The sequence below is a fragment of the Hemitrygon akajei genome, chromosome 7 (assembly GCF_048418815.1).
Source record: "Hemitrygon akajei chromosome 7, sHemAka1.3, whole genome shotgun sequence".
NCBI classification, from domain to species: domain Eukaryota; kingdom Metazoa; phylum Chordata; class Chondrichthyes; order Myliobatiformes; family Dasyatidae; genus Hemitrygon; species Hemitrygon akajei.
The window spans coordinates 149,467,624-149,611,802 of NC_133130.1; positions in this window are offsets into that span (position 1 = coordinate 149,467,624).

Below are 144,179 nucleotides of genomic sequence, written 5' to 3' on the forward strand. Positions count from 1 at the left end.
GGTGATCAATAATGATTTAGAATTGTGTAAAGAAACGAGGAGAAATAAAATGGAGCTGTTTGTGGAATTGGAGCTCTGTGGCCAACAGAAAGCGTCACCAGTTTCATTAAGCTGAATAACTTCTCTCTGACTCTGTGTTCACAATATATTCTCTCTTGAACTGTCATATCTCTCTTCAAAAGACATCTAAAGCAATTGGCAAAAAATCTCACCCACAGAGTTTACATATTATAATATTTTTTGTTGTCTTCTATTCAGAAGCCGCTCCTTCCTCATTGGTAATTTACATCTCTTGATTTGCTTTTTCAGAAAATCCTGTTGAACTTCCTCACTGGGAATTTGTATGTTTTGATGTGAAAAGTTAAATGGAACACCTGAGACTTTAAAGCAGCCCATCACTCACTACTCAAAATTTTAGTTTTTTATCATTTTGACAGTGCTCTCAGAATCACAATTCAGAATATTTAAACTGAATTGATGAAATGGTGTTGTTGAAAATGCTTCTTCCTTTATTAGCACTGATGACTCGCACAACTATGGATCACATACTTAGAAAACCATTTGAATTGACTATTGCTGCAAAAGTGAGAGCACCATGTTTTTATTGGTGCATTTAATATTTGTTTCAGCATTCAGAAATAACTGAGTACAAAATGAAATATCATTTAGAAATTGCTTAATAATGAGCACGTTGAATGGCAACTTTGGAAAATAGTCCCTAAACCCACTGAAGAAATGGTTGGGAGGGAATCAGTGGAAATAAGTCAAAGATATCAACTTATTATATTCTCTCATACCTACTGATTCTGAGTTTTTTAAAGAAACGTGGAAAGAACAATGGTGGTAAGGCATGCTCTCTTCTCACTTAAGTCCCTTATCACAGGTTCAGGAACAGTTTTTATCCTACACCCATCAGGCTTCTGAACCTTCATGGATAACTTCACTCACCTCAACATTGAACTGTCTCCACAACCTGTATAGACTCGCTTTCAAGGACTCTACAATTCATATTCTCAGTATTTTTTTTTACTTTTTTACTTATTATTGGCATGGTTTGTCTTTTGCACATAGGATGTTTGACAAACTTGATTGTGGTTATCTTCCAGTTTTGAGAGTTGGACTGTGCAATCAAAGCAATCAAGATTTGAATAGCTCAGCAGAAAGCTGTTGATTGGACAATCGAGGTCAGGTGACCAAGCAGTTTGAAAAGCTCAAACAAATAGAGGGTTACCTCAAGCGGAGCAGCCTGTGGAAAGCAGCCGGTGAAGGAGTAGAGATTTGAGGCTTTGACTCGAAGAGGTGGAGGACGAGCTTCACTCCAAGTGAGGTAAGGCCGGTTAAGTTCCTTTCAAAGGAGAAAGTTTCAAAAGTTGAGGTAAGTATTGAGTAGGTCATGGCAGCTGAGATCTGCCCCGTGGTTTGTTCAAACTGCAGCATGTGGGAAATCAGGGATACTCCCAGTGTCCCTGACGACTGTGTGTGCAGGAAGTGTGTCCAACTGCAGTTTCTGGCAGACCGCATTGAGCGTCTGGAGCTGCGATTGGATTCATACTGGAGCATCCGCGATGCAGAGAAAGTCATGAATAGCACGTTTAGTGAGTTGGCCACACCGCAGGTAAAGGCTACACAGGCAGAAAGGGAAGGGGTGGCCACTAGACAGCGTAGCAGTAGGCAGGTAGTGCAGGAGTCCCCTGGGGTCATCTCCCTCCTAAATAGATGCACTGTTTTGGATACTGTTGGGGGAGATGTCTCATCAGGGAAAGGCAGCAGAAGCCGAGTTCATTGCACCATGGGTGGCTCTGCGGCACAGGAGGGAAGGGAAAGGAATGGGAGAGCTATAGTGATAGGGGATTCGATTGTAAGGGGAATAGATAGGCGTTTCTGTGGCCACAAACAAAACTCCAGGATGGTATGTTGCCTCCCTGGTGCAAGGGTCAAGGATGTCTCTGAGCGGCTGCAGGACATTCTGGAATGGGAGGGTGAACAGCCAGTAGTCGTAGTGCACATAGGTACCAACGATATAGGTAAAAAACGGGATGAGGTCCTACAAGGTGAATTTAGGGAGTTGGATGATAAACTAAAGTAGGACCACAAAGATAATAATCTCTGGATTACTACCAGTGCCACATGCTAGTCAGAGCAGAAATAGGAGGATATTTCAGATGAATACGTGGCTTGAAAAATGGTGCAAGGGGGAGGGATTCAAATTTCTGGGGCATTGGAACCAGTTCTGGGGGAGGTGGGACCGGTATAAACAGGACGGTCTGCACCTGGGCTGGACTGGAACCAATGTCCTAGCGGGAGTGTTTGCTACTGCTGTTCAGGAGGCTTTAAACTAATGTGGCAGGGGGATGGGAACAAGTGCAGAGAGACAGAGGGGTGTAAAATGAGGGTAGAAGCAAAAAGTAGTAAGGTGAAAAGTAAAAGTGGCAGGCAAATCCAGGGCAAAAAGCAAAAAGAGCCACTTTTCAACATAATTGTATAAGGGCTAAGAGTGTTGTAAAAACAAGCCTGAAGGCTTTGTGTGTCAATGCGAGGAGCATTCTTAACAAGGTGGTTGAATTGAATGTGCAGATAGTTACTAATGAATATGATATAGTTGGGATCCCAGAGACATGGCTCCAGGGTGACCAAGGATGGGAGCTCAACATCCAGGGATATTCAATATTCAGGAGGGATAGACAGGAAAAAAGAGGTGGGGTAGCATTGCTGGTTAGAGAGGAGATTAATGCAATAGAAAGGAAGGACATTAGCCTGGAGGATGTGGAATCAATATGGCTAGAGCTGCAAAACATTAAGGGGCAGAAAATGCTGGTGGGAGTTGTGTACAGGCCACCTAACAGTAGTAGTGAGGTTGGGGGTGGCATTAAACAGGAGATTAGACATGTGTACAATAAAGGAACAGTAGTTATAATGGGTGACTTCAATCTACATATAGATTGGGTGAACCAAATTGGTAAGGGTGCTGAGGAAGAGGAATTCTTGGAATGTATGCGGGATGGTTTTCTGAACCAGCATGTCGAGGAACCAGCTAGAGAGCAGGCCATTCTAGATTGGGTATTGAGCAATGAGGAAGGGTTAGTTAGCAATCTTGTCGTGCAAGGCCCCTTGGGTAAGAGTGACCATAATATGGTGGAATTCTTCATTAAGATGGATAGTGACATAGTTAATTCAGAAACAAAGGTTCTGAACGTAAAGAAGGGTAACTTTGAAGGTATGAGACGTGAATTAGCTAAGATAGACTGGCAAATGATACTTAAAGGGTTGACGGTGGATATGCAATGGCAAGCATTTAAAGATCACATGGATGAACTACAACAATTGTTCATCCCAGTTTGGCAAAAGAATAAACCAGGGAAGGTAGTGCACCCGTGGTTGACAAGGGAAATTAGGGATAGTATCAAGTCCAAAGAAGAAACATATAAATTAGCAAAAAGAAGTGGCACATCTGAGGACTGGGAGAAATTCAGAGATCAGCAGAGGGCGACAAATGGCTTAATTAGGAAAGGGAAAAAAGATTGAGAGAAAGCTGGCAGGGAACATAAAAACTGACTAAAAGCTTTTATAGATACATGAAAAGAAAAAGATTAGTCAAGACAAATGTAGGTCCTTTATAGTCAAACAGGTGAATTGATCATAGGGGACAAAGACATGGCAGACCAATTGAATAACTACTTTGGTTCTGTCTTCACTAAGGAGGACATAAATAATCTTCCGGAAATAGTAAGGGACCGAGGGTCTAGTGAGATGGAGGAACTGAGGGAAATACATGTTAGTAGGGAAGTGGTGTTAGGTAAATTGAAGGGATTAAAGGCAGATAAATCCCCAGGGCCAGATGGTCTGCATCCCAAAATGCTTAAGGAAGTAGCTCAAGAAATAGTGGATGCATTAGTGATAATTTTTCAAAACTCCTTAGATTCTGGATTAGTTCCTGAGGATTGGAGGGTGGCTAATGTAACCCCACTTTTTAAAAAAGGAGGGAGAGAGAAACCAGGGAATTATAGACCGGTTAGTCTGACATCGGTGGTGGGGAAAATGCTAGAGTTGGTTATCAAAGATGTGATAACAGCACATTTGGAAAGAGGTGAAATTATCGGACAAAGCATGGATTTGTGAAAGGAAAATCATGTCTGACGAATTTTACAGAATTTTTTGAAGATGTAACTAGTAGAGTGGATAGGGGAGAGCCAGTGGATGTGGTATATTTAGATTTTCAAAAGGCTTTTGACAAGGTCCCACACAGGAGATTAGTGTGCAAACTTAAAGCACACGGTATTGGGGGTATGGTATTGATGTGGATAGAGAATTGGTTGGCAGATAGGAAACAGAGTGGGAGTAAATGGGACCTTTTCAGAATGGCAGGCAGTGACTAGTGGGGTACCGCAAGGCTCAGTGCTGGGACCCCAGTTGTTTACAATATATATTAATGATTTAGACGAGGGAATTAAATGCAGCATGTCCAAGTTTGCGGATGACACAAAGCTAGGCGGCGGTGTTAGCTGTGAGGAGGATGCTGGGTGACTTGGATAGGTTAGGTGAGTGGGCAAATTCATGGCAGATGCAATTTAATGTGGATAAATGTGAGGTTACAGGAGCAGGGAGGTTCTATTGCAGTTGTACAAGGCCATGGTGAGACCGCACCTAGAATATTGTGTGCAGTTTTGGTCCCCTAATCTGAGGAAAGACATTCTTGCCATAGAGGGAGTACAGAGAAGGTTCACCAGATTGATTCCTGGGATGGCAGGACTTTCATATGAAGAAAGACTGGATCGACTAGGCTTATACTCACTGGAATTTAGAAGATTGAGGGGGTGATCTTATTGAAACTTATAAAATTCTAAAGGGATTGGACAGGCTAGATGCAGGAAGATTGTTTCTGATGTTGGGGAAGTCCAGAATGAGGGGTCACAGTTTGAGGATAAAGGGGAAGCCTTTTAGGACCGAGATGAGGAAAAACTTCTTCACACAGAGTGGTGAATCTGTGGAATTCTCTGCCACAGGAAACAGTTGAGGCCAGTTCATTCTCTATATTTAAGAGGAAGTTAGATATGGCCCTTGTGGCTAAAGGGATCAGGGGGTATGGAGGGAAAGCAGGTACAGGGTTCTGAGTTGGATGAACAGCCATGATCATACTGAATGGCGGTGCAGGCTTGAAGGGCCGAATGGCCTACTCCTGCACCTATTTTCTATGTTTCTATGTAAATGCCTGTAAGAAAATGAATCTCAAGGTGACATACAGTACAAGTACTTTGATAATAAATTTACTTTCAGCTTTGAACTCTGTTAGACTATAGCTGTTTGCATTCATTAGAACAGGGATTCCCAATTTTTTTTATGCTGTGAACACCTACCATTAACTGAGGGGTCTGTGAACCACAGGTTGGGAGCTGCTACAGTAGAGTATGGAAGGTAAAATCTTTACAGTAAGCAAATAAGCTAATCCATAAGACCATAAGAATTATGCCACTTGGTCCTTTGAGTTTTTTCTGCTAGTCAGTCATGGCTGATTTCTTTTAACCCCTTTCTCCTGTCCTATAACCCTTAACCCCCTTGCCAATCAAGATCCTATCCAACTTCTGCCTTGCATGCACAAAATGACTTGGCCTGAGTAGCCTTCTGTGTCAATGAATTCCACATATTTACCAACTTCTGACTGAAGAAGTTCGCCCTCAGGAAATCCTGACTACATCCATACAAGGTCAATTCTCATCGACATTAAAATAATAAGTTGGGGGTGGGGAAATAAACGGTCTATCCACGGCTACTACAACAAGCCTTGTTGGCACTAATAGGAATCCATAAGATTTAAGTGGACTGGTTGTTTAATGTTAAGGTTCAGTTATTTTCTTTGCTCACATTACAATGTAATCACACAATAAATATTTCTAGTGAGTATCATGTAGGAAGGTGATCAACATTAAATGTTAGCTCTGCATCCTTATATTTGTTCTAAATAAAGGACTTTCTTCCCCAGTTTAGTTAATCTGTGAATGGAAGGAAATAATTGGTAATATCCATCCTCACAGAGGTACTGTAACTCCAAACTAATCAATTTAAATGCTTCCAGGTTGAAAGAAATGAAAATTGTATCTAGACAAGTAGCGATCAACAAGATGCTTGTTAAAAGTACTGTGATACAGTATTCTCACCGATATAGGTACCAAATGTTATTTTGTTCAGCATCCAAATAAGTTGTATGTTGTATTTTGTTGAATAGTGGGACAAGAGACCAAAATCATTCCAGAGGTTTAATGCCAAAGTGATGTTTCTTTCTCATAGCCATGTCTTAAAGAACTATTTATCATCCCTGCAGAAGGGTTCTGTCAGATATGAAATAAAGTGATTTTGAATGGGAGGGTTTAGACTGGTCTTTAAGCCAAGTAACATACAGAACTCTGTAGGAACTCAACAAGTCAGGCAACACCTATGGAAGGAAATAAATGGTCAATGTTTCAGGCTGCAATGCCTTGTGATGACTGGAAAGAAAAGAGGCAGAAATCAAAATAAGACAGTGGGAGAAGAGAAAGAAGTACAAACTGACAGATGGCAGGTGAGAGAGGAAGGTGGGTGGATGGGGATGAAGTAAGAAGCCAGGAAGTGATAGATGGAAGAGGTAAAGAGCTGAAGAAGGAATATAATAGGAAAAGGCAGTCGACCATTGCATAAAAGGAAAGCGGGGGGGGAGGGGGGAAATCTCTTTATTTCCCTCCATTGATGCTGCCTGGTCATCTGAGTTCCTCCAGCATTGTATGCGTCTTGATGAAGGACCTTGGCCCAAAATATCGACTGTTAACTCTTTTTCATATGTGCTGCCTGACCTTCTGAGTTCCTCCAGAATTTTCTGTGTTGCTTGGATTTCCAGCATCTACAGATGGGTGTTGCTCAAGACTTGCCAAATCTCTGTTTAAGCCAATCAAGTTGCTTCATTTGTTCAAGCTGAAATCTAGATTTCCCTCCAAGTATATTCCTGAGTATAGTGCTCACAAGAAAATAATCACTTAATGCTTAAAAATTTCATTGTTCAATACCTTGATCCAGATCTTTAATCAGACCCATTTTGTCCTATCCACTACATCTCTGGATCGAAATATTGTTGGGGTGAAGCACATTTTACCAGAAATGCATAAAGAACTGAAGGGTTATGTTATTATAACAAAAAAATTGTATCTATATTTTTATAAGGAGAGAGCCAGAGTGTTCTGTTTGCAGTGTTCAGACTTGATTGGGTTCCTGTGAAGGTGTTATTTCCAGTGGGGAACAGATCAGGAATAATAACCTCAACAATATTTAGACCACTTAGGAAGGAAATCAGGAAGCAGTTTTTCTATCATGCAAACTGTTTCTCCAAAAGCGTATCAATGGAGCAGTAAATGAAGCTCTCGAGCTTATCAGTTTGATTTTATTTATCGATAAATGAAGCTCGATGGATCCCGCCATTGGAAGGGGTTTGTGCTTTCTTCCCGTGACTGCGTGGGTTTCCTCGGTGTTCCAGTTTGCACCCACAGTCCAAAAGAATGAAAGGAATGACAGTTAATAGATTAATTAGTCATTGTAAAATGTCCTGTGATTAGACTAGGATTAAATCAGGGATTGCTTGGCTGGCACAGCTCAAAGGGTTGGAAGGGCCTATTTTACATTGTATCTCTATAAGTAAATAGATTAACTACAGATCACTCTTGAACTAATTGAATAATGGTGATATAAAATGAATAGCCTACTCTAATTGTACATTCCACCTGGACAACATTGTTGAACCTTACTTCAGTGTATTTTTTGATGATTTTCTAAAATTGCATTGTACTGTATGTGCCTCAAGTTTAATGAAATCCTTAGCAAGATGGCATTCTACTTTAATGTTGACTTGCACGTCACTGCAATATTTGATTTCTGTTTTATATCATATACTACCAGCATTATTACAATTTAGTTCTTTCTTTGAAGCAAGTCATGTCTCTAATTTAATGCACTGGTTACATTAGCCTAGTAGTTATGCTACATATAAATCCCACCTATCATTATCTCTGAAAATAAATTCAATACATCCAATAAATGTTGTCCTAGCACCAACCAAGCTGGTTTTACTTAGAAATTCAAATCCAAATAGTATAAATGTTTTCTTCTGTGTTTAACTGATATAGGCACGTCAGACATTTCCTTCTATCTGCGACTGTGATGCATTTGGGCTCTTTGGAGTAGGGAATAAAGTATGATTTCTTTCTGTTCTTCCAAGAACATAAAAAAACTGCATCAATATCCTAATTCCTCTTACAAATGCACTGTAAACTGAACTTAAATAATATTTGTAGAATTTCAGAACAACTTGAAATTAAGCTTGCAAGTTCAATTTAATGGTCAAAAGACATGCTCATACAGAATCGGGTTATGAAATATCAGATCTTGTATTTCAGCAGGTTTGCTTCTGGTCTGTGTAACATTGCAAAGACATTGAAACTGTTTCGCATTCTCTCTCAAAGAGAAGCCTGGATAGAATCCTTGCCTTTATTGAATAGCTGACAGAGCGGTATATTGCAGATCATCCCTAATAATGGCAGATAAGTTACCAAGCTCTGCCTACACGATGATATTCTCTGGGAATTGTTGCAACTTGGTCAGACGGGCTGTGTTAATGAGTGGACCTGACTTTTCCTGTCCTGATACCCATCTATTAATGGGAGACTTAGTCATAGTTCAGTGCTGATTCACTGACATGCTTACTCACACCAGTTTTCAAATGATGACTTAAATATGTGTAAAACAGGAAACTTCTCATTGTGACTTCCTCCAAATGTCATCTGATGAGCAAATCACTGCCACAAAACTCACGCTTTATTTTGGCCTTCCTGTCAAAGTTTAAATTTCAAAGTAGAGTTCAAAGTAAATTTATTATCAAAATTAACATATGCTACCTTGGGTAGCCTACAAGCTGATTGCATGAACCTCGATTTCTCTAATTTATGATACTTTACCCCCCCTTTTTTAATTCTCCACCAATTCTGACTCCCCTCTTATTCCTTCTGTTCTCCTCACCTGCTTGTCAGCTACCTCTGGTGACACTCCTCCTTTGTTTTCTCCCCTCTCCTTTCAGATTACTTCTTCTTGAGCCCTTCCACCTATCACCATTCAGCTTCTCACTTCATCTCCCTTACCTTACTGATTTCTTCTATTATCTACCAGCCTGTGCTCGTGCTCCTTCCCCTCCCCTCCACACTGTTATTCTGGCTTCACTCACCACCTTTTCCTGTACTGATGAAAGGTTTTAGCCCAGAATATTGATTTCTTATTCCACTCCATAAATGAAATATGAGGGCAGACGAGCCAATAATATATAGTAGGACACCAAAAAGTTTTTCCATTATATAAAGAGCAAAAGGTAGGGGAGAATTGATATTGAACCACTGGAAAATGATGCTGGTGAGGTAGTGAAGGGAAAAAGAAATGGCAGATGAACTTCATGGTTACTTTGCATCTGTCTTCACTATGGAAGACAATCAGTGTGCCAGAGGTCTGAGTGACAGTGAACAGGAGTGAGTGCCACTGCTATTACACAGGAAAAAGTGCCAGGCAAACACAAAAGTCTTAAGGTGAATAAGTTACCTGGGCTAGATGCACTACATCCCAGAGTCCTGAGAGAGGTTGCTGAAGAGATAACCAATGCATTGGTCATGATCTTTCAAGAATCACTTGCTTCTGGTGTTGTCCCGGAGAACTGGAAAATTGCAAATGTCACTCTAGTATTTAAGAAGGGAGGAAAGCAACAGAAAGAAAATTATAGGCCAGTTAGCTTAACCTCAATGATTGGGAAAGTGTTGGAGTCCATTATTAATGGTGAGGCTTCAGGCTACTTGGAGACTAATGATAAAATAAGTCCAAGTCAGCATAGTTGCTATGAAGGGAAATCTTGCCTGATGAATCTGTTAGTTCTTCGAGGAAGTAACAAGCAGGGTGGACAAAGGAGAGGCAGTGGATGTCATTTGCTTGGATTTCCAGAAGGTGTTTGATAAGGTGCCACACATGAGGCTACTTAACAAAATGAAATCCTGTGGTATTATGGGAAAGATACTGGCATGGATAGAGGAATGGCTGATAGGCTAGAGGCAGTGAATGTGAATAAAAGGGGCCTTTTCTGGTTGGCTGCCAGTGACTAGTTGTGTTCCTCAGGGGTCAGTATTGGGACCACTGCTTTTCACATTGTTTGTCATTGCTTTAGATAATGGAATTGATGGTTTTGTGCTCAAGTTTACGGATGACACGAAGATAGGTGGAGGGGTAGGAGGTGCTGATGAAGCAATGCGATTGCAGCAGGACTTGGACAAATTGGAAGGATGGGCAAAAAAGTGACAGATGGAATATAGTGCTGAGTAATTTATGATAATGCATTTTCATAAAAGGAACAACAGTGCAGACTATCATCTAAATGGGGAGAAGATTCAAACATCAGAAGTGTAGAGGGACTTAGGAGTCCTCGTACAAGACTCCCAGAAGGTTAACTTACAGGTTGAGTCAGTAGTATAGAAGGAAATGTTGGCAGTTATTTGAAGGGGAATAGGAATGAAAAGCAGAGATAATTTTGAGCCTTTATAAGCCAATAATCAGGCCACACTTAGAGTATTGTCAACAGTTTTGGGTCCCATATCTCAAAAAAGGATGTGTTGTCATTGAAGAGAGTCCAGAGGAGGTTCACAAGGATTATGAAGGGGTTAACACATGAGAAGCGTCTGGCAGCTTTGGGCCTGTACTCACTGGAATTTAGAAAAATGTGTGGGGATCTCATTGAAACCTACCAAATGTTGAAAGGACTAGATTGGGTGGATGTGGAGAGGATGTTTCCTATAGTTGAGGGGGATCCAGAACAGTTTCCTGAACTGTCAAGGCATCTGAGGATATGGTGAGAAAGCAGGTGTATGGGGTTGAGTAGGATCTGGGGTCAGCCATGATGGAATGACAGTGCAGACTCGATGAGCTGAATTGGCTAATTCTGCTCCTATATCTTATGGTCTATGGTCTTACGCTACTGTCGGTGGTAATGGGGACCAAGCTCCCACTACCTATTAAATGCTCCCAATAGTATGCACCACAAATAGTCTCTGACAACCAAGACCAGCTCCCAGCCTTCACGTGTGACTTAGCCACTAAGCCCAGCTGAACCGTTTCTACTGACAGAAGGGCAAGGCGGGTTATTGGATCCTTAAAACCAGTTGCTTCGGGAAGATGGAGCTCATCAGTCATGGTTGGCAGCTCAACCAGGAGAAGGGAAAACTCTGATGTGAGATCTCTGCTGCCTTGTGGCTACACCCAGTCATGGGGAAGGCAGTGTTACAATGAGTTCAGAGCTGACTGGCAACTCTTGCTGCACTGTGGTGCCAAACTATATCTGTCACTGCCATTCCTTTGGGTTCATCAGATGTGTAGAGAGGGGGAGCTTGCTACGTGGGAAACAGCTTGCTCTCCGTATTGTGCTGCCCAGACTTGCACATCTAGACACAACATCCATGGTCAACCCTGACCAACTGAGTGTTCACTCATTCAGATGCTGCATGACCTGCTGAGCTCCTTCAGCACTGTGTATGTGTTACTACTTTGTGATTCATTATCATGCAGACATGTACAGCAAAGAAAGAAATGCATGAGAATTTTATGAAAAACTATACATATAAATGGGCAAAGACTGGCAAACAGCCAACTTGCAAATAAAAAAGAACTGAAAACATGAGTTGTAAAGAGTACTTGAAAGTGAGTCAGTACGTTATAGAATTAGTTCAGAGTTTGTGATTTAAGTAATCCACGTTGGTTTAGGAGCCTGATGGTTGAAGGGTAATAACTGTTCCTCAACCTGGTGGTGTGGTATCTCCTGCCCCATGGTACTAGTGAGAAGAGGACATGGTCTGGATGACCGGATCTTTCATGGTGGATGCTGCTTTTCTGTGTCATCACTTCATGTGACTAATGGGGAGGGCTTTGGCTGTGGAGAACTGGGCTGTATCCACAACTTTTTGTAGCCTTTTCCATTCCTGGGCATTGGTGTTGCCATGTCAGGCTCTAATACCCTCCACTGTGCATTGATAGAATTTTGTCAAAGATTTTGGTACAAGCTAAATCTACCAAAACTTCTAAGAAACTTATCTGCTGGTCCCAGGGCAGATCCTGGGATAAGATAGTGCCAAGAAATTTAAAGCTAGTGACCATCTCCACCTTCAGTCCCCTAAGTATCTCAGTTGTACAGCAGCTGATAGGAAAGCACTTCAGTGGGTCATCTCTAGCGCAGAGAAGATCATCAGGACACAGCTCCCAGCCCTGGAGGACACCTACAGCTTACGCTGCCTAAGGAAAGCTAAAAGCATCTGTAAGGACAATACACACACATGTAATCATCTGTTTGAACTTCTTCCATCTGGCAGATGTTATAAGATTTTTCATGCCCGCACTTCCAGACTGAAAAATAGCTTTTTCCCCAGAACTATAATTGCTCTGAACCAATTGATCAAGCATCATCCATAAATTTATTATATTGCTACTTTTAATACTGGCTGTCATGCATCTGAGTTGTGCTTTTGTACTGCTGGACATTGCTTGTACTGGCTGGTTACTTGATTTTATTTATTGTCTGTTTATTTGTTGTTTTATAGCATTGAGTACGAGAATTGCAAACTCATTTTCGCTGTATAGGTGCATAACAAATTGTACTATGCAATGACAATAAAGATATTTCATTTCATTTCATAATGAGGACTGAGGTTGTTGTTTTAGCGGCATCACTGAACCAGATTTTCACTTTTCTTCCTATATGCCAATTCGTCACCACTTTTGATATGACCAACAAGAGTACTGTCGTTAGTAAAGTTAACTATGAGACTGGAGCTGTACTAAGCCAGACAATCATAACTGTAAAGCAAGTAGAGCCGAGGGCTGAAGACACAGTCCTATGGTGCACTTGTATGGATGGAAATTGTGGTGGACATGTTGTTGCCAATCCATAATAACTGGTCTTCCAGTGAGGAAATTGTGTCCAGTAGCATAGGGAATTACGGAAGCTCATGTTTTGGACCTTGGTGATGAGTTTCAAGTTGATGATAGTGTTGAATGCTGAGCTGTAATCAATGAAGAGCATCCTGATCTAGGCATCTTCTTTGTCCAGGTGTTCCAGTGCCGATTGATAAGCCAATGAAATGGCATTTGCTGTTGACCTCTAATGATGGTAAGCAAATTGGAACCTGGTTACTCCTCAGGTAGAAACTAATATGCCTCATGATTAACCTCTCAAAGCACTTCATCACAGTACATGCAAGTGCTACTGGATGATTATAATTGAGGCAGGTTACCACATTCTTCTTGGTCACTGCTTTAATTAATGCCTGTTTGAAGCAGGTAGGTACTGCAGACTGCCAAAGGAAGAGTTTGGGGATGTCCGGAAATACTATATACAGCAAAACACACATAATCTGATATCCAGCTCCCTGGAAATTCTGAATGTTCATCACTTGGCATTATCCTGCTCACCTCACCCCCATCTCACCAGTGCCCAATGACCATGGTCACCTTCAAGTCAGATGTACATTTGTTCCTATTCTCTCTTTAAAATCATTAGACCTCCTGTTCTGGTATTCCTTCAACTGATCATGCCGCCATTTTTTTTGTGGTCACTTTAATCTTACTAGATTTACTCAAATCTATTATGATATAGTGAAATATCTTAAATGTTAATTTAAAGTGTGTCAGTTTACTAATAAGAGTGACAACCAATTGTCTGAAAAGTCTGCCTGTCCAAACCATCTTTCTGATCACACTACATTATCATAGTTTTCCTACAGGTCAGGAAATGTGGAGGATGACTGACCCAAAAGCAAAACAGCGGAGACAATTTAGCAGTAAAGAATATTTTACGAATAAAATGTAAAATAACAAGCCACAATGGACCACAAGACAAGAAAGAACAGATTCTTAACACAAGGCAACAAGTAACTGAAGGCTAGGAGCAACTGATTGAGTCTGGCTGGCTCAAAAGAAAGACAGTGGATTGCAGACAAGAGCCTGGTTTAAATAGGATGCAGATGATGAATTCTAAATGATTGGAAGGGATCTCCTATTAGTTGGGTGGAAACTGGGATGTCCTTGCCTGTGCAGGCCTAAGAGAACCCTCCCCTCCTATGGCAAGCACCCAGAGGCTCAGGGCAATCCAAATAGGTCCAGTGGAGCATCCCATTGAGAGATGGATCCAAGATGAAAATGGGTGGCACTCATGACCTCTCCCTTAGGCCATAACCTTCCCAGTCAACCAGGATGATGTGAATCCATCAATCGTGTACACTAGAACACCTTTCAGCATCCTAGATTCCAGAGGAGCAGGCTCAATTTGGCCAAGTGGTACGTAAAGAGTGAACTTGAGGCGGGATACATGAAATATATGTGTGGTCCTGAGGGATGGTGGCAGTTGAAAGTGGTAAGTGACTGGATTGGTGTGGTGGGTAATTTTTAAGGGACCAATGAACTGGGGCAAGAGCCTGTGGGAGATAGTGCAAAGGGTCAGATCATAGGTAGATAACCAGGCATGATCCCCAGGCTGGAGTTGACTGACTGGGCACTGATGGTGGTTAGCCTGGCAGTAGTAGGCATAGCTAGCAGCTAGAATGGCCTTCTGAACTCTCTTCCAAGCATTCTGGCAAATGGTGAACCAGGGCCTTGGCAGATGGGACCTCCACTGTTGGATCCTCCATGGGGAACAATGGGGCTTGATAGCTATGAAGCACTTAAAAGGGTGACATATGTCTGGCAAAAGAGGTATGTAGATTTTGGGGCAGTTTGGCCCAGAGCAGACATTCTTCCATGTAGAAGGGTTGGATGCAGCGAAGCATTACAGAAACTTCTCCACTTGCTGATTGGCTCTTTCTGATTGATTATTGGTCTGTGGAATTTAGCCAGAGGACAAACTCAATGAGGTGCAGAAGTGGGAGATGAATTGTGGGCCCTGGTCAGCCACAAGTGTCCTGAGCAAAATTGGGAAGGTGAACTACGTGTTGAAGAATCGGGTCCGCGGTTGAAGTTAAGGGACAGCAATGAAGTGGGCCACCTTGGAGAACTGGTCCTCCACTATCATGATCACTGTGGCCCCATTGGAATGTGGCAAATCAGTGAAATCTATGGTGATGTGGGAGCACAGGCATTAAGGGACTAGCAGGGGCCACTGGTTAGAGGAAATGGACTGGGCACATTGAGGGCAGGCAGCAATGAACTGACTTGCATCTGCAATACACCAGAACTGGCATCACATAAAATAGAGTCCATAATGCACCTGGATGGCTGGACAGGGGTTAGGAGTGCCTCAGAGTGCATAGCTGCTGCCACATACATGCAGTTGCCAGGTGTGTCAGTCAGAGAAGTCACATGCTGTAGAACCTTGAAGATCTGTTTCTCAAGATTCCTGGTGATTGAGGAGAGGATGTATAAGGATGGAATGATGGGCTGAGGGTTGATCGTGACTCAGTGAGTTAAACTGTCATGATAGAGCTTCATGGTCTTTGAGCAGAACTGGAAGGAGATGAAGTTGAATTGCTCAATGAAGAGGGCCCAGTGAGCCTTGTGTGTGTTGAGTTGGCAGGTCTATTGTGTGGACATGAGTTTCTGGTGGTCAGTCCAGATCAGAAAGGGCTTTCTTTGTGCTTTTCGTCACTCATTCCTCCAAAGCCCATGTAATGGTGAGCAGCTCCCTGTTTTCTGCTCCATAACGACGCTGTGTGGAGTTGAAGTTGTGTGAAAAGAAGGCACAATGGTATGTCCAGTCCTCACTGGAAAAGGATGGCTTTGGCCCCCATGTCAGGTGTGTTGAACTCTACCAAAAAAGGTCTGGAAGGGTTCAGTTGGCAGAGAACAGTTGAAGTGAAGAATCTCTTGAGCTCCTTGAAGGCACGATCATGGCTACAGACCAGATTATTTGTGAGGTAGGTGATTTGGTGAGGGAGGTGAAAAGAGTGGTGGTTTGACTGTAGTTCTTGTTAAAACTTGGTAAAAGTTGAGGAAGCCCAAGAAGCACTGCTCCTGTTTGAGGGAGCACAGTCGAGGCCATTCAATAATGGCATCACTTTCTCTGGATCCATGGTTATGCCTTGGGGTGAAAGGGTGTAACCCCCTGGGTCGCCTCAGGCTCGCTCAGCTCATCCTCATCTAGGGGGAGCAGCCTTCGGCCCCGCCGAATGAGGCCTTACTGTAGAGCTTTGGCAATATTGTCATTGATGGCTTGGGTCTCAGGAGTGCAGAGGAAGATCTGGTGGTTAATTCATAAGTCACCTGTCAATACGAAGGGCCAGATTGATGAGGCCTTTGGGGTTGCTGGGAATCTCCCACGTAGACAGCTCATCATTCAAGCACTCCAAGAGACTCTCATTCTAATAGGCCAGCTGCACTCCACCGTGAAGGTCCTGAATTCCATGATGCAATCCAGCACCAAGCATAAACCTTGATACAGGCAAAGTATCTGATCCACTTCCCTTCCACCTTTTGGATGGTCGAAAACCTGGCTCATCTCAGCAGTGAATTACTCATATCAGTTGTAAACGGTGGTTTTATCTTCCCAGTTAGCAGCAGCCCAGGTCACAGTTTGCCCAGTTAGGAGAGAGAGGTCAAAAGCAATCTTGGCTCAGTCTGTAGAACGCAGAGATGGCTGGATCTTGATGTTTAAGACACACTAGGACAGGAAGTTACTGAATCATACTGGGGATCTATTAAAGCATTAGAGAAGGAGGAGGCTGACTGGTGCAGGGCTACTGTATTAAGATAGAGAGCGAGTTGAGAGTAGCAAGCAGATGGTCAACGGGTTTTGTGTGCTCCTTTCGACAGATGACTTTGTTTAGGCAAACATACTCTGCTGTGTCAATCATGGGTTCACCCATCCTGTCAGGAAATGTGGAGGAGGCTTGATCCAAAAGCAGAGCAGCGGAGACGATTCAGCAAATATTTTACAAATAAACTGCAGAATAACAAGCCACAAGGGACCACAAAATAAGAGAGAACAGATAACACGACAAGGCAACAAAGTAACTGAAGACTGCAAGCAATGGTCGAGGCTGGCTGTTTCAAATGAGTGAACAAGGATTGTGGATGAGAACCTGGTTTAAATAGGCTGCGTTTGATGAGTTGGAAACCATTGGCAGGTGTCTCCTGCTTGCTGGGTGGAGACTGGAATGTGCCCGCCTGTGCAGGTCTGACACTACTGTAACTTTCATTGATTTGTATATCAACATTTCTAAAGTGCATTCAATTGATGAAACATGATTATGAATGCTACGAGAATGCAAGTAACATTTCCAAAATAACATTGAATGTTACCAATGGGGTTAATTATACAATGTTCAGAATCCTTCTTCGGTATTACAATACCACATGAGAATTCAGCACAAGTGAGAACTTGATTTATTTGCTTCCCTTTCTGGCAGAGTATGCTAAGGATGGGTCAAGTGGTATTATAGTCTGTAAACTCTCCTAGATCCATAAAGCTGTTCTCAGGAGCACAGAGTTTAAATACTTTAGAACCAAACTAGTCCATCCAGAAAAATCAAACATTTCCAAATATGCAACTCTGTGACTTTAGTTTCTTTGGTAACATAGTCTTTGTTAAGTCAAAGCCTGATACTGTAAAGGAGTTCAAAAAATACATTAATGTTGCACAGTAAGAAACCTTGAGCTTTAATTGATTCTGGCAAACATTGCCATGTGAAACATATTCATTGCTGGATCACAGAAGTTCTGCAAGTGTTTGGAATGAAGCATGCAGCACTTTGGATTTCAAACCTCTTTGCCCCAAAATATTTCTTCTTGAAAGCAATGTCAATATTTGCTGATGTCATTGTTGTCCCATCATAGATACCAGTGTGAGCACCAGGCTAGTGTGTGCTGTGGATTTGAGTCACACAATCAATAAAAACACCAGATTAAAATTGTTTTTATAAAATTTTGTATAAATGTCCATCAGTTTCCATTTATAGCTGATAGTTATATGATGTTGAGAGTTAATATTTCAAAATTCCTGAGTATCCTGACTGGTTGCATCATGGTCTGATACGGAAGCACTAGTGGAAGAAATACAAAAGGTGGTGGATACAGCCCAGCTCATCACAGGAAAAGCCCTCCACACCATTGAGCACATCAACAAAGAGCACTACCATAAGAAAGGCATCCATAATCAAGAACCACCATGATCCAGGACATGCTCTCTTCTCACTGCTACCATCATGAATGAGGTACAGGGGACTTAGGTCCCAAACCACCTGTTCAGGATCAGTAATTATCCTTCATCCACCAGTCTCCTGAACCAGTGTGGACAGCTTCACTCTCCAAAACAGTGGACTGATCCTTGAGCACAACGTATGGATTCACTTTCAAAGATTCTGCAACTCATGTTCTCAGTGTTATTTATTTATGTATTTATTATTACTATTATTACTTGTTCCTTTTTGTATTTGCACAATTTGTAAGCCTTTGTGTTCAGCTTTTCTTTGCTTCTATTGTACTTTTTTGTAACGTGAATGCTTGCAAGAAAATGAAATCTGCATAGTACCTATGTTTGGTGACCTACATGTACTTTGAGAATACGTTTACTTTTGCAGTTTGAAATTCGTTAATTTTGGAAAATTGACTGCAATTTTTGAGAGCTAGTCTAATATCAGTCTAGTCCACACTGCACAGATATTATAAGCAAGCATTGACTGATTGGCAGGAGGCAAAGAGTAGGAATAAAGGGAGCCTTTTCTGATTGGCTGTTGGTCTTGTGTGGTGTTCCGTGGGGATGGATGTTGGGACCGCTTCATTTTATGCTGGAGATCAATGATTTGGATGATGGAATTGATGGCTTTGTGGTCAAGTTTGTGGAAGTTTATGAATCTATGTTTCATAGATTCCTGTTGAGGAAGCATGGTGGCTACAGAAGAATTTAGACAGATTAGGAGAATAGGCAAAGAAGTGGCAGTTGGAATACAGTGTTGGGAAGTATATGGTCATACACTTTGGTAGAAGGAACAGAGCATAGACTATTTTCTAAATTGGGGAGAAAATGCAAAACTCTGAAGTGCAGAGGGACTTGGGAGTCCTCATGCAGGATTCTAAAGGTTATCTTGCAGGTTGAGACAGTGGTGAAGAAGGCAATGCAATGTTAGCATTCAGCTTGAGAAAGCTACAATATATTTAAAAAAAACAAGGATGTAAGGCTGAGGCATTGTGAGGCACTGATGAGGCTTCATTGGAATATTGTGAGCAGTTCTGTGCTCCTTATCTAAAAAAGGATGTGCTGACATTGGAGTGGTTCAAAGGAGGTTTACAAAAATGAATCTGGGAATGAAAGGGTTATCACATGAGGAGTGTTTGTTGACTCTGGACCTGTAATTGCTGGAGAATGGGGGGTGTCTCATTTAAACTTATCGAACATTGAAAGGACTAGATTGAGTGTGGAGAGGATGATTCCTATAGTGTGGGAGTCTTGGACCAGAGAACACAACCTGAGAATAGAGGGATGTCCACTTAGAATGGCGATAAAGAGGAATTTCTTTAGCAGAGGATGTTGAATCTGTGGAATTCATTGTTACAAGTTGCTGTCAAGGCCAGGTTATTGGATGTATTTTAAGCAGAGGTTACTATATTCTTGATAAGACAGAGCATGAACTGTAAAGTGGATAAGGCAGGAGAATGAAATTGAGAGGGAAGCTGATCAGCCATAATCAAATGGTAGAGCAGACTCGATTAGATGAATGGCCTAAGTTTGCTCCTATGTCTTCTGGTCTTATGGTGTTTTAACAAATCTCATTCTTTTTCCTAGTAATATAAGCAGGAGAAAGATTCTCTGAAACCCTTCACATGTGTGGAGCAATACTATTGATATTATTACTAACTTCCAATTACTTAAGCACCAAAGATTTATTTTTTATTGTTGCAATAAAATTATTAACTAGTTTTCATACTGAAAAATTTATGATTTGCTTACAATTGATATGAAATGGATAAATGTTTATTCACTAGCACAGCACATCGTATTCCTCATTAGATTAATTGTTTCCCCAACATCCCGTTCAATCATAAAGAAGGCATAGAGATCAGAAAATTGCTAGGGTTGGATTATCCATCATATTTTCAGTCTATTTGATTTTAATTTTTATCATCTTCGAATAATTTCAGAGAAAGTACACAGTGAGCTCAGTAGGTCAGGTAGCATCTAGGGATGGGAATAAACAGTAGAAGTTTTGGGCCAAGATCCATCCATAGATGCTGCTTGACCTGCTGAGCTCCTCCAGCACATTGTGTGTATTGCTCTTGATTTCCAGCATCTGCAGTACTTCTTGTTCCTATAACTTCAGAGAAGAGATGTTATTGAACAAGTGGTAGGAGAGTCACCCACCTCATGAAGATGCTGAGATGTAGGTTAAAAATTCAAAGCCATGCCTATAAGATGAATTGTTTTATTGTTCCTTTCATAAGTTGCAGACATAATACATTGAATAGAAATTTTGTAATTCTCACCAGTTACCCCTCACCCCTCCACCCCGATTCAACCACAACACTATACAATGGGAAAATTTAGAAAGAGCACTTAACCTACCAACCCTCTCATCTTTGGATGGTGCGAAGAAGCCCAGGCACCTGAAGGACCCATGTGGTCACACATGCAAACTCCTCTCAGGCAGCACCCGTGTCATGATTCAACCCAGGACACTGGAGCAGTGAGGCAGCTACTCAACTAACTCTACCATTGTGCACCAATCTATCTGGAGAGTAAAACAAAGCAAATGGTTCAAGTCAGTAATCTTCCATCAGAAAAGTTACAGGCAAAGCAAATTTTGTTATGCAATTTAAGTGGGAGGAGAATTGGGGATTGACAATTCAAAATACATTTATATTCAAAGTATATATGCAATGTATTAGCCTGAAATTTGTCTTCCCCACAGACAGTTGCAAAACAAATAAGAACCATGGAAACAATCCATTGAAATAAAACATCAAATATCAAAACCCCTTTCCCCACATACAAAAAAATCATGCAAATAGCAGTAAAAGAAGAGTGAAAATAGAGAATATAAAACACAGAATCGAAAGGCATATTTCAGTGCAGTTCAACTCAGAGTTTGCTATCTACAGGCTGCCTCAATTCGAAAGTTGCCCAAAGTATTAACAAAAAAGAGGGACTAGAACCAGAACTAGGTGGGTGTAGGTGTTACTTAGTGACAATTGAGGTGATATTTCAGGGTAAAGGAGGCTGATAAAGGGATAAATTTAAAAAAAACATATTTTGTATGTGTTATGACTGAAATTAATATATGGAAAGAAATTGTTTATCACAGCTACCTGCCTTTGTTTCTGTCACAATGCACTCAGTAGCCACTTTATTATAGGCTGTACACCTGTTCATTAATGCAATTATCTAATCAGCCAATCATGTGGCACAACTCAATGAAAAAAAAAACATGTAGACATGGTCAAGAGGTTCAGCTGACATTTAGACCCAACACTGGAATGGGAAAACATGTGACCTATGCGACTTTGACTGTGGAGTTATTGCTGATGGCAGAAGTGGTGATTTGGGTATCTCAGAAACTGCTGATCTCCTAGGATTTCCATGCACAACAGTCTCTAGAGTTAACAGAGAATGATGTGAAAACCAGAAAAAAAGACATCCAGTGAGCTGTAGTTTTGTGGGCAAAAATACTGTGGTGAACTAGATATACCTGTCTGACTGCTCCTGTGGCTCCTCCCACAGACCCTGCTGACTGCCCCTGTGGCTCCTCCCACAGACCCCTGTATAAAGGCGACTGTGGCCTGCTGCTCTCCCTCATTTTCCCAGGATGTAGTGTTGTTCTTCAGCCGATATCTCACTTCCTAAGTCTCAGCGTGAGTTATTGATGGTGCATCAATTTTATTGACTGAAAGTTACAACATGGAAACCGTTTTACGCCCAGAACGCCTGGACTTGGACCCCCAAGACCCTGGAGCAGCTCTTGCCTTTGAACACTGGCTGGTGTGCTTCCAATCGTACTTAGAGGAGGTTCGTGCCACCGACTCGGCTGTTCGGCTCAGACTTCTCCTCTCGAGGGTCGCCCCAAAAGTTTATTCGTTCATCAGGGACATATCCACCTACGAGGAGGCGCTTGCCGCCCTCAAAAGACAGTACCTGCGGCCAGTAAATCCAGTTTATGCACGGCACCGCTTGGCAACACGAAAACAGCGGCCTACGGAGTCGACTGCTGAATTTCTCCGAGATCTACAGGCACTCGCGCGGACTTGTGACTGCCAAGCGCTCACAGCGGAACAGCATACGGAACTCTTGGTCCGAGACGCTTTTGTGACTGGGGTCCGGTCAGTGTGTATACGCCAGCGGCTGCTGGAAAAAGCTGATCTTACCTTACGCTCCGCGATAGAGACGGCCAATACGATAGAGGCTGCGCAGCTGTACGCCGAAGAGGTCCAGCCGCGCGATTCCCCGGTTCCGAGTGAATTCGCCAATGCCGCTGCCAGTCGCGGTATCTCGAACTCCTCGAATTCGCCGAGTATAAAACTCTGTTACTTTTGTGGGCTTCCGAAACATCCCAGAAACAGCTGCCCGGCTCGCGAAGTGACTTGTTCCAGCTGTGGGAAGAAGGGCCATTTCGCCAAGGTATGTAAGTCTAAACCGCGCCCGGGGTCGAGCAGCGCTGCGTCTGAGACCTGGGGGCCGCCATTTTGCATGACCGGATGTGGACAACCATCTTTGCCGGCGTCACCAGGCCCCACCCCCGACACGCCCCGTTCAACGCTGGCTTCCGTGACCCTCGACCAAAGCGCCCCACACCAGCTCGCAAGGTCGATGATGGACATCCTGGTGGAGGGGCACAGGACTAGCTGCCTGTTTGGCTGACGTCCCCGGGGCCAGTGCTGCTACGTAAACATGCGAGGAGTAATAAGTACTCACCGCTGGTCGAGAAGGTTCACCTCCTGCATGCTAATCCCCAGTATGCCTACGTGGTCTTGCCTGATGGGCGGGAGGACACGGTCTCTGTCCGCGACCTGGCGCCCGCCGGAGCAGCAGACCACTACCCCGAGCATTCCATGGTAACTATGCACCCTGTACCCGAGGTGACTCCGCACGCACCGTGCCCCACACAGACTCCTCACGACGCTCATGTACCGGGCATCCCGTACGCGTCTATTCCAGGGCCCTCGCTCACACGCGAGGGATCCCTGACACCTCCTGTTGGGACAGAACCAACCCACTCTCCGCCTCCGGAGCAATCACCACCTCCGGCACCTGTGCCGTCATCACCTCCGGCTCCTGTGCAATTGCAGCCGGAGCTACGTAGATCGCAGCGAACGATTCGACCACCTGATAGACTTAACCTGTAAATATGCTTGGGGATTTTTTTTTTTTAAACAAAGGGGGGGTGAATGTGGTGAACTAGATATACCTGTCTGACTGCTCCTGTGGCTCCTCCCACAGACCCTGCTGACTGCCCCTGTGGCTCCTCCCACAGACCCCTGTATAAAGGCGACTGTGGCCTGCTGCTCTCCCTCATTTTCCCAGGATGTAGTGTTGTTCTTCAGCCGATATCTCACTTCCTAAGTCTCAGCGTGAGTTATTGATGGTGCATCAAATACCTTGTTAATGAGAGTGGTCAGAGGAGAATCGCCGGACATGTTCAAGTTGACAGGAAGGCAACAGCAATTCAAATAGCCCCATGTTACAACAGTGACGTGCAGAAGAGCATCTCTGAATGCACGACAAATTGAACCTTAAAGTGGAAGGGCTACATCAGCAGAAAACCATGAACATACACTCAGTGGCCACTTTATTAGGTACAGAGGGTTGCAAATAAAGAGGCTCCTGGGTATGGACGTGTGGTGAACTAGATATACCTGTCTGACTGCTCCTGTGGCTCCTCCCACAGATCCCCTGCTGACTGCTCCTGTGGCTCCTCCCACAGACCCCTGTATAAAGGCGACTGTGGGCTGCTGCTCTCCCTCATTTTCCCCAGGATGTAGTGCTGTTTATTCTTCCAGTCAATAAAAGCCGATAACTCACTTCCTAAGTCTCAGCGTGAGTTATTGATGGTGCATCAGGAGGTAGACCACATCTAAGAAACATAGCCTTGCTTTAGATATTGTCAGTCACTGATGACATCAGCTGCCCTTGCTAGGCTAATAACAAATGAATAGCATAGTTGGCGTTGAATGCTTTATTAAAATCTTGTAAATGAAGAGATAGCATGAAGCTGATGCGCTGCCTACATTAGAAGCAGAGCCTAGTGGCCAGTCAAACATTGAGAACTCCTCTCCCATTTTTGGAAGCTCTCTAATTAGCCTCGGGGAGGATTGTTAACCATAGATTGGATTAGATCAATAGCTAGGCCAAGAACAAGAGTAAAAACTCCCACTACACTTAACATCGATAGCAGCATCACTGGTTCTGTTAATTAAATCACGTTTGTGTGAAGGAATATACTGAATTACTCGAGCTAAACTAATTTTTGTCACCAAATCAATCTCATACTGATCCAGAGTAATTAAACACATGACTGATTTTGGATATACCATGTCATCTCCATTTAAACTGATAGCCAATTAGCATAGAATGACATTTGGAACCTCATTATAATACTGTGCAGAGTGTTAGATTATAAGCTTATGTTCCTCATTCTTCCTATCCATTTTGGTTAGAAACTGATCATTAAGTTAAGGAGTAAAGTTATGGGGTAGAAACAAAAAGTGATATTTTTATTGGAACCAATAGTAAATCAGCAGTGGAATAGCTTAGATGAAGAGTTTTGACCTGAAATGTCGACCATCTATGTTGCTGCGCAGATTCTGCCTGGTGTGCTGAGGTCCCCTTGTTTAGTGTATTTAATTGGCAGTTGTTTGATGTTGTGCAGCTGGGCACTGGAATCATGGATGTGAAGATGGTTCAAGGCACACAGTTTTGCCAATATTATTGACTTATGAGTCGGCATTCTTTCATTTCCTTCACACCTCATCTTATCTTTCTTATAGGCCTCTGGTCAAGTGAGCCCTGCTGGAATTCAACTGTGAGTCCTATATTTTGTTTTACTGCACTCAAAACTTTTTGACTTCAGCTTAAGTGGATGAGAGGCAGCTCCAGAAGAAGTGGGAAATCAACTCCTTTATATCATGGAAAGAAAACAAGTACATCCTAATGAATTGGAGAAAGCCTTTGTTCACTTTTGCCAGTGGAACTCTCAGAATGGAGCACTGTGAGATGGAAGAGCATGCTGTAATGAGAACATTGCTTCTTCAATGCGATATAAATAGATTTTAACTTTGGGTGAAAACTTGGCAAATTGAGTTTAAGGTGGGAAGTATGAGTTCATATACTTTGGTAAGAGGAATCAAATGACAAATTATTATCTAAATGAGGAGAGACTGCAAATTAGTGTTGTTCAGAGAACAAAATGTTTTAGAGTATCAATCACAAAAATTGTTAACAGGCAAGTTCAACAAATAGTTAATAAGACAAATGGCATGTTTGCTTTTATTAAAAAGGTGTTGGAGTTCAACAATGCAGATTTTTGCAGGGTTCTAGTGAGGCCACATCTGGAATACCATGCACAGCTTTGGTTCCCCGGCTAAAAAATATGATAAAGCAATATTGGAGGCAGAGCAAAGGAGATTCACCAGTCTAATTCTGGATGAGAGAGTTGTCTGATCAGTAGATAGGCTAGATCTGTGTTTCATGAAGTTTAGAAGAATAAGTGGAGACCTTATTCAAACATACAAGTTCATTAGGGGCATGACAGGATAGCTGTTTTCTTTCATGGGAGTATCGTGAGAAAGGGGACAAGTCATTCAAACTGACGTGCATAGAAATTTCCTCTCTCTGTGATAGATCTCTGGAATTCACTGCTCCTGAGGGTGCTGGAGCTCAGGTCTTTAGATGCACTTAAGGTGGAGATAAGTCAGTATTTTAAAGATTAAGATATTGTGGGCTTTGGGATACTGGCACAGAAGAGGAATTGAGGCCAGCAAAGATCAACCATAATCATATAAAATGCTGAGGCAGGGCTCAGCATACTAAGTGGCCTGCTCCGATTTTTCTTTGTGTCCTTCAGCAAAAAAACTTTCTGATCAGTCAGTAGTTTACAACCTCAACATTTTGTAAATAGTTGGTACAGGGAATAATGGCTGGCAAATAGTGAAATCCTAGGGACCTCAACCCAGAGCCATGTGCTGGGATGGTACGTGCTCTTTGCTGGATCTGTGGACTAAACACCATTTCGTTCATGAGTGGTAATCAGAGTTTGAAGAGGAATTGGGAGAGCATCAGAAATTGGTGGAGGGTCGAGGTAAACAAGAAAGAGGAGAGTAGAGGAAAGGGAACTGAGGAGTAGCAGAGAAAGTCGCAGAGTGCAGGGAAGGCAGAGTAAACAACCTGTCCAGCAACCACTGAACAGGTACACAACAAATAACTTCATTGCATGTGACAATAATAAATTCCAATAGTGTTTCTGTATTATTTACAATGCTTTCCAAATCTTCTTCAGTCATTGAATGTCACAATTATCGTAATTATATGCTTAATTGTTTTGCATTTGTCATTTGTACATCCAACTGTTGAAATATTGCTTGCTAAAAAGATTTCTATCTTGCCACACTATGCAATTTACATTTTCTGCTCTGGTGTTATTTCCTCCCACTGCATCAGTTCAAAAAAAAACACAAACAGCTTTAAATGAATGAAGCTACAGCATTAAATCTCCTTTTATATAATGATCCCACACATACATCAATTTGCCCTTTGACGGACATCAGCCTCACATATTTAGTGTTGTAGCAAATCAATATGACATTGCTGGATGAGCAAATTTCCCCCTGACAGCACTACTGACAAAGCAATATTAGATCATCAATAATTATTAACATTACTTCTGTCCTTCTTCAGCTCTTAGTTTGAATGTTTACAGGTGATCCATCAGTTGCTTTTGTTAGGGTCTTTGGTGTGCCATTGGATGAGCTGGTAGGTGCTTGGGGAGGTGTGCATGGTGGCAGAGGGAAGGATAAAGTGAAGTGGGGTAGCTGATAGCAGGGGCAAGGAACTGTGTTGAGTGAAAGGTGACGGGCTGGAATGTGGAGATATGTCGATGGTGGTATGGGTAGGGTCTGAGTCTGGAGGCGGATGTTGGGGTGGGATAATGAGGTGAATGATGGTGAGGTGGACATTTTAGATGCATGGGATGTGGAGGTGGATGATGGATGGGTGAAGGAAAAGAAAAATAGCGGCAGGAGAAGGGCTTTAGTGTGGAGGAAGGTACTGGGATGGGTAGTGAGAGTGGTAGGATGGAGGTGTGTGGTGTTTTGTTGGGAGGCCGTGGTTGAGGATACACCTTCTCAGCTCACTGGAATTCCTCCCACATCCTGTATTTTTGCCGTGATGTTTGAAGTTTAATAACAAACTCCCCTGCCCAATATCTCTGCATCTTTCTGAGCTCTGCCACGTGACAGGTTGCAGGTCTGCGTTCTTGAGCCCTCTGTATTAATCAGAGCCGAGAGCTTCAAACTACTTGCTTGCTTCCTCGTTATTACCTGTCATCAACTGCAGGTTCAGCCCAAAAGCATCGTCTCTGCAAAACTCTCACAGATCTGTAGAGAATGGAAGTTTTTCCGGGTGAGTGGCCAGGGCTGTGTTGCACAAAGGCTCTGTGAACACTGCAGCTGAGGCAGTTGTAAAAATTCAAAGGACCCCAGAGATTTTCCAGTAGCTCCAAAGGCAGCAAATCAAGCTGGCTAATCAAGGTAAAGGGATTTGAGATATTAAAGGGTTCAGTTGTTCAAGGGACAAAATAGCCATTAGAAGGTGCAATGATTTGAGTAATTGAAAGTCAGGCAATCAGAGTCTGCTATACTTTTATTGCTTGCATGCAGAAGGCAAAGTCAAGTGTTATCCTTTTTGTGGCATTCTTTCTCAACTTCAATGAATAGATTAATTTGCATGTTTAAACTCAAATCTGTGAGCAGCTTCCTGGAAGCAAGAGAAAAACATACGCACTGGAAAGGAAGGTTCTTGTCGTGGAGGCATACAGCTGACTTGTCAATGCAGTTTTGTTGAAGACAAGCTGATCTAGATAGATAGATAGATAGATAGATAGATACTTTATTCATCCCCATGGGGAAATTCAACATTTTTTCCAATGTCCCATACACTTGTTGTAGCAAAAACTCATTACATACAATACTTAACTCAGTAATAATATGATATGCATCTAAATCACTAATTCAAAAGCATTAATAATAGCTTTAAAAAAAAAGTTCTTAAGTCCTGGCAGTTGAATTGTAAAGCCTAATGGCATTGGGGAGTATTGACCTCTTCATCCTGTCTGAGGAGCATTGCATCGACAGTAACCTGTCGCTGAAACTGCTTCTCTGTCTCTGGATGGTGCTATGTAGAGGATGTTCAGGGTTTTCCATAATTGACCGTAGCCTACTCAGCGCCCTTCGCTCAGCTACCGATGTTAAACTCTCCAGTACTTTGCCCACGACAGAGCCCGCCTTCCTTATCAGCTTATTAAGACGTGAGGCGTCCTTCTTCTTAATGCTTCCTCCCCAACACGCCACCACAAAGAAGAGGGCGCTCTCAACAACTGACCTATAGAACATCATCAGCATCTCACTGCAGACATTGAATGACGCCAACCTTCTAAGGAAGTACAGTCGACTCTGTGCCTTCCTGCACAAGGCAGGAACTGACCACAAAGAATTAATGACTTATGGACGCAAACACGAGGAAATCTGCAGATGCTGGAAATTCAAGCAACACACACAAAATGCTTGTGGAATGCAGCAGGCCAGGCAGCATCTATAGGAAGAAGTACAGTCGACGTTTTGGGTCCTGATGAAGGGTCTCGACCCGAAACGTCGACTGTACTTCTTCCTATAGATGCTGCCTGGCCTGCTGCATTCCACCAGCATTTTGTGTGTGTTGCTTTTAATGACTTAGGGAATCCACTTTCAATTCTTTTAAGAATTTGAATTTAGTTCATAAAAAAATCAAAATATATTTTAAAAATTTCTTCATTAAATGTGAGTATACTGTTTTGAATAATACTTGTGGTGACTGAAATCGGCGTGAAAGGTCATTCATTGGTGACACAGTACAAAGTTTTAAAAGAGCTCAAGACCTTTCAGCTTTCTTTCTGCGGGCAGAAATTAGAGTGGGGCCAATAAAAAGAAAGGAGGTGTAAGCAGAATGTCCATTGTGGGTGGGAGCCAGTGTTAGAGTGGTCTGGCTTTGGCTCAGCAGGCTTAGGGGGGAACAGGCAAGTTACAGATGGAAGCTCTAAGTAAGTTAGTGATGCACCATCAATAACTCACTCTGAGACGTAAAGGTGAGATATCGGCTTTTATTGACTGGAAGAAGGAACAAGCAGTGGTTGACCACCATACTACATCCTGGAGACAGAGAGGCCGGGCTCAGACCTCAATCGCCTTTATACAGGGGTCTGTGGGAGGAGCCATAGAAGCAGACAGGGGATGTGTCCAGACAGGTATATGTAGCTCACCACAGTTAGTAAGAAAGTTTCTCGTAAGTCTTATTTTCTCTGTTAGTATGTATATTGCTAGTGTGCTGAGAATGGATCCAGAGGTATGTTTCTTGTGTAAGATACGGAAAATTTGGGAGACCACCAGTCTCCTTGATAATGGCATCTGCATGAAGTTCACTGAGCTGCAGCTCCTTAGAGATCACGTTAGGGAACTGCAGCTGCAGCTGGATGACATTCAGCACATACAGGAAAATGAAGAGGTGATAGATAGATGCTACAGGTGGTCACCCCTACAGCTGGTTGCAGGAGAGGGAAAGGGAATAGGTAGCTAGTGCAGAGTAGCCCTGTGGTCGCTCCCTTTAATAACAAGGTTGGGGAGGGGAAGGACCCACTGGGAGAAGCTGCAGCGAACAGGTCCCTGACATTAAATCTGACTCTGTGGCAGAGGAGAGAAGGGGGAGAAGAGGAATAGAGTAGTGATAAGGGATTCCATAACTACAGGAGCAGAAAGCAGATTCTGTGGACCTGAAAGAGACATTTGGATAGTATGTTGCCTCCCATATGCCAGAGTTAAGGATGCCTCAGATCAGATCCACAGCATTCTAAGGGGGGAGGTGAACAGCTGGCAGTTGTGGTACATCAACTCCAGGTACAATAGACAGGAAAAAGGAGGGAGTCCTGAAGAGAGAATACAGGGAGATAGGCAGAAAGCTGGAAAGCGGGACCTCCAGGCTAGTAATCTCTGGATTGCTGCCTGTGCCACATGTCAGTGACGTTCAGAGTAGGATTATTTGGCAGATGAATGTGTGGCTGAGAAATGGGTTCGGGGGCAATGTTTCAGAGCTTTGGATCATTGGGATCCAGACATCTGGGGAAGGTATGATTTCTACAAAAGAAAAGGTTACGCCTGAACCCGATGGAGACCAATATCCTTGTGGGCAGTTTTGCTAGAGCTGTTGGGAAGGGTTTAAACTAATTTGGCAGGGAGATGGCAACCAGTGATAAGACCGATGATGAGGCAGTTGGTGAACAGCTAAAGGCAGTGTGTAGTGAGGCTGTGAGGAAGCACAAATATATGATAGGGCAAAACTGCAGTCAGTAGGGAGGGCCAACATCAAAAAGGGTGATGAATTTTGGACTGAAAGTGTTATTTTTGAATGCACGTAGTATATGGAATAGGGTAGGTTAACTTATGACACAGATAAAAATTAGCAGGTATGGTGTGGGCATCTTCGAGTCATAGCTGAAAGAAAATCATAGTTGGAAGCTTAATATCCAAGGATACACATTGTACGAAAAGACAGGCAGGGAGACAAAGGGGATGGAGTGGCTCTATTGGTAAAAAATTGAATCAAATCCTTGGAAAGATGAGTCGTAGGATCAGAAGATGTAGAATCCTTGTGGGTAGAGTTAAGAAACTAAAAGGGTAAAAAGACTGATTGGAGTTATATACAGGCCTCCGAACAGTAACCATGATGCAAGCTACAAAATACAATGGGAAGTGGAAAAGGCATCTCTAAGGGGCAATGGTATGATAGTCTTGGGGGATTTTAATATGCAGGTAGATTGGAAAATCCTTTTGGAGCTGGATCGCAAGACAGGGGATTCCTAGATATAGTGATGAGGATGTTTCCAATAGTGAAGTAGTCTAGGATCATAGGCCACAGCCTCAGAATTGAGGGAATCCAATTAGAACAGAAATGAGGAAGAAAGTTCATTAATAGAAGATGGTGAATCTGTGGAATTCATTGCCACAGACAGCTGTGCAGGCCAATTCATCGGCTATATTTAAGGCAGAGATTGATAGATTATTGATTAATCAAGGCATCAAATGTTACAGGGAGAAGGCAGGAGAATGGTGTTGAGAGGGATAATAAATTAACTATGATGGAATGGCTGAACAGACTTGAATAGACAAATGGCCTAATTCTGCTCCTCCATCTTATGGTCATGATCTTCTAAAGAAGAATATGTTATAACATTGAACAGGTTCACGAATAGGAAATTTTCATTGGGATATCGGCTAAACTCAGGTAAATGAGATCAGCTCAGGTAGCATGAAAGTGTTGGGCCAAATGGTCTATTTCCTTGCTGTGTGACTCTATGGTTCACTAAGGAATGTGAAGAAGTTAAGTCTACTGTATCTCAGTTTACAGGTGTGTAACTCCAGCTACATAGTAGTAGAAATTGAGGAGCTATAATGGCCAAAGAAGCACTCATTTTTACTGAGCAATTGAAAAAATAATACCCAAAGGTTCAACAAGGATGCACACTCGTAATAGGCTGGGTCAATCAGATCCATCTATTTGAGTGTCCAGGAGATGCAGTAATAAATGTATGAGCACAACAAAGTAACTTAAGTCTAATTCATTATCGTAAAATAGAAAGCACAAATAAATCACATAAAATTCTACCTAGCAAGTCACAAGATTTCTGGGCTCATAATTCTTCGTCACCACTTGATTGTTGTCACCGTCGGAGGATCACCAATTTCCAACTTGTGAAACTATCCCTGGGTGTCAGGCACTGATTGTGATGCCAATCAAAATTAAGTCCAAAGAAAGTTCAAAAAACAGCCCAATATATCCACAAGCTTCATAAACTCAGAATAACCATGAGACAGACAAACTCATTGATTTTTTTTCTCATGCTATTAACACAGCCTGTGTTTATCAAACACATTGTGTGTTCATTATCACAGCATTCAGCATACCCTCATAAATTAATTGTACAATTTAATGGTCAGTAGACACTCTTCGTGCTTACTCACTGACTGACATTCTACAGACATTAACAGACTCCATGTGCTACAAGATCAGAAAGAGTTAAATGTCCTTCAACCTCACAGACATTCATTCAATGTTTACAAATCACATTTGTTACATCTTAAGACCATAAAATATAAGAGAAGAATCAGGCCACTTGGCCTAATTCCATCATTTCGTCGAGACTGATCCAATTTTTCTTTCAACCCTTCATGCCCTGATAGATCAAAAATCTATTAACCACTGGCTTAAATATACATAAAGATGGCCTCCACAGCTGCTTGTGGCTAAGAATTCAGCCGATTCATCATTCTGTGCCTACATCATTAGAAATAGGTTAAATTTCTCAGCAGTCTAGTTGTTTTGCTGACATTGCTATTTTAACCTATTTGCACAGTCGGACTATTGTCTTACTGATATGGGCATCGGCCTATACCCAGTTTACTTTAATCCCAGAGGGCAGCTAAAGGAGGACACCAAGTACAGGAAACAAATTCTGTCAGAAATGTCAACAGTTCCTTTCTTTCCACTGGTGCTGTTTGACCCACTCAGTACTTTCAGGAGGTTGGTTTTAGCGCCAGATTGCAACATATGCAATCTCCTGTATCTCCTGACCAAAAGTACTAGGCTTGCATGCTGCAAAGTCTGTTATGCAGCCATGCATTTTCCCAGAATTGGGAACCTAAAATAAAAACACAGATACAGCTATTAATTGATCCCTGGGATGACAGGACTTTCATATGAAGAAAGACTGGATCAACTAGGCTTATACTCACTAGAATTTAGAAGATTGAGGGGGGATCTTATTAAAATGTATAAAATTCTAAAGGGATTGGACAGGCTAGATGCAGGAAGATTGTTTCCGATGTTGGGGAAGTCCAGAACGAGGGGTCACAGCTTAAGGATAAAAGGGAAGCCTTTTAGGACCGAGATGAGGAAAAACTTCTTCACACAGAGAGTGGTGAATCTGTGGAATTCTCTGCCACAGGAAACAGTTGAGGCCAGTTCATTGGCTATATTTAAGAGGAAGTTAGATATGGCCCTTGTGGCTAAAGGGATCGGGGGTATGGAGAGAAAGCAGGTACAGGGTTCTGAGTTGGATGATCAGCCATGATCATACTGAATGGCGGTGCAGGCTTGAAGGGCCGAATGGCCTACTCCTGCTCCTATTTTCTATGGTTCTATTTGGATTTATTTATCAACTATTAATTTCCTCTCAACCTATAACCACTAACTACAAATTAATAGTTGGAAGGCAGATGTGATAAATTACAATTCCGATCAAAATAAAAATGAATTAATATTGTTCTTGAAAAAATAACCTTAATACACACTTGCAAGGCAAATGTAAGTCCACTGTGATCTTTTGCAGTATTTGTTGGGATGGCAGTTGATGCAAAAAGTAGAATGTACAAGTGACTTTTAGCTTGATATCTAAATTAAGTAGCCAAGAATTTCCCATCACCATGAGTTGACAGGTGGCTTTCAGGCTCCTTGCAAAAGAATAAAAGAGATCCTGGAAAAAAAAGTGTTAGACACATCCCCATTCATGCTGAGGCGGTACAGCCTGACAACACAAGACATAGTTGAATTGACATTAGTTTGTGGATATCACATAACATAAGTCCAAGAGAAAGTAGATTTATCTATCTAAAATGTGGATGATGATATTTTATTAAAATATCCAGCTGTGAATTTCATTAGATATGGTATATATTCCAGACAAATCCATTTATGCTAATATTTATGATTATGTTTTAAATGATCATGAAGCATCCATCAATTGAGTTGACAGTTTATGTGGGACAAATATGTTAAATCTCCAGTCAGAGAGAGATTATGTTCAATATTTTCAGGTGGTGTAGCCTTTGATATGATTTAATAGTGATGGATGTCCTTACCTTTCAGTTTCTCTGATTCAGAAATATCAAGGAAGAAAGAATAGGTTTTGATATATAAATTGGTAGAGAATTTCCTGTCCCGTCATTATTAACTGTGCTCAAAACTCCATTCAGTGTTTCATCATGTCTTCAGGTCATGCCAAAACTCTTGATCACTATTTGACACTTCTGAAGTGTAGTATCTGCAAAGTTGTGTACAAATATACAGCAACAACCAACTCTTACACCTTTTCTACAGCAATGCTGCTCATGCTTCCCAAAGTATCACGCATAGCTGAAAGGGTAGACAATGCTTTGTTTTTAAATCTCCATCGCCACTTTAAAGAGTTGCCTAGGTTACGTTCCAGTGCAAAGCATCTGAATTTTTCATGATGCAGAAAAAATGCTACCACGAACTGAGTTGAGCTTAAATTGTATTCCAGGTGGTTCTCTGTTGTTAGGAATAACAGGCAGTTTGCAAAGTTAATGGACAGTGCATATAGAACAGTAATAAACCAAGAAAGAAAGAAAGATTTAATGAACTGAATCATGCTGATTGTGCCCTGTATCCTGATGTTGCCAAGCACATGAGAAAGATGGCCAAACTACTGCTTTATGGCTGCAGATTTCCTAGTAAACTGCTGGTATTAACACCTAGCACTGTTTCTGCAGTCTAGTCAGCCTGGTGAGGCTGCAGATGGCAGTTAGTTATTCAAGCACTAGACACACATTGCTTTGATGGTCTTCTAACTGTACAAAGAACAAAGAACATTTATTATTAGAGTACATATATGTCACCATATACAACCCTGAGATTTATATTCATGTGGGCATTTTCAATAAATCCAAGAAACATAACAGAACTAATGAAGACCATATCCAGCAAGGCAGACAAGCAAACAATGTGCAAAAGACAACAAACTGTGCAAAAACAAGTGAAAAGAAAAAAGAATAATAATAAATAAATAAACAATAAATATCGAGAACATAAAATGAAGTGTCCTTGAAAGTGAGTCCATAGTTTGAAGGAACAATTCAGTGATGGGGCAAGTGAAGTTGTGTTATCCCCTTTGCTTTTAGAGCCTGATGGTTGAGAGATAATAACTGTTCTTGAACTGGTGGTATGCATTCCAGAGCTCCTCTACCTTATTGCTGATGGCAGTAGTGAGAGTGAGCATGGTCTGGATGGCGGGGTAGCTTGATGAAGGATGCTGCTTTTCTGTGACAGAGCTCTGTGCTCAATGGTGCGGAGGGCTTTACCTGTGATGGACTGAACTGGGCCAGATCCACAACGACTTGTAGGATTTTCCATTCAATGGCATCAGTGATTCTATACCAGGGCATGACACAACTAGTCAATATATCTTCAGCAAACATCTTTTAGAAGTTCGTCTAAGTTTTAAATGTCATGCCCAATCTTTGCAAACTTGTAACGAAATAGAGGCCTGCCATGCTTTCTTCATAATTACACTTTCTTATATGTTGGGCATAGGACAGATCCACTGAAATAATAACACTAAAGAATTTAAAGTTGCTGACCCTCTCCACCTCCGATCCTCTGACGAGGACCAGCTCATGGACTGGTTTCCTCAGCTTCTTGGTTTTGCTGGCTTTGCGTGAGGGGTTCTTGTTGTGGCATCCCTCAGGCAGATTTTCAATTTCCCTCCTATTTTGACGACTTGCCACCACCTTTAATTTGGCCAACAACAGTGGTGTCATCAGCAAACTTCAATATGACATTGGAGCTGTGACATTTTCTTTTAAAAATATCTGTGAGCAATTTGATCAGCTCTTTTTAGATTCTCTATCTCACTCAAAAATAGGCCAGGTTAGAAATTGTCAAATAAATTGTGATGCTTTTGACAGGGGGGAGGGGGAGTATATTGGTCGACAACTCACCCCTGCAATGCTAATGACTAGCACTGTTTTTGTGTTCTTGTTTTAAAATGCTTTTGTCGGATCATGGTGAGAAGTTCCAGTTCATTTATTGTTACATTTTAGCTTGGGTTATACAGTTATTCACTTGTGTGTTTGTGGGTCACCCTAACTGTAACCAGGGTGTGTGATGGTCACCTCCCCCATCTGGTGAAACTGGTTGGGTTCACTCTCCAGATCATGTTGCCCAGTCTGTTTTGTGATTATCACAATAAAATGGTTGTTGAGTTCAAAGAGCTTCCTCGTCTGTCATTATGGACTAAATGGTTCCCACATTAGTGTCAGGAGTAGAATGTGAAACTGACGACAAGATTGAAGAGCTGCAATGCCTTAAGACTTGGAGGGAGGACCTGGGAACGGAGCATCATGCCTTCCCAGGGTGCTCCAATGGAGTGAGCGTACCCAGGCTCCCCAACCCAGGGACATAGTGGTGCACATCACCCACCTCCGTCATGACCCACACCGTGGAACGCAAGATGCTGTACCCCTGGGAGGATGGGCACCATGGCAGATGCCATTGAGCAACAGGGAGACCAAAGGTTTGCACCTCAAGGTCCACCCTAAAGCTCCCTGGATACAACAGTACCAACCGCCTGGAGCCTTACCTGACGCAAGTCAAACTTGCCGCATGGCACAACGTGTGGAGCCCCACCGAGACAGTGGTGCACCTTGCCCTGGCACAGGAGGGAGATGCCCTGTGGGCAGTCCATGACCTAACTCCGGTGGAGCAGCATGACTACAGGGTCCTCATAATGGCACTAGAGCGGCATTTCGAGCAGAGACTGTTTGTAAAGGCAATGAAGGAAGAACTGTGCCGTAGACGGCGCCATGTGTGAGAAAGTTTGGAGGCATTAGCAGCTGACCTCCGACGTTGTGCTCGGCATGAATGCCTCCAGTTCCCTCTCGCGGCCCAGGGAGAGCTTGCCATCTATGCCTTTGTAAAGGCGCTCACGCTGGGGCGCCTTCAGCAGCGTGTTTGCCTGACATTACCATCATCACTGGCCGAGGCGGAGAGAGCAGAAGTGATTTTAGAGCACCTTCCCCACAAAGGTGTTCCACCATTGCCCCGCACACCACAAGCCTGGGCTTGTGTCACCGAGGGCAAGGAGGAGCCCGTGAGATAGGTCCAACCCTGCCACGGGCCACAGAATTATCTCTGCTATTGGTGTGGGTCATTTGGCCCACGATTGCCCCATACCAGCACCACACTACGGCTCAAAGCAACCATTGGGAAACACCAAATGGGCAGCAGAACCTGAGTCCTCCAGCAGAATCCCTCCATTGTCACCCCTTCGGGTGGGCCGTTTGGATGAAGAGCAAGGCTTAGACGTGGACTGTGTGGTGGAGGGTATCAGATGCCGTGCATTAGTGGACACAGGGTCAATCATCACTCTTCTCCTCCCCAACACGGTCCAACCATCCCAGCCTGGGTGGAACACGATGGCAGTACAGATGGTTACGGTCACTGGCGACTCTGTGGCGATGAGAGGGAAGAGGTTATTCACTTGTGTATTTGTGGGTCACCCTAACTGTAACTGGGGTGTGGAATAGTCACCTCCTCGTCTGTATGAGACTGGTTGGGTTCACTCTCTGGGTCATGGTGCCCAGTTTGTTTTGTGTTTATCACAATAAAATGGTTGTTCAGTTCATTTAGCTTCCTCATCTGCCATTATGGACCAAATGCTCGCCACAATACCTACAACTTGAGAGCAGTAATATCATTTCAGTAAATAAAGGTTATGTTTTAATTGGAAAACATTATTATGCTTAAGTGTGATTGTGTGTGCTGTGAGGATGACCATAGAGTGGATCTGTTTCAAATAATCCTTTCAGGCCTTATCAGGCAACTTGGTTCCAAATCCCTCTTCCAACCCTAAAATGATAAATAAATGAGAAATGTCTAGGTTTTGCTGAGATGGGTTGTACTTGCAACACAGTGATTAATTGATTAGTCTTGTAGTCCAGGGGCCTGGATTAATCCAGCCAATGAGTTTAGTAGCCACCAGGGTGTTTGCTAAATTTATACACAGTTAAGGATGTAAATCAAAATTAAAGTCCTGTTTTCTTTTCTTTTTTTTTGTAATTTACTTTTTATTGAAGTTCATCATCAAGCAAACATTTCCATAAGATGTATTTCAGACATTATACATATATATCATATAATCATATATATCACAAATCTCCACAAAGTATTTATCTGAGGTATACACTTATAGAAAAAAGCGGAAAGAAAAAACAAGCAAAAGGAAAAAACTATTGTCAAGTAGGGCGTGATTATTTTACAACAGATCCATTGATTTGTGAGAATAAAATCAGGCCTATGAGGCATTATGTAGTTAAACCATTTTTCCCAGTATGAATCAAATTGTTCCAGCTTATGACTAACAGATGCTGTTTTCTTCTCCATTGTGTAAATGACCATTGTAAAGTCCTGTTTTCAAGAGCGATGACCACAAGACTATTGGGCTTCCATTAAAAAGTGCATATGATTCAGTAATTCTATTAATGAAGATAATAGTGGCAGCCTTATCCAAAATGAACTAGATGCAACCAGGCCAAATGTTATCTTCAATGTGAAGGGGCCCAGTAAAACACTCAGATATATTAAAACACTGTGCGTGGCTGGAATACATTGATCACGTGGACAGACGTGGGGAAGGAAGGTGGCTTATCGTATCTTCTCAGGCAATTGGGGATAAGCATTAACTATTAGCCTTGCCAGCATTATAGACAAGCAATGGACAAAAGGGAAATGTTCCCTTGTAGCGGTGTGCTACACGCAGTGCTAAAATAATGACACGGAGTCGGTAAACTGCAGTTAAAGAAGATTTTATTCGAACTTCACAGCCTTGCTTTAAAGCCTCCCTGATCCCGCCCTCCCCGGGCGCGGATGCTGTAGGGGCACGTACTCACAATCCCGTGCAGGCTTTTCCCTTTGTTGGTGAAGCAGACCTGGCGCCCTTTTGGGACTGGCCTTTGTGCCGGCGCGCTGGCTATTTGTGAGCCGGTTCGAGTGCGCTAGGAAGTGGGTCACCACATAACCCCCCCCCCCCCCCCCAGAACCGGTGATACACCCCCCAATGTCCACAGTCTGGACCGGACCCTGTTTGGGAGGTCGGCCTCTGTGCCGCGGTGCCGGAAACTCGACCGGTTGCGCCAAGTCCATATGGGCCGGTTTGAGTCGGTCCACCGTGAAAACCTCCTCTTTCCCCCCAACGTCCAGCATGAGCGTGAACCCGTTGTTCCTGATCACCGTAAACGGCCCCTTGTAGGGCCATTGCAGCGGTGGCCGATGCCCTCCCCTTCGTACAAACACAAACTTACAGTTCTGCAGGTTGGGTTCTGCCCATGCTGCGAAGTGGGTATGGGGGCCAGGTCACCGAGCCTCTCGCGTAGTCTGCCCAGGACTGCTGCGGGTTCTTCCTCTTGCCCCCTTGGGGCTGGTATGAACTCCCCGGGGACGACCAGGGGTGCGCCGTGCACCAACTCGGCCGACGAGGCATGCAGATCGTCTTTGGGCACTGTGCAGATGCCGAGTAGGACCCAGGGAAGCTCGTCCACCCAGTTAGCTCCTCTCAGGCGGGCCATGAGAGCCGACTTTAGGTGATGGTGGAAACGCTCCACCAGGCCGTTCGACTGTGGGTGGTAGGCAGTGGTGTGGTGCAGAGTGTCCCCAGAAGGCTGGCCATAGCTGACCACAGGCTGGAGGTGAACTGGGCGCCTGTGTCGAAGGTAATGTGGGCCGGTACACCAAAGCAGGACACCCAGGTGACGGTCAGTGCCCAGGCGCAAGATTCAGAGGTGGTGTCGGTGAGCGGGATCACCTCTGGACATCTTGTGAACAGGTCCACGATAGTCAGGAGGTGCCGCGCCATATCCACATGAATGTGGTCGAAACGCCGGTGGGTGGGGTGGAACTGCTGCGGCAGAGCTTTGGTGTGCCGCTGCACCTTGGCCGTCTGGCAGTGCATGCACGTTCTGGCCCATTCACTGACCTGCTTGCGGAGTCCGTGCCAAATGAACCTGCTGGAGACCATCTGGACAGTTGTCCTGATGGAGGGGTGCGCTAAGTTATGAATGGAGTCGAAAACGCGTCGCCGCCAAGGTGCCGGGACGACGGGACAGGGCTGGCCGGTGGCGATGTCACAGAGTAGGGTCCTCTCACCTGGGCCTACGGGGAGGTCCTGGAGCTGCAAACCGGAGACTGCGGTTCTGTAACTAGGGATCTCCTCGTCTGCCTGCTGCGCCTCTGCCAGCGCCTCAAAGTCTACCCCTTGGGAAAGGGCATGAATGTTAGGGCAAGAGAGCGCGTCCGCCACGACATTGTCTTTACCCGAGACGTGCCGGACATCTGTTGTGTATTCAGAGATGTAGGACAGATGGCGCTGCTGGCGGGACGACCAGGGATCGGACACCTTCGTGAACGTAAAGGTAAGCGGCTTGTGGTCCGTGAACGCGGTGAAGGGCCTACCTTCTAAGAAGTACCTGAAATGCCGGATTGCCAGGTATAGCGCCAACAGTTCCCGGTCAAAAGCACTGTATTTGAGCTTGGGTGGCCGCAGGTGTTTGCTGAAAAACGCCAGGGGTTGCCAGCGACCCGCGATGAGTTGCTCCAGCACCCCAACGACTGCCGTGTAAGATGCGTCCACTTGTGAGGGCGGTAGGGACGTCCATTCTGGGGTGCACTAGCATCGCGGCGTTCGCCAAGGCTTCCTTCGTTTGAATGAAAGCGGCGGTGGACTCCTCGTCCCAGGCAATGTCCTTGCCCGGACCCGACAGCAGGGCGAACAGGGGGCGCATGATCCGAGCAGCCGAAGGGAGGAAGCTGTGGTAGAAATTGACCATACCTACAAATTCCTGAAGGCCTTTGATTGTGGTGGGTCGTGGGAAATGGCGGACCGCGTCTACCTTGGCGGGCAGAGGGGTTGCCCCGTCTGCAGTAATCCTGTGGCCCAGGAAGTCAATGGTGTCGAGCCCGAACTGGCATTTGGCCGGGTTGATTGTTAGACCGTACTCACTCAGTCGGGCGTAGAGTTGATGGAGGTGGGACAGATGCTCCTGACGACTGCTGCTGGCTATGAGGATGTCATCCAAATAGATGAATGCGAAGTCCAGGTCGCGTCCCACCGCGTCCATTAACCGCTGGAACGTCTGTGCGGCATTCTTCAGGCCGAACGGCATGCGGAGGAACTCGAAAAGGCCGAACGGGGTGATGAGTGCTGTTTTGGGGACGTCATCCGGATGCATTGGGATTTGATGGTATCCCCGGACGAGGTCTACCTTGGAGAAGATCCGTGCGCCGTGCAGGTTTGCTGCAAAGTCCTGAATGTGTGGCACAGGGTAGCGGTCCGGTGTGGTAGCCTCGTTCAGCCTGCGGTAGTCGCCGCATGGTCTCCAGCCCCCTGTCGCTTTGGGCACCATGTGCAGGGGGGAGGCCCATGGGCTGTCGGACCGCCGTATGATCCCCAATTCCTCCATCCTCTTGAACTCCTCCTTCGCCAGTTGGAGCTTGTCCGGGGGAAGACGCCGAGCACGGGCGTGGAGGGGTGGTCCCTGGGTCGGGATGTGGTGCTGTACACCGTGTCGGGGCATGGCTGCCGTGAACTGCGGTGCCAGAATCTATGGGAAATCCACCAGGGCTCTGGTGAAGTCATTGTCAGACAGCGTGATGGAGTCAAGGTGTGGGGCTGGCAACTGGGCTTCTCCCAGGGAGAACGTCTGAAAGGTCTTGACGTGGACCAGTCTCTGCCTCGGCAGGTCGACCAGCAGGCTGTGAGCCCACAAAAAATCCACACCCAGAAGCGGTTGGGCTACGGCGGCCAGTGTGAAGTCCCACGTGAACCGGCTGGAGCCGAACTGTAGCTGCACCGTACGGGTGCCGTAGGTCCTTACTGTGCTGCCATTCACGGCCCTCGGGTGGGACCCGGTGCCCTGTTGCGGGTGTCGCAACTCGTCGGAGGTAAGACGCTGATCTCGGCACTGGTGTCGACCAAAAAATGGCGTCCTGACCTCTTGTCCCAGACATACAGGAGGCTATCCCGACGGCCAGCCATCGTAGCCATCAGCGACGGCTGGCCCTGGCGTTTCCCGGGAACTGGCAGGGCGTCCGGGAACTGGCAGGGCGGGCGGCAACGGCGGGCTTCTGCGCCCCACCGCTGGTGGTAGAAACACCAGTGCTCGTTGGGCTCCACACCCCGGCCTCTGGGTTTAGCGGGCTCTGTGGCCGGGCCTGGTCTGGTTTGCTGCTGGGAGCGTGGTCTGGTGATCTGTGCGATGGACGCCCCACTCACCTTCTTGGCATTCCACATCAAGTCCGCCTGGGCTGCCACCTTCCGGGGGTCGCTGAAATCCGCGTCGGACAGCAGCAGGCGTATGTCCTCGGGCAGCTGCTCCAGGAATGCCTGCTCAAACATGAGGCAGGGTTTGTGTCCGCCGGCCAGAGACAACATCTCATTCATTAAAGCCGATGGAGGTCTGTCTCCCAAGCCATTCAGGTGCAGTAAACGGGCAGCCCGCTCGCGCTGTGAGAGTCCGAAAGTCCTTATGAGCAGGGCTTTGAATTCCGTGTACTTGCCGACCGCTGGGGGAGACTGTCCAAACTCCTCAACCTGGGCCACTGTGTCCTGGTCGAGGGAGCTCACCACGTAGTAGTAACGTGTGTCCTCTGAGGTTATCTGCCGAACGTGGAATTGGGCTTCTGCTTGCTGGAACCAGAGGTGAGGTCGCAGCGTCCAGAAGCTTGGCAGTTTCAACGAAACCGCATGAACAGATGCGGCGTCGGTCATCTCCGTCCAAAAATCGTTTGGACCGTCGGGGTCACCAATTGTAGCGGTGTGCTACACGCAGCGCTGAAATAACAACACGGAGTCGGTAAACTGCAGTTAAAGAAGATTTTATTCGAACTTCACAGCCTTGCTTTAAAGCCCCCCTGATCCCGCCCTCCCTGGGCGCGGATGCTGTAAGGGGCACGTACTCACAATCCCGTGCAGGCTTTTCCCTTTGTTGGTGAAGCAGACCTGGCGCTCTTTTGGGACTGGCCTTTATGCCGGCGCACTGGCTATTTGTGAGCCGGTTCGAGTGCGCTAGGAAGTGGGTCGCCACACCCTCTTGATTTCAGCTTGTAGAATTCACACTGCAAGTTCCTTGAAGTGAAAACTGATAACTGTGCAACAAAGCATTCAGATTTAAGTGGTCAATGATTCTAATAAATTAGAGACTGGAACAGAGTAACCACAGAGAAGAAAATAGACTGAATTCATAGTCAGAAAGATAAATAAATGAAGGGAATGATTGGGCTTTAAGCTAAATGGTAGGAGAGAGTTCAGAATCAGGTTTATTATCACTGGCACGTGTTGTGAGATTTGTTAATTAAGCAACAGCACTGCAATGCAATATAGAAGAAAAAAAATAAGTAGATCTATTAAAGTAAGTATATATATATTAAATAGTTAGATTAAAATAGTGCAAAGTAGAAATAATATATATAAAAAAGTGAGGTAGTGTTCATGGATTCAGTGTCCATTTAGGAATCGTACGGCAGAAGGGAAGAAGTTGTTCTGAATTGCTGACTGTGTGCCTTCAGGCTTCTGAGTTGATTCAACAGCATAGAAAAATATGGATAAAGTAAAAGGAATGGAGCGTGCAGCAGAGGTTACAGAAGTCTCCAAAATAAACAATGAAACAAAAAAGATAGAAAGAGAAAGGAATTTAACTTCAGGCAATATGGGGACAAAATTGAAAAAGAAAGCTGGTGAATACAGGACAGAAGATGTTATATTTGAATTCATGTATGAAATAAGGTACAGTAGATAATCTCGGAGGTAAGGTGGATGATGCTTTGTTTGTTTTGATCCCATGGAATCTGTGGAATTCATTGCTACAGGCAGCTGTGGAGGCCAAGTCTTTGGGTATATTGAAAGCATAAGCTGTTAACTAGTAAGGGCATCAAATGTTATGAGGAGAAGGCAGGTGACTGGGGATGAAAGGGAAAATAAATCAGCCATGATCGAATGCTGAAGCAGGCTTGATGGGCTGAATGGCTTAATTTTGCTCCTATGTCTTATAAACTTACGGCCTTATGAAAATGGAACCTGTAGTTTAATTTGCACACTAGCTGGACAGTTGGGTTAATTGGCAATGTAGTCATATAAATCACTTCATTATTATAGATGTCCTTGTACCAACTCTAGCTTTATATTGCCAATTTCATTGACAATTAATTTGCCAAGACAACAATGTCAATAGACACACAGGGATGCTGGACCATTTCAGATGCTGTTTTTTTGGCAACAAAATGTAGGGCCTTGATATTCCAACTGGTACATTTTGGGAGTTTGGGCCAGGATTATTTTTATATCTTTGGGGAGAAACATACGTTGGCTGTGGACAGTTATGAACAGATTGCTGCCTGTACCTCTGATCTCAAAGTATTCAGACTGTGTTGGCCGGTGAAGACATTCTACCTGACAACATTTTTCTGTTTCATCAGATTGTATCTTCACTAAAAATGAAAGCTTCCTAGCTTGGCTCCATCAACAGCAAAAAAGATACATACTGTGTGTTATTCTGTATCATTCCAGTACTAACACTTTAATTAAAACATGTTTAGGATTAAAGTGACAATTGAGTATGGACAACACACACACAAAATGCTGGAGGAAGTCAGCAGGCCAGGCAACATCTATTGAAAAAGTACAGTCGACATTTCGGGGCAAAACACATTGGCAGGACCTCCTTCCGATTGAGTATGGACCCCATTCTGAGACTCTGGAATTACAGCATAACCGTTTTACTCATGCCTTTCTGAATATGACATCAACTATAAACTTTGGATACTTGAAATACCCTGGAGCCAATGTATGCTTCAAAGTGGCAATCATCACACTGAATAATGTGTTGCTTCAATAATTCATGTTCTTTGCTGACATTTGGGTTAAGTTGTTCTCTCATGTTGGCAAGTTACTTGTAAATGTTTCATCACGATTTGAGGAAATATCATCAGTGTGCTGTTGATTGTGGTGTGTCATCCATATGCTTGGCCTTTATGTACTTTTCGAGCAGTTTATTGGATGCCATTTCGGAAACTCATTTATGATGTGGGGAGGAACTCTCAGTGCTGATTGGTTGCATGGTGAACCATGCATTGTGGTCCAGAATTTTGCCTGCATCAGCTCATAAATAGGATTGAGGTCTACATGTTTGTTTACAGAATTGCTCGTGGATAACCATGCTTCTTGGAATTCTTTTGCATGCTGTGTGTTCTTCACTGTGACTTTCACTGATGCTCAGTCGAATTTGTGCCCACCTTGACCTTCACGGGCAGAGACTATAAGAGCTGGTCACACCGCGTTACAGCCTGTTGACGTTCACGGATCCTTTATTGCCAGCTACAACTTTGACACTTAGGGGAAAACCTCAATTCCAATCCATACTGAGGCACTTGAACAAAACTGTGCCTAGTTAAGGGCTTTATATCGAGTGCATAGCCAAACGATGCAACGTGCACATATTTCTCTGCACAATATTTCTTGGTCATTTAATCATCCTGTCATGCATCAATCAACTGGGCACAGGCCAGGCATCTCATTAGAATGGTGGCTTTAGCTAGATGCAGCCATGTGCATCCTTGAGAGCTTAGTTCTCATGACAAACCTACAATATTTCACAAAATAATGGGCAACATTAGGTTTTCTATTACATTTTTTGTACTTCTATGCATATTTAAGTTTTAACATAGGCTGATGATTAGTGCAGGGCAGATTTTTTTTACTGTTAACTGCCCAGCTGTCTGAGGGAACCACATGACCACAAAGACTGCTCTTGAATCTAGAGTTAATGGTTGTGTCTAATGATAATTAATTAATGGCCGTCACACAGTCGGGCTTGGATAACTAAATGTTCTTTTAATGGGAGGCTGATCAAATCTGGTAATAAATGCCACAAGTAAAGGAGAGCTCCCTCCAAATGCCTGTGTGTATTTTAATGATATTTGTACAATCCAGAAAAAAATTCACTTGACTCTTTAAGATACTTATATCACGCTTACCTCAAGTTGAACATAGTTAACCATTGCCACCAGTGAAAAAATATCAAATATTAACCACATAATCAATAGAAAATCAAATTAAGGTGAGACTAACAGTCAGTCTGCAACTTTCCTTGCATGTCAAATGTGTGCACACAGTGAATTTGAATAACCTTGTAAACCCTTTTGGAGTCTCCCATCACCCGCCCCAAAACTATTTGAAGATACGTGACCATCTCGGAATGCCTTGAAATGGCACTTTGTGGAAAGTTTCTCATCTTTCTCAGTGGTCTCATTGTGGCTATGTGCCAGTGGTGAATTATCACTGGGGTATGAGTGACATGGGTTGAATAACAATTTAGCATCAAGACCCCAGGTGCAGCACATTGCTGACAAGTATACACAAGAGGCTGAATAAGATTAAAAAAAGACAATGGCATTGCGATGCCAAAACTAGACTTCAAATGTGTGAGAATCAGCAAGCCTTGAAAATAACTCCATCCTTCTGAAATCCCAGGAGCAATTCCCAGGAGCTGGATTATGAGACAGCGCAACAAAATTCAGCTCTGACATAGCAAAGAGGACGTGAACTGCAGATATTTTATTCCTGACTAAACACATGCATTTATTTTTAAGAGTGTTTCTTTATAGGCTTGTTAGCAAGATTGATGCTTACAGTAATAACACCATAAAACATCGGCAACACACTGGAACTCAGCAGGCCAGGCCGCACCTATGAAAAAGAGTACAATTGACTTTTCAGGCCAAGACCCTGGGTTCTTCCAGCATTTTGTGAACGTTGCTTGGATTTCCAGCATCGGCTAATTTTCCCTTGTATGCCAAAAAACATAGGGGTAGAATCAGGCCATAAGGCCCATTCAGTCTGCTCTGCTGGTTGATCCTTTATTCCTCCTCCTCAGCCCCACTCCCCAGCCTTCTCCTTGCAACCTTTGATGCCATGGCCTATCAAGAACCTATCAATCTTCACCTTAGGTACACCCAACAACCTGGCATCCATAGCTGCCTATGGTAACAAATTGCACAAGTTCACCATTCTGTGGCTAAAGAAATTTCTCTGCATCGCTGTTTTAAATGGCTGTCCCGCTATCGTGAGGCTGTGCCCTTTTGTTCTAAACTCCCCCACCCTGAGAAACATCCTTTCCACATCAACTCTATCTATACTTTCAATACTCAAAAGGTTTCACTGAGATCCCCCCTCAAACTTCTAAATTCCAGTGAGTACTGGCCTAGAGCCATCAAATGTTCCTCATGTGATACCCCTTTCATTCCCAGAAGCATCCTTGTGAACCTCCTCTGAACCCTGTCCTACGCCAGCATCTTTTCTTAGATAAGGAGGCCAAAACTGTTCACAATACTCGAGGTGGGGCCTCTCCAGTGCATTATACAATAAGAATTATGGAAATTGAATTATAGAGTCATATAATGATATAGAATGGAAATAGGCCCATGAGCCAACTCATCTAAGCAATACACTACAGGCTTCAGAACCTGGACAACTAATGTACTTGATGTTTTTAGTGACTGAAATTTACAAATTCTGCACAGAACTTGGAATTTTCTTACACATTAACAAATATATAAACTTGATGGTACAATGACAAATGAAGGTTAGGCAGATGAAATTGACACTGAAAGGTGGGTTCGTTATTTTAGACAGATGAATGAGGATAGTTGGGAAGTTGATTTTAAATGGGGCTTGGTAATGAATTAGTTTTTAAAAAAGCAAATAGGTTTCTGGGTTACATAAATAGTTAAGTGAGTAGAAGATGAACTGATGTCCAAAAGTCATACAGTTAAAGATGAAACATTCTTTTCAACATTATAAGCAAGATTATTGTATTATTTTTGTTTTGTACAATTTTACAGAAAAAAAATGGGAAGGAACACTATGCAAAAGCTTGGACACCCGAAGAGATTTGAGCTCTCAGATAACTTTTACCAAGGTCTCAGACCTTAATTAGCTTGTTAGGGCTATGGCTTGTTCGTTAGGAAAGGCCAGTTGATGCAAATTTCAAAGCTTTATAAATACCTTGTCCCAACAATCAGCAGCCATGGGCTCGTCTAAGCAGCTGCCTAGCACTCTGAAAATTAAAATAAATGATGCCCAAAAAGCACGAGAAAACTATAAGAAGATAGCAAAGCATTTTCAGGCAGCCGTTTCCTCAGTTCGTAATGTAATTAAGAAATGGCAGTTAACAGGAACTGTAGAGGTCAAGTTGAGGTTTGTAAGACCAAGAAAACTTTCTGAGAGATCTGCTCGTAGGATTGCTAGAAAAGCAAATCAAAACCCCCGTTTGACTGCAAAAGACATTCAGGAAGATTTAGCAGACTCTGGAGTGGTGGTACACTGTTCTACCATGCAGCAACACCTGCACAGATATGACCTTCATGGAAGAGTCATCAGAAGAAAACCTTTCCTGCCTCCTCACCATAACATTCAGTGTCATAAGTTTGCAAAGGAACATCTAAACAAGCCTGATGCATTTTGGAAATAAGTACTGTGGACTGATGAAGTTAAAATAGAACTTCTTGGCCGCAATGAGCAAAGGTATGCTTGGAGAAAAAAGGGTGTGTTGCAAGGACATGGCTGGGGACGAACCCAAGTGCAGGACACAGGTGCGGAGATGGACGAGAGTGGAAAAGATATCCAGGAGAGTCTTTATGCGGAGACCAGGTTCACGTAGAGAATCCAGGAAACGATGTGGAACTTAGAACTGACAGTCCTAAAGAACCATGAAACGAGGTTACTCATACAAGAGTCGACCAACGATCTGGCAGCTCCTTGTTGTGATTTCAGGGATTTTATACTGCATTTACTGATGGGAAGCAGATATGTGTAATTATTGGAACTGGGAATGATAGGAAATTAGATGAGGGGATTGAACAGCAAGGTGGGGCATTGCTCGACGGGACCAGGACAGGGTGCAGAATTTCATGAAAAGAACATCTCTCCAGCTGTTAAGCACGGGGATGGATTGATCATGCTTTGAGCTTGTGTTGCAGCCAGTGGCATGGGGAACATTTCACTGGTAGAGGGAAGAATGAATTCAAATAAATACCAGCAAATTCTGGAAGCAAACATCACACCGTCTGTAAAAAAGCTGAAGTTTAAAAGAGTATAGCTTCTACAACAGGATAATGATCCTAAACACACCTCAAAATCCACAATGGACTACATCAAGAGGCACAAGCTGAAGATTTTGTCATGGCCCTCATGGTCCCCCGACCTAAACATCATCGAAAATCTGTGGATAGACCCTCAAAAGAGCAGTGCATGCAAGATGGCCCAAGAATCTCACAGAACTAGAAGCCTTTTGCAAGGAAGAATGGGCAAAAATTCCCCAAACAAGAACTGAACGACTCTTAGCTGGCTACAGAAAGCTTTTACAAGCTGCAATACTTGCCAGAGGGAGTGTTACTAAGTACTAACCATGCAAGGTGCCCAAACTTTTGCTTCAGGTTCTTTTTTTTTTAATTTTGAAACTGTAGAAGATGGAAATAAAAAAGTAATCTTGCTTAAAATAGTAAAGAAATGTATCATCTTTAACTTTATGCCTTTTGGAAATCAGGTGACTTTTTACTCGCTTAACTATTCACAGCAACAGAAATTTTGACCGTGGTGCCCAAACTTTTGCATGCCACTATACATTTGGAAAAATGGAAAAATACTTTAGAGCAGGGATTCCCAAACTTTTTGATACCATGGACCCCAGGTTGGGAACGCCAACTTTAGAATAAAACCTTGTGATGGCATGTGTTTCCTCTGGGTGCTCCAGTTTCTCTCACATTTTCAAAATGTTTGACTTAGTAGGTTAATTGGTCACATAGGTGTAATTGGACAGTGTGGTATCAATGGGCCAGAAGGACCTATCATTATGCTATATCTCAAAAATGTATATAAAGATATGTGTTGGCTGGCGTAGTGCCATGAATACGGACCAGAGTTTGGGATGTTTCTCTAAAGTGAGACTTAGCAAAATTTAACAGAGTTGGTTAAATTATGCACTGCTCACTTAAAATAAATGAAACCCCCTTTTATACTGGGTGTCTGTAGAGATGCAGCTCCTTAGCCCCTCGCTAACAGTCACCTTTCCCAGACTCCCTATGTCTAGGGTTGATATGACTTGTGTCCCACCAAACCTAGGAGGTTGGGATGTCTCGCCCACCCAAACCCCGAGCTAAGTGAATACTGGGTAAATGCTGCTCACTTGCAATTACCTGTCAGCAAGAAATAACAGATCATAAACTGCACGCAATTATAAAGAAAGCGTATTTACAAATTTCAGTTTTATCCTACAGCATAGCAGTAAAAAGCTTAACCAGGGTGTTACATAAATAAATTGGAAATCGTTTTCAATGGTCGTAGGTGTGATTAGCCAAAGAATTAGAACTAAATTGAGGAGAATCTTGTTTGAGCAAAAAATAATTTGGATTTGGACTATTCAGTCTATGAGGTGAAGGACAGAAGTATAAACACTCCTCTGAAAAAAAGGACTTCATATATCTGAATGAGAAAAAAAACTGCAAAGATATAAAGAAGATAAGCAGAACATTCCAGAATGCCCTTCACAATAATCAGCAATATTTCAATGGGCCAGATGGCCACTTATGTACCATTCTTTCCCGATAGCAAAGAAAATTCAGGGAATAAGTTCATATAAGTTTGCCATTCTTCATTTGGTGTCTAGCCTCGTTTTTATGCAGAATTTATTTTTCCCTTTGCTTATTTCTGTTTTTGACCTTTGCAAAATTTATACTAAGACATAAAAACATAGCAATCTGAATCACTGCCAAAACAAACAGAGCTTTGAAATGAATTTTAGAAAAAAAAACACCGTGAAAATCAGTTTTATCAATCATTTAAAGATTACATTTTGAAGCCTCAGAGCAGTTGTAAGTCTTTCTTTCCATACTTTTCTAAGGTATTGTATGTTAACTAATATCTCCTGAATTTCCTTCTCAGTTTCTTTTACTCTTATCTGGTGTTTTGGTTTCAGGTTGGCAGAAGTGAATGGGTACCTGTGATTGTCAGATTGATAACAAAAAGTTACACCTGAGCAGTCCAGGAGAGGTGGGAGAAAGCTGTTGTAAAGAAGAGAATGGGCAGCTAATTGATAGGAATATATCTCTTGTACCTGTAGGTGTGTGCATGAAATAAATACTTGATTCACCGTATTCCCAAAATTAAAGCAAGTTTGGCAGACAGCCACTGTCTCCATACAGAGCTCAGAAAATAAATTATATTTCCACAACAAAGTCTATCAGGAAGATGAAGTTAAGTGTGAATACAGTTTGCCTCCAGTGGATTCAGCCTATATATATGTGTAAGCTGTGGAAGGAGTTTTTAATTGGTACACTTCGAACACAGCAATCTTATCTCCCACACCCAATCTCCTTGCATCCCATCCCGCATAATGCCCAGGGGTTGTTGTAGCCTTGTGGTTTTTGTCAGGTGCCTTGTCAGGCTGGTTTGATGAGGTAAAGGTCTTTTACTGCAAGAATCTCAAATGAGGAATGGTAATCATTTCAATATTCATGAGACAGTGTGATGTCAGAAATCTTCCCACAAAGTGTAGGATGAATCTAGAATCCTCTCCCCCTTAAGGCTGAGATGAAGTAAAAATGTCAGAAATGGGACTAATTCTGTCAAAGTATTGCATACGGAATGAAGACAGCAAAAGGCATTGTGTCAGAAATCAGGCATGATCTAATTTAATGGCAGAATACTAACATAAATAGGAAAAAACAAATTGTTTGAGATATTAGTGGGTGAGGGAGCATCTACAGAAGGAAAAACAGAGTTAATGTTTCAATTCAAGGACCTTCAAAGGGACACCTACAAAGTTCTGATGAAGTGTTTTCAATCCAAATTTTTAATATTTCTCTTTCCAAAGATGATGCCTCATCTGTTAACGGCTTCAGCATTTTCTGTTTTATTTATTTCAGAATTCTATGATGCGTATTTTTTATTTATAATTCTATATACTGCAGGATTCAAGGTTGTTTAATGTCAGTGTTAAGGACAGTGAAATAATTGCTACTCCAAATCTGATGCAGCACAAAAAACACAATAAAATGAAGAACACAATAATAAAAACCACAATAAATATGAATATACCTGTATAAGATCTGATCTGCTTCCGTCTGGTAGGCACTTCAGATCCCTCCAGACTAAGACTAATAGGCACTGGAGAAGTTTTTTCCCTACTGCGGTCACTTTGCTGAACAGTTAACTGCCGGTTAACTGTCAGCTAACTATTACTTGGATTGCACTACCTGTATGTACAATTTATATTTTCATTTATATTTATCATTATTATTGTTATGAGCAGAGAGACAACATCTGCCGGAAGTAAATTCCTTGTATGTGCATAGGTACTTGGCGATTAAAGTCTGATTCTGATTCTGATTCTGATTCTGATAAGATAGTTTGTCCACATAAATTGGTTTTATGTCCATAAAGTGACAATAGGCACAGGAGCATGACTGTGACAGGAAATGATAAAGTAGTGGTGGTAGGGGCTGTAGAGGGGTGGTTTAGTGGGTGGAGTTATTATTCAGCCTTAATATTTGGGTGAAGTAACTGTTTTTGAATCTAGTGGTCCTGGTATGGATGCTACCTAGCCTCCTCCCTGACGGGAGGGAAACAAATAGTCTATAAGCAAGGTAGGTGGGATCCTTCATGATATCGCTGAACTCTTTCTGACACCTTTCTGGATATATGTCCCTGATGCCAGGTAGGCTGGTGCCAGTGGTGCATCGGTCAGTTTTCACTACCCGTTGTGGAGCCATCCTGTCTGCCAAAGGGCAGTTTCTGTACCGTGCAGTCTTGCAGCATATTAGGACACTCTATACTGTGCACCTGTAGAAGGCAGACAATATTGATGTGCATTGTCCAGCTCTCTTCAATCTCCTCAGAAAATAGAGGTGTTGGTGTTATGTAGAATGTGCTCTGGGACTATGAGAGATTGAGCAAGATGCACACTGATAGGAGCTTGAAACTGCTCGCAGTTTCCACTGCTGTGACACTAATGTAAAAAGGAGTGTGAGGGGGTGTGAGTCTCTTCAAGTCGACAACCATCTCCTTTGTCTTGGTGATATTGAGGAAGAGGTTATTTGCCTGGCACCAGGCTTTGAGCTCTTCCACCTCCTTTCTGTAGGCTATCTTATTGGTGTTAGTGATGAACTCGACCACTGTTGTGTCATCAGTCAATGTGATTACACAGGTGTTTGGCCATGTGTGAGCAGAGAGTACATTAGTGGGCTCAGCACACAGCCCTGGGGGCGCCTGTGTTGAGGATGATGGAGAGAGATGAGCAGTTGGGCATCCTGACGAGCTGAGGTCTGTTGGTTAGGAAGTGCAACATCCAGTTGCACAGTAGTGTATTTAGACCAAGGAAGGGGAGTTTTTTTCACCAAGGTCTGAGGGACAATAGTGTTGAATGCCAAACTGAAATCCAGTAAAAAGCAGTCTGATATAAGTGATTTTGTTTTATAGATGTGTCAGAGCTAAGTGCATGGCAGATGCAATGCCGGTAATGGTGAGTGTCCAATGTGGCAGAAATGGTGTTTTGGATGGGTGCCATCACCAGCCGTTCAAAGCACTTCAAGATGATAGGGATCAGTGACACCAGACAGTAGTTGTTTAGTTCTGAAGGTGTAGAGTTATTTGTTACAGAAATGATGGTGGCTGATTTGTATTCTGTTGGAACAACAGCCTGGATAGGCGAAGTTTCGAAGATGTTTATGAAGTCATCACTGAGCTGGTGTACTTGGCCTGGATGCCTTACAGGAATTAACTCACTGAGGAGTCCTTCTTACATATGCTCCTGTAGCTGCTCAGCTGAAAGGGGATATCTTTCATTGCTGGCATTGTGCTGCATGCTTCAAAGTGTGCATAAAAGTTGATTAGAGTTGCAGGGAGGGAGGCGTCACAATTACAGTCTAATGCTATTTTTCCTTGCATAGTCAGTAATGCTCTTGCTGCCCATTCACATATGCTATGGATCATTATCAGATAGGTGAATTTTTTGTGCAAAAGTGATCATGATGCCTAAGATGATGTTTCATCTGCGTACTTGGAGGGCTATTCTTTCTTTAGGCCTGAAGGCAGCATCCTGGGCTTTTAGTAGGAAGTGCGCCTTTGCATTCAGCCAGGGCTTCTGGTTGGGCCATGAAATGACCATTCTTGAGGTACTAACATCGTCCACACATTTACAGATGTAGCCAACGACAGATGAAGCATATTCCTTGAGGTCTGTGTCTGTTCAGCTTGTGGCATCTTCCTTGAGTATCTGCCAGTTAGTCCATTCAAAATGGTACTGAAGCATAGGTATTGTCTCATTAGGCCATACAGTGATGGTTTTCTTGACTGGTTTCTCCATTATCATCAACAGTAGTATGCTGGGATTAACATCAGATGGCATCTGTGGAGGAAAGTGGACCATTAACTCACCATTTCCCTTCACAACTGAGAACATTATGTTCAAGGCCACATAATTTATTTACTTATTGAGACATAGTGCGAAATAGGCCCCTCTGTCCCTTCAAGAAAGACCACCCAGCAATCCCCCTGATTTAATCCTAACTTAATCACAGGACAACTTACACTACCCAATTAACCTACCAAATGGTATATCTTTGGACTGTGGGAGGAAACCTACACGGTCATGGAGAGAACGTAGAAATTCCTTACAGGCAGTGGCAGGAATTAAACCTGGAATCTTTGATACTGTATAGATCACAATGTTACCATACTGCATATGTACATAGGGTAGACATGCCTTGAAAATTGTTCTTTTTACAGCAACAGTACAGTAAAATCATGAGCAAACATAAACTTAACTTAAAATAAATTATGAATAACTTAATATTTACTACAATGGGTTGTAAAATAAATTCATTAAATCTGATTTGAAAGTGGATTTTACACTTGATAAATAGTGGTGAATTCTGAAAAGAAGAGCAATGAACATCAACAAGATTTTCCAAGCACTTGTGAGAATGTTACATTTCAAAAGGGAAGATCAGCTAGCCCAACAAGTTTGATAGCCTATGACTCTCTCACCACTTTTCTCTATTTAGCACATTTTGTACAAACCAATTGCAACTGAAATACTGGCTTTAGTTGCTAATCTGTATCATGAGGAAAAAAAATCAATGATTTAATTCATATACTTGCTCGAGCCTTGCTTCACTCCACCCCTGAATATTTAGAGAACTGTATACTTATTTAAATGAACAATTCTCTAACTGCTGAAGCTTTGAGATCAGGTGACACTAAACATGTTTGACACACTGAAAGGTCAAATGTTATATTGCAAAACAGTTGGTCCAGAATGTCAGTATGTTATTTAGAAGTCAGATGTATTTGTTGTAGAACTCACCAATAAGAATGTCATTTTTACTCCCAGACTGTAATAATCCCTGACAGAATTGGCGTGCTGAACATTAAAGTATCAGTAAGTTCTGAATCCACTTGAAGCTCACAGAAAGAAGATAATGAAAGCACTGACTCCACTGAGAAACACTGAACTCTAGATAGCCAAGCTAGATAAAATTCGAGAAAAGCTGAGTGGTAAGCATTGCCAACTACTTCACATCATAACAATAGACAGTAGGTGCAGGAGTAGGCCATTCGGCCTTTCTAGCCGGCACCGCCATTCACAGTGATCATGGCTGATCATACACAATCAGTACCCCGTTCCTGCCCGCTCCCATATCCCTTGACCCCGCTATCTATAAGAGCTCTATCTAACTCTCTCTTGAATGCATCCAGAGACTTGGCCTCCACTGCCTTCTTGGGCAAAACCAACTTTTGAATGGTTGTTGATTTCCTACATTGAGATATCACAGCAACTTTATAAATCACCATGTTTCAAGTATCACAGCATAGTATAATCAAGTTGCACAGTCCAAAGGCATTCAACTCATGAAGTCCCTTTTAAGAGCCTTTCATTTTCTGATATACTTCAAATTATAACACATCATATTTTCATTTAACATATTACATACCCCGTGAATATCTTCTGACTGTCTTATGGCCATGATGTAATTGTCTTGTGATGGTGGGGTGATGTAATTTTCCCACCAGTGTGAGGTCACATGATGTAATTTTCCCACTGGTGTGAGGTCATGTGATGGCATGTTCCAACAGGGAAACCCCGGTTGTGACACAGGTTAGATCGTTAGTTAGTTTTGCTGCGTATTCGTCTCATGACGCAATTTTGTTTTAAAGTGGAGTCTTACTTTCTATTTTAAGGTGGAAATGTTATTGTCGGCTGTTTTGCCAATCACTGCCAGTTTTTGTTTCACACATTTGTTACCTTTACAGTCTAGTATTAGAGAGAGAAGTCTTTACCAAACTACCGGAACCCGAAGGATTCAGTAAAGTTGGTGTCATTTGGTGGTTTTGTTAAGGATCGACCTTATTGAATCTTCATTCAGGGATAGTGACCTGCATCTGAGATAACCCCTGCAAGATCAGGAAGGTTTGTGCAGTGTTCACCTTGCAGCAAAAAGGTCAGTTCCTTTAAGCCATTTTATTTCCTTCGTCATGAATCCTTTGGGACAAGGCATATCTTGGCTGGGATCGGCAGTAACATCACGTCTTCAAAGAAATCAGTTTTCAGGGAAGTCTCTCCTTACTGACTGTATAAATCACTTGGACTTCTGAACTTACCACTTTAAAACTGTGTTTGAATTTACTACTTTAAGAACTATTCCAGAGTTTGGCTGTTTGTTAAGTTGCCATATAGCAGTTAACTTCCAGTTAAGTTAGTCGTGTGTTTACTTTTCACTTTTGTTGAGCAGAGTTTAATAAATGTTTATGTTTGTTTATAAAACCTGACTCAATTTTATATTCATTGTTGCCGACCACGTGACAAACATCTGCAAAGTGATTGTGATCATGGAGGCACGAGACTACAGATGCTGGAATCCGAAACAAAAATCAAACCTCTGTAGTAACTCAATTGTTAATCAGTATCTGTAAAGGGTAAAGGGCCATTAACTAGCCATTTCCACTCACAATTCAGATCATGAAATAGTTCAAGTTCATGTTCAAGTTTATTGTTGTCATAAACATACCTATATAGGGCAGAAATGTCATGAAAATTACCTTTTTGCAGCAGAAGCACAATAAAATTATGAGGAAATCCTAATTTGCAGTTTGCATTACCTGTTTTCCCAGGAAACTGTTTTAGATATTCATTTTCTTTCTCATGTTTTGTTCAGTTTGCTTTCTAGCATCTGCCATTTGTAAGATCACAAACAGATGTAAATAAACTTACGACTAACAACTTGTGTAACTCCTGATTGTAAATGGAGGTCAGTATTCAGCTCTTAAAATTTAAATGTAAAGCAATAATCAGGTTGAAGTTAAAAACACAGCTTTGCAAACAAGCCCCATATCTAGTAGGGTCTCAGTCTATGACAGCAGATGCTAGCTCACTACACCCGCTTTATTATTGCTTATGAATAGAGTGTCTGATGATGGGTTGTTTAATTTGGGTTGTTTCAAATGACAAGCTGATTCTTAAGTTGCTTAGTTCAAGGAAGCTTGAAGATCAGGCGGAAAATATCATTTTGCATATCAATAACTGATATATGTATATTTGAAGCTTTTATATGCTCAGGAAAATTAGTTTCACAGCATTTACAACATTAATGGAAGGAAGCTAAGATCCATATCTCTAAAATAGTTTTAGACCATTTCTGTTAAAAGGACATCTGAAGGAATATCATATGCATGTGAAATCACCCAAATGGGAGAAAAAAAAAGAATGAATGTAGAGAGCTGTTCAAGCTTATTAGGAATGGCTTAAAGAACATCAAGAAGCCATGAAAGGAACAAGGAGTGAATGAGAATCTATTCTTCCAGCTTTGGTTTCTGCAAACAGACAATTTATTTGTCTGTATTGAGAGTATCTCTTTTTAGCTTATAGGAAGTACTTGTGTTTTGAAAATGCTTTGAGTTTAAGAAATCCTTTATGCTTTGTGCTTTTTGTTTGGAAATGGGTAGTGTTTTATAAATCCTTTGTGAGAATTTGAAAGATGTTTAAGATAGAAATCCTCTGAGTATTAAATATGTTTTGTGGATTGTGTTGTGTGGATTTAAATGTGTTTCACTGTAAATAAATGAACTGTGTTCTAAACTACTTTGTAAGTGGACGTATCTACTCCTTGGTAAGGAAAGAGAACCCACTGCTCCAGTTGAGGGTATTAACAGCTAAGCTCACAATTGAGATTAAACAAGTAAGTAAGCTAGTCTTTGAAGATTGAGTAGTTGCAGTATAATTATCCTTTAATGAGAATATTCATGGCAATTTTTTTAAGTAGGTCTCAAAATCTTCATTTTGGTTTAGAACTTCTCAGTCAGCAAACCCAATATTATCACAGTTGGCACCCAATTTGGCCATGTTATACCAAATATCCTGGTTGTTCCTCAAATTGAACATGATGAATATTTTAATCTTCAAGTCAGAGACTGGAATGATGAAGGGATAGAACAGAGTAAGAAGCAGATTACACAGGCCAAACCCTGCTGTACAACCGGCTGGACTCAGACCAGCCCAATTTATTCCATATCCCAATGCCTGGAGACAATAAATTGGCCCCATTTTAGATTCCCAATGCATGGAGGCATTGTGCATTCCTATCAGGCACACATGAGGTAGTGCCCACACCAATAAACCCTAGAGGTACTTATGAAGCCTGGAGAACAGATGCTTGAGAACATGTACAAGAACAGGGATTCCCAACATTTTTATGCCCTGGACCCCTACCATTAACAGATGGGTCTGTAGACCCCATGTTGGGAACCCCTACACTAAAATTACTGAAAGGTTTGACTATAGCGAGGAAAAGAGTCAGGTTCCTGTAATGGGAGCTGCTGCAGCTTCACCAGTGCAAACTTCTCATCAAGTTTTTGGACTTCTGACCAGCTGATGCTGAAGGACTTCTGCAGTAGTTACTTGAGAATGCCGGGAGGCTACAAACCATCTGGGCCAGTCATATTCCCCAGCATATTCAGCAATTCTTATTAATGTTATTTCCCAAAGCCTTAGTACCACCTCCACTTCAATGTGGAAATTCATATCAGATATATGCCAGAGCTTAATAATGGCTTATAAGATCAGAGAACAAATGACAAGAGCAGACAGGAAGCTAGTTCATTCTATAATGTTACCCCTTTATCCTAGTAAAAACCTCTGCATCATGCGCAGAATAACCTGTAATCAACACTCGATACATGAACAATTTCAGATTGTTCAAGAGATTCTGAGCACCCACATGTCAGTAGCAGGATTTCCTCTCATTCACACGGAAGGGCACTGAGGTGTCAGTCCTCATATCCCTCTGAAGGGCACGTAGGGCTAGTAACAAAGTTATCAAACTAGTTTTATTCCTTGGGTTGATCACATTGACAGTGTTCTCCTACACCAGCCTCTCAGCAAGGAAGATGTAATCACTAAATCAAACAAGCTCCCTGGATAATGCCTACCTTAGGAAAAGATATCTCCTAAATGGCTGGACATTAGGTTTAGTCCACAACTTCTAGCGCCATCCCCTTTCTTTGTGGACAGAAATCTTTAAACAAATATACTTATTCTCAGAGAGAGGGAACATTCAGAGGCCACATCAATATTACAGAGAAGAGCATGAAACTAAAGATGCACAATAAGACCCACCTCAGCCTTCAACCCCTAAATATATCAAGGGATAGGACCAAATCCCCAACATCCACTCCCTGCCCAGCAGCTCCTGGAAAACAAAAATGTGAAGAAACAGAAGGCCAATTTTAATGTAACAGAAACTACACAGGAGAATTTTACCAACAACTCTAATCAAAATGCTCCATCTGATGAATACTATACAGTCATATCTAGTCTTACGTTTCTATATGCCAGAGCTCATATTTTTCGCAAAATTCAACCCTGCCATTTAAACACAGCAACATTCATTACAACAAATGCTGCTAGGATTGAATCATAAATGTATAAATCTTGCACAGATCTGTCCAATGGCTTATGGTCACACCAATTTCAAGAAAGTGATAGAGAGAGGCTTTTACTTAACATTAAAATCTCTCAACTCTGTCGTACAAAAGTAAATTTCCTAGGTGTGACAATTACCAATCATGGATATAGTTTAACTCCTGAATTTAGACAAACTGTCACTCAAGAAGGATAACCAAAGACCATAAAAACCTTATAATCAACCTTAGACCCTTGAATTATGCTAGAGCTTTCATAACTGACTATACTCAATTGTTAAAACCATTATATGACAGACGTATTACTGAAAAATAGAATCCTGTTGTTTTTACCCCACAAGATGTGAGACACTAGAAAAACTGATGAATGCAGTGTAGCAAGCAGTAGACCTCTAGTCAAGAGACCTAACAAAATTTCTTGTTCTAAAAGCTCATGATTCTCTAAAAAGTGCTGTGATAATGAGGGAGAAGAAACATAAGTTCCCATACACATTGCCTCATAATTTCACCCCAAAAGAACAGAAATTGACTGCCTTAGGACAATGTCTTACCATAGCATTCCATACACTTATTGAAGTAAAACGACTGCAGGGGTGGGGGCAAATCAATTATTATAGAAACAAAATCTATGGATTTAAAAATATGATAGTAAATTCCCAATGAATGAACAGCAAGCTACCATAGATAGCTGCGGGAAATGGCAAAGACTTTAACAAGATGACACCTTAAACTGAGAATATATTCCTGAGAGCTATGACTTACAGTCCTTACTTGTCATGAAAGATGCAGAACCATCTTCTCCATGATCTAATGTAACATGACATCCTTTAGAGCACTATACTCAAATATGGTACTGTAATGAATCAGCAATGAAAATCCATAAAGATGGATTCACCCAATTATAATTTCACCTCCTGATTCTGAAAGGAAAATTTTCTATCAGAAACTGAATTTGAACCTCATGAGTTATAAGTACATCCATTAGAGAATCATACAGCTCAGTGTGCCGAGGCTAAAGCCTTCAAATTATATCTAAAATAAGCAAAAACAACAGAACTAGTCTTGATATGTACAGACTCTAATTATGTTAGGATTGTAGTAGAAAGAGATTTTCCCATCTGTTCAGCTACTGGATGGAGAATGCACAGAAGTGAACTGCTTCCACATTTGTCCACATGGAAGAATATCTAAGAATTCTTATTACCTGGGCCTTCTTGTTCTTGTGATCATTATTTTTTGCATGAGTTATACGTGATTAGTCTTCAAAACTTCTTGTGGTGAGGCTGCAACCATCACAGCACTCCAAAACTTCATATTCCCATATGCTAGCACCCTCGCTGCATATAGTACTGTGCAAAAGTCTTGGGCACTCGAGCTGTATATATGTGCCTAAGACTGAAAAGCACTGTATATTATGTGTTTCCAGTTACCAAGTAAAATTTAGTACAACTGAGATAATACAAAGCTCCTTCAAGAAGACCACAATCTTGTCATGATTTGGAGACGTGTGTTCCTCAATGACCTGGAGAGCCATGTTGGCTGGAGTCAGGGCTTTATTCTTTGCCTCTTGAGAGGGTCACCCATGCCAAACAAGTCAAAGGGTAGAGGCCAGACTAAGAGTGGTCCACCAGGTTCGGGGGTTCAGTTCAGGGCAAACAGCCTTGATTGGTAAAACAAAACTGTTATGGGAACAGCGATGAAGAATCCTTCTACAACTGAATGTGACAGTATTTCTGAGTATTCTCCTGGATTTCTGAAAATAGTGAAAGCGGGACTACTGACATGATGAAAGACCTGAACACAGACAGAGATGGAGGACCTTCATTACTGTGCTAAATGCCAGCAGCATAACAGTCAGTAAGTAAGTAAGTAATACAAAGCTAAGTACTCTTACTTCTGTTTCCCAACCACCTTCATATTTTAACCAATAAACAGTACTGCACAAAAGTCTTAGATGCACCAGATATGTGTATATATATTTAAGCCATTTGCAAATGCCAACCAAGGGTCTTTCTTCAGTAGTAAAGGTTTTCAAGTCATGTGTTAACAACAGATAAGCAAGTGGAAGACAGCATTGAAGTTGCAATTGAGTGGCATGGTAGAATGCAGGAATCAAGAGATTATGGAAGGCCTAGCAAAACTGCTCTACTGTAGAGGTAAAGCAGGCTACACTTAATACTGAAGTACAAATGTCCATAAACAAAGTGCCAATTGCAAAAATAGACGTACAGAAGAATGTTACAACTCATTTATTAACGTACAATACCCTCCTAAATACACCCCTGATCACTAACTCAGACCAATCATCACAAACACCTGATGCAACTCACCTCAAAGAATTGAGAAAGCTTATGGGAATTCAATAGAAAGTGTTACGAAGGATGAACAACTCTGATGGGCAGAAGGGTGCAGAGTTGCCCATATCCCCTCCCCTGGGAGAACCACAAACTGTTACTGTTGCCAGGCTGTTAATGAGAGAGAAAGAGATGGAACAAAAACATATTGGGACTGGAACATTTGCTTCAGACAAGGGCGAGATAACAGCCTGAGAGAGAGTTATGTTTATCCACCATGTTATGACTCTCGAAAGACTTATGGCTGCGGAGAGGGCTGTTTGTGTGGTACCATCCTGCTCATTAAAATTCCTCAGTGGACAGCCAGAGTGGGCTGGTTTGATGGGTTAAGTCATTCAAACCTGATTGACACCTGAGACCCGTGAGTGGGGATAAAAGTGAGGTCTGGGGTGACACCCCTCAGACGCACCAGGAGACAGACTAGTGAGCATCAGAAACCCACGAGAAAGTGTGGGGCATCAGGGACCGAATGGATCGGTCAATTTCACTCACAGTGGTTATAGCAAGGCCGGTGGGGGCTTGTGTGTGTGTCCACCCTTGCCTGGGTGACGAGTCCACCACGGAAGAATGGTCTAGCTAAAGGACAGAGGGGTCATACCCGAATGGCCACAACAACACATCGACGGATCAAGATCGTAAAGGAAAGTTTGCAAGACAATAGCTGTTACTGTTTGATCGTTCTCTCTCTCTCGCTCTCTCTCTCTCCAACAATTACAACACATCTACCAACAACTACCTCAGCCTGCATGAACTGAACTGAACTTTATATTTCCATGTGACAATTCATTATCCCCTAGACAACGATAGAGCTTGTTTATTATTGATTATTATTATACCCACACTTTTAGGTTTAGTATTGCTAACATGTATTATCTGTATATTTGCATTGATATTGATTTGTATATTTTACTAATAAACACTGTTGAAAATAGTACCACCAGACTCCAACGGATACTTCTATCTTTGCTGGTAAGACACCCAGTTACGGGGTATGTAACAAAAGCAAGAGAACCTGACAAAAAAGTTTGGAGACCACTAAAAGGTGAATGGGTCCAAGAAAAGAAATTTCATAAAAATAAAGCCAACCCTGGTTTCCATCCTAGATAGAAACTTCCTTGTCTCATTACCCAGGTTATCAATGATAGGTAATTGAGACCCGGAAATGAAACAAGACTGTAAGTAAAAATGTCTCCATAGGTAACATCAAATTAGCCTCAGAAGGATTTATTTTTCAGAATGTGTGAAACGCTTATATCAGACTGGTAAATGTGTCCACATTGGAACCCTTACACCTCATCAGGAAGGGGTGTGAGATATACTAAAAAGATAAAACATATCTTTAGATCTAAAAAGAAAAAAAAATCCTATTCACTTGAGAAAGAATTCATTGACACAATGCCCATGGAAAATACAATCAGAATGCTTTATTGGTTTTAGAGTAAGACAGACTCAAACTCCAGGAAGAAATATTGATTTTCTATATTTTACTTTTAATATTTGTTCTTATAATAATATTGTTCAATGCTGCCTTATTTACCATTTGCTTCTTTTGTAAAATCACATTTACTATGGAAATTGTCTCATCTGGCTCAGGCACCCTTAAAACTTAATGACTCAGAGAATATTTGATGAGGGATCTACAAGTAATACTGATTTTAATTTAAATGTCACTAACTAGTCCTTACCTTTTGTTTATATATGAACTAATACACTGCAAGCATTAATCCTTGCATCTGGCAAAGTGATTGTTCACGTCCACTTAAATATTCACTTTGACCGCATTGCAGATGAAATGAACATAGATGTATAGGAAAACAAAGAATCACTTGCAGAAATGATTAATAACACCTTAACAAAACTGAAAGCCTCCAGCCCTGATATTGAAGGTAAATTAATAGAGGAATCCATTGACATAAATCCCTCTAAACTTGAAGAAAATTATAAACACTTATGTCGTTGAATGGTCCCACTCAGAGGAACATGACATTGAAACCGTTAGACCAGAACATTGTGAACTCCTCCCCACTCCCCCCCCATTATTTTAAATGAAGACTTTTACGTTGGGCAAATATCTTCCTGTGCTTTCCCTTTATAGACAGCAGGTATATGAACATACATATTATTAAGATTTTAGATGTTTCTATTTCTCCAATGAAGGACACTATTCCACTCTATTGGTAACTGGATAATTTTATGCATTTCTAGGTTATGCAAAATGGTCCTGAGAAAGGGTTGATCCATATTTTTTGCATGAGAAGATGAGATTTAAAGATGCACTGAACCAGAAGCTAAGATGAAATGTGAATGCTTTCCTCCCTAGTCAACTGAAACTAGTAAATCCAATAAGATTTTTAGAGATTTTCAACCCATGGACTGTTGAATCTACACAGATTTCCTACCTACCCTCAATCTAACAGTCTTGAATAGTTTGTGTTGTGGTGCAAACAATAGCTTACAGTGAAACTTAGTTCAGAACTATTGATGTTCTTAAGAATTAAATTATATCTCATATAGACTTTGACTCTTAGACTTGGAAAATGGGGTAACAAGCCTATGACAAATTTTACCATTGGAGACCAATTGATAGTGTTAAATTTTGGGCTGACACAGATACACTTAAGAGTTATACTATGATGTTAGATACTCAGACAGGACAAGCCTTCAATTATTGCCGTGTATTCAGTCGTATGGAGTTATCATCGGCAAACAGTAAGAGAAAGTCATGACTTGGCCCTGAAAAATTTTCATAATTTAAAAAGTATATTGGAGTAAGTTTACTCTCATCATAGTACTGAGGTGATACTTCATTTCACTCAGAAGGTGGAAATTTTTGATAAAACTTTTTCAGATATATGGCTATTAGTGGAATACTCATTTTTTAATGTCTTTAGGGGAATGGCTTTTGGAATAATTTGATTATTTAACTTACATTGTGTATCTTAAGACAGAAACACAAGTTCAGTTTTAAGGAATGATGTATGATGGATGCACCAAACAGTGTTCTAGGAGGACATGGTATTCATCAACAATGGCTAGAAGAAACTCAGTCAAATTAAAATAATATTTCTTTATACAGTTTACTAGTCACTGAACTGACACAATCAGATGAACGAGGCATCTCCTATCACAAGTTTCTTTTGCAGACTCACACTAAACCCATGATTGGTTTAACGCTCTGGAAGAAAAATATATAAAATCTTTCCAGCTTTCACCGTAGTGAATACAATTTCTGGGTGGATTGGCACTATAAATTGGGTTGAAGTTTTTTTCCCAGTTTTCCAATGAACAATTCCCTTAGCCATTAGAATTATTGTTTCTTTAGTGTGCTTGATCTTTTTTTGAGACATTGAAGCCTGCAAGGATGGAGCTTTGACTTCTGCTTTTTTATATAACAGCTTCACTCCTGGGACTTCATTAACTCCAATACCTGACCTGCACTACTCTGGGTTATTTCTCGTCAGACTGCTCTGCTATCCCTTGCCTCATACTCACCTCTTTACATAATCCTCTGGTTTGTCCTCAACCCTGGAAGAGTGAAAAGCAGGGAATGCCCTAATTTTGTTATCATTGCATATCTCCTTCTCCTAGTCCTGATCACTAACATTACATGCAGGCATGCATGTTACTTGCTCATCTTGAGGGGGTTGTGATATGTCTGTTGCAAGTAATTGGTCTAAAAGTGCAATCCTATGGAAAGATGTGTTGACAAGCATATTTCTCTAACCTATTTGGATGTGGTATATTTACTTTTTAACATGGGTAATAATTTATACAAAATTCTTGAAACATTTTATCATATGCTTTGCAAATGTGTCATTCCTTGTTAATGATGGCACTATACAATCATAGTCTACATCTTTGACTTTTAAAACCATCTGTCTTACTATACATTGTGTGTTATACAATGGTAAAAGACTTAAGAAAACAAAAAGAGATTGCTCCCCCGAGGAATGCTATACTCCTGATAACCTTGTTCGATATTCCGTTGCCACTTCTTTGGAAACACTGATGTAATCCTTGAGCCTCCATGTTCAACAAAGCATTAAATTGTCACAAGGAAGAACTATTTGAATGTAATTGTTTTATTATTTGGGTTTAAGTATATATTGTGTATGCGGTACTCCTACAATGTAACAAGTAGGACCACTCACTCGACCAACAGTGCTATTTGTGTTGTAATTGTTACTAGATCAATTTTTATATTTTGTTGATCAAATCCCACAGTTTAACAGAGAAGATTGAGTAACCCTGCTCTGTTAAAGTTTTCAAAGTACATTTATTATCAAAGAATGTATAAATTATACAACCTTGAGATCTGTTTGTTACAGGCAGCCACAAAGCAAGAGATCTGGAGGAAACCAATTAAAAAAATATAAAGGCCAACCCCCAAAGTGCAAAGAGAGATAGAGAGGAAAAGACACAAAAATCATGCAAGCAATAGAAGCAAGCAACAACAACAGCATTCCAAAGCAAATTGAGTCCTTAGATCCAAACCCCCAGAGCAGCCCAGAGTAGGCACAGAGCCTTGGATTCAGTTCATTTTATCAACAGGGCAAATCAGCTCAAAGTTTGTAACACAAAGCACAGCAGCCTGGGGGCAGTCTCACAGCCTCAGCATCATGGAGAGGGGACACCCCCCCCCCCCAAGTCTATCTGGCCTGGTGTATAAATTGTCCAAACAGCAGACTTGTAATATCACAAACTGATATAAGTAAACTTCCAGCTAACAGTTGCTTAACTTCTGGTCATAAGTGGAAGTCTGTCTTCAGTTCTTGAAATGTAAATAAAAACAATTAATCGGCTTGAAGTTAAAAACACAGCTTTGCAAACAAGCTCTGTATTTAGTAGACATTCTGTCTGAATGAATCTGCTAGCTCACTACATCTGCATTATTGCTTAAGAGTAAGGACAACAGGTTGCTGATTTTGTGTTGTTTCAAACAGACAAGCTGACTCTTAATTTGCTTAGTTCAAGGAAGCTTGAAGATCAGATGGATAATATCAGTTAGCATATCAACAACTGATGCATTTATATTTGATTGGTTGTATTTTCTCAAAAAGGTAAGTTTCACAACATTTTCAGTAATAATGGGAGGAAACTAAGATGAATGTCTCCCAAAAAAGCTTTTGGACTGTATTAAAATGATATCCGAGGGAACATCATGCTTGTGAAGTCACCCAAGTGGGAGTAAAAGGGCATAAAAAGTAGATACTTTTTAGGAATGGGTTAAGGAACCTTAAGAAGCCATGAAAGAAACAAGGGATGAATGAGAATCCATTCCCCCAGCTTCAGTTTCTGCAGCATACAATTTGCTTCTCTCCTTTGAGGGTATATCTTTTTAGTTTATAGGAATAGTATTTGTGTTTTGGAAATCCTTTGAGTTTAAGAAACCCTTTATGCTTTGTGCTTTTTGTTTAGAAATGGTTTGTGTTTTAAAATCCTCTACGATTTTTAAAAATGTGTGGATTTGAACATCTATTGCTATAAATAAATGAACTGTGTCTTAATCTACTTTGTCAGATGGAAGTATCTTCTTGGTAAGGAGAGGGAACTCACCACTTGGACACTGGGTATTGGCAGCTAAACTCTCCATGCAGAATAAACAGGAAAGTAATGTAGTTTTTGAAGACTGGGTAGTTACAGTATAATCTTCCTTTAGTGAGAGGCTTCCTTTTCTGCCTATTTACACCATACGTGATAGGGCTTAGAGTGCTCACTTGAGTTTAGAACTTTATGGTCAGAAAACATAATACCATTTCAAAGCATGCCCTGACCAATCAGGAAACTATCAGCTTTTGCTTTAAAAATCCCCACTGGCTTGTACTCTACAGCTGTCTATAGCTGAACATTCCACAGATTCACTACTCTCTAGCTAAAAAAAATCTTCCTTACCTCCATTATAAAGGGTCTCCATTCAGTTTTGAGGCTGTGCCCTCTACTACCATAGGAAACATCACTTCCACATCCACCTTATCTAGTCCTTTCAACATTCGGTAGGTTTCAATGAAATCCCCACGCATTCTTCTGAATTCCAGTGAGTTCAGGCCTGAACCTGCCAAATGATCCTCATATGTTAACCTCTTCATTTCTGGAATCATCCTACTGAACCTCCTCTGTACTCTCTTCAATGACAACACATCCTCTCTGAGATATGGGCCCCAAAATTAGGCACTGACAGCCAACCAGAAAAGGCCCCCTTTAACTTCCTCAAAGAACTCTAACAGATCTGTCAGGCAAGATTTCCCTTCAGAGAAAACATGATGATTTTGACTTATATTATCATTAATCTCCAAGTACCCCAAAATATCACCCTTAATAATGGATTCCAACACTAAAATGCCTATAATTTCCTTTCTTTTTCCTTCCTCCCTTCTCAAAAACTGGAATGGCATTTGCAATTTTCCAGTCCTCTGGAACCATGCCAGAATCAAGTGATTCTTGAAAGATCATAACCAATGCATCTGCTATCTCTTCAGTAACCTCTTTCAGAACTCTAAGATGTAGTCCATCTGGCCCCAGTGATTTATCCATCTTAAGACCTTTCAGTTTGCCTAGCACTTTTTCCTCTGTAATAGCAATGGCATTCATTCCTATTTCCTAGCACTCATGGACCTCAGGCACACTGCTAGAGTCTTTCACAGTGAAGATTGATGCAAGATACTTCTTTAGTTTGTCGCGATTTCTTTGTCCCCCATTACTACCTCACCAGTGTTATTTTCCAGTGGTTCAATATCAACTTTCACTTTTTTACTCTTTATATAACTGAATAAAAACTTTTAGTATACTGCTTTATATTATTGGCTAGTTTGCTCTCAAATTCATCCTTTCCTTTCTTATGGCTTTTTTTAGTTGTTTTTGTTGAATTTTAAAAACTTCCCAATCATCAAACTCCCCACTCACTTTTGCTACATTATACGCCCCTTCTTTCGCTTTTATGCAGTCCTTAACTTTCCTTGTCAGCCATAGTTGCTTACCCCTGCCATTTGAAATGCTCTTCTTCTGTGGGATATATCTATCCTGTGCCTTGAAAACTACTCCCAGAAACTTCAGCCACTTCTGCTCTGCCATCATCCCTGCCAGTATCCCTCTGCAATCCACCTGGATTCCCTTTATTCCATTGTAATACTGATAAATGTGACATATACTTCTCCCTCTCAAATTGCACAATAAATTCAATCATATGATGGCTGGCTTCTAACAGTTCATTTACCTTAAGCTCTCTAATAAGATCTGGATTATTACACAACACCGAATCTAAGATCAGCTTTGCCCTAGAAGGCTTAAGCACAAACTGCTCTAAAAAGCCATTTCATAGGCATTCAACAAATTCCCTCTCTTGCAATCTGACATCAATCTGATTTTCCTGACACCTTTGCATATTGAAGTCCCACATTACAATTGTGACATTAACGTTATTACATGATCTTTCCAGCTCCCTTTGTAATCTCCACCCCGCATCCTGGCTACTATTTGGAGGGGTATATATGATTCTCATAATGGTTTTTCACACTTGAAGTTTCTTAACTCCACCCACAGATATTCAACATACTCTGACCCAATGCCTTCCTGCCTGTCCTTTCAATACAAAGTATACCCTTTGATGTTAAGCTCCCAACTGTGACCTTCTTTTGGCCACAACTCAATGACATCCACAATGTCATACAGACCAGTCTCTAATTATGCCATGTTCATCTACCTAATTCTGAATACCTCATGTATTTAAGTGCAGTATCTTCAGTCCTGCATTCTTTGGCCTTTTGAATATTGCCTCTGTGGTACAAATTTACTCCTTGCATTGTCTGCATTTGTACACAATCATTGGCCTGTCCTTCCCTACATTCATATTGCCACCATTACCTACTTGTAAACCTGTTGGCTCATCCTAAACTCTATCATAATTGCTCCCATCCCTCTGCCATATTAGTTTACACCACTCCCAACAGCTCTAACACACCTCCCCGCAAGGATATTGGTCCCCCTCGGTTTCAAGTGCAACTCATCTCTTTTGTACAGCTCACACCTTCCCCAGAAGAGATCCCATTGTTCCACAGAAATTTGAATCCCTGCCACCTGCTCCAATTATTCAGCCACATATCTATCTGCCACCTCATTCTATTCCTGTCCACATGGTCATGTGGCACAGCAGCAATCCCAAGATTACTACTCTTGAGATCCTGCTTCTCAACTTCCTTCCCAACTCACTGTATGTTTTCAGGACCTCCTCCTTTTTTAAAACCAATAACAAGAACATTGCGATCTTTCCAAATCTATATCCCCTTCCCATTGGATCTCTCAGATCAGAGAATTCAAATAATAATTTCATTGTGCACATTATATTCTACTTAGGCACAACCTTTTAGAATTCTGCATGAAAGAAACACATTGGCTGCCTGTTTATGTAGGCATTAAGAATCTCCGGGCAATATTTAAATAGCAGTAGGGGGTTATCCCAGTCTAGGCTAGCATTCTTACTTCAACAAGAAGTGTCAGTAAAAAAAAAACAAGATGATCCAGTCAGTCATTTCAATTACCTTCTGAGCAGTGATTGCATGCTTTCCGGCATACCAGTGGCCACTGCATTAAATTAAGCCTGAGTGATAGGAAAAGTCAGAGTATTCAGCAACATTATTTAGAACCTTATACATTCAAAGTGGGTGACATACCCATTCAGACTTTAAAATGGATCTTTAATAATTTTAAGAAATGAACTCACCAACTCTGATCACCTCTTCTACCTTGATAGGATATTTGTGCTTTATTTATCGACCTGCACTAAACTCTCTTTATAACTGCACTACAATATTTTGGATTCTGTTTTCTTTGTACTCCCCCAGTTTACTTTTGGCTGAAATTATCTGTCGGGATGGCATACAAGCAGTGGTCTTTCACTGTATATTGATAGATATATGAGACAAAAAGTACAAACGTAAATCGACACGGATATCAACACAAAATTAGAACCTCTGCACTCACCTTAAGATGAGAATGTTTTCAGAATATGGGAATTACCATCCACACAAAGAAAAGTTAACCTTGTAAAGGTTGGTCAGCTGTATAATTATTACTATTTGCCTTTGGTCACTGAATGGTAAATTAGTACCATCTGACTGGAAGGGTACCACTGGAAAGTTGGACCAGTTAAGAAGAAAGGATGGGACAGAGGATACCAGGCACTCATCACATAACACTATGATGTGATAACATTTCAGAAAAGATGCCTGGAGTCATGGAAGAACTTTCTGGGGCAACAGAGACAGCCAGCACACCTGTTCCACCCAACACATGAAGTTATGATTTTACAACCTGCAGATCTTGTCAGTCGGATCAGGTATGCAGCATCAGGCTAAATGTGAAACTTCTACCACACAACATCTGTTGAGACAGAACATGAAAGAACCACAAGGAAAGGCATAAACCACTTTGGTACCCAAGTCAGCTAGAAGAGAGCCAGTGTTGAGAAAGCATGAAAATCTCTGATTGCAATGAGGGACAGGTAATGCAACATCTGTCTACAGGTCAAAGATGGCACTATGCAGTTCAAGGTACAAAAGTGCACAAGGTAGTGGACAATTTAAGTGGTCTTGCTGAGACCAATTTTTTGTAATGTATCCTTCAGATTCAGGTTCAGGTTAGTTTATTATCATTCAAGTAAAATTTCTTGCAGGATGCAATGAAATTCCTTGCTCACATAAGACCACAAGACCATAAATCTCAGAGCAGAGTTAGGTCATTTGGGCCATTGAATCTGCTCCACCATTTCATCATGGAGAGTACATTTTTCATCTCAGCCTCAATCTCCTGCCTTCTCCCCATAACTCTTCATGCCCTGACCATCAAGAACCTGTCAACCTCTGCCTTAGATATACATAAAGCCCTGGCTTTCATCATTCAATAGGTTTCAATTAGGTGACCCTTCATTCTTTTGAATTTTAGTGAATACAGACCCAAAGCCATCAAGCGCTCTCATGAAGCCATTCAATCCTGGAATCATTTTCATGAACCTTCTTTGAACCCTATTCCAGTGTCAGCACATCCTTTCTAAGATAAGGGACCCAAAACTGCTTACAATACTCTAAGTGAGACTTCACCAGTGCTTTATAAACCCTCAAAATCCTTGAGGGTTTTATATACTGGTCCTCTTGAAATGAATGCTAACATCACATTTATCTTCCTCACCACAGAGTCAACCTGCAAGTTAAAGTTTAGGGAATTGTGCAAAAGGACATGCAACTCCCTTTGTGTAGTGTATGGATCTATTTCTTTTGGAGCAATGACTCCCCTTCACACTACCTAGGGACTGATAACTTACCTATGTGCAATGATCTGTGTGCTTGCTCTCTCTCTCTCTCTCTCTCTCTCTCTCTCTCTCTCTCTCTCTCTCACTTCAATCTGAATACACCAATTAAAGCCATCTTCCGCATGATGGCTTTTATTTAATTGGTATGTAGTTGCACAGATACAACAAATTGGTAATGAGTACAAACCTGAATGTCAGAGAATATCACCAACTGCACCAACAGTTATGGGACAATTATAGGACTAAAGAGTGAGAGGAAAGAGTTAAACAGTATGGAATAGGCTGATACGGACTCTAACAAAGAAGCGCGTGAGTAACTGCATATTACATAATGAAAGATGCACAACCAACAAAGTTAAAGTGGAAATAATATAGTGATGGGTTCAGTCAGGAAAGTTGATGAATTTGATAGTGCTAATGAAGGCTGGCAGTTGTATATCTAGTGGGTTGAACTGTATTGTAAGGCAAATTGCATGGATGGGAAAAAGAAACTATCCATGCTTCTTTGCTTAATGGGTGCTAAAACGTAGAAGCTCTTACGCAAATTCGTAACTCCTGAAAAGCCAGAAAGCAAGACTTTCAAAGAAATTGTTGCAATTTTACTGTATCACTTGAGCCCTATCCCACTGGTAAGACTGAGATTTCAACTCCACAAAAAGAACCAAAGGATGAAAACTTTTCTGAATATATTACAGAACTCTGCAAACATTCCCAGTACTCTGACTTTAGAGATGCGTCATCAATAAGCATCTGCAGCCCAAACGGTAGCACCAAACAGAGACTGTTACAGCTGTGTATTGCTAATGAGAAGGTGTATGAGAGGGGTATTGGCAAATTCAAAGGCATGAAGGCCAGAATTGAATCCAAAGAAACAACAATGCCAAGATTCTATAGAGCACATCCAGTGACTTACGCACTACATCCTGAAGTGATGCTGAATTTAAGAACTTAGAGGCATCTAGAATTCTCTCCAAGTTTGAGTGGAGTGATTGGGCCATGCCCATTAGCCCCGTGATCAAGAAAGGGAAGGCCAGAGCCATTCACATATGTGGGGATTTCAAAGTGAGCATCAGCCTGGTGCTGTGTACTGTGCAGCATCCCCTACCATGAATAGAAGACATTTTTGCATCTTTGGCAGGTGGGCAGGTTTTCAAAGATTGACTTGTCACAAGCCTATCTGCAAATGGAGATTGAGGAGTCAAACAGAAAATTCGTCACAATCAACACTCCAAGGGACTTCCAATATAATCGTCTTGTCTTTTCTGTCACATCAACTCCAGCAGTTTGGCAGAGAACAATGGACCAAGTGCTCCAAGCTCTGTCAGGATCACAATGTTACCTTGATGACATCATTATGACTGTCAAGAATGATGAAGAGCACCTCCAGAACCTTGATAAAGTGCATAACAGGCTGAGTGAATATGGTCTGCATGCAAAGAGAGAGAAATGCGAGTTTTCCAAAAATGAAATCTCATATTGTGGATATCTCATTAACAACCATGGCTTACATAAGTCACAAGAAAAGATTGAATCGGTGCTCCAGGCACCCAAACCTGAAAATGTGTCACAACTCAGGTTATACTTGGGCCTTGTAAACTACTACCACCGGTTTCTCCCCGACATTGCCACAGTACTGTTCTCATTGAATGCGCTGATAACATCAGATGAACTGTTCACCCATTATGACTCATCCTGACCGTTAGACTTGCATGCAACAAATCCGCTTATTGGCATTGCTGCCATTTTGTCTCACTTTATGAAAGATGGATCTGAGCGTCCGATTGCACTTGCTTCAAGATCACTGACCAGTGCAGCACATAATTATGTAAAGATCGAATGAGTGGCCCTAAGTCTAGTATAGGGAATAGAGAGGTTCCCCCACTAGATCTATAGACAGAAGTTTACGCTAGTTGCAGATCACCAGCCCCTTGCCTCCAGTCTCAATCCCAGGAAGGAATTCCAGTGATAACTGTGGGCACCATTCCGAGCAGCCCACTCTCATGACATAGAGTTCAACGGTACTAAACAACACAGCAATGCAGATGGTTTGTCACATCTTCCACTGTTGATAACCGATGAAGAAAAGTTGTCATACTGTGACTCGGCAGAAGTGTTTCACATCACATTGGTGGAACAGTTGCCGGTAACAAATCCTGAAATACAAAGGGAATTGTAGAATGACCCAATGTTGTCAAAAGTCTGTGAAATCACCATGCAAGGATGGCCAGCTCATGGTATCACTATGTAAAGGGGGTTTCTTCTTTTTCTGGGTTACTGTGTTTGTAATCAAAATGGCGTCTTTGTTTTGTTAAAAGTAGGAATGCTTCTTTGTTATGATATGTGCTGGAAGTTTGTTTGGGTTAAAATTACTGATATCGTGAATTGTATTTGTTTGTTAACCAATTGGGATTAATGTTATTCTTTCTTGTGGGTCTGTAAACTGATTGTTGGCGGGCATTTTGGACAGTCGGCGCGAGGGTGTGAGAGAGAGAGGACGCGATGCTGGAAGCTGGGCGACGGAACAGACCCCGAGCGGGGGTCTGAGGCCCAAGGTTTTCAGTGAGGAGAGGAGACGAAGACAGATTCGTGTGGAGCGTCTGGTCAACCACCGTGGTTGGTCCCAGGCGGCGGGTCGAGGAGTTCAGAGGGGATTGAATGGTGGCCAGAAGACTTCAGTAATTGAGCTCCAACGGTTGTGCATGAAGTGGTTTGGACTTTGATAAGTTTGGCGCCTTTTCTTTATTTTTTTCCTTCATAGATACTGTATCGTTATTAATCACTTAGTTATAGTAATCCCTATAAATTGTACTCATTTAATCGCATATGGTGTACTGTCTGTTTTGGGCGAGGCGGGGACATCACACAGCATCCACACCAGCTGATTACCCAGTTTGGCGGGGCTGAAGGCTGCTCCCCCTAGATGAGAATGAGCTGAGCAAGCCTGAGGTGACCCAGGGGGTTACAACTATGTTTCTAGAGTTCTCAGTGAGATGAGGTCAACTGTCGGTATGTCAAAGAAAACTGATGCATGAATCTTGTGTCGTGGTTCCCTCTAACCTGCACACCGGAGTGTTAGAAAATCTGTATGGAAGACACCTGGGTGCAGTCAAGATGAAACGGCTCACTCAGAGTTATGTGTGGTGGCCAGGAATAGATAGAAAAATTGTAGACTTAACGAAAAGCTGTTTGGAATTGCACAAAATTCAAAATGTACCCACACAGGCACCGTTACACCCATGGGAGTGGCCATTATCACCATGGTAAAGAATACATATTCACTTTGCTGGGTCATTTATCAACTCCATGTTTTTGATTGCAGTGGATGATCATTCAAAGTGGGCAAAGGTCATACCCATGATGTCAATCACATCGGAAAAGACTATTCCTGCCCTGAGGACTATCTTTGCCAGAAATGGCTTACCAGAACAAATTGTGACTGACAATGGACCACAATACACATCAGAAGAGTTTAGATCACTCATGAAGAAAAATGGCATCAGACATGTCAAGTCAGCTCTCTCACCACCTGGCAATGAATGGGTTAGCGGAAAGGTTTATCCAAACCTTCAAGAAGTCCATTACAGCTATGGGCAAGGAGGACAATTCTTTACGCACACATGGACAACTTCCTTTTTGTGTATCAGATCTCTGTTCATGTGATGACAGATCAAAAACTTTCAATGTTGTTCATGCGCAGGAATCTGAGATCTTGCATGATCTCCTGAAACCAGATCTACAGAGGGAAGTGCAAAATAAACTGTTTAGCCAGTTGCCAAGTAAAGCAGCAAGGAGCTAATGAGGTTGAACAGGATGTCCTAGTGTTAGATTACCAAGAAGGTATGTGGAAATCCGTTCGTATAGCTATAGGAACTGGATCACTGATATACATAGGGGATATTGGAGATCGTACATGGAGACATCATGTGGACCAGATACTGGGTGCTCAACCGAAGAACACACCTGAGTCAACTACATCCAACAACACGGGCACATCACATACACTGGACTTACCTCTCAGTGATGATCATGTCACTAAATGACAACCAAGAATGTTGACTTTGACAACACACCTGCCAAACCTGCTGCCACTCCACACGTCCAGAGGCACTATCCTGAAAGAAACAGAGCGCTACCCAAAGGACTGAATCTTCAGTACAGGGAAGTTAGTTATGGACCGTTATTGTGGAAGCATGATTGTTTGAATATGGTTTGTGAAAGGGAAATTGAAGCTTTATATTACAATAATCTAAAGGGGGAGGAATTGTAATGTATGGATCTATTTCTTTTTGAGCAATGACTCCACTTAGTACTATGTATGGACCGATAACTTGTAAACACATATTTATTGATCTGCTCTGTCTGTGTGTCTCTCTCTCCCCCTCTCTCTCTCTCTCTCTTTCCCCCTCTCGCTGCAAAATAAATACACTAATTAAAGCCATCTCCCACATGCATGTTTTTATTTGTTTGATATTTAGTTGAACAGGCACAACACTTTGCATCTCAGATTTTTGAGTTTTCTCTCCATTTAGATAATGGCCTACCCTTTTATTTCTTTTATCAAAGTGCATGACCATATACTTCTGTACACTATGTTCCATCTGCCACTTCTTTGCTCATTCTCCTAATAAGTCTAAGTACATCTGTTGCCTCTCTACTTCCTAAAAATGCTTGCCCCTCCATCTATCTATGTATTTTCCCCAAAATTTGCAACAAAACCATCAATTCCATCACCCAAATCATTGACATATAACGTAAATAGAATCAGTCCCAACACAAATCCCTGTGGAGCACATTGACAGCTAGCCAGAAAAGGTCTGCTTTATTCTCACTCTTTGCCTTTTGCCAATCAGCCACTGCTATATCCATGCTAGTATCTTTCCTGTGTTACAAATGAAGGGAGCAAAGTCGCCCCCCCCCCCTTTTGAGAATTGCAAGATCGCTATTATTTCGGGTCTGATACCCAGGAAATGAGAGAGATACACATCATGTCAGTAATGAGAGAGAGAGACGCAGGATAACAGAAAAGGCGGTTGTATTGACAACGCAGGAATACACAAAAAGTGGAATGTCTCCTTCAAACAAAAGCAGAACGGAACCACTGATTACTCCTATTGTCTCTTGAAGGAGGAATTGTGTATTGAGTACTGTACTATTCATTGAAACCCCTCGGGGCAGCCAGAGTGGTCTGGTTGAGGGATTGCATCATCCCAACCTGACTGTCATCTGAGACCCTGTGAGTGGGGATAAAAGTAGGGTCTGGGGAACACCCCTCAGACGCACCAGGAGAAACGCTAGAAATCCAGTGACAGCGTTTTATAGCAAAAGCCGGTGAGAGCTCGTGTGCGTCCTCCCTTGCCTGGGTGGCGGGCTCATCACGGAAGAACGGTTTAGCTAAAGGAGAGGTCATACTTGAACAGCCACAACAACGAGACACCGACGGATCGAAATCATAAAGGAAGGTCGGCAAAAACAATAGCGGTAACTGTTCCCATTCTTCTATCTCTCTCTCTCTCCACAATTGCAACACAGCGACAAACAAACACTGGAGCCTGTGTGAACTGAAACGAACTTTATATTTCCATCGGACAATTCATTATCCCCTAGACAACGATAGAGCTTATTTCTTATTGATGATTATTATACCCGCACTTTTAGGTTTAGTATTGATGATGTATATTATCTGTATATTTACATTGATATTATTTTTGTGTATTTTTACTAATAAATACTGTTAAAAATAGTATCATCAGACTCCAACGGACGCCTCTATCTTTGCTGGTAAGACACCCAGTTACGGGGTTCGTAACACCTGTAATAAAATGGACTCTTAAGTTGTTAAGCAGTCTTGTGTGTGGCATCTTGTCAAAGGCCTTCTGAAAATCCAAATACAAAACATCCATTGATTCTCCTTTGTCTATCCTGTTAGTTATTTCTTCAAAGAATTCCAACAAATTTGTCAAGCAAGGCTTTCCTTGGAGGAAATCACGCTGACTGCATGGAATACTTTTGTATTTCATCTTTTCCTTCTTAATAAGTTTTTTTGTTATTTTCTGTTGGTTTTTAAAAGCTTCCCAATCATTTAACTTCCCACTAATTTTTGCTGTATTATATGCCCTCTCTTTAGATTTTATGTTGGCTTTGAATTCTCCTGTTAGCCACTGTCGTGATATCTTCCCTTTAGAATACTTCTTCCTTTTTGGGACGTATATCTCCTGTGCCTTCCAAATTGCTTCCAGAAATTCCAGCCATTCCTGCTCTGCTGTCATTCCTACCAGTGTTATTTTCCAATCAATTCTGGCCAACTCCTCTCTCAAGCCACTTTACTTCACTGTAATACTGATGCATCTGACTTTAGCTACTCCTTCTCAACTTTCAGGGTGAATTCGATCATTTTATGATCACTTGCCCCTAGGGTTCTTTTACCTTAGACACTCTGATCAATTCTATTTCATTGCACAATGCCTGATCCAGAATAGCTGATCCGCACATGGGTTTAGTCACAAGCTGCTGTAAAAAAGCCATTTCATAGGCACTCTAGAAACTCCCCCTCCTTGAATCCAACATCAATCTGATTTTTCCAATCTACCCACATATTGAAATCCCCCCATAACTATTGTAACATTGTCTTTTTTGGCCTGTATTTTCTATCTCCCATTGTAAATTGTAGACCACATCCTTACTACTGTTTGGGGGTCTGTATACAACTCCCATCAGGGTCTTTTTATCTTTGTAGTTATTAGCTCTACCCACAATGATTCAACACCTTCCAACCCTAAGTCACCTCTTTCTAATGATTTGATTTCATTTTTTTACCAACAGAGCCACAAAACCCCTTCTGCCAATCTGCCTGCACTTTCAATACAATGTCTATCCTTGGACATTAAATTCCCTGCTATAATCTTCTTTCAGCCATGATTCAGTGATGCCTACAACATCATACATGTCGATCTGTAACTATGCTACAAGTTAATCTACTTTATTCTGTGTACTATGTGCATTCAGATATAACACTTTCAGTGCTGTATTCATCCATTTTGATATTGTCCGTCTTTTACATTGCAACTCATCTTTGCTCACTGCAATTTTACATCAGCCTCTGCTTACTAAGAGTCTCATTACATATTGCCTTTGTTTGTAAACCCAACTACACCATCCTCAGCTCTATCACTCCGGTTCCCACCCCACTGCCAAATGACTTTATACACTCCTGAATAACTCTAGCCAACCTGCCTGCAGGTATATTGGACCCCACCATGTTCAGGTGTAACCTGTCCCTTTTGTACAGGTAATACCTTCCGAAGAAGAGATCCCAGTGACCCATAAATTTGAATCCCTGACCCCCCCCCCCCCCCCAATCCGGTTCCTCAGCCATGTATTCTCCTGCCAGACCTCTCTATTTTTACCCTCACTGGCATGTGGCGCAGACAGCTATCCAGAGATTACTATCCTGGAGATCTTGTTTTTCAGCTTTCCATCTAGCTCCCTAAAATCTCTCTTCAGGAATTCCTTACCTTGTCTACCTATGCCATTGGTGCCAATATGCACTGAGACTACTGGCTGCTCGCCCCTGCCCTTGAAAATGCCATGGACCCGATCCAAGATATCCCTCATCCTGGCACTTGAGAGGCAACATACCATCCAGGTGTCTCCATCTCATCTCTTGTTTGTCTGACCAAGGAATCTCCAATCAATACTGCAGTCTGCTTCTTCTCTCTGCTCTTCTGAGCCACAGCACTAGACTCAGTGCCAGAGAAACGTTCACTGTGGCTCACCCTAATAGATTGTCCCCCTCAGCAGTTTCTAAGGTTGTATATTTATTGTTGAGGGGAATGGCCACAGGTGCACTCTGCACTTGCTGTGCATTTCCCTTTCTTCTCCTGACAAGCACCTGGTTAACTGTCTACTGCAATCTAGGAGTGACTGTAGTTCCTATCTATAATCTCTTCATTCTCCCATATGAGTTGGCCATCAAGCTGCAGTTCCAGTTCCTTAATATGTTCTCTCAGGAGCTGCAGCTCAGTGCGCTTGGTGCAGATATGCTCCATCCTGAAGACTGGAGGTCACCCAGACCTCCCATATCCCGCACAGAGTACAAACCACTGCCCCTGGAGCCATTATCTTGACACAACTATGCCCTAACAGACAATGAATGAACAAATAAGAACAGAAAGAGAGGAACTGGCCAGATAATTCACCTCACGCAAACCTGAACTTCATAACATCATCAGATATAGGAGCAGAAGTAGATCATTTGGCCCATCGAGTCCGCTCTGTCATTGAATCATGGGCTGATCCAGTAATCCCCACTCACCTGCCTTCTCCCCATACCCTTTGATGCCCTGGCTAACCAAGAACCTATCTATCTCTGCCTTCAATGCCACCCAATGACTTGGCCTCCACAGCAGTTCGTGGCAACAAATTCCCACTTCCCAACCATTGATGTCAGGCTAACAGGTCTATAGTTCCCTTTCTGCTGCCTCCCACCCTTCTTAAATAGTGGAGTAACATTTGCAATTTTCCAGCCATCCGGTACAATGCCAGAATCTATCGATTCCTGAAAGATCATAGTTAATGCCTCAACTCTCTTTTACCCTTTATATACTTAAAAAAAGCTTTTAGAATGTTCTTTGATAGTAGTCACCAGCTTCCTTTCATAATTTATCTTTTCCTTCCTAATGACCTTCTTAGCTTCTTCTGCAAGATTTTAAAACCTTCCCAATCCTCTATCTTCCCACTTGCTTTGGCTTCCTTGTATGCCCTCTCTTTTGCTTTTACTTTGGCTCTGACGTCCCTTGTCAGCCACGGTAGTGTCTTTCTTCCATTTGAAAATTTCTTCTTATTTGGAATATATCTGACTTGCACTTCCTTCATTTTTTGCAGAAACTCTAGGCATTGCTGCTCTGCTGTCCTTCCTGCTAGTGTCCCTTTCCAGTCAAACTTGGCCAGTTCCCCTCTCATGCCGTTGTAATTTCCCTTATTCCACTGAAATACCGAGGCATTGGAATTTAGTTTCTCCTTCACAAATTTCAAAGTGAACTTGATCGTATTGTGATCACTGTTCCTAAGGGTTCCTTAATCTTAAGATATCTTATCACCTCCTGATTTTGCCTAAGCATGATGAACCAAAGCCACATCCACACTACACCGGATAAATCAATAACCGAAGCTTTTTCTCTTCATTTTTACCTTCTGTCCACACTAAAATGGCGTTTTCGTCCCTTGAAACCGGAGCTTTTCAGAAACGCTCTCCAAAGTGTGTATTTTTGAAAACGCTGATTTGGCAGATCAGTGTGGATGGGGTAACCGGAGAAATCTGAAAACACTGTCAGACGGCAGCGTGCCATTTCATTGTTTTCTTGAACGCAACCCCCCGCACAATCTAACAATTTCAGAACAGACAGCAACGAGACTGAAGCCAGAAGAGTTAGAAATGTACTCACCAAATTCTTTGATCCATAACTTACTAAATAAATAAGTATATTCACTTCGTCCTGTTTTCTGTCCTTGCTCATATGAAGGTGGTTTACCTATTTATGCAAGTACTTCTCTGACAATAGATGTGTAACAGCCGAATGTAACTTTGTATGGAAATACAAGATAATACTGATGCATACATGTTTTATACATTTAACAAGGTGCTTTATTAATGCAACAGAGTTAGTCAGTTTTTCAATGTTCATCATCAGCCAGATCATACTTTCCATGAACTCCCTGTCGGTTGCCTCCATATGCTCCAGTATTTGTTTCTTTTTACTTTTAAGTTCTCCTGCGCGAGAGCCAACAGCTGTCCACCATTTAAGTTTTTTTAGTCTGTAACTACACAAATGCGTACTTTCACAGCGAGGTTCAACACCAAATATGTCGCTTGTTTTCGGTGGATGTGTCTTGTGCATACGCAGTAGGAGGAGATTCGCTGAAGTATCCGTTTCAATGTGGACAGAGATGTTTTTAAAAATGCATAGTGTGGACGCCTATCGTTTTTACATAAAACCGGCATTTTCAAAATTATCCGGTCTAGTGTGGATGTAGCCTAAAATTGGCAGAAACAAAAGAAAGTGAGCTCAAAGCATTGCTGCTCCACTTGCACTTGCCTTATTTTTATTGGCCCTTTCTAATGAATCCCTCTTGTTGATTGGTTGCTGCCCAACTCAGAGAAACTGCCACATTGTTCTGCCTTTTAAATCTTGATTGCGATCATGATTGAAGGGTAACTCTTTTTACATACTCCCTCTTGTTGATTGCCCAAATATCAATAGGATCAAGGTCTACATTTTAGTTTACAGAATTGTTTGTGCAAAACCACACTTATAGGAATTCCCTTCTATGCCACGTGTTTCCTTGCACAATGACTTTCATTTAGCCCCTGCTGAATTTGCGCTCCTCTCAATCTTCATGGGTAGAGACTAGGGTTCATTGTGAAGGCAGTCATGGAAAAGTTAGAAAAGACAGTGTTACCAATTATAAACCCTAAATTTGGCTCTATTACATTGATGAGACCTTTGTTATAGTAAAACACAGTGAAATTGAAAGAACATAAACTAATCAATGAAGTTTTCAACAATATTAAGATCACATAGAAACAGAAACTCAGGGGAAACTAGCATTCTTGAACATACTTGTCAGTAGAAGCACAGACACAATTTGGAAGCTTTGGTTTATTGTAAGGGAACACATATAGATTAGATCCTAAACTTTCACAGCAACTACCTAAATGCACACAAGAAGAGCTGTATCAAAACTTTGTTCTGAAGAGCACAGAAACACTGCAACACGGCAGAACTAAAGGATAAAGAGGAGAAATGTCTCTAAATTATTTGCTCAAAGCGGGTACCCACAGTACTTTACATAAAAATGCCTATGAGGTCAACAACCCACCAACCAAGAAGTAACAAAACGGGCTGTCTGTGGTAAACTATGTGTACCTGTCTGGACACGCCCCTCTGCTGACTGCTCCTGTGGCTCCTCCCACAGACCCCTGTATAAAGGCGATTGGGGCACTGCTCCTCCCTCAGTCTTCGATATGTCGTGCTTCCTTTTGCTGTTAATTAAAGCCTATTGTTCACTTCCAGTCTCTGAGAGTTATTGATGATGCATCACTGTCCTTTCATACATATGAAATAGCTCAGAAATGTTGGCCTGACTGCTCCAAGAACAGAGAATCTCAATCGCACATAAGCCAACAGCAACATTGAGGAGAGTACTTTGCAGACAAAAAGAATGAACCAAGTTATTAAACAAGCCCAATGTGGTCTACAATGTGCGGACTGCAACAAATATTATATTTCTGAATGTTCCATGGACACTCATGTTATTCCTTTTGATACATTATGTATTTATTTTTGTAATGTATAGGATATTATGGTTTGGACTGTACTGCTGCAGTAAAACAAATACCTCATGCTATATAAGTCAGTGAGTTGTAAACTCAGTTAGCTTCATCATGGGCACTAGCCTCCCCAGCATTCAGGACTTCTTCAAGGAATGATGCCTCAAAAAGGAGACGTCCATCATTAAGGATCCCCCATCACCGAGGACATACCTTCTTCTCATTGCTCCCAGCAGGGAGGAGGTACAGGAGCCCGAAGACACACTCAAGAATTCCTGAGCAGCATTTTCCCCTCTGCCATCAGATTTCTGAATGGATGTCGAGTGGCCATGAACACTACATCTCACTTTTTTCCCCCTCTTTTTGCATTACTTATTTAACTTAGCTTATACTTCCGACCATAGTCTACAGTTTTTATTATGCTCTGCAATGTACTGCTGCAGCACAACAAATTTCACAACATACAGTATGCTAGTGAAATTAAACCTGGTTCTGATTCTGATTCTACATGGAGCTTCAATTATAAGCAGTACAATAAGATAATCCACGTGTTGATTTGATAAATATGAATGTATCAATTTTGCAGGAAATGAGATATTGTCAGTCATATCATCAGGGGGCAATGACGACCAATGACAATGAGAACATTAATTATATACAAAGACAATATGGTTAAAGAGGGGCTGATTTTTTTTCCAGGATGAGCTATTCCCTTGTAGAAAGTAAGAAAAAAATCTTCCATTTAAGATACTTCTGCTTTTCTTATCCATTTGTTTTCTCCTTATGTAACACACTCATTGTAATGAGCATTTAGATTATCCATGTGCATGATACCCTGCCTGACATGCAGCAAAAAAGAAGTTAACACTGAGTTAACAAAATAATCCAGAACAGAAGAAGTCAACAAGATAGAAGCAGGAGAAAGCATATGCTACAAAATGTTTTTAACAAGACAAAAGCTGCCTCATAAATAGCAGAGAATATTAGTTCCATTTTGGTTCTGGCATTTCTATGATAAACAGTGACTCAGTCTCACATTACAGACTTGTGATCCATCTACTCTTGAATCATTACGAACACCTCAACAGCTAATAGGCTGTTCCATTCTGATAATTAGAAACCAACTCCCACCAGTACCATCATTACCACGACTGAAATTTGTGTTTTAAAACTGGAAAATAAAAAGGAATTCTACACAGAGAAACCCTCGGAGTTAGATGCAGGCAAGCCACATTATAGATAAAATATTGTCTGCAGGCTTATAAAAAAAAAGCATGTGCCTTGTTTTGGTAATCGGATTTATTTCTTATCAGTAAAACTTGATATCTTTATCTTTACCCTTATTTCTATGTATATTGGAATCATTGATATATGAAATATATATTGATATATCCTGCATTTTTGTAGAAGGAAAGATAAAGCACAGGACTATGCATTGATGATCTGGAGATCTAAACTACAAAACTGTTTCAGTTTTAAATGAGGTATATTCCTGAACTCCTATTGTTCCAGTCACCTCTTCTTCCACTGACAAGTGCTGGGAGATACAGTTTGCCTTCAAGGCACTATGGTTTTATTATACCATAAGACTATAAGATATAGGAGTAGAAGTAGGCCATTTGGCCTATCAAGTCTGCTCCGCCATTCAATCATAGGCTAATCCAGTGCTTCCAGTCATTCCGACTCCCCTGCTTTCCTCAAGGTTTATAAAGTTATGTGCCAAGAGCTGTCAGCTGGGACTAGCTTAGATGGGAGATGTCATGGGTAAGTTTTTTACGCAGAGAGTAGTGAGTGCGTGGAATGGGCTGCCGGCAGCAGCGGCGGAGAAGGAAACAATAGGGTCTTTTAAGAGACTCCTGGATGGATACATTGAGCTTAGAAAAATAAAGGGCTATGGGTAAAGCCTAGGTAGTTCTAAGGCAAGGACATGTTCGACACAGCTTTGTAGGCCGAAGGGCCTGGATTGTGCTGCAGGTTTTCTATGTTTCTATGTTTCTCCTGTTACGTACCCGTGGGTATCTTGTACTTGTCACGTGACAGTGGTGTTGAAGATATGCTGGACCTAAGGTAGTGGTCTTGTGATGGTGGAATGACATAATTTTCCCGCCAGTAGAGGTCATGTGACAGTTTTTTTTTACAAGGTATAAAAGGAGGACCCCTCCCTGTGAGGAGGGGCAGTTCGTGGCTGGATTTGCCATTTTGACTCCATGCCACTGCGTGGTGCAATATTATGACGCAGTTTGGTTGAAAGGTGGAGTTTTATTTAATGCCTAAAGTTTAAAAAGTCATTGCTGGCAGTTTCTTTATAATACTGCCAGTTAAAAATCAGTGGTGAGTGAAGATCGGAGTTCGGGAGCTAAAAGATCGAGGAAAGCCGATTTCGACGGTGAAACAGGTTCGACCTTGTTTGATCCTCATTCGGAAGGAATTTGTTGGCTGTGCCCATGTTAACCCCTGAAAATAATAGCAGAAAGGGTTGGGTACAGTTTTGTAAAGGAAAGGTCAGTGCCTTTAAGCCGTTTCATTTTCATCTTCGTAAATTCTCCGGGAAAAGTATAGTTCGACTGGGAATCGCAACAACACGATGTGAAAGAGAATTTAAATCGTCTAAAAAGTCTCTCCTTAAATGGACTGTAAGCATTTTGAACTTTTGCAGTACTACTTTGAAGAACTGTTTTTGCAACATCGCTTTTAGAACTATTTTTGCTTTATCGCTTTAAGAACTGTTTAAGCTGTCGCACAGCAGCTGATTTCCGGTTCCGTTAGTCGTTTGTTTACTTTTGGGGGTTTGTTTTTCAGTGTTTAATAAATGTTTTATTTGTTATAAGAAACCCTGCCTCACTTATATATTTATTGTTGCTGAATCGGTAACACTCCCCATACCCTTTGATGCCCTGGCTAATCAAGAACCTATCTATCTCTGCCTGAAATACCCCAAATGACTTGGCCTCTACAGCCACTCGTGGCAACAAATTCCATAGATTTACCATCCTCTGACTAAAGTAATTTCTGCACATCTCAGTTCTAAAAGGACGTCCTTCAATCCTGAAGTTGTGCCCTCTTGTCCTAGAATTCTCTACCAAGGGAAACAACTTTGCCACATCTAATCTGTTCAGACCTTTTAACATTCGGAATGTTTCTATGAGATCCCCCCTCATTCTCCTGAACTCCGGGGAATACAGCCCAATAGCTGCCAGAAGTTCCTCATATGGTAGCCCTTTCATTTCTGGAATCATTCTCGTGAATCTTCTCTAAACCCTCTGCAATGTCAGTATATCCTTTCTAAAATAAGGAGCCCAAAACTGCATACAATACTCCAAGTGTGGTCCCACAAGTGCCTCATAGAGACTCAACATTACATCGCTCCTCTTATATTCTATGCCTCCAGAAATCAATGCCAACATTACATTCACTTTCTTCAGAACTGACAACCTGAAGCTCAACCTTTAGGGTATCTGGCACAAGAACTCCCAATTTCTTTTGCATTTCTGCATTTTGAATTCTCTCACCATCTAAATAATAGTCTGCCCATTTATTTCTTTCACCAAAGTGCATGACAATATACTTTCCAACATTGTATTTCATTTGCCACTTCTTTTCCCATTCCACAAAACTACCTAAGTCTCTCTGCAAGCTCTCTATTCCCTCAACACTCTTCAATCCTCCATCTATCTTTGGCAAATTTAGCCACAAATCCAGTAATACCATAGTCCAAATCATTGACATACATCGTAAAAAGCAGTAGTCCCAACACAGACATCTCTGGAGCTCCACTGATATCCGACAGCCAGCCAGAATAGGATCCCTTTATTCCCACTCTGTTTTCTGCCGACCAGCCAATGCTTCACCCATGCTAGTAACTTCCCTGTAATTCCATGGGTTCTTATCTTGCTAAGCAGCCTCATATATGGTGTCTTGTCAAAGGCCTTCTGAAAATCCAAGTACACCACGTCTACTACATCTCCTTTGTCTACCCTGCTTGTAATTTCCTCAAAGAATTGCAGTAGGTTTGTTAGGCGGTATTTTCCTTTCAGGAAACAATCTGCCTCTGGGTATTCCGTAATCTCATTCCTAACAATCGATTCCAACAACTTCCCATCCACTGATGTCAGGCTAATAGGTCTATAGTTTCCTTTCTGCTGCCTCCCACCCTTTATTAATGACGGAGTAACATTTGCAATTTTTCAGACATTTGGTACAATGCCAGAATCTATTGATTTTTGAAAGATCATTGTTAATGCCTCCGGAATCTCTAAATCTACTTCCTTCTGAACCTGTGGGTGCATTCCATCGGGTCCAGGAGATTTATCCACCTTCAGACCATTAAGATTCCTGAGAACCTACTCATTCATAATTTTCACTGAATAAACTTCACTTCCCTGATACTCTTGAATGTCTGGTATACTGCAGATGTCTTCCACTGTGAAGACTGATGTAAAATATGCATTCATTTCCTCTGCCATCTCTGCATCTCTCATTACAATATCTCCAGTGTCATTTTCTACTGGTGTTATATCTACGCACAACTTTCTTTTACCCTTTATATACTTAAAAACTTTTAGTATCTTCTTTGATATTAGTTACCAGCTTCCTTTCATAATTCATCTTTTCCTTCCTAATGACCTTCTTGGATTCCTTCTGCAAGTTTTTAAAAGCTCCCCAATCCTCTGTCCTTGGTTTCCTTGGCATGCCCTCTCTTTTGCTTTTGCTTTGGCTCTGCCTACACTTATCAGCCATGGTAGTGTCCTTCTTCCCTTTGAAAATTTCTTCCTATTTGGAATATATCTGTCTAGTACTTTCCTCATATTTCGCAGAAACTCCAACCATTGCTGCTCTGCTGTCTTTCCTGCAAATATCCCTTTCCAGTCAACTTCAGCCAGTTCCCTTCTCATGCCATTGTAATGTCCTTTATTCCACTGAAATACTGACACATTGGGTTTCATTCTTTCCCTCTCAAATTTTAATCTGAACTCGATCATATTGTGATCACTGTTCCATAACGTTTCCTGAACCTTAAGCTCTCTTATCACCTCCGGATCATTGCACAACACCCAATCCAGCACAGCCAATCCCCTAGTGGGCTCAATAACAATCTGTTCTAAAAAGCCATCCCTTAGACATTCTACAAATTCTCTCTCTTGAGGTCCAGTACTGACCTGGTTTTCCCAATCCTCTTTCATGTTAAAATCTCAACGATTATCATGACATTGACTTACTGACATGCCTTTTCTACCTCCTGCTGTAACTTGTGTTACGAACTCCATTACTGGGTCTCTTACCAGCAAAGATAGGGGCGTCCATTGAAGTCTGATGATACTATTTTTAATCGTATTTATTAGTAAAAAGACACAAAAATAATATCAATGCAAATATACAGATAATATACGTCGTCAATACTAAATCTAAAAGTACGGGTATAATAATAATCAATAAGAAATAAGCTCTATCGTTGTCTAGGGGATAATGTATTGTCCGATGGAAATATAAAGTTCGTTCAGTTCATACAGGCTTCAGCCTTTGGGGACCACTGGGTTTGCAATTGTTGGAGAGAGAGAGAGATTTTTGAGAAAAGAAACTTGCCGGCTTTCCCTTATGATTTCGATTTCGATCCATCGGAGTCTCGCTGGTGTGGCCGTTCACTTCTGGCCTCTTCTTTAGCTAAGCCGTTCTTCCGTGGAGAGCCCGCCAATCCCAGGCAAGGGAAGTACGCACTCATGAGCCCCCACCGGCTTTTGCTATTAAACGCTGTCACTGGATTTCCAGCATTTCTCCTGGTGCGTCTAAAGGGGTTGTTCCCCAGACCCCCTTTTATCCTTACTCACGGGGTCTCAAATGTCAATCAGGTTGGGATGAAGCAATCCCTCAACCAGCCCACTCTGGTCGTCCCCTGAGGGCTTCAATGAATAGTACAGTACTCAATACACAATTCCGTCTCCAAGAGACAATGGCAGTAATCAATGGTTCCGCCCCGCTTTTGTTAGGAGGCATTCCCCCTACCTTGTGTATTTGCATGTGTGATACCTTTGAAGATGAGCTAACTTTTCATTCTACTGCCCTTGCAGTGTGGATATATAAAACTTTCGCTGAGTTAAACACCTTCTCAAAAACCATCGGGAAAAGAACCTTCCTTCAAGGTTTTTAATGGGATCTTACTTACGAAACTGCACAAATTTAAGTAAAATATGTATTAAATTCAATACAGAATTGTTGTATGCCTGAATGTACTGTCAATTGTTCTCACTATCAGTGCTAACCAAGGTAACACACACACACAACACTCCATAACTATGTCATGTGAATAAACAGTAAGCTCCAGGCACAACAATTTCTTAATAATGAAAAACAATAAACATATTTCCTTCAAAATATATCTACTAATGATTTCCAATATTAAATAAATAAAAACTTAGAACTAACAGATTTTGCTGTTTTAAGGGCAAAATAACAGTTTACTGTATGTACAGGAAGTGATGTTCTAGAGACCAGAACAGTCTGCTCCTCTCCATAGATGCTATGTGCCTGCTGAGTTCTTCCAGCTTTTTTTTTAATATATATGTGTTGCTTAAGGTTTCCCGCAATTGCAGAATCTCTTGTGCCTCCATGTGTAATTGAAACTGAAATCATTACCCAAGTGTGGCTTCACCAATGTCCCAAACAACTGCAACATAACATCCCAAATTCTACCATGACTGATGAAGTATATAGTTGCCAAGAACGACTGTGGGGAAGAGGGTGGGTACTGTGGATGAACATAACTACCAGGAGGTTTTGATGAGAACCTCACAACACAGCCACTTTCACTTAGTGGGGAGGTAAATATAAACGGGGTAATTAACATTATGTGGCTTTGGAATCCAACAGCCATTTTTAGTAGAGTGCTGCATTCATTCTCCATGTGCTTCAAATATAATTGTTATTGTCACCATCTGCAGTAGAAGCTATTAGTTATTTATTATGGCAATCAGCAACTTCCATTTGGATATCACATTTTGAAGTACATACAGATTGGTGAAAATGCAGTGATGAGCACATTGCCATTTTTGCTTGAGTTGGATTTTCTCCACTAAACAGCCCAAAAGCTGCGGTGGTTTTAAATTGACTGAAGAGGAAGCATAAGGATTAAGGATGACGGATCAAATTTATTGGCCTTATAGATTTACATGTGTTAGGAATAATTAGCAGCATTTATCTTGATGAGGACCATTCCATATCCAGAAGAATAATTTATTAGAATCAATCACCTTCACTAAGGATCTTTTAAATATTAAGGTGTAAGTTATATCTCTTATAACTGTTCTCCAAGTACAGACTGAATTTGTCAAGTTGGAGTAAACTACCAAGGCTCACAGAACAACACAATTCAGAATTACTTTTAGACTTGCACTGCTATTTTCTGTCTTCCTATGATCTTAGAGTGACTTTATTTACCAAAATGGAGTCTGAGTAAATCCTCTAGGGCCGCATAAAGTGTATTATGTTTGTTCTAAATTGAAATTATTGGAACTCGCAGAGAGAGTCATATTTGGATCTAGGAGTCAGAATTCAGAAGAAGCTGTCATTGAGCACAATGCCGTGATAAAGATTTGATTCAGTGCTGAAATACTGGCACAACGTGTGCTCTGCGGCATGCCAGTTTATTAATTGATGATTAAGCTTAATCAATATGAACTCCTCAGAATTCGGCAATCATGGGTAAGCAGACATACCTATATGAGAGAGATTCACCTGCTTACTCCATTGACAAGTATAATGAACTTGAAAACATGCTTAGGCAAAGTAGTTAAAAATAACTTGCATGAAGTCATTATACTGTAGTTGTTGATTGCATTAATCATCCAACAATGATGAGAAAATTTGGTCAGTGAACTAAAGTGAATCCTGCTTCAACATATGATAGGGAAAATCTGAAAATACATTCTAAATGCACTAAGACCCTCATCTTTCCTTCTCTTTTATTCTCTCCTATTAGATTTCCTTTTCTTTGGCCCCTTATCTTTCACCTATCACACCCCAGCTTCTTACATTATTTGCCTTCCCTTACCTACCCTTTTTCTTCCTTATCTGGTTTCACTTATTACCTGCTAACTTGTTATCCTTACATTCTGCCCACATCATTATTCTGGATTCTATCCCCTTCCTTTCCAGTTTAGGTGAAGGACCTTGGTCCATTTCACCAACCTCCATTGATGCTGCTTAGCTTACTGAGTACATCCAGAATTTTTTACATGTGTGATAGACAATCACTATCTTGGGTCGGGGGAGCCCTGTTTTGTGTCTATCTCAGCTCTCTAATGATCAAAGAGTTGTTTTTGAATAAGTTAAACTTCCAACTAATATTCATTGTTTAGCTTCTGGCCATAAAAGGGAGCCAGTCTTCAGTTCATTACATAAATGGAAGGCAGCGATCAGTTTGAAGTTGAGAATAACATGCTTGCAAAGAATATTGTCTATAAACCCAGACTTACGAGGCTCATTTTTCAAGAGATGCAGATTAAGACAATTAGGTATTGAATTTGACTTGCTTCAAACCAGACAAAGCTGACTAAATTGTTTAGTTCAAGGAAGCCTGCAGACAGGATTAATATTATCACTTAGTATATCAATAGCTAATCTATGAATAAGTTGGAGGGTCTGTATAGTCATGGAGTCAGCTTCACAACATTAAGTGTTGGCACCTGGGACCTCTGTCTCCAGAAGCTTTTAGACCGTTTTTGTTGAAAGGTATCTGAAAGAATATCACAAGTCACTCAGGTGGTTAAAAAGATAGCATTAATTTAGAAAGCAGTTCAGGCTTTTTAGGGATGGTGCAAGAAGATCAAAGAGAATGAAAGAAACATGGGGTGAACTAGAGTCCATTTCTTTGCCTGCGACAGACTTGTGGGTATGCTTAATTGGTTTATAGAAATTGTACTGATGTTTTGGAAATCCTTTGTGCGTCAGAAATGATTTGTAATTTGGAAGTCTTTTATAAGATAGAAATCCTCTGAGTTTTAAATGTGTATTAAGAATGTTGTTTGGATTTAAATATGTATCACCCTGAAAATAAATGAACTGTGTATAAACTACTTTGTTAGATGGACTTATCTTCTCCTTCATAGGAAGGAGGGACCACCACTTATATACTGGATATTGGCAGCTAAACTCACCATGGAGAATAAACAGGGAGGTGAACTAGCTTTAAAAAATTGGGTAGTTACAGCATAACCTCCCTTTTGTGACAGTAAAGCCATGACTATTTGTATCTGATAGGGCTTAAGGTCTTTCTTTGAGTTTAGAACTTCGCGGTCAGTAAACCCAATGGAATCACACAAATCACTCAAGATTTCCAACATCAGTAGAATCTTTTGTGTTTAAGTTTGCACTTGTTGAGAAAGTAGTTATATATCTTGTGTGAAAAAAAATGCATTGCAAGCATTCAAATAAAAAATGGAAAAGTTCATGAAAGCAAAAATTGTTGAAATTACAGAAGATCATGGAGCCAACCCAGTGCAGACTCCTTTATAAAGCTGGAATTGGGTGATAAGACCTTGCCAGGGTTCAAATTGATTGTTTTCTAAAAAAATTTATAACTTTTTCATAATATAGATAATCCCTTGAGCAAGATTAAAGTGAAACATCAAATCCTGTACAAAGCTATGTATTATCCATTGTCTCATATCAGAAGATCTATTGATAGATAATGATAATTAGATTTCCTCATTTCTATTTGCATGCATGAATAGTCATAAGATCATACAGTACGGAAAAATGCATTCAGGCCCAATTTATCCATGCAAGCAAGCAAATAGAAATGAGGAAATCTGATTATCATTATCTTTGAATGGATCTTCTGGCTAAGGCACAACTCCAATGAAATACTCAAGATTGATGATAACACCATTGTCATTGGCCAAATCAAAGGAGGTGATGAATCAGCATATAGGAGGGAGATTGAAAATTTTGTTGAGTGGTACCACAACCACAATCTCTCACTTAATGTCAGAAAGACCAAGGAGTTGATTATTGACTTCAGGAGGAGGAAACCAGAGGTCCGTGAGCCAGTCATCATTGGAGGATCAGCTATAGAGAACGTCAGCAACTTTAATTTCTTCAGTGTTATCATTTCAGGGTACCTGTCCTGGGCTCAGCACATAAGTGCAATTATGAAGGAAGCATGGCAGTGCCTTACTTCCTTAGGAGTTTGTGAAGATTTGGCATAAAATTTCGACAAACTTCTATAGATGTGTGGTGGGGAGTATATTGACTGGCTGCTTCACAGCCTGGTATAGAAACACCAATGCCCTTGAACAGAAAATCATACAAAAAATACTGGAAACAGCCCAGTCCATTACGGGTAAAGGCCTCCTCACCACTGAGCACATCTACATGGAGCATTGTTGCAGGCAAGCAATATTCATCATCAGGGACCAGATCCCCGCCACCCAGGTCATGCTGTCTGCTCGCTGCTGCCATCAAGAAGGAGGTACAGAAGCCTCAGGGCTCACATCAATAGGTTCAGGAAAAGTTATTACCCCTGAACCATCAGGCTCTTGAACCAAAGTGGATAACTTCAATCAACGTCCCTTGCCCCATCACTGAACTGTCCCACAACCTATGGACTCACTTTCAAGGCCACTTCATCTCATGTTCTTGATACTTATTATTTGTTTAGTAATATTATTTCTTTCTTTATGTATTTGCATAGTTGTTTGCCTTTAGCACACTGGTTGAGTGCCCAGATGGTGCTACGTTTAATTGCTTCTTTTATAGTTTTATTGAGTATGCACACAAGAAAATGAATTTCATGGTTCTATATAGTGACAGATATGTACTTTGACAATAAATTTATTTTGAAATTTGAACTCCAACCAAGATGTACATCCAAGCTAGTCTCATTTATGTGTATATGGCCCATATTCCTCTAAAACTCTTCTATCCATATCCTTTTAAAATATCCTTTAAACACTGAAATTGTCTCTACACAAGACCTTTATACACACTGATGTTACTGTATGCTCATGAAGGACAGGACCCAGAAGCAGAGAAATGGCAGGATTTCTCAGTCACAGAGGTTGCAGGCACCAACTCTACCCAGGAGCTGCTGATTGCAGGCTCACAACTCAATCCAGGAGTGGAGGAACAGCAGGAGAAGACAGAACCAAGAGGATAGACATTGGAATATCACCAGAATCTCAGAGAAATGACTGAGCGACACTTCGAGACAAATCATTTTCTGCAACTCTAGGGCACTGACTAAGAGTCGTCTTAAATCATCTCAGAATGCGGGAAATATGTGCCAGTCACAATTGACATGACAAGATTAAGCACAAGAGCTTAACGGTTCTAGTTAACATATTAATTAATAAATACAGGTGCTCGAGAACCCCAGAAGCTCAACGCTCTATAGCGAGCCACAGAAGCCACGATGGTTTGGGTCATACACAGCCTTGGTGGAGATAAAGAAAACCCTGATGTCAGTAGAGTCAGCATTTATTTCTGGGGACCTCTCAGTTCACCTATGATTATTTATTTCCCTTACTCTACCCTGAACTATGGCCTTAGCTTTGGAGTGGGCTTCTCCCCTTGCCTTGCAGTTGATATTCTTCTGCCAGGCACGAAAAGCTTTCCTTTTGTTGTTGATTAGCTCTTCTATTTCATTGTCATTCTCATCAAACCATTTTTCTGGTCTTATATCCAATGATGTTTTTACAAGTATCAAGGAAGGTGGTCTTAAGAGTGGTCTAATATGCTTCAGTGTCCTCTGACGACTGCTTTGTGAGTCTTCCAGAAAGGGCAACCTGGACATGTTGGACCTTTGCTGTGTCTTTTAGGCTCTTGATGTTGAACCTGGGATAGCTCAGCTTCTTTTGTACTCTACTCTTCTTCATCATTTTGATGGTCTTTTTGAGCATGTATGCCAACGGTCTGTCCAGTCGTCATTTGCACTGATCATGGCTCTTATATTCTTTATGTCTCTGCGATCCAACTTCTGAATAATAACATAATCTATAAGGTGCCAAGTCTTTGAATGGGAATGCATCCATAAAGCTTTTGCCTTATTTGCCTGGCAGTAAAGGGTGTTGTTAATGGTCAGGACATGTTCAGAACACTTGGACAGTAACAGCACTCAACTGGAGTTGATGTTGCCAACCCCTTCCTTCCCAATTGTGCCTTTCCAGGAGTCGCTGTCCCTGCTAATTCTAGCATTGAAGTCTCCAAGAAGAATGATCTTATCTTCCATGGGAATATCTGATAGTATATGGTCTAGTTCAGAGTAACAGTTCTCCTTAACGTTGTCTGGTGAGTCAAGGGTTGGAGCATAGGTACTCACAGCTGTAGCCATTTGTTTGTTAGTGACCTTAAGGTGCATGGTTCTGAGGCATTCATTGATGCCAACCGGCAATGTGGAGAGGTGACTGATGCTGCTGCTCTTTATAGCGAATCAAACTCTGTGGATTCTAGTTTCATCTGCTGATTTCCCCTTCCAGAAAAAGGTGTATCCACACTTCTTTTCCTTCAATTGTCCTTCAATGCCTATCGCGTTGCAGAGAGTGTGGCAAAAGGTCAATTTGGAAACTTCTCAGCTCTCTTAAGATGATGGCAGTGCATCTTTCAGGATGGTCGCTGGTTTCACTGTCAATGAGTATTTGAACATTCCAGGTTCCAGAATTCATATGCTTCTGTTTCAGACTACAGGTTTGTGATCTCACTGGGTGCAGTAATCCAGTCAGGAGTAAGGAGGCAAGCTATTATTAGGGCAACTTTTCTAGCTCCTTCCCCATGTGGGGTGAACAGAGTCGGTCCTGAATAGGGCTGCTAAGTCATGGGTGCAGCTGCCGAAAAGTTCTATCTACCTCAGTCCAAGTTCAAGATGACTCTTTCTAAAACCCACTGCTTGTGTGCCAGGTTGTGGCTGGTAGCTCCCAGACATCACTGTCATGCTCTTGTCACCACTTCAGGATGCTACGGGGCGTCATCCAAGTTGGTTGATCACATTACCAAACTATGAAAAAATGACTGTGCAACAGATCTTTTAATGTGGCGATATGAATACACAAGCAGCCACTATATGATCCTTGACAGAGAAAGGACTGGAGTTCAATAGCATGGAGACTAAGACGATTGGGTGCCCTCTTCTGCTGCAGCCCTCGTCCGTCTTCACAAGGCTTATGGTGGTCCTCCTAGTTCCAAGATTCCTGAGACTCTAATTTACCACCATCTTTCACCTGCTCCAACACTGAGGTCTTGGTTGGACTGCGCTTCATCTAGATCTTTCCCCTTGACTTTACCATCATGGGTGACCTAACAGGAGCTAAGCTCCGAACGATATCATTTTCAGGTTCTCAGGATCACACAATCTCTCCACCACGACAAGGTGGTGGTACCCAGAGTGGAAGTAATGGGCTGATGATGCACTGACAGATCATTTAGTTTGTAGAATCTTTCATGGAAGCATGAAAAAAACAGTTCCTAACTGAAGCTCAACTCACATATAAAGGAGCAGTTTAAATTGTTGTAACAATGGAAACAGTAGACAGAGGGATAATTGAATTGCAGTCAGGAATGAAGTGAGTGTCAAAAAATTTGCAACGTCTAAACAGAAACCAGATTGGCTGAACAAGTTGTGTTACTGTTGTGTCAGGGGCTCACAGACACCAGACCAATGCCAGTTTAAAGGTGAAACTTGCAGAAAATCCAACAAAGTAGGAAACATACAAAAAACATGTTGGGCAGACAAAAATAAATGGACTGCACAAAGAAGAATAAAGATGAGAACTGAAGTTGTAGTTCCAGAAAGAACACCAATATGGATGCTGCTGACAAAACATTGGATAATGATGAGAGTGGCACGGGACAGGGTAGACTTGAGATTTAAATATGAAAACTAACAGGAGACAAGCAACATGGTTTACTCCAGAAGTGAACGGCAAATTAATTAATATTGAATCGGACCCTGGCTCAGCTGTTTCAATCATCCCATAAAATGAGTGAATGGTATTTCAGAGATACTAAACTGAAGCCTGCAGATATCCAACTAAGAATTTATTCTGGAGAAAAGATAACACCTGCGGGAATAACATTTGTAACAGTAAAATAAACAACCGACCCATCACATTGGATTTGTATTTGGTAAAAGTAGGAGGGCCAGCATTGTAGGGCTGTGATTGGCTAAGACAACTACAATTTGATTGGAGATCCATCCAGTATTTGCATATCCCTTGAAACAGAGTCAATAGAAAGCAAATTAACAAAGGTGGATGATGATTCAAGGATGGCATTTGAAAACTCAAACATATCAAGGCCAGAATAGTGCTAAATGAAACTGCGACAACTAAGTTTTGCAAATTCTTTTCTGTACCTAATACCATCTCTGATAAAGTAGCCCGGGAGCTAGATTGCATGGAGTCTGAAGGAATGCATTCCAAGGCTGAGAGGAGCACATCGCCAATGCCAATGGTCGCAGCAACCAAGAAGAATGGGCCTGTCAGGATCTGTGGTGATCTTAAGGTCACCATCAACCCAGTACTGAAAGTAGATCAATACCCTCTGCCCCGGATAGATGATATCTCTGTAAACCATTCTAGAGGGAAACAATTCAGCAAAGTGGGCTTAGTTGAAGACTATTTACATTGGAAATGAATGAAGAATCAAAAGTGTTTCTCACCATAAACACTCACACAAGGCTTAATTGTAATAGTGGGATTATTTTTAGAGTAGCAGCTACACCTGCACTTTGGCAGAAAGCTATGGACCAGGTGCTGCAAGGCTGGTCATGTACTCAATGTTACCTGGATGACATCATTGTTTCTGATGAGGATGAAAAGGAAAATCTCCACAATCTCAAGACAGAATTAAAAAGATGACAGGATTATGGGCTCAGAGCACTGGCAAGTGTGAATTATTTTACTGTGGTCACACGATTGATGCACAAGCATTACACAAGTGTGTTGAGAAAATTCAAGTAGTGGCGGATGTCCCAAGCCATAGGACGAGCCACAGATGCAGTCCTTCTTAGGATTTTCAGTTACTGTAAAATGTTCCCTGCCAAACCCAGCGACCGTGCTCCACCCCTTGTACACATTACTACAGATCAGGAAGAAATAAACAATGAGACAATGGACAAAGCAGTGTGTGGTGGCTTTCAAATAGGTGAAGGAAATGGTAATGTCTGACATTGTACTAACACATCATCATTCACCTTGTCCAGTCAAGCCTGCTGGTGATGCCTCACCTTATGGTATAGGTGCAGTCATGTCATGTGTTATGAGTCATGGAAGTATACATCCCATAGCCTTTGCATCACATTCACTTACTGCTGCAGAGAAAAAATTTACACACAGATTAACAGAGAGGCTTTGAATCTGATTTTGGGTGTAGAATGTTTCAAAAGATTTTGTATGGGAGAGAGTTTACCCTCATTACTGATCATCAACCACTAGTGTCTGTTTTCAATCCACAGAAGGGCGTTAGCATCATAGAGTCATAGAGAAGTACAGCACAGAAACACTTTCTTTGGCCCACCTAGTCCATTCCAAAACCATTTAGACTATCTACTCCCACCAGGACTATAACCCTTCATGTCCTTATGCCCATGTATTTATCTAATCTTCTCTTAAATGTTCAAATCAAGCTTGCATGTCCCCACTTGTGCTGGTAGCTTATTCCCTACTCTCATGACCCTCTGAGTGGAAGAAGTTTTCCTTCATGTTCCCCTTAAACTTATCTCCTTTCACCCTTAACCCATGACCTTGTTTGTGGTCCTACCCACCCTCAGTGGAAAAAGCCTGCTAGCATTTACCTTATCTATATCCCTCATAATTTTGTATACTGATATCTGCTCTCCTCTCAATCATCCACATTCCAAAGAATACAGTCTCAAATATCAACCTTTCCTTATTAATCAGGTGTTCCAGATTTGATAACATCCTTGTGAATTTTCTTGTACCCTTTCAATCTTACTTACATATTTTCTGTAGGTAGGTGACCAAAATTGCTCACAATACTTCAAATTAGGCTTCACCCATGTCTTATATAACTTCAAAATAACATTCCATTTTCTGTACTGAATGCATTAATTTATGGCGGCCAATGTGCCTAAAGCTTTCTTTACGATCCTTTCTACCTGTGATGCCACTTTCAACCAGTAATGGACCTACATATTCCCAAAACCTTTTGTTCGACTGCACTCCTCAGTGCCCTACCATTCACAGAGTAAGACCTATCTGGTTGGTTCTGTCGATGTGTAAAACCTTGCACTTGTCTGCATTAAATTCCATCTGTCATTTTTGAGCTCATTTTCCAGCCAATGCAGATCTCAATGCAAGCCATGATAGCCTTTCTCACTGTCCACTAAACCCCTAATCTTGATGTCATCTACAAATTTGCTGATCTAGTTAACCACTTTATCATTCAGATCATTAAAATAGATGACAAACAACAAAGGACCCAGAACCGATCCCTACAGCACACCCACTAGGCACAGGCCTCCAGTCAAAGAGGAAGCCCTCTACTACTACTCTCTGGCTTCTCCAGCAAAGCCATTGTCTAATCTAATTTACTACTGCATCCTGCATGCCAAGTAAGTCTACCTTCTTGACCAACCTCCCATGAGGGAACTTGTCAAATGCCTTACTAAAGTCCATTTAGACAACATACACTGCCTTGCCTTCAACCACTTCCCTGATAACTTCCTCAAAGAACTCTACAATATTGGTTAGACATGTCCTACCACACACAAATCCATGCTGACTTTCCATAATCGGTTCCTGTCTATCCAAATACTTATATATCTGGTCCCTTAGAATTTCTTCCAATAACTTTCTCACAACTGATGTCAGACTCACCAGCCTATAAATTCCTAGTTTATACTTAGAGCCTTTTTTAAACTGGGGAAACTTTGGCTATCAACCAAACCTCTGGTACCTCTCTTGTTGCTAAGGATGATTAAAATATCTCTGCTAGGACCCTGGCAATTTCTGTACTTGCCTCCTTTGGGGTCTGCGGGCATGCCCTCTCAGGCCCTGCGGATTTATTCACCCTGATTTGCCTTACAGTAGCAAACACCTCATTCTCTGTAATCTGTGCAAGGTCTACGAAGTTGATGCCACTTTGCCTCACTTCTATAGACTCTGTGTCTCTTCTGACTTTCCTGAAGAATGCTCATGTGTCAACATCACAGGTTGAAATCATAGGTTTGTCAGCGGCTGTTGGATTTTGTTAAGGTGCCACAATGTCAATCCAAACATAAAGGCATTGAGTTTATCAGGGAGCAGATTTTGTATTGTAGGAGGTTTGTAGGTATGGTCAAAGACAAATGTTTGTCATAAATATTAACTTAATCAAGGGATTGATGTTGTTAATTTGCACGCAATGTAATCCCACATAGATGGGGGGAAATCAATTAAACAACTTGTTTTGATGATAATTGTTCTCTTCTGTTTCTCTCCTGAAACAAGCCACTCTTATAGGCCAGATTCATAGTCTTTAGTGCTGTGCCAATTACAGACCTTCCATGTTCCATTTCATCTCCAAAGTTACCGACAATTCCTGATTTTGAAATGATTCTTTCATCATGGTGACTTTACACTATCAACAACCTTCTCCCTTTATTTCTATTTTTGAAGAACTTAAAATTAATTGTCCCTAAAGTCCAATGATCATTTACCACCGAACTATTAGTAAAAATCTAGTTATTTGGCGGTATGATAATATTGCACCTTGAAATGTGTTAGGCATCTTTGAGGTTTCATCAGCTAACTAAACCTTGTCATGCCAATTGTTTCATCTCTACATATGTCACCTTCCAGAAGATTCTCTCTGAATAAAACCGTTTTACTTAGATTTTAAAATTGGAATTGTCATTAACCTTTTCTTCAGGTAATGTGGTTAATTATGCAAGATATTCATTATCTATTATCTGCAAAACAACAGAAAATTACCAAATGTTTGGCCTCAGGAACATACCTTATGGGGATCCTATGTTTCTAGTTATCTATTTTTTTCAAGTGAACAGTTTTGCATTCTTCTGCTCTATTAATCACAATTGATAAGCTTATTAAGGTTTCAAGCTTTGTGAGGTCTGCTGCCCTGTTTTGCTGCCCACTGACCTGTGGTTGATAGTTTGATAGAGTACAGCAGCTGATCTTAATCCCTCAATATCACCAGTGGAGTCAATCAACCTATTAATGAACTTTGCCCTAATCATTTTTGTCTGAGTCCTTGAATTCAAGTTGACAAATTGCCAGATTGAAAAATATGCAATCATTTCAGGAAGGTTATTTGAAGTGTCTGTCTCCTTATTCCACCTGGAGAAATGGTTGCTGATAGAAACCAGACATTTATTTGACTCTTGCTACTTATACAACACGATCAATGATTTCAATTTTTTGTAGAATACAGAAATGGGGTTAAAAGAATTCTTGTGAGTATTTGTGAGTCAGTGTTCTTAAATTTCCTATTATCCATTTCACCCCTTCTGACATGAGCCCTGGTATCAGCCGGAATTACTCTGTCCAAATCTGGGAGGACAGCATCTCAAAGGACTTAGGCCTGTCAAAGTATTTCTATTGAAAATATTACATCTTGAAAGACAAAGCTCGTTACAATAGACTGTAGGTGCAGGAGTAGGCCATTCGGCCCTCCTAGCCAGAACCGCCATTCACTGTGATCATGGCTGATCATACACAATCAGTACCCCATTCCTGTCCTCTCCCCATATCCCTTGACCCTGCTAACTATAAGAGTATCTAACTCTCTCTTGAATGCATCCAGAGACTTGGCCTCCACTGCCTGCTGAGGCAGAGCATTCCACATATCCACCACTCTCTGGGTGAAAAAGTTTTTCCGCATCTCTGTTCTAAATGGCCTACCCCTTATTCTTAAACTGTGGTCTCTAGTTCTGGACTCACCCATCAGTGGGAACATGCTTCCTGCCTCCAGTGTGTCCAATCCCTTAATAATCTTATACGTTTCAATCAGATCCCCTCTCATCCTTCTAAATTCCAGTGTATACAAGCCCAGTCGCTCCAATCTTTCAACATATGACAGTCCTGCCATTCCGGGAATTAACCTTGTGAACCTATGTTGCACTCCCTCAATAGCAAGAATGTCCTTCCTCAAATTTGGAGACCAAAACTGCACACAATACTCCAGGTGGGGTCTCACCAGGGCCCTGTACAGCTGCAGAAGGACCTCTTTACTCCTATACTCAATTCCTCTTGTTATAAAAGCCAGCATGCCATTAGCTTTCTTCACTGCCTGCTGTACCTGCATGCTTGCTTTCATTGACTGATGTACAAGAACACCTAGATCTCGTTGTACTTCCACTTTTCCTAACTTGACTCCATTTAGATAGTAATCTGCCTTCCTGTTCTTGCCACCAAAGTGGATAACCTCACATTTATCCACATTAAACTGCATCTGCCATACATTTGCCCACTCACCCAATCTGTCCAAGTCACCCTTCATTCTCATAACATCCTCCTGACATTTCACACTGCCACCCAGCTTTGTGTCATCAGCAAATTTGCTAATGTTACTTTTAATCCCTTCATCTAAATCATTAATGTATATTGTAAACAGCTGCGGTCCCAGCACCGAATCTTGCGGTACCCCACTAGTCACAGCCTGCCATTCCGAAAGGGACCCGTTAATCACTACTCTTTGTTTCCTGTCAGCCAGCCAATTTTCAATCCATGTCAGTACTCTGCCCCCAATACCATGTGCCCTAATTTTACCCACTAATCTCCTATGTGGGACTTTATCAAAAGCTTTCTGGAAGTCCAGGTACACTGCATCCACTGGCTCTCCCTTGTCCATTTTCATAGTTACATCCTCAAAAAACTCCAGAAGATTAGTCAAGCATGATTTTCCCTTCATAAATCCATGCTGACTCGGACTGATCCTTCTACCGCTATCCAAATGTGTCATAATTTCTTCTTTTATAATTGACTCCAGTATCTTTCCCACCACTGACGTTAGGCTAACCAGTCTATAATTCCCTGTTTTCTCTCTCCCTCCTTTCTTGAAAAGTGGGACAAAATTAGCCACCCTCCAATCAGCAGGAACTGTTCCTGAATCTATAGAACATTGGAAAATGATTACCAATGCGTCCACGATTTCTAAAGCCACCTCTTTAAGTACCCTAGGATGCAGACCATCAGGTCCCGGGGACTTATCAGCCTTCAGACTCAACAGACCATCCAACACCGTTTCTTGCCTAATATAAATTTCCTTCAGTTCATCCTTTCCCCAAGTTCCTTTGGCCACTATTGCATCTGGGAGATTGTTTGTGTCTTCCCTAGTGAAGACAGATCCAAAGTACCTGTTCAACTCATCTGCCATTTCCTTGTTCCTCATAATAAATTTACCCGTTGCTGTCTTCAATGGCCCAATTTTGGACTTAACTATTTATTTGCTATTCACATACCTAAAGAAGCTTTTACTATCCTCCTTTATGTTCTTGGCTAGTTTACCTTCTTACCTCATTTTTTCTTGGCGTATTGCCTTTTTTGTTATCTTCTGTTGCTCTTTAAAAGCTTCCCAGTCCTCCGGTTTCCCACTCATCTTTGCTATGTTATACTTCTTCTCTTTTATTTTTATACTGCCCTTTACTTCCCTCGTCAGCCACGGCCGCCCCTTACTCCCCTTAGGATCTTTCTTCCTCTTTGGAATGAACCGATCCTGCACCTTCTGCATTATTCCCAGAAATACCTGCCATTTTTGTTCCACTGTCTTCCCTGCTAGGGTATTGTTCCATTGAACTTTGGCCAGCTCCTCCTTCATAGCTCCATAGTTCCCTTTGTTCAACTGTAATACTGACACATCCGATTTTTCCTTCTCCTTCTCAAATTGTAGGTTAAAACATATATTATTATGGTCACTACCTCCTAATGGTTCCTTTACCTCAAGGTCCCTGATCAAATCTGGTTCATTGCACAACACTAAATCTAGAATTGCCTTCTCCCTGGTAAGCTCCAGTACAAGCTGTTCTAAGAATCCATCTCGGAGGCACTCCACAAACTCCCTTTCTTGGGGTCCAGTACCATTCTGATTCTCCCAGTCTACTTACATGTTGAAATCCCCCATGACAACTGTATCATTACCTTTGCGACATGCCAATTTTAACTCTTCATTCAACTTACACCCTACATGCAGACTGCTGTTTGGGGGCCTGTAGATAACTCCCATTAGGGTCTTTCTATCCTTAGAATTTCTCAGTTCTATCCATACTGACTCTACATCCCCAGATTCTATGTCTCCCCTCGCAAGGGACTGAATATTATTCCTCACCAACAAAGCCACCCCACCCCCTCTGCCAGTCAGTCTGTCCTTTCGATAAGATGTATATCCTTGAATATTCATTTCCCAGGCCCTGTCCGCTTGAAGCCATGTCTCAGTTATTCCCACAACATCGTACTTGCCAATTTCCAACTGAGCCTCAAGCTCATCTACTTTATTCCTTATACTTCGTGCATTCATATATAATATTTTTAATTTGATACTCCCCTCTCCTTTCATATCAATTCCTATTTCACTTGGCCATACTGTATGATCTTTTCTTGAGCTTTCTACTCCATTGATTCTGTTGTCTTTTTTAACTTTTCTTATTTTCACTTTCCTTTTAACTCCATCCTTATATTTCCAGTTTATCTCCTCCCCTCACTACTTAGTTTAAACACATCCGTGTGGCAGTGGCAAACCTGTCTGCCAGAATGCAATGGCTACTTTTATCTGTAATTTGATAGCAGTGTTTACTCCAGTTCTTTTAAATTTATTTGAAGTTTAGATATTGCTAAATTTTGTCTGGTGACTTTTAATGCAATTTGAAGGAACACTTGCCATTTTTGCCAAGAAAAAATAAATTAAAAAATAATTACTTGCACAGGGACAGGCTCTTCAGCTCAAAGTATCCATACCAACCATCAAATATCTATCTATATTAATCCCATTTGCCATCACTTGTACTATGGCCTTCTATGCCTTTGTAATTCAAGTGCTCAGATAGCTAAACTTCTGTGCCATTGTGGGGTAAGGATCAGTGAATGGATAGCACAAATTAAATGCAATGGAATTCCATCAAAATCATGGTCCACATTGAACACCACACACGGTAACCAATAGTAACCAATTTGTTGTAAATATGTGCAGCAAGTTCTGGATTATTGTGTACCAACGTTCCGTATCCTCGAAGAGGACCACAACTTTGTCGTGGTTTGGAGGCTTGTGAACCTCAATGATCCAGAGAGCTATGTTGGCTAGAGTCAGGGCTTTAGGCCTTGGCACCTGGTAGGTTCACCCATGCCTGACAGGTCAAAGGATAAAGCCCAGACTAAGAGTGGTCCACTGATCCTCCAGGTTCAGTGGGGTGGGAAGTGGCGAGGTTCAGCTCAGTGTTAACAACCCAGAATCGAAAAACAGAATTGTTTTACAGAAACAGTAAACAATTTGAGTCTACGTCTGAGTGCCATGGTATTCCTGAGTCTCCACTCAGAATTTGCATGACTGACTCTAGCGAAAACCAAGCTACTGACATGATGAAGGAAGCCCTGAACTCTGCCAGAGAAGGAAGACCTTCAATGCTGCCCTAAACACCAGCAGCATAATGGGCAGTCGAGAATGTTCTATAAGCTTAAGTTTGCCAGTGTTTGTATAGATAAATACATGCCATTCACTGTGGAGCTTCCTGAAAAACTCAGCAGAAATTAAGTTTCCCCAGAGGTATCAAGTCCTTATACAGGGTTAATCAAAATGAAATGTAAAAGGGAGATCAGAAGATAAAATTTAATAACAAGCAACATCTAACAAATAACAAGAGCTACCACAATTCTGTTGAGAGACAGAACAGAAAATGCTAGAAATACTCAGCACAATTTATAGTGAGAAAAACAGTTAACATTTTTCGGTTCATAACCTTTCATCGCAATTGGTTTGCTGAAATATCAAGCTGTCTTATTTTTAGTGTTACTAGCCTCTTACTAGCCTCAGTACTCTACAGCTTCCTTCTTTCAGTGTTCTTCCAAAAATTTCACTGATTATTTTGGCTTTCTTCCAATAATATTTCCGTGTTATAAGGTGCCAAACCAAAGCCACCACCAGACTGTAGCAATTTATTGGTCTGAGGTACATTCATTTCTGATAAGGAACTGTCTTCATTTGGCATTAACATTATCAGAGCATGAAGATTCAATTCCAGTGTCAGTCAGGATATTGCAACTTTCAAAAGTTAAAGGAGAGTCTTTCTCTTGGAAGTTTCACTATTAGTTATCACAAGTATTTTGATTAATATCAGCCTGTTTTTAAGCAAAAATATAATAAGAGTCCTTGTTACAATTAAGAATAAATGGATTCAGAACTAGCAAACTAATAAAAGCCATAATTTGAATGGACATACAAAAGTGTTGTCAGTCCACAATACACTTGATCTGTCCTCTGCTGCCTCCAATAAGTTTAAAAGCCTGAAAAACTTTGCACAGAGTTTTTCATAATTTGCAAAGAATACCATGATGGTTCTCCATATACAGGAGGTCTTAGTGATCGTTCCTACCTACAAGGCAAACATGCTCCTTTTGATAATTCCTCTTTAGTTATAAACTTTTATCCTGAGATGTCTTCCTGGGGTAAGTCCATCTTGTATCTGCAAGTGTGAAGGTATCTGCAATAATACTGCAGTCATGAAAATTAGCATTCTAGAATCTTACATGAAGATAATAATACTTGTTATTATACTTACATCATTTTCAAATCTTTCTGCAACCTTTTTATTTAGTTTTGCAAGGATGCCCAAGAAAGATAATGGAACCAATTGATTCAGCAAATTCAAAAACAAGTCAGATCAGTAATAAAGATGGTAAACATTTAAAAGTCATCCAAAGGAGCTTCACAGCCTCTAAAGTATTTCTGAACTGGATGCTCTTTTCAAATAACCTGGTGAAAATTAAACAGTAATGTATGAGACATACCATTGTGCTCAGCCAGCCTTTATTCACTGCACTAATGCTTTCAAAATCTGTCCATTATTTTGCTCCTCTGGGAGGGAAAATGTTTTGTTCTGGTTAGAGGGTGATTTTCAGAGTGCCATGTAATTTTCTTAAAATGCTATTTCCGATCACATTGTTGCTTATTGAAAGAGTAGAATGATAATTTGTAATTGGCTTATTAATGTCACATGTACCAAGAAACAGTGAAAAAACTTTGTTTTGTATGCCATCCAGAGAGATCATTCCAAACTCTAATTTCTTGGTGGAATGCAAAATGCATTAAGTATAATGTACTGGCATCCCATCTGGTGCATGTGAATGGGAACAGCTTTGAATGGAAACTGGCTTAGAGTACTGTGCACAGTTCTGCTCCCCCAGCTGTAGGAAGGATGTAATTAAGCTGGAAATTGGGCAGAAAATATTCATAACTATGTCATCAGGACTGCAGGGATTGAGTCATTAGGAGATGCTGGATAGGCTAGGACTTTTTTTTCCCCTAGAGCATAGGGAGCTGAAGGGTGACCTTGCAGAGGTATATAAAATCATGAGGGGGTCAATTGCATAGTCTTTATCCCAGGGTCAGGGAGTCTAAAACTAGAAGGCAAAAATTATGGCCATGGTCTATAAGGACTTTGTATGTACTCCCCGTGACTGCATCGGTTTTCTCCCATCATCTAAAGATATACTGGTTAGTAGATAAATTGGTAATGGTATATTGTCCCATGATTAGGCTAGGGTTAAAATAGGTGTGTTGCTGGGAGCACAGCTCGAAGGGCTGGAAAGTCCTAGTCTGTACTACATATCAATAAATAAATGAATGCATAAATTTAAGGTGAAAAGAGAAAGATTTAAAAGGGACCTGAGGGAAAACTTCTTCATAAAGAGGGTAAATTAGCTAATTGCTGTCAGGTACGGTGAAATTCGTATTCATACAGCTCGTGTCATCGTATCAGTGTATTGAGGGTAGTGCAAGGGAAAACAAGAACAGAACGCAGGACAAGTACTACCATCACAGAGAAAGACAATAAGGTGCATTGTCATCATAAGATAGATTATAAGGTCAAGATTCATCTTATCATACTAGAGCACAGATCAGTTGTCTTATAACAGTGGGACAGAAGTTGGGTGGGTAGGTTGAATGAACTGCCAAAGGAACATATGGGATGGATAAGATTACAATGTTTAGGAGACATTTGGACACATGAATAGAAAACAATTAGGTAGATATGATCCAAAAAACAGCAAATGGGACTAGCTTGGATAGGCATCTGGTCATATGAATAAGTTGGGCAGTAAAGCTGTTTCTTTAAAGTATGCTCAAATTCAAGTTTAATTATCATTCAACCATACATGAATACAGCCTTAATTGTACAGTGTTCCTCTGGGGCCAAGGTACAAAACATACACACCACATTCAAAATAGCAAGGAAAAAATATAGTCATGCAAAAAAAACCATATATATAGCTTAAGTCCCAGAGCAACACGTCACGCAAATTGAAGGTAGTTTCTGGCAGTGTTCAGACACATCCACCGATTGAGCACTGATGGGTGAAGCCTGCCCCAACCAAGCATGCATGCCATGTTACACTGCCTCTGGCATTTTCTCTCCCGGACTGCAGCAGCAGGCAAGCCCGCAGCTTGAAGCCTAGTGCTTGCTACAGCCAAGGCCACACAACTCCCCCACCGTCTGCCAAGCAAACAAACAAGAGAAACAGGCCTGCAGTATCTTGCTTTATCAATATCCAACACGTCCTTGTGAGCCAATGAGAAATGCTGAAGTCAATCACCCATGGTTACACTGTTGCGCACCAACTCCAACGCCTTCAATGTCACCCTATAGCAGGCAGCAACACGGTCTTCACCCAGTCCGGCACCTGTGCCTCAAGCAACTCACTGATGGAGTAGACCTGCAGTATCAAAAGTTCTTGGAGTCCAGCATTGCCTTGCTATCATAAAAAAAAGTCATTTTACACAGAAAAAAAAAAGAATTTGGTTGGTCCACAAGAGGCCATTGCATCTGAACACACCACCATCTTACCCGAAGATGATGATGATAAGTATATTAAAGTAATACAACAGGGAAAGAAACAATTAACTGCAGAATATAATGTTAGAATTACACAGAAAACATAATGTAGATCAACAAATAATATGCAAGACCAATACAAGGTAGATCAAGAGTTCATCTTTATTGTACAAGAAATCCATTAAAGAATCTTATAACAGTGGGATGGAAGCTATGTAGTGGTGTATCTTCTGCCTGATGGAAAGGGGAGAAGAAAGAATGACGATGGTGAAAGATTGTTTTGATTGTATTTTCCTATTTTCCTATTGCAGTGGGAAGCGTAGATAAAGTCCATGGAGGAGGGTTTAGTTTTTTTGTGATGGACTCGTCTGTGTTCACAACTCTGTAGTTTCTTGCAGTCTTGCACAAAGCAATTGTGCACAAAACATACTCTGATGTATCTGGGTAGGATGCTCCCTATGGTGCATCCAAAAACTTGGTGAAGCTCATCGGGGATATGCTGAATGTCCTTAGGCTCCTGAGGAAGTAGAGGGGCTGATTTTCTTTCTGACCCTGACATATATGTGGTTATACCAGGACTGGCTACTGATGATACTTGCACCTAGGAACCTGCATTGATTGACAGCAGAGCTAATAGAGCTTTTGACTCATGGTGTCAGTGAACTGGGTTCATTCCTGAAGTTTTGTTCTTTCTCTGTGAAGTATTGATGGTCTCCCTGTTAGTACACGAGTTTCCTTTAGGTGCTATAGTCCTGCACCCAAAGGTGTGGTGGTTGGTAGATTAATTGCCCGTAATGTGTGGCTAAGTATTTGAATATGAAAGAGTTGAGGGGAATCAGGGGAGAATAAAAAATATGATTCATCTAAGATTAGTGTAAATGGGTACTTAGTGGTCAGCATAGGCTCTGTGGGCTGAACAATCTGTTTCTGTACTTTGTCTCAGTGACAGACTGGAATCTGAAACTTGCATTGTCAAAAATAATCTTTTTCCAAATGAATAGTGCATCAAGCAAAACCAATTATGCATATGGAAAAATATTGTGACATTTTGTTCTGTGAAATCTGATCACTGCCAACTTGAAACCTCCAGGGAAAGAGAATATCACTAATAATGTCAAAAACAATCACAATGTTAGCAGGTTTACCAGTGCAGAGAAATGTAAGGCAAGTACTCTTTCCCTGACTGATCGAGTTTGATTAATGCAGGCTTACTGGTGATGGGATGTGTTGTTAGAATATGAGCATTTAGCCACACTCCCTTATGTAATACTGTTTTAATGAAGAAGAATTTGTCAGACTCACCATCTGAACTACAGAATTTGTTAGCCAAGGTCGAAATACTGTATATAGAAAGAAAGATTTCCAGCTATCACCTCTTCAATATGCGCCAAGATCACACAGCATATGAGATGAGTCATTGATTATCCAATCCCTTAGCTGTTGTAACATGAGGGGGTGTATTATCTTAGACAGTAGATGTCTTTCAGCTAACATTGAGAGCTTCTGCATTCCCAACTATGAAAGAATGGTGCCTGCTGCAGTATTGAATTGAACTGCCATTGCAGATTATGTGATATGGTAAGGCTTGAACCCACAAGCTCCTGCTTAGGAGAGCTTTCTACCAGCAGGACCAGGCAATCATTGGAAATAAGCAAATTTGGCTGAATTATTGGAAATTTCTAGTACTTAGAACTGGCCTGTATATTTAGTACCTTAAAAATGTTACACTTTATTTCATGAATTTTAAGTGAAGATTTAAAACAAACATTCTGACAGCAAAATCTGCTTAGTCTCATATTTCTGGTATTTTTTTCAAATTTGATATCACATATTTTAGTGTATCCTTTGACAACAAAACACAATTTCAATTAATGTATTATAAATCTCATTCAAATATTTCAAAATTTAATAATTTTAAAAATAAAAACTGCTAGTTTATTATAACAGTTTTTATATCAATATGCACATTCCAGTCTTTATTTAGTCTTGACAAATTAAATAAGAATCATAATTTTCCTTCCTGATTTGCTTGTCTGAGATAATCTTTATTGTCTTAGGCTGTTCATCCAGCTTATTCCATTAAAGACCTGGATGCAACAGATCACCTTGAAATGACATTGACTGAAGTTGGAAGAGGCATATGATGCTACAAAGATTGCAAGGAATTTGCGGTTAGTATTTGTCAAGATCAAAAAAAAAGGTGCAAGAGATTTATTTTTGACTGCAGAAATATATTTCACTCATGGTTCCAATCAAGTCAGGATGACTAAGTGCTATATGACATCTGTATCAACAGGCAATTCCCTCTCCAGAGAGAAATCAAAGCATTACAGTCTGTTCCTGGTTACGAACACCCAAATGTATAAATAAGCTCCCATAAATATTATTAAATTCAAAAGTCCAATGAACATAGTTCCTCTCTTTCACTCTTACTTTATTAATTGCTCTTTCTTATTAGCCTTATGTGCTTGTGATGCCATTCATTATATTTTTTGGAATTTTTCTTTATCTTCTGACATATGGACAAAATCAACATGGACGTCTTTAAAAATGGAACTAGGTTGATACCCAGGGATGTTGTATACTGATCTCCAGTGCAGCCAACCTGCATTTTCCCATTTATAAATCTGTGTATCCTCACTGCTTGTGTTCATAACATTGTACTATTGTCCAATCCAAGAAATAATGGAGCTTCAAATGATGGTAGAGACATGTGTTCACCCATTGGATGGAGTGCTTTGTTGCTTTTCCTGGTTTCCGACTCTTCCCATGCTACACTGATGACTGCATAGGTTCTGCTGTCATGGTACACTCTTGGGGGTCTGGACCCAGGTGCGGAGGAACAGCAGGGTCCCAGACAATAGACAGAAACAAGATGTTTAACATCCGAATCAGAACCTCAGAGGAGTGACAGAGTGACCCTCCAAGGTAATTCATTTTCTCCAACATAATGACCTCACTGAGGCACTGAATGGGAGTCCTCTTTAAATAATCATAGAATTTGGGAAACATGTACCAGCTACAATTAACTTGACAAGATTAACCTGAAAGCACAAGGGCTTAACAGCTCTAGTTAAGATATTGATTAGTAAATACAAGTGCTCAAAAACCCAAGAAGCTCAATGCTCCATGGCAAGCCACAGGGCTCATGACAGCTGCTTCATGCACCCGGGCTGAGCTTGTCAATTTCATCAACTTCCACCCTGCCCTTAAATTCACTTGGTTCATTTCTGACATCTGCCTCCCCTTTCTTGATCTCTCTCTCTCCATCTCTGGAGACAAATTGCTGTCCGTCAGCTTTTATAAACCTACCAATTTTCACAGTTACCTTGACAATGTCTCCTGTAAAAATGCTATTTCCTTTTCCCGGTTCCTTCGAACCACTGCATCCATTCCCAGGATGATACGTTCCTTTCCAGGGCACTCAGTAGGTTTTGCCAGCTTTGGAAGGATATGTACAGATGATGCCTTGGCTATTGACTCTTCATCTGAATTCAAAGCTAGAAAGGAGATAGTATGAAAAAGCAAAGGGGAGTGGTAAAGCAAATTCTAGTAACTGATAGATGGATCCAGGTGAGGAGGAATGATTGATGGATGGAGTAGGGAAGAGCAAAAATAGCAAAACAAGCTTGGAGGTGGAGGCAACAGAGAACTAAAGATAATGGAATCTGGTAAGAAAGGAAAGTCGAGCATGGAACAAAGTAACAGAGGTGTAGAGGGCAGTTGCGAATAGTGGGAGGAATCAGCTGGTGATGTGTAGATGATGTGTGGATATAGTGGGTGGAGGAGCGGAAAGAAACCAAATGATGGGGGTTGTAAGATAAATTGCATAGATCAGGATGAGGGTGAAAATGGACAGGGGGGAGCAGTTCACCACAAATAAGAGAATTCAATGTTATACGAATGTAACACTTGCTTTGCCTAGTGGCTAAATATAGGGGGTGATAACCCCCTGCCCGGCCAAACTTAAGAAATCTCATTTGGGTGGATGCTGCACGATGTGTCCCCTGTTACAAATTAGTACCCCAAAATAACAAACAGTACACAATTTACAATTAAACGATTAAGCTTTATAACTCTTACTTTGACTGTATGGTTAGCAGGGAAACAAAATAGAAAAGAAAAAGGGCCCAAATCTTATTAAACAGTCTGTGCACAAAGTTGGAGGTCACAGTTTCCCCTTTGCCGATCCTCCTTCGATTGTCGCTGTCCTTCAGACCCTCACTCCAAGTCTACCCCGTCCGGCGGTCTACCAAATCTCTCCATTCGCGTCTTCTCTCTTCATCCCTCTCCCTCCTGCAAAAGCTCGCGAAATAAACTGCTTCCAGAATCACAAGACAGGGCAACAAAATCCTGATTGGCTAAAATGCATCCACCTCCTGTTAAATCCAGCCATAACCCAAACATTGTTGCTACAGAGAAACCATTATATTAGCAGTGAAACCTACAGTGCATTACACGTATATTTTAAAATCTTTCTCCATTTCCCTTTAATAAAATAACACAATTGATCTAAAATCAGCAGAGTGAGGATGCCAAGGTTTTCTCTGTTGTTGAACAACATAATCTTTTTTAAGATAAAATTTTGATCCTTGAAGACAAAGCAATTGTGCAGGTGTTGAAGCCCACTGAATTAAGAGAATAAAACACACACAATCAGCTTTATATATAAAACCAATCCATGAAATGGAAGCCTTTCCTGAAGTATATTTCATCAGTCTTGTTCTGCTGTCAGTACAAGTATGTTACAGAGATAAATAAAGCTCCTTCTCAATCTTTCTCCTTGGAAATAGATGAGAATATAAAAGCTTCACATAATAGGATTAAAGGAAAGGAGTTTTTTGGGAAATAAAGAACTTAATTTTGCTCTTGATTTAACAAGCCATATCAGACAGCTGAAGAATGGACACACTGAAGAAATCCAAGCAGTGATGGCTGACCAGACCTGCCTGTGAGATAACCAGCCATTAGCTTCAAATCTGCCACTGAATCTTTCAAACATGGGCACATGTAGAGGAGGACTCTGACAACTCCTACTTATTCCTCAATCCTACTTTATTTTACTTGTGCACAAGGAGAACAGCATGGCCCCTATCACCCACACTCTTCTGAGCTCTGAACAGGGATATATCATTTTTATACATAATTGATAGCAGTTACCAATATTGACTATTTGGTAAACTGTGTATGTTTGAAGTCTTTACTTGCAAGATCAATCACCATTGACAATATGTGTTAAAAATCAATAGAAACTGCAATCTGGCAATTGCTTATACTTTGAAATTAGTAAAGTATTTGTCCCTTAGTTGGTGTATGTTCCTTGAATTCTTCCATTACATTCTTATCTTGTCTCCAGTAAGCCAAAATGGCTCATGTTTCCTGCAGTCAAAATGGAAGCTCCATTCATCAAATACCTCACTTTCCAGGGCTGTCTGTACTTTATCACCGATCCATCTTTGCCTGGATAAGAATTAACCTTTCCCTTGCCACAATTTCCAGAGTCAGCTGCTCATTCGCTTTCTCTGAAACCACTTCTACCCCGACAGTTCCGTAGCTCCAACCTTTTAGAGAATCATGAAGCTGTAGAACTGTAAAATCAAAAGTGATGACACAGAAGTAGGCTACTCTGCCCATCATATGAGTGCTTTTAAAAAGGAGCTACTTCATTTAATTTATTTAACACTTACAGCACTAGAGCAAAGGCCTTAAAGGTCACAGCACTTAAAGTCCACAACCCCCTTTTTTTGACATGAGATGAGGGCTTTCACCTCTACCACACTCTCAGGCAGTGAATCCCATACCACAGCAAACCTCTGAGTGAAAAACTCCTTGCTTCCTGTCTGATTCTTCTACTGAGTGCATAAGTCTATGTCCCCCTTGATTTTGATCCTACATTTAAGGGAAATAGGTCTTCCTTATTCACCTTCTGCAGATTCCTTTTAATTTGGAACTTCTGTTAGTTCTTTCCTTAGCCTCCTCTGTTCCAATGGAAGTGACCCTAGCTAATACAATGTATTTTTTCAGTAATTAAACTTCCCATTTCTGATAACATCCACGTAAATCTCCTCTGCAGTGGAATTGTGTTTCCTGCAAAGTGGTGTATGACTGTGCACTGAAATCAAGCTGTGCCTTAATCCTTGGTATTACATTTTCCAACATGCTGCGACTTCCCTGTTCTGAAACTTTATGCTGCTTTTGGCAAAGGAAAGCATCCTCACTGCCTTGTTACCCAGTTTATCATCTTCCTGTTCTGCTATGTTTAATGATTTGTAGACATGAATTTCAAGGCCACTCTCATGAATTGTATCATCCTTTGCCTTGTTGCAGCTTCTCATATTTCACATTCCTCTGGATTAAATTCTGAGATAAGATTTTGACCTGAAGCATCGACAATTTATTCGCTGCCCCCACAGATTCTGCTCGACCTGATAAAGTCCTCCAACGGAATGCTTGCTGCTTAACATTGTGTAAGTTGCATTAATTGTTGATTGATATATGCCACATGGTAGACTTTATTTACTAATTTATATGTGAGGCCCCTTGAAATATTTTACACAACGTATGACCAAGTCTGGAAATAATCTGTCAGTTTTGTAGGGCATGGGCAGGTTGAGTAGAGAAAACTATGGCAGATGGAATTTAATGTGAGAAAATGTAACTTTAGGCCCAAGGGAGATGGATCTATGAGCTAACTGAATCATGGGACCAGCCTGAAGGAGAGAATGTTTTATTTTCCCCCCCAAATGCCATCAAAAACACATGGTGGCACATGGCACAGGTTCCCTTGAGCCGTGTATTGTCATTGGTGCTCACTGGTTAAACACTTGGCTCATCTTTTCTTGACATGACTTGCGTTATTCCGAACAGTCATGTTGTTCACAGTACTCACCTCTAGATCTTCACAGCATACCCTCTTCCCAGTCTTACAACTGATACTGGCCCTCAGAAATCAGGATATAGTTAATGTCCAAACATTCAAACATAAGCAATGAAATAAGCTACTTTCAAAAAGTTTGGAAAAGTTGGACAGGTTCTACACATCCATTAGGGCTTCAGGGATGGATCTGAGGATCTGAGAGTAATTAAGGCGCAGAACCTCTCTAAGTGGAGACCAATTGCAATGGATTCAGTACTTTGGAATTCAGAACAAAAGTAATGAGTGTTGCAGGAACAGATTGACAAAATTACCATGGCAAGTCAGCTGATATGGAACTATTAACAATTTAATGTATGTATCAGTTTTTTTTTTCAAGTGGAATGAAATGTTAGGATTATAATAGATTAGAAAGGGACATGTAAAACTGGTAAACACACTGCACAAGAAAATTTGCAGACACACACAAAATGCTGGAGGAACTCAGCACTATCTATGGAAAAGAGTGAATTGTCGCTGTTTTGGGCCAAGACACTTCGTCAGGACTGGAAAGGAAGGGGAGAAGACAGAGTAAGGTGGTGGGGGGGGAGTGGAGGAAGATGTACAAACCAGCAGGTGATAGATGAGACCGGGAGAGGGGGAGTGGGTGAAGTAAGGAGCTGGAAAGCTGATTGGTGAAAGAGATAAAAGGCTGGAGAAGGTGGGAATCTGACAGAGGAGGGTAGAAGCCCATGGAAGAAAGCAAAGGGAGAGTAGCACCAGAAGGAGCTGCTGGGCAGGTAAGGAGATAAGGTGAGAGAGGGTAACAGGAATGGGGAATGGTGAAGGAGAGGAGGGACAATTACCAGAAGTTCAAGAAATCTATGTTCATGCCAGTATACATAATGTTCACTAGGTACACATGTACCTAGTTCACTGCTTTCTGGCCTTGCGAGACCTGTGTCATATGACAAGTGCTTTCACCTTTTTTTTAAAAGAATGGTCCATATATTCTATGAAAGGGAGATGGAGGCAGAGTTAAGATGGCACAACTCCTGTGCTTGCATCTTTGGAAACGGCTCTGTTTCCATCTTTAATAACTTTATTATTCCTTTTCAGGGTTCTTTTGAAGACCCTGACCTGGAGTTACATGCTGACTCTGGTTCTTTGTGGAAATGGGACCTGTTCTCAGGGTTCCAGGACTGGCCGTTGTTCAGCACACCAAGGGTTCAGCCTGAGAGTACGGATCGTATTTGGAAGCCTAAGATCTCGGGGTTCTGGAGACGGGCAGATCGAAGGTCAGTGTCACAGCAGAAGACCCGTGTGTCATTGCGGGAGTTGGAAAATCTACTGCTGTGGGCCCAAAGACCCAGGATCTTCGCGATCTTCAGGCACAGAACTCAGAAAAAGGGATGTAATGGACTTTTAACATCATAATCCAGCGAGTTGTTTGTTATGTCTCCCTGCTCGCTGGGAAAATGGAGACACCTCCTTCTCCCTTATTAGGGAGAGAGAGACCTGTGGGATGTCGAATGCTGGATGAAACGCGAAGTCTTTGTGGGTAACTGCAAGTCTGTGTCTTTACTATTGCCATGCTCACGCTTGAGTGCTCGGTGGTGGTGCTGATGCTTGCTTTTTTTTTGCTGGTGGGGGAGGGAGGGATTGTCTCTCGCTGCTGCTTACACGCGGGAGGGGGGATTGGGGTTCTCACTTTTAACTGTCATTCATTCATTGGAGCACTTCTCTGTTTTCGTGGATGTTTATGAAGAGAAACCACTTCAGGATGTAGATTGTATACATTTCTCTGACATTAAATTGGACCTTTGAACCTTTGAACCTTTCATATTATTAACAAATTGCTGAGTTCCTCCAGCATCTTGTTTTGATTTTTGCTCCAGATTCCAGAATCTGCAGTCTCCCGTGTGCCCATTTCTCCTTTTCCCATTTTGAATCTCTTTGATCTTCTCATAGAACTTGTGTCATTGACATTGTAGCAACTTATTGGTGAAGATAACCCCACTTCAGCTTTGTGGAACCTTGCTTATTCACACCAATCTCCATTGGATCAGCATTCATGATCTTATAACTTCTCAAAATTCTGATGTGTGTGTCTTGCTAGAGTTAAATGATTCATATACACACATTTAATGTCTCCTGTTTTCACAGGAGATCTCTTTGTATTGCTTTACTATCACTCCACAGTTTCTGAAGGTTAAGATTATTGGATGGTACGAACACATTAATTCTATCAGGCCATTTGTCCCCATGAATAGAGTTGTAATTTCATTTGGTCCTCTATTGCTTCACTTCTACTCCTCCCAGGATCTGGATGAACTAAAACTCAAGTATACAGTGACTTTATCATGCATTACTGACTCAAAAGGAGAAAAAAACCATTGTGAAAATTGATGTTGTCTGTAGTTTAGCAAAGCATATGTTAGTGAATGTTTCATTATCAGAATTGAACACTCTTGAAGTATTTGTTGCTCTGTGTTTCTTTGACATTTTTCATTCATCTCTCTATAACACCATTTCATGCTGGTTAATGTGGTGAAATACTGTGATTTTGATTAATAAATCACTTAGATCCTGCAGAAATGAACAGAACAGAGGAATATTATCTAAAGTCAACTCTTCTCATAAGCTATGCCATAGGCACCAGATTTAAATTATTTGATAGTATATCTTTAATAATAGATAAAGGCATGCCATCAGTGGCCACTTTATTAGATATACATGTACACCTGCTCGTTAATGCAAATATCTAATTAGCTAATCATGTGGCAGCAGCTCAATGCATAAAACTATGCAGACATGGTCAAGAGATTCAGTTGTTGTTCAGACAAGACATCAGAATGGGTAAGTAATGTGACTAATTGACTTTGACCGTGGAATGATTGCTGGCGCCAGACAGGAAGGCTTGAGTATCTCAGAAACTGATGACCTCCTGGGATTTTTGCACACCAATCTCTAGAGTTTTCAGAGAAAGGTATGAGAAATAACAGAAACATTCAGTGAATGACAGTTCTGTGGAGGAAAATGCCTCGTTCATGAAAGAGGTCTGAGGAGAATTACCAGATTGGTTCAAACTGACAGGAAGGCAATAGTAGCTAAAATAACCATGTGTTATAACAGCAGTGTGTAGCAAAGCATCTCTGAATACACAATGCTTGAACCTTAAAGTGGATGGGCTACAGCAACAGAGGAGCATGGGTGTATACTCAATGGCCACTTTGTTGGGTATAGGAGGTTCCTCATAAAGTGACCACTGACTATATTTCATCGATTTATTACAAGCTGCCCTTATTTTTAGCATTTGTCATATGTTTCATTTTGTTCCTTATCCACTTTGACTGGAAATGGATCTAGTCTGCTGAAACTTAGCTTCTCTAGAGTCTGTCCAATGACCTTTGAAGTGGGTAGTAAATTATCAATTTGATTCTAAAAGTATAATCCTGAAGTGGGGATCATTGTCTGAAACAGAGTCTTCAGCTAGCAGAATAGAGGAACCAAAGAGTGAGAGTCATTGGACATTGGAAGTGCTGTATCAGGTTTTGCCTTGAAATGTTGACAATTCCTTTCCTTCCACAGATGCTATTCTGCCTAGTGTAAAAATGTAATTATCTCGTAGTTAGACAGTTTTGTCTGCTTCCCCTGCCAGACATTTTAATAATCAGTCACTCTGGCTTGAGTTTCTCAGAACTCCATTGCATTCTCAGTTATCTAACCTGCCTTCCATCTGGTTTGTTAACATTAACGGGGCAGTCCAAGGTTTAGAGCAGATTGGACATGCATTGGCTTGATATGGCTATGGGCACAGGGAGAATATGCAGACTCCACATAGATAATGCCTGAGGTCAAAACTGAACCAAGTCACCGAGAACTTGCAGTGACTAGTAGCTGCACCATTGTTTGCAAAATATTCAGTGAGTAAATGCCGCAGTGTAAAATGAAGTAAAGATAAGGTATTTAACCATTAAAAACATATTGAGTACCAAAGGATGAACCATAGATTTATTAAGTTAACCAAGTTATTAGGTCAGGGTAGCTGTTATAACTGAGATAAATATCTCTAGGCTCTGGGTGGATGGTGTGGTGTTGGTGGGGAAGTGACTGCACACTCTCATTTCTGATCATAGTGTGCTCAGCCAGCTATCAACTCTTTTGAGGGTGTGTGGTACTTTGCGAATGAAGAGGATGTATTTTTTCCTGTCATATTTCAATACTACTTCTGATATCAAATAATTTGCAGTTATAAAGACCCTCCTATGACCTCAAATTATCCCAATGCGGTTTGCAGGCAATGAGGTCTCCATGAAGTACTTCTTCCTATTTCAGGCTACTCTCTCTGTTGAAATGGGTGGCCTCTTGAAAAGTAAGACTTGTAGATCTAAGAGAGAAGAACAAAGGAAATTGATTCAGTAAGTATAGTCTTGAAGATAGGATCATTGTCTGAAACGTTATCTTCAGCTAACAGAATAGAGGAACCAAGGATTCAGTGTTATTGGAGATTGCAAATGCTGCATTAGGTTTTGATCTGAAATGCTAAAAAATCCTTTCCTTCCACAGATATTGCTTATCAAATGACTTTTTCCAGCAGATTATTGTTCCTGATTCTAGCAGCTGATGTCTCCTGTATCTTCATAAAAGAAAGAATTAAGGAGTTGTTAAATGCAGTAGCAGATTTCATACCCAGTACATTGGTCTGGACTTGCACAGTCTTGATTTGCTGTCAAGATGATGTCAAAGTCCGGTCTTAGGTTTGTAGATATGGTTTTGGGAGTTGTGGGTCAGGTTAGGGTTTAAGGACAGGGATGTGGGCGGAGTTAGAGGACAGACTGGATTCTGTTCCATCTGCATTGCAAGGCTAGGAATATGGTCGGATGTTGGGATGGCAGATGACTGGGTCTGAGGAAAGGTACCCTCTCATCTCCTGGGTCAGCGAGTCATGTTCTGGGATAGGAATTCCATGCTGGCAGCAGGTATGAGGCCCGGTGACCACCTAGGTATACGAATCGGTGAGACAGGAATATTAGATTTATGTCACATGTACCACAAAAAAATTCTATATGTCTAAAGACTTTGAAAAGTGTCACTTTGAAGACACTGTAAAGATGTGGAAGAAAGTCTTGTGGAATTTTGCGGCCACAGCGCTAAGCGGGTTATGTGTGGTTGAAATCCAGCACTGTGCATCAGCCAGGTAACCTACTGCAAAAGATAGAAGAGGTAGCATCATGCTCTGGGGATGCTATTTAACAGCAGGGACTGGAAATCTGGTTAGAATTGATGGGAAGATGAATGCCACTAAATACAGAGTGCTCCTGGATAAAAACCTCCTAGCCTCTGCCAGAAAGTTTAAACTGGGGAGGAAGGTCATCTTCTAGTGGGACAATGACCCAAAGCACACCACCAGAGCAACCATGGAGTGGCTTCAAGTGAAGAAAATGGCTCTCTTTGAGTGGCCCAGTCAGAGTTCTGACTTTGCCCTGATCGAACACCTCTGGCAAGACCTCTGAATTGCTGTCCATTGCTGTTCCCCAACTAACCTACAGCTTGAGCAGTTTTGCAAGGAGAAATGAGCAAATAGTACTCCATCATGTTGTGCAAACTAGTGGAGACTTATCAAAAAAGACTACTGCGAGAAGTGGTTTGAGCAAAGGGGGATGATTACTTTTGAAATGTTGACATTTCAGCTTTTGAATTTTTAGGCTTTCAAGCTTTACAATTTCCCTGTGTTTTGGGCTCCACTCTGAAAAAAGAAGCACATGATTCACAAATAAAAATCCCCACTTGTAATACACATTTATGTGAACAAAGGGTTGAGGGGCTGAATATTTTTCCAAGGCACCGTACACCTACTGTATATAAAGCAATATTAATGATGCACAAAATATATACCAGAATGTTGCTTTGGATGAACCACTCCAGCTTTGAGGGAGACTGGATAGGCAGGAACTCTTCTCCTTGGAGCAGAGAGAACTGAGGGGAGACCTAACTGAATTGTACAAAATAACAAAGGGCATAGATAGAATATAGGAAACAGTTCCCTTTAACAAAAATTACAGTGCTTGTGGCATAGGTTTAAGATAAATTTGAGGATGTATTTTCCCCTCAAAATCGGGTTGAAGTCAGAAACATAAGGCCCAAAAGGATGGTAGACAACATTTAAGAAGTATTTAAATAAGTAGTTAATATATCAAGGTGAGGAAGGCTACAGGTAGAGTGCCAGAAACAAGGGGGTTAGAATAGAAGTGGTAGGACTAACACACACTAACACTAACATACACCTAACTTAGGTCTTACACAGTGAATGGTAGGGCATTGAGGAGTGCAGTAGAACAAAGGGATCTGGGAATACAGGTCCATAATTCATTAAAAGTGGTGTCACAGGTAGATAGGGTCATAAAGAAAGCTTTTGGCACATTGGCCTTCATAAATCAAAGTTTTGAGTACAGGAGATGGGATGTTATGTCGAAGTTGCATAAGACCTTGGTGAGACCTAATGTGGAGTATTGTGTGCAGTTTTGGTCATCTACCTAGAGGAAAGATATAAGTAAGGTTGAAAGCGTACAGAGAAAATTTACAAGGATGTTACTGGCACTGGAGGACTAAGGTTAGAAGGGAAGATTGAATAGGTTAGGAGATTGAGGGGAGGTTTGATAGAGGTATACAAAATCATGAAGGGTCGATAAGGTAAATGCAAGTAGACTTTTTCCATTGAGGTTGGGTGGGACAACTAGATGTCTTGGGTTAAGAGTGAAAGAAGAAAAGGTTAAACATGAAGAGAAGCGTCTTCACTCAGAGAGTTGTGAGAGTGTAGAATGAGTTGCTAGAGCAAGTGCTGCATGTGAGCTCAATTTCAATGTTTAAGAGAAGTTTGGATAGGTACATGGATGCTAGGGGTATGGAGCACTATAGTCTGCGTGCAAGTTGGTGAGACTAGGAAATTTAAGTGATTTAGCATGGACTAGATGGGCTGAAGGGCCTGTTTCTATGCTGTATTATAGATGGAGTAGACAGTAAAAACCTTTTTTTAGCAAAAATTACAATGCCAGTGGGAACAGGTTTAAGGTAAATTTGAGGAAGTATTTTTCTCTCAAAATAGGGTTGAAGTCAGAAACATATGGCCCGAGAGGGTGGTAGATGACATTTAAGAAGTATTTAAATAAGCACTTAAAATACTAAGGTGAGGAAGGCTATAGGTAGACAGCCAGGATAAAAAGGGGTTAGAATAGATATTGTGAGTGAAAGAGCCTCTTTTCATGCAGCATGACTCAATGACTATTTTCTTCAGTGCTGTATTATCTTCTGATTTTATGGGCAGATAAATTGATAAAGCTCGGAGAACAAGATACTGAAAAAAACACAGAAGACAGGGATTTGGGCAATTGTGAAGAACTGCAACTGGCTTTCAAAAGACAAAGCTATATTAACAGAATGTGCAAGTAAATGACAGATTCAATTTAGTACAGCAAATTTTGTAGTTCTCACCAGTGTAAAGTAATAGCTTTTTGGAGAAGAACAAGAAATGGGAACAAAACACTCATTAGAAAGAAGCTGAAGTGTGTAGAACAAAAGGAAGACCTGGGATTAAGGAAAAAAAGCTATTCTCAAAAGTGTGAAGGAAGATGAGTAAGCTTATAAGTACCTTTTGGATTTAAGAAATACAGTAAAGGAATGATATCAGATTTGTTCTGTGAATAGTTATGCCATAGTTCTAGGTTTCTCAGGAATAGTTTGCCTTAGTGAATGGTTGAGACAGACATGACCACCTATGATAACGAGGAATTTATATACCTTTGAATTAGCGCAAAATACATGAGTGGAGATCTAGGCAGTAATGAAGCGTATTGTTGTAACTCTCTATTTTTCTAAAATATCCGCTAGCTTGATCCACTAGGGTGAGTGGTGAACACATATGTTCAGGAAAAAACTGATAAAGGATCTTCAACAACATTGATATTGTTTATCTTTTCAAAGATGCTGAGTGTTGCCAGCACTTTCCATTTTTGTTTCTGCTTTGCACATCTCTTTCATTGGCATAACCTCCATCTTTGCTTTCTCATTAAATACAGATCTAGTTTCTTTGATAATACATCTCTGCTATTTGAATTTACTCTTTCTTGAGAGCAACTGCAGGTCTGTGCACCTCTAGTGTGGTGTTGGTATTGCTGGATCTTCTGTTGATTGTGACTAGTATTCCTAGTAACACAACACAAGCTGCACCCGTACTGATCTGATCAATCGAAGAATCAAAGGGGATCTTCACAGTTTTCATACTAATCTCTCAGTGGAACCACTGTGAGTGAAGTCTCCCACAGAAGCAGCCAAGAAAATATCTGTGAGTTGCTGATGATTACGTAACATACTGTCATGTTTTCAAGACCTCGGGTGTCAATGTGGCTTGATCTTATTCCTGTTGGAGAGCTTCAAGAATATGAAGGAGCCATAGAGCCACACAGTTGGACAGACCTTCAGCACATCATATTATGCCAAACATTGTACTCATCTCCTTATAACTGAAATGCTGAAAGATCATGATGAATCTCTTCTATTTTCTCCAGAGCAGTCCTTCCTGCAATATGGTGACTGGACACTCACAATACTTAAGTAGACCATGGTCACAATCTCACTAGTCTCTGGGTAAAGATGCTCTGGTTCTTTACAAAGTACATATTTTTGACATTATGGATATATTTTTGGATATGCAGAAACAATTTCATTCTTCCTTAAAGTGTAGATGTACGAAAATTGATGATTAGCCTCTGGTTAAATCTAGCGTAATCTGGAAATATTCAGATCAAGCAGCATCTGTACAGAGAACAATGAATGTTTCATCAGATTTCTTTTTTATTTCATTTTTCCCACCCATGTTTCATATTCTTCACTTTTCAATGGACACATGATTAACTAACATAATGGCAAGGTGCTTAGAGCTTGCATCCCCGCGCAGCCTCTGGAATGCTCACTGTGTCCAAATCATTTTTTCTCCCAGGAGCATTTTCAGGATTAATCCCCTGCAACCAGCTTCTCTCCAGAATCAAAATTTAGAAACATCAGGTGTCAGGCAAAAGCAGAGAGTTAGCCATGAGCACGATGAAGACGAGTGAACCATAACAGTTCTTCTTCAAGCAACACATGAAAAATGCTGGTAGAACACAGCAGGCCAGGCAGCATCTATAGGAAGAAGCACTGTCGATGTTTCGGGCCAAGACACTGCATCAGGACTAACTGAAAGGAAGGATAGTAAGAGATTTGAAAGTAGGAGGGGGTGGGGGAAATCTGAAATGATAGGAGAAGACTGCAGGGGGTGGGGAGAAGCTAAGAGCTGGAAAGGTGATTGGCAAAAAGGATACAGAGCTGGAGAAGGGAAAGGATCGTGGGATGGGAGGCCTAGGGAGAAAGAAAGGGGGAGGGGAGCACCAGAGGCAGATGGAGAACAGGCAGAGTGATGGGCAGAGAGAGAGAAAAAAATGGGGAGGGGAAAAACTAAATGTATTAGGAATGGGGTAAGAGGGGAGAAGGGGCATTAACAGAAGTTAAAGAGGTCAATGTTAAAGAAGTCAATGTTCATGCCATCAGGTTGGAGGCTACCCAGACGGTATATAAGGTGTTGTTCCTCCAACCTGATTGTGGCTTCATTTTGACAGCAGAGGCGGCCATGGATAGACATATCAGGATGGGAATGGGACGCGGAATTAAAATGTGTGGCACTTCATTAAGGGTTAATTTTTAATAGGTAAAGTTGAAATATACATATGTGCAATTGTTATCAGAAGCATTTCCACCTCAGAAATTTAAAAAAACACAGAAAATTCTCAAAACACTCAGAGGTCAGTCTACATCCATGGGAAAAGAAAAAGAGATAGCATTTCAGGCCAAAGATTCTTTGTTAAGTTCTGTTTCTCTTCTCAGTCTTAGTATTTCCAGCATTTTCTGTTGTATTTTGTATTTCTACAATCATTTTCTTTTGTTGTTACTACTGAATTTGGCACTTCAGTTGTAACTGTGGTTACTGCAAAAGGGAACTCACAGTGAAGTCATAATTAGATTAGGATGCACGGGTGATCACTCAGCAAGTATGTGCTTCATGTTCTTTGATTGTGCATGCCATATTTGGCACTTTGTTTTGCCTGGTTCTGGCTTTCTGTGTGTGTGTGTAGAAGAGGAAACAGATCTTTGGTTGTAGAGAGAGAGCAACCATAACCATGTCAATTAAAAATGGAAGTAAACAATTGCATCATTCCTTTTGGAACAATAAAGGGTCCTGAAGGAGGGTCTTGATCCTGAACATTTACTTCTGTGGATGCTGCTTGACCCACTAGATTCTTCTACTCCTTTGGGTGTAGCTCCAGATATCCAGCATCTGCAGTCTCTTTTGTCTCTGTGTCACTTAATTCATTGCCATGTGTGTTGATAGCTATTGCTGCATGCGTGCCATTTGTTGCTCCTCCCTATGTGTTGTTGACAGTGACACGGAACTCACACTCTGTGTGAGTGAGGATTATCTGCTGCTGCTGTTATGATGGCAGTTCCACAGTGAATGAGCAAGGAAGTGATTAATTACAAACTCTGATCTTGTGTAACTGGGGGTTGAAAGTGCTGCCCTTGACTTTTTTTACTTAGCATATGACGATGCTTCTTGCAATGGGAGAGTGCTTCATAGGTTGCTGCGACTTTATTGGAAATGACACGTACAGACAATGCACCAGTGTTGGACTGGAGTGAAATGTTAGTCTGGTTAGGTTGAGCAAAGATCTGCGTTACGCAGAAAGAGATAGTACTACATTCATTTACTGTATCTCTCTGAAAATGCATAATTAAAGGCAAATAGAGAGCATTCATTGTGCCTTTTGAGCTGTATCTGTTCCCATTTTCTTACTTAGTTCTTCGGATAATGGAACAGTTTTACCGATTAAGGAATTGGAGGATTTACAGCCACTGACACAGTCCTGCAGTGACAGTAACTCTCCCCTGCTTCAGGCATCATCCATGAGCTCAGCTACATTTCTTTTGGTGAGGGGTGGGGGTGGGATTGTAAATGGGGTGTGCTAGTACAGTTACCTATCACGGGGAAATCGTGAGACTTCCGCAGCACAAATGTCCATTGCTTGACACTAATGTGGAGAGAGTGTAACCTGCAACCTAACACTCCTTGTCTCCGTGCTCTCGAGGTTTTGCTGCTAGGTTGAGCGTTGACAGGCTGTTGCTTGTGCTGGCCAAATGGAGCAAGGAACTCAGGCCTGTATGGTGACACACTGAAAGCATGTTTAGTGAAGGTGTCTCTTCATCTTTCTGTTCATCTTTTCCTTCTTTTTCTTCTTCTTGGAAAGCCTCTGTGCTGTAAATTATTGACTACATGCAACTTGGAAGTGTGCAAGATGTGTTCATTTTCAGGCTATTCACACAGATACTGCCATATTTCAGCTATCTTTTCAGCCAGACAGACCAGGACTGTCAGCTCTGCCCTGAGTACTTCACTCCATTCTGGGCTGCTTGTGATACTGGAGAGCACAATTATATTTACAGCCTGTGGGCTGCAAAGAGTTCAGGAGGGAATGCCAGTGGGGGTCATCAAGATCAGATTTCATCGTCTGGCTCATGAAGGAGTTAGACCTCATGCAAGCCTTTCTCCTTTACTTTCTGGAAGTTAGTCTGAATCTTATTTTCTCTTGTCTAGCTCTTCCAGAGAGCCCACCAAAGCTCCCATTACAAACATCAATATGAGGCAAATTATAGTTCCACCTTCACCTCAACTCACAGCAGATTTTCTGACCACATCCTCCTACTCCCTCCAATGGACTGAGCTCAACTTTCACAAAATCCACAACAGAGATGTAAGTAATTGGCTGTCCTTTATACAGCACAAATGCAGCATAGTCCATCACTGTTAAGTGTTGTCCCCTCATCCCCGTTGTGGTCTATTCTTGATGTTGGAACAAAAATGTGATTTAGATTCAAAGAAGAGCCAGAAGTTGAATGTTTCACATCAATAGACATATAACCTGTGCTCCACACTTATCCTGTGATCGCTAATGTTTGCATAAAGCATTTTGGGAGAATTAAAATCACAATGAGCTTTGTCAATGACTCATCATCAATTGATCATAAAGGATGCAATGCACATTTTAGCGTATAGGCTGGTGAGTTTCAACCTAGAAGATGCAGAGAATAAAAAACGGTATTCAGAATAGCTCATGTGGAACAAGCAATAGCAACGTAGTGTCTATTGATGTGATAGCAGGAATTGTGAAAATTCCTACTACCACAAGTCAGAAACGTGTTGTGGCAGTTAAAGGCCCAGCAGCTGGAAGCAAATGGGAAGACCTAGAAGTTCCGTGCTTACTTTCCCATGTTGGAAAATTTTGCAGTAGGTCTTCAGTCCCACAACAGTTATGCATCATTGAAATAGGAACTCAAAAGTTAATTGAAAATAAGCATTATTCAGTTAGATTGTCAATTAGTTTGCAATGTAAGAAAGATAGATGGTATAGCATTTACCAGTGCTAATTACCTTCTGTTAGATTAATTTATTGATTAAGTTACAGAGTCGTACAGCAGAGAAACAAGCAAAACCACGAGGGTATATATTTAAGGTGAGAGGGAAGAGATTTAATGAAAGCCTGAAAGGCAACTTTTCAACCTGAGCATTATCAGTATGCAAAATGAGCTGCCAGAGGAAGTGGCTGAGGCAGGTACATTAATAACATTTAAAAGGCACTTGGACAAGTACATGGATTGGAAAGGCTTGGAAGGTTATTGACAAACACAGGCGAGTGCTAGCGTAGCTGGGCATTTTGGCTGGCATGGAGTGGTTTGGCCAAAGGACCAGTTTGACTCTATGACCATGACTAATGAAGAACATTTTCAATGACTTAGCCTATGGCCATCTACACCTCGGACATTCAATTTCTCATCCATTGATATATTAAATGTAAGGAGAATTTCTACCTCGACCTCCCTCACTTTATTTGCTTGCACTGTACATTCATACACTTGACCCAGAAAACTCCCGCCCCAATCACCCCCCCCCCCCCCCAACACAAGCGAGAGCTCCAGGCTGATTCTCCCAACTTTGACCTTGCTCTCCCACTCCACTGCCTCTGGAAATATCTTCGAGGCTAACTTCAGCAAACCCTTCCTCCCCATGCTTTGGTCAGTGATACATATACCTCAACATTGGAAACTGAAAGTTAAAGGAAAAGGCAAAGAGGACTTCTGAACTGAAGTTGACCTCAGCCCAAATCCCAGAGGATGCCAAGGGGCTTGTCAACTTTAATGTCAAGCTTGGAAGAGATGCGATGATCCAGAACAGTATGATTGGCTTGGAGTGAGAAATGAATCAGGAATGCTCCTCCTGATAATATACATGCAGCATGGTTTTGTCACAACTAACACCCCATTTGCCAAAAAGAAAAGCGTAGAGTCTTGTAGCAGCAATCCTATTCCAAGTGAGATACTGTGAAGATGACTGCATTACCCACAAAGTGATAAGTATGGAGGCATCTCCTAGCCTGCCCTGTCATCTCCAAAATAACAATGATAGCATAAATACCACAGAAGGAAAATCCAACATCTCATGGGACCTGCAAAGATAGGTCTCCTCAGATTGCATTTGATATGCAATCAGAAGCTACAGAGTTTTCATGCAATCTGGACTACCTTAAAATTCCCCACCTATGAATACTGTCAGCTTTACCAGCAGAATGATAAGGAGCTAAGTTCTCTCAAACATAAGGCATTTTGCAATCGGAAACTGTGCCATGACTCAAGCAAACAGAAATAACCATACAAGCAGATGAAGCCAGCAATGCATTAGAAAATCTGTGACCCAAAGTACATATAGTGACGGGCCAAGGGTAGGAGGTCCCGAAACTCCAGAGACATGATGACCAAGATGTGCAAATTCTTCAGTCTCCTTATTCTGAGGCTGGGCCCCTGATCCTAGATTCTCCTACTAATGGAAATATCTGCTCCAACTCCATTATATCTAGCCCTTTCAGTATTCAGTATGTTTCAATACAATTTCCACCCCCATCCTTCAGAAATTCAGGATGAGGGCACACATGGACACATTATCAATCCCAGGGAAGTTCCACTAAGGACTGAAGAGAGGAATTGGAAATGCTTCCCTTCTGACCCTCTACTTTCCACCAGCCTCAGTTAAACCATTCTGCAAGACCACTTGAATGTGTTGAGTAACCTATGTGAAAATTATAAGAAAAGATAGGTTTTTGACATCAGTTACTATTTTAATGAATTAATAAAATTTAAATGAATTGATTATTTTGAAGTATTTAAAATGGTTGTTCAGATATCTGAAGATTGGAGATATAAGTGGGAAATGTCTTCTGATAATTCATATCATCTGAATTCTTCTCAGAAGTTGAGTCTAAGAGTCTGAATTCTGGCAAGAATTGCAAAGATATTGAGAGCGAGGACTGCAACAGGTCAATGACACGTCAAGCACTGAAAGCGGGCAAATATAAAACATGCATTGAGTGTGATCAGGCTCATTGGTTGTCTCGCTGCAAAGTCAGAGGTAACTCTGAGGCCAAAACATGATCAGCAAGAGGTAGACATCTAAAGACACCAGCTTCAAGGCAGAAGAAGAGAAAGAAATAAATTTTATATAATCCTTGGGATGTATCAATGTGCTTCAAAACCATTGAATCATGTTGCAAGAGAGTCACCGAACTTATGTAGAAAAAAATATTGATCGTCAATTTGTATGCAAGACAGTCCTAAAAATAACAAACAAGACTTCCCTTAAGTGCTGGTCATATTCAGGTTTCCATTTTTCCCTCAGTATCTTTGCCATTTTTCCAAACTCTTGCCCTATTTAACATCAGTGTCTGGAAACTATCACCTTACCTGCACACCCCCCCCCCCCCCCCACTCTGCACGGGAGTCATTGGCGTGAACATGATGACTAATGCTGTGATAGACTGGATGAGCAGAATGGTTGAAAATGAAGTGGGTGTCATTTAACCAGCAGTAGACTGGGTTGAGAAGGAAGGAGGTGGAACAATGCGGTATGGTAGCATAGCTGTTAGTACAATGCTTTACAGTACCAGTGACCTGGGTTCAATTCCCACTGCTTTCTGTAAGGAGTTTGCATGTTCTCTCCATAACCCCATGGGTTCCTTCTGGGTACCCTGCTTTCGTTCCACAGTACAAGGACCTACCAGTCAGTAGGTTAATTGGTCACAGTAAGTTGTCCCATGATCAGGTTAGAGTTAAATAGGGGGTTGCTGAGTGACTTAGTTCAAAGGGTCAGAAGGGCCTATTCTGTACAGTATCTCAAAAATAAATAGCTTCAGTTGTTTGATTAAACAGGATTCATCTGCAGGGAGACCTTCCTGCCTTCTTGTGAATTATTTCTTCCTAAAGAGGAAGATAATTTAAACTGATACAACAAAAACCAGGTTACAAGAAATAAAAGATATGTTAATATTCTGTCAGTGCCAGTGTTGGCTGAATCCCATAAATGTCATTTTCTCTTGTCATCTAAGAGTGCTCCTTTTAATCTCTGCACCTCCCTTGTCCACTGTGCAGCATAAACACAGCTTACTGCTTGCTTTATGTTCTTTTGCCGCTTCTCATTCCAGTGAAACTAACTTTCCTCCTTGCTGTTTTTGCTTACTTGTGAGTCATTGCAATACAACACCTCTGGGACTCTCTCGAGATTGAATTTTGCACCATAATACCAATTACCATTCTGGGCAACATCAATTTTCCGGTGCAATGTAAGACTGGCTCTGTTATTTTTGCCTTCAGATATCATGATTTTTGCAAACAATTGGTAATTAATTGTATCAATATATTATGTGAGACACTGAATGGGAAGTTGACGGTGGACGTAGGCTAAATGGGCTGAGTGTATGTTCATGGTCTTCTGCTGCTGTAGCTCGTCCACTTTAAGCTTTAACATGCTGTGTGTTCAAAGATGCTCTCCTGCACACCACTGTTGTAACATGTAGTTATTTGAGCTACTGTCACATTTCAGCTTGAACCAGTCTGGCAATTCTGCTTTGATCATTAATGAAGTGTTTTCTTCCACAAAATTGCGGTTCACTGCATGATGTTGCTTTTGCACTACTCTCTGTACACTCTAGAGGATTTGTGCGTGAAAATCCCAGGAGATCAGCAGCTTCTGAGATACTCAAACCACCCCATCTAGTGCCAACAATCATTCCATAGTCAAAGTCATTTAGATCACATTTCTTCCCCATTCTGATGTTTGGTCTGAATAACAACTAAATCTCTTGACCATGTCTGCATGTTTGTATGCACCGAGATGCTGCCACATGATTGGCTGATTTGATATTCATATTAAAGAGCAGCTGTACAGATGTACCTAATAAAGTGCGCATTGAGTGCATGATTCAATGGTTTTGTGACTCCGTTCTTCCAAATAAAATCACATCTCTATTTCAGCCTTGCTTGTAAAATTAGCTCCTTTCTTTCAACAATTTGCCAAGTTGAAAATTCTGGTCTTAAACAGAAAATATTGGAGATATTTAACAGGTCAGGCAGCATCCACAGACAGTAAAACAGAGTTAACTTTCAACTTTTGCACTGTTGCTCATTCATTGATGCTGCAGACCCATTGAGCATTGTTAGCATTTTAAAGAGAGGTTTCCACAAAATGGTCTCCACATTTAACAGATCATTCTCTGTAGTTTCTGCAATTGCACTTACCTTCTAGTGATCTGCATTTGTTGTGTTCTGAAAGTGATTGCCTCTCTAACAGTGAAACAAAGCACAAATTGGATGATCACTTTACTGAGAGTCCAAATTCAGTCCACAAGAACAATCTTGAGCTTCCCGTTACCTGCCCCTTTAATATTCCATCCATTCCCACTCCAACCTACTGGTTTGTGGCCTCCTTTACTGTTCCAATGAGGTGCAACATCAGCTTGAAAAACAGAACCTCCAGTTCTGTCTGGATATATTGCAGCCTACTGGACTTAAAAATGACTTGCTAAATTGATATCTCCCTGTATCAGTCCCCCATTTGTGATATTGGCTCAGTTAGTATGATATTTGTTCACTTTTTTTCCCTCTGAGACTGGAGGACATGCCCAACCTGACCTGCAAGGTATGACTGCTTGCTCTTGTATTTTGTAACTCCTGCATTCTGCTGTCAAAGGTCTCGCTCTTTCACTGCTCCCAGTCACTCATTGACAAGATAACCTTGTTTTCAACCCAATCCCATGGTCACCCCCTTTATACCCTCTCCCAGATGCTTCCTGTCCACAACTCTCCTTGCAGCTAAGCAAGCTTTTTTATCTTCACCCCAGTTCTGATGAAAGGTCCTAGACCTGAAATGATAACCCTGTTTCTCTTCCCACTGACCACTGATGCGGTCTAACCTGCTGAGTTCTTTATCCAGCATTTTGTTTTCCTTTCTATTTTTAGTTTTTATACAGGATTTGTAACATCAGTAATATATTGCTTTCTAAAGGCAGGACAGTTTGATCAGTCTTCACTGATGAACTGTGGGAATCTTCCTTGTTGTATCCATGGTGCAAGGTTAGAAAGTGAGTTAGCTCTAGTTTAAAAGGCGTGAAACTGGTTTTTCTCCAAATTCCGTGTGCTGACACCGCTTTAGGTCCACTGTAAAAGAAACATCATATAATAGTATAGAGTTTAATTTGAAATAGTGTTCAGAAAGTTTACATGCTGAAACAGGCACCAAACCAGATCATGCAGGAGTCCCAATGTTACCTTAGAGATTCTTTTCAAAAATTATTTCCATATTATGGTATCCTTTGTATCGCATGTGGCCAATGAATGTTCCTCTCCTCAACTGAGGCTGTTGATGCTGGAGTAAGATCACAAAACATGTCAGCAGAATTAGGGCATTCAGCCCATTGATTCTGCTATGCCATTTCATCATGGTTTAACCATTTCCTTCCCAACCCCATTCTCCTGCCTTCTCCCTGAACCCTTTCACACCTGGACTGATCAAAAACATATCAACCTCCTTGTTAAATGCGCCAAATAACTTGGCCTCTACAGCTACCATTGACAATGAATTATAGAGATTCACCACCCTCTGGCTAAAGAAATTCCTTCTCATCTCCATTCTAAATGGAGCCTGACTGTTCTGAGGCTTTGCTCTCTGTTACTAGACTCCCCCATCTGAGGAAACAACCACTTTATCTAGGACTGTCAACAATTCATAGGTTTCAATGAGAACCTCCTTCATTCTACTAAGTTCCAGCGATTAAAGGCCCAGAGCCATTAATTGCTCTTCATACAATAAGCCTTTCACTCCCGGAATCACTCACATGAACCTCCTCTAAAGCCTCTTCAATATCATCACATCCTTTCTTAAATAAGGGGCCCAAAGCTTCTCACAATACTCCAAGAGAGGCCTCACCAGTGCCTTATAAAGCCTCAGCATTACATCCTTACTTTTATCTTCTAGTCCTCTCTAAGTGAATGCTGACATTGAATTTTCTTTCCTCACCACCCATTCAATCTGCAAGTTAACCTTTTAGGAATCCTGCACAAAGAACTCATAAGTCCCTTTGCTTCTCTGATTTTTGAATTTTCACCCCATTTAGAAACTTGTCTATGCTTTTATTCTTTCTACCAAAATGGATGTCCATACACTTCCCAACACTGTATGCCATCTGCCACTTCTTTGCCCATTCTCATACTCTGTCTGAGTGCTTCTGCATTCTCCCTGCTTTCTCAACAGTATTTGTCCCTTCACCTATCTTTGTATTGTCCGCAAACTTGGCCACAAAGCCATTCTGTCATTAAAATCATTGACATACAACGTAAAAAAAAAGTGGTCCCAAGGACTGACCCCTATGGAACATGACTAGTCACTGGCAGCCAATCAGTAAAGGCCCCCTATATTCTCACTCTACCTCTTGCCAATCAGCCAATGCTCTATCCACAGTAGTACCTTTTCTGTAATACCATGGGCTCTTAAATTGTTAAGCAGCCTCACGTGTAGCACTTTGTCATAGCCCTTCTGAAAATCCATGTACACATGTACACTGATTCTCCTTTGTTGATCCTGCTTGTTATTTCCTCAAAGAATTCTAACAGATCTGTCAGGCAAGATTTTCCCTTCAGGAAACCATGCTGACTTTGGCTAATTTTATCATGTGCTCCCAAGTACCCCAAACTACATCCTTTACAATTGGCTCCAATGTCTTTCCAGCCACCAAGGTCAGGATAACTGGCCTATAATTTCCTTTCTTCTGCCTCTCTCCTTTTCTGTCAATTGGAATAACATTTGTAATTTTCCAGTCCTCCAGGGCCATGCCAGGATGTAGTGATTCTTGAATGATCATTACTAACGCCTTCACAATCTCGTCACATACCTCTTTCAGAACCCTGATCTGATCCAGGCACTTATCTACATTCAGACATTTCAGTTTCCTAATCACCTTCTCCCTAGTAATAGCAATTGCACTCGTCTGCTCCCTGACACTCTCAAACGTCTGGCATACTACTAAAGTCTTCCACAGTGATGACTGACGTAAAGTACTTCAGTTCATCCAGCATTTCCTCGTCCCCAATTACTGCCTCTCTGACATCATTTTCCAATGGTCCAAGATCTACTTTTGCCTCCCTTTTACTCTTTATATATCTGAAAACACTTTTGGTATCCACTTTGATAATTTTGGCTAACTTAACTTTGTATTCTATCTTTATGACTTTTTTATTTGCCTTTTGATTTTTAAAAGCTTCCCAGTTCTTTAACTTCCCACTAAATGTTGCTTTATTATAAGCCCACTCTTTTGCTTTTATGTTGGCTTTGACTTCCCTAGTCAGCCACGGTTGCATCATCCTGCATGTTGAATACTTCATCTTCTTTGTGTTGTATCTATCCTGGGCCTTCCAACTTGCTTCCAGAAACTCCAGCCATTACTGCTGTCCATCATCCTTGATCTTCCCATGGCAACTTCTTCTTCCTGATCTAAAGATGGTGCAAGTACATAGAGCGAATTTCCAAAACATCCTTAAACCTTAGGCCAGCAATGTTGAACAAGTAAAATGGAGGCTGCTCAAGAGGGTAGCATCAGAGCAACACACTCGGGAATTGTACAGATGGCTGGGAAATGGAAGCCTTATGCATGAGGATGAGAATTTTTGCATCAAAGTGCTGGTAAACCATAGGTCAATGAGCAAAGTAGTGACAAATAAATGGGATCATGTTCTCAAGCTCCATCACGTAACTGAACATAGAAACATTTAACTGTTGTTTTTATAGCTCTCAGGTTCACCAGTGCCACATTTTATGTGGATGATTTTACAAAGAGCAAAGCGACCAACTACATTATTATATACTCATCTGTTACAAAAAGATTAGCCTTTTTTAATAAGAGAAAAGCTGAATTCCCATTAATCATGTGAATTACTTGTATCTATGGACTGATTATGATCTGATTATATTTACTATTCTTTATTGGATGTCATTTTCCAGAAGATAAATCTACTGTGAATTTATGAAGATGTGGGTCTGGTCTCATAAGAACAGCTGCAAAGAATCTTTCAATTTACTTTGTTCATCTCAGCACATATTAAATATTGTGCAAAATACTCCGATCTAAATGGAAGGTGGTCAGGGCAATGCACAATGGCTATAGTAATAAAAGCACATCTGTTCTGATTGATAGGCCATGAGACAGAGACCCCAATTCCACAAACATTTTCAGTCAATTCAGTGTATTCAGTCTGAGATCATGAAACAGCAGATAGTTCTGGAAGAAGCAAGGTACAGGGACTAGACAACATTACAGCAGATGTATCGTGCTGGTACACTAATGTCACATATACTAAGCTACAATGCAAAACATTTTATTGAGATAATGCAAAAGAATATGCCTTTCCAGCCCTTTAAGCCTTCTAAGCCCGTGATGTAACTCAAGCCTAATGATGGGACGATTTACAATGGCCAATTAACCAACCAGCTGGAACATCATTGGACTGTGCCGGTATGTCTTTGGACTGTGGAAGGAAACCAAGATCACCAGAAGAAAACCCACACAGTCACAGAGAACACATACAGGCAGTGGCAGGTATTGAACCTGTGTCCCCTGTACTATAAAGCATTGTGGTAACCACAAAGCTAAGTGCTACCACATTGAAGAGTCTTTTACATTGAAGACCTCTACACTGGAACGAGCCAGGCATTTTACCAAACTGTTCAAGTGCAATTACAACAATAGTATCTACCCAAGCATGGACAATTGTTCAGGTATGTCAAAGAAGAAGGTGAAATTCAATTCAGCTAATTACCACTCTGCCAGTCTGTTCTCAAACCTCAGTAAAGTGACATTAGCTGGCAGTGCTATTAAGCTGCAGTTACTACTCTATAATCTACTCACCAGGATTAATTTGAATTTTGTCAGGAGCACTCAGCTCCAGACATCTTCACGGTCTTGTTTCTAAGCCGGAATGAAAGAGATGATGAGAGAGTGACTGCTCGTAACATTAAGGCTACACTTGATTGCGTATACCAGGGTAAAACTCAAGTCAATAGGTATCATGAGGAAATCACGCCAATGCTTGGAGCCATAATTTGCACAAAGAAAGATGGTTGTTGTAGTGTATAGATCTACATTTTTTTTAGAGCAATGACTCCCCTTAGCACTAATTATTGACTGATAACATACTCATGTGCATTGATTTGTTGCTCTCTCTGTAAAGTGAATATACAAGTTTACTTTACCTCTGAGTATGTGCCTTTATTCACTTGACTCATAGTTGTACAGACATAGCAAACTGGCAATGAGTATGAACCTGAATGTCAGCGAATACGCTCAAGACAAAGGAGATGATAGTGGATTTCAGGAGACATCCCCCCGCTATGTCTCCCCTCAAAGTCCTCAGCAACCCTGTGTCCAACGTGGAGAACTTCAGGTTCCTGGGAACCACCATCTCTCAGGATCTGAAGTGGGAGCAGAACATCAGCTCCATCCTGAAGAAGGCCCAGCAGCGGATGTATTTCCTGCGGCTCTTGAGGAAATACGGTCTGCCTCAGGAATTGCTGCTGCAATTCTACACTGCAGTCATTGAGTCTGTCCTGTGCACCTCCATCATTGTGTGGTTTGGAGCCACCACCAAGCAGGATAGAACTGAACTACAGTGCACAGTGAGGACTGCCGAGCGCATTATTGGAGCCTCCCTGCCCTCTATTGTGGACCTGTACTCTTCCAGGTTGAAGAAGAGGGCGGGGAACATCATAAAGGACTCCTCCCATCCTGCGCACGGACTGTTTGATCTGCTTCCATCTGGTAGGTGCTTCAGATCCCTCCAGACTAAGACTACTAGGCACTGGAGAAGTTTTTTCCCTACTGCGGTCACTTTGCTGAACAGTTAACTGCCGGTTAACTGTCAGCTAACTATTACTTGGATTGCACTACCTGTATGTATAATTTATATTTTCATTTATATTTATCATTATTATTGTTATGAGCAGAGAGACAACATCTGCTGGAAGTAAATTCCTTGTATGTGCATAGGTACTTGGCGATTAAAGTCTGATTCTGATTCTGATTCTGATATCACCAAATGTACCAACAATTATGAGATGACAGATCTCAGAGGAAGAGGGAGAGACAGCAAGAGGAAAGAGTGACCCAGTACAGAGAAGGCAAAAAGAGATGCTAGCACAGCAATGCATGAGTGGCAGTGTACAGTAAGAGACACGCATCTAGAAAAGCTAAAGTGAGAGTAACATGACAACGGCATTAGTTGGGAAAATTGACAAATTTGAATGTGCTAATGAGGATTGGGAATCATATATCAAGAGAGTTGAACAATATTGTAATACTAATGATGTGGATGAGGAAAAGGAAGTCTCCACACTTCTTAGATTAATGGGTGTACAGATGTACAGTCTCTTACACAACTTAGAAACTCCTGAAAAGCCAGTAAACAGGATGTTCGACAAAATTGTTGCAATTTTACAAAGTCACTTGAACCCAAGTCTGCTAGTAATAGCTAAGAGGCTTAGCATTCACAAAAGGAACCAGTCAAAGGGTGAATACATTGCAGAACTGTGCAAGCTTTTCCAATACTGTGATTTTGGAGTTTAACATGCATTAAGGGACAGGCTTATATGTGACATGCATTGTCAAAGCACTCAGAAGAGATTACTGCCAGAAAGAGACCTAATCTTAGAACAGGCATTGACCATTGCAATATCAATGGAGACAGCAGCAAAGAATGTGAAATGCACAAAATATCCCTGAATGGTGCAAAAAGCCAAAAATGTTATCAAGGTGGCAAATCCTCCCATGATGCAAATGACTGTTGCTTCAAAGAAAATGTTTTCACGTAGTGTCATAGACAAGGTCACATAGGGTGTGTGTGCAAGTCAGACCAAAAGCAAAACCAAAGAGAAAAACCACACCAAGTGAAAAGTTTCAAACACAAAACTAAACAAATACATAAAGTGACTGAACGTGAAACTGAATTAGACAACATAGAGTCTCACAAAGGTGAGCTGTCATGCTTAGAATTGCATATCATTATTGAAGCAGACTGCAAAATCATATGGATCACAACAGAATTGGCGCATGTAAAACTGAAAAAGGAACTGAATACATTGTCAACTTTCTTTGTAACTTCAGAGGCTACCTAGAACAGGTTGTTTTCTAAGCAACTTTAGAAAAGATCTCAGTGATGCTGAAGACCTACACGGCCAAAAAGGTGTCTCCCAAAAGCAAATTAAACAAGAATGTGATGTACAGAGGCAAAACTCAGCTGTTACTGATTTATGTGTTGAAAAGTAGAGGGACAACACTTTTTGGATGTGAATGGTTGAGAAAAATCAAGCTACACTACACACTTTCAAAGCTCTCAATGGGTCTTCAACAGGTAACTCCATCTAAATGGTAGCAAGAAACAGAGACTGTCACAGCTGCTTAAGGCTAATGAGAAAGTGTTTGAGAAGGATATTGGTAAACACAAATGCTTGAAGGACAGAACTGGATGAAGCAGCAATACCAAGATTCCATAAAGCACATCCAGTGCCTAATCCATTACGTCCTAGTGTGGATGCTGAACTTCAGAGCTTGGAGGCATCTGGCATTCTATCCAAGGTTGAGTGGAGTGATTGGGCCATGCCCATTGTGTTGGTGATCAAGAAGGGGAAGGCTGGAGCTGTTTGCATACACAGGGACATAAAAGTGGGCATCAACCCTGTGTTGTGTATGTACAGTATCCCCTGAAGTGAATAGAAGATATTTTGCATCTTTGGCAGATGGGAGTATGTTTTCAAAGATTGACTTGTTACAAGCCTATCTGCAAATGGAGATTGAAGAGTCAAGCAGAAAACTTCTCACAATCAACACTCTCAAGGGACTGTTCCAGTATTATCATCTCATCTTTGGCATTACATCAGCTCCAGCAATTTGGCTAAAAGCAATGGACCAACTGCTCTGAGATGTCCCAGGAACACAATATTACCTTGATGGCATCATTGTGACTGGCAAGAATGATGAAGAGCACCACCAGAACATTGGTAAAGTGCTTACCAGTCTGAGTGAATGTGGACTGTGTGCGAAGTGCAAATATTCTCCAATGACTGAATGAGTACAGTTCCAACACAAGTCAAGAAACTTCTCATCATCCAAGACAAAGCAATCACTAGTCTGTCATCCTTTCCTCTAGTCCATGCATTCATTCTCTCCACCACCAGTCCACATTATCTAAAAATATTCACTGCAATTCCCTACCTTGGCTATCCTGAGAGCACCTCCCAAAGTCATAATCTCTGCCACTAAGAAGGACAAGAGCACCAGATGTGTGGGAATGCCACCCTTTCAAGTGCCCTTCCAAGATGTACATCTCACTGACTTGGAGATATATCAGCATTCCTTCATAATCATCCATTCCAAATCCTGGAACTAATTAATAATGCTGTGGGAGTATCTTCAACAGCAAGACCTGTAACAGTTTAAAGTAAAACTGTTCGGGTCCGGTCCGGAGCCTGCCTTCCAGGTCTTGCTCCAGTCCGTGGACTCCGGACTCCGGGCCTTGCAGCCAGCCCTCCTGTCACACAGAGCCATTGGATCATCTTGGCTTAAGGAGGTTCACCTGTTGTGGGGGTTGTCCTGCTCTGAAGCCGGTTTAACCCGCTCTGTACCTGGACTGCCGGCTCTAAATCCTGTCTGTACCTGTTTCACCCGCTCTGGATCTGGTTCTACCCTGGTTGCCACCCTGCTTGGAATCCTGTTCTGCCCTGGTTGCCGGCCTGTTCTGTATATGCTCTATCTGGTTGGTCTTGTTCCCCTGCATCTCTCCTGTGCGCTGGTCCAGCTGTTCCACCTTATTTGCCTTGCCTGCACTGTCAGTTGCCTTTTACCAATGTACCCGGTGTATCACGATAGTCCTGCTGCTCACCTTGGACCCAGCTTCCTTCTGATCCCTTGCCTCCGTTGGGCAGATCTGGCCAGACTGCCGCTGCCTGGTGGGGGTTCTGCCTTTTCCTACCCGTTGCCTCTGTCGGGCAGGTCCGGCCGGACTGCTGCTGCCTGGCGGGGGTTCTGCCCCTTCCTACCCATTGCTCCCTAAGGGTTTTGCCCCGCACCTGCCCACGTGTCCGCGCCTTGCCCAGGCCTCCCTGTTTCTGCCTGGAAGGCGGCCCTGCCCGGGATCCATGTGGCCCGCCCTGACTCCTACACTTTCCTCCCCTCATTTCCCATGGGTTGTGCCCCGCACCTGCCCAGGTGTCTGCACCTTGCCCAGGCCTCCGTGTTTCTGCCTGGGAGGTGGCCCTGCCCGGGATCCTTGCAGCCCGCCCTGAGGAATCCTCCTGTTTGCCACGAACTCTGGGGTCATGAGGAATCCTCCTGCCCTGCCTGAACAATGGGGATCTTCCAGCCTGCCACGAACTCTGGGATGCTCCGGCCTCATCCGAGCTATGGGTTCCAGCCCCACCTGCCTTACCCCTTGCATGCCATGGCATCCCCATCCTGTCCTACCCCTAGTACTTCAGAGTCGGTGTCCTGCATTTGGGTCCATTACTGCCCCCGTTCCTGACAAGCACCCAGTTGAAGGCACATTGTGGTAGATAGTAAATACTGGCCTTTTCAGTGACATTCACAGCCTGAAAAATTTATAAATAACAATATTTAAATACATGAACTAGACGTATATTCAGTATTCCTTCACTTTCAATGAGATGGGAATGTCAATATTAAAAAAAAGTAACTTCAAATTTTTACAGAACTTTCAAATGTCAAAGCACTCCAATGAGCAACTTCACGACATGTTTTTGTAGAACCCAGGCTCTTATTACTCCTTGCTGATTGTCTATTGAGACAATTCTGGTGAATTACTTCTTTGAATCTCTGTAGGACTTTTATCGAAGCTAGTTCATCAGATCATTGTAGAGGGACTGCAAAATTTAGATCAGTGAAGACAAAGGGATGGCCATGCATTTCCAATTTAAGTGGGTGTACAATTTGGAGGGTAAATTCCAGATGGTGTTAATCACAGGATCGTGTGCTGTCCAATAGGACCAACTTGAGTAAGGAGGCATCAGAGGTGATTACTGATCATACTTCACTATAAAAATAATTTAAAGATGTCTGGCATTGGGCTCAAGAACTTTAGGTACATATAACTAATGTACATCTAACAATGATATGAAAGTGCACAAGAGACCAGAGTCTGAGGCAGCACCATCATGAGCACTAGCCACCCCACTGTTAAGGAGATCTTCAAAAGGCGATGCCTCAAAAAGGGGGCATCCATTATTAAGGATTTCCTCCACCCAGGTTATGCCCTCTTCTCATTGCTATCATCAGAGAGGAGGTACAGGAGCCTGAAGACTCACACTCAACATTTTAGGTACAGCTTCTTCTCCTCCAACATCAGACTGTTCAATGGACAATGAACCCTTGAACACTACCATACAATTTTTTGTTCTTTTTTTGCACTATTAGTTCATTTTTTCTTTGATATACTGTAAACATTTCTTATTATAATTTATAACATATTTATGTATTGCACTATATTGCTGATGCAAAACAACAAATTTCATGACATATATCGGTGATAATAGACCTGATTCTGGTTCTAATATGAATGACTGAAAGCTGAAGGAGATTCCAGAGAAAGGGAGACCAAGGAGATACTTGAAAGTAAACATGTGAAATTCATATTATAGTAACTAGGGGTATGGAATAGAATGGAATACAAGTTCAGATAGTGACAGTAAACATGAAGTGACTTTGTTTAAATCAAAGTTTAAGCTGAATTAATTAGGTT